At 41.0% G+C, this 118,953-nt stretch overlaps 2 protein-coding genes across 5 annotated transcripts; both read right to left on the reverse strand.

Moving 5' to 3' along the window:
* Positions 1–13,083: 13,083 nt before the first annotated feature.
* LOC137145614 (DNA repair and recombination protein RAD54B-like) lies at positions 13,084–107,552 on the reverse strand. Of its 4 annotated transcripts, none has more exons than XM_067536496.1 (15): positions 107,409–107,552; positions 103,464–103,617; positions 102,256–102,436; positions 48,810–49,010; positions 47,658–47,945; positions 45,425–45,587; positions 44,628–44,853; positions 40,890–41,097; positions 32,676–32,815; positions 30,837–31,127; positions 23,086–23,261; positions 21,083–21,344; positions 19,578–19,644; positions 19,059–19,259; positions 13,084–13,524 (listed from the first exon to the last, which is right to left on the reverse strand). In XM_067536496.1, the coding sequence occupies exons 2-15, from the start codon at positions 103,599–103,601 to the stop codon at positions 13,307–13,309; spliced, it is 2,760 nt and encodes a 919-aa protein (XP_067392597.1). In that variant the 5' UTR covers positions 103,602–103,617; positions 107,409–107,552; the 3' UTR covers positions 13,084–13,306. The 4 variants fall into 4 exon arrangements, with proteins under 4 accessions (XP_067392597.1, XP_067392591.1, XP_067392583.1 ...); XM_067536490.1 differs by lacking the exon at positions 107,409–107,552 and adding an exon at positions 106,734–107,137; XM_067536482.1 differs by lacking the exon at positions 107,409–107,552 and adding an exon at positions 105,524–105,597.
* On the reverse strand, positions 70,309–85,640 carry LOC137145645 (fibrinogen silencer-binding protein-like). Its single transcript, XM_067536529.1, has 2 exons — positions 85,270–85,640; positions 70,309–71,235 (listed from the first exon to the last, which is right to left on the reverse strand). Exons 1-2 carry the CDS (start codon positions 85,638–85,640, stop codon positions 70,725–70,727), a joined length of 882 nt encoding a protein of 293 aa, XP_067392630.1. The 3' UTR covers positions 70,309–70,724.
* Positions 107,553–118,953: the final 11,401 nt, after the last annotated feature.

Consider the following 118,953-nt stretch of genomic DNA (forward strand, 5'->3'; position numbering starts at 1 on the left):
TTACATAACACAGTTAGTAGCTCTACAATTTCACATTTGAGTTCCTTCAGAACTCTTGGATGAATACCATCTGGTCCTGGTGACTTGTTACTGTTTAATTTATCAATTTGTTCCAAAATCTCCTCTAACGACACCTCCATCTGGGATAGTTCCTCAGATTTGTCACCCAAAAAGAATGGCTCAGGGTTTGGAATCTCCCCCATATCCTCAGCTGTGAAGATTGATGCAAAGAATTAATTTAGTTTCTCTGGAATGGCCTTATCTTTCTTGCATGCTCTTTTAGCATCTCGATCATCCAGTGGCCCCATTGATTGTTTAGCAGGCTTCCTGCTTCTGATGTGCTTAAAAAAATGTTGCTGTTACTTTTAGAGTCTTAGGCTAGCTGTTCTTAAAATTCTTTTTTTGGCCTTCCTAATTATATTTTTCCATTTCAATTGCCAAAATTTATGCTCCTTTCTATTTTCCTCCATAGGATTTAACTTCCACTTCTTAAAGAATGTCTTTTTGCCACTGTTTCTTTTACTTTATTGTTTAGCCACAGTGGCACTTTTTTTGGTCCTCTTACTATGTTTTTTAATTTGGGGTATATATTTAAATTGAACCTCTATTATGGTGTCTTTAAAGACTTTCCATGCAGCTTGCAGGGATTTCACTTTTGGCACTGTACCTTTTAATTTCTGCTTAACTAACTTCTTCATTTTTTGTAATTCCCCTTTCTGAAATTAAATGCTACCATGATGGGCTGCTTTGTTAAATTTTATCATGTTATGGTCATTATTACCAAGTAGTTCAGCTATATTCATCTCTTAGACCAGATCCTGTGCTCCACGTAGGACTAAATCAAGAAGTACCTCTTCTTTTGTGGGTTCCCGGACTAGCTGCTCCAAAAAGCAGTCATTTAAGATGTCCAGAAATTTGATCTCTGCATCTCGTCCTGAGGTGAAATGCACTCAGTCACTATGAAGATAGCTGAAATCCCCAATTATTATTCAGTTTTTTATTTTTATAGCCTTTCTATGCTCCTTGAGCATTTCATAATCACCATCACCATCCTGATCAGATACCCCTACTGCTATATTCTTATTATTCAAGCATGGACAGTTTGGTTCATTTAAGATTTTTACTTATTTGACTCCATGCTTTCTTTCACATACAGAGCCACTTCCCCACCAGTATGTCCTTCCAATATATTTTGTACCCTGGTATACTGTGTGCCATTGATTATCCTCATTCCATCAAGTTTCTGTGATGCCTATTATATTGATATCCTCATTTAATATGAGGCACTCATGTTCTCCCATCTTAGTATTTAGAATTCTAGCATTTGTATATGAACATTTCAAAAAATTGCCACTTTTTAGCTGGCTGCCATTATGTGATGTAATTGAATGGGACTCTTTTTCATTTAACTGTTTCTCATCAGATCCTACCCATATTTTATTATATTCCATCCTCTCCTCATTAGGATATAGCAAATCTCCATCAATAGATCCTCCCCTAAGGAATGTCTCTGTCTGAAGCATGTGCTCCTCCGCACCTGTCAGCTTTCCCCAGCCCTTAGTTTAAAAACTGCTCTATGACCTTTTTCATTTTATGTGCCAGCAATCTGGTTCCATTTTTGTTTAGATGGAGCCCATCCTTCCTGTATAGGCTCCTCCTTTCCAAAAGGTTTCCCAGTTCCTAACAAATCTAAACCCCTCCTCCCTACACTATCGTCTCATCCACGCACTGAGATCCTGCAGTTGTCTCTCTCTGATCCTGCACATGGAACTGGAAGTATTTCAGAGAATGCTACCATGGAGGTCCTGGACTTCAGTCTCTTACCTAGCAGCCTAAATTTGGCCTCAAAGATCTCTTTTCTACCCTTCCCTATGTCATTGGTACCTACATGTACCATGACCACCAGCTCCTTCCTAGCACTACACATAAGTTTATCTAGATGTCTCGAAAGATCCGCAACTGTCACATCTAGCAGGCAAGTAACCATGTGGTTTTCCAGGTCATCACAAACCCAGCTATCTATGTTTCTAGTTATTGAATCCCCCATTTCTATTATCTGTCTCTTCCTAATAACTGGAGTTCCCTCTCTGAAGAGATGATCAAAATCACTGGGATGAAGCCTTACCGGGGGAAGAAAAAAAATCATTCCAGTAACCTTCATAAGCTGTAAGAAGGAACTGACAGGGCATGGGCCTGCCTGGCAGGGCCCCTGATACTGGAACAGACACGTGTGGCTCCAGAGGGCACTAGTGCCGGCCCAACAGATACCACTAAGGGAAAAATCTCCAGCAACCATGCATGCAGCACGCATACCTAACATGGGATGGAGATGAGCAAGCACTCAAAGAAGAATTAATTATTTCCCACAGGATTCTTACTTTCAAGACTTAGAACTGATTCCTGCTCTGACAACACAAAGGGGCTGGATTCCCAAGTGGGTATAGAGTAAGGGCAGTTCCCTTCCTGCCCACTATAGGGGTATATCTGGACAGCACTGCAGTATGGTAAACCTCAGCCAGCATAACAACTCCTTTGAACCATGACAGCCCATACTTTTAGAACAGCCCTGTGGCTGGTCTAAATTACTTCAAGGGCAGCACTGGCTCCCAGCTGCCCTGGAGATTAAGGGAGAACAATGGTGATCCACAGCCACTTTTGCCCCTCCCCAGTGGGTGCTGAGCACAATTTGGCAAGACCCAAGGACTGGGGCCTTGATACCTGCTTATCTCTGCTGCATTGAGTCTCATCTTATGTAGAGTATTTGCAACAGGGTGCTGATTTCAGCTGTGATTTACAAGAGGTGGTCTTGTACTTGGATTATAAATCATGTGGTATTGCCCTCTATTCATTGTGAAGTTTATAAAGACATTGCATTTTGTTTACAGCCGAGTTGTTCAGCCAACCTGTTTCCCAATATGCACATCTCTGTTTTTACTATAGAAAACTGGAGATCAAGCTTTATTTATACCCAGCGGATAATTCTGTGCATTGTGCTTTGGGGCAGTGGTCAGTTTAAAGTTAAGTGTACAACAGCAAAACATCTGTCCTTGAACTCTGGCAAATGCCTAAATCCCTATTTCAGCCTTTTGTTGTTGTGCATATCTTACTTTACAAATTCACCGTGAAATCTGAATTATACATGCTGCCATGTGAAGGCTTTTGAAGTCTGGTTAAATCCTAAAGGCTTGTGTGCAATCATTTGTGCATTGACTCTTCACTGCAATAGGAAAGAGTACTGTGAGCTACTGCTGCCACCATCAGGTCACCTTGGCAAAAGAGGTTCTCTTTCAGCCTTTGGAGCATCTTATCTGGTAAAGAAACATGCATAAGTTCACAGATGGCACCAAAGTGGGAGGGGCTTTAAGCACTTTGGAGGACAGGAGAAGAATTCAAAATGATCTTGACAAACTGGAGAAATGATCTGAAATGTACAGAATGAAATTCAATTAGGACAAATGCAAAGTACTACACTTAGGAAGGAATAAATTGCACAAATACAAAATTGGAAATGACTGCCTAGGAAGGGGTACCGCAGGAAAAATGTGGGGGTTATAGTGGACCACAAACTAAATATGAGTCAACAGTGTAATACTGTTGCAAAAAAAGCAAAACATCATTCTGGGATGCATTAGTGGGAGTGTTGTAAGCAAGACTCAAGATGTAATTCTTCCACTCTACCCAGCACTAAGGTCTCAGTTCAGGGCACTGCACTTCAGGAAAGTAATGGACTAATTGGAGAAAGTACAGAGAAAGGCAGCAAAAGTGACTGAAGGTCTGGAAAATGTGACCTACAAGGAAAGACTGAAAAAACTGGGTATGATTAGTTTCAGGAAGACTGAGAGGGGACATGATAGCAGTCTTCCAATATGTAAAAGGTTGTTACAAAGAGAAGGGTGATATATTGTTCTCCTTAACCACTGAGAACAGGATAAAAAGTAATGGGCTTAAATTGCAGCAAGGGAGATTTAGTTTAAACATTAGGAAAAACTTTTTACCAGGGTAGTTAAGCACTGGAACAAATTACCTAGGGAGGGATGTGGAATCTCTATCACTGGAGGTTATTAAGAAAAGGTTAGACAAACACCTGACAGGGATGGTCTAAATAATACTTGTTCCTGTCTCCATGCAGGGGACTGGACTAGATGACCTATCATGGTTCTTTCTAGTCCTACATTTCTATAATTCTATAAGTGACTCGAACAGAGTCTCCACTGCAGTCACGTTATTGGCCTGATGGTGTAATTTGCCATGAATTATTTATTTTTTAGCTTAGTGTTTTCTGTATGAGACTGTACATACACACATACACAGAACCACAACCATCCATTCCTACACAAATACATTTCTCATCCTTCCTCCAGAGGTAAGGGTGCATTTGCCATTAAAACTGTAGCCAGAGAAGGGTGGGGAGAATACCCTTGTATCAAGCTGTAGCATCTTATCTGCTTTATAGCACTTTGCTTGCAGCTGTATCACCCCACACTGTGATCACAGCAAAACACACAAGATACGAGGGATAGGTCTTGATTTGTTCACAAGAAACCACCAAGAAAATCACAAGTGATGCACGGAGTGACATCGATGAACGCCTCTGAAGTCAGTAGTGAATCATTGTCCTAACAGGGGATTAGGGGTGCTGGGCTGTTGGAAGATACCACCATTCAGATGGATTTCTAACCTGTTAATTGGTTTTCTGCATGTCAGTTTTCTGCATGTCAGTACAGTAATTTGTAATTGAACAGTTAGTCTGCCCATTCCTTTAACTAATATGCAGCACCAATAGCCAATCACAAGATAGGAAAATTTCTGTACCTTCTGCTCTTTTGCTACTCCTTTGATGTTAAGGTGACCCCTAATCTACTTAAACTAAAACCTGGACCTAGTCAAATAAAATGAACAGAGAATAAATGCCTTATATAATTGACAGAAAGGAAGAAACCAACCAACCGGCAGGGAAGCTGGCTTTTATCCCAATGTTCTGACAGTTAGGGCCAATTCAGAGATGTGAAAGTAGAGAGTAAAGAGTATATATTGGCAAGTTGGTGTGAATCAAACTAAACAAATATAAAGGGAGAATAGGGAGAATGTAAGTGGATGTGATATATATCATGAGGGGTCTAGAAGAAAGTGAAAGTTGCAAAAACTATTAACAGGCATATGTTTACTTCAAATTAGTTTGATGTGGATTAAAAACAGGCTGAAAGGCCATAACCAAAATGTAATGATACTAATTTATCTAACTGGGGAGGTTTCTAATAGGGTATGACTGGGGTTGCCCTAATAGTCAGTGTTATTGATTTAGGACCTGATTCTGCAATGCTTACTCAATTACTTAACAACACACCTAGTCCCTTTAAATTGGAGAATTGCATCGTATGTTGTAAGCCCTTCAAGTTCTTCTCAGAGCCTGCTCATTGCCTGTAAGGAGCCTATCACAGTTTTGGTGGTATGTAAATACTGGCATAGGGGGTATTTTTTAAAAACAGTTGTGTTAAGTTTATCCCTTAGTAACAGAATCTCTTTAAGAAAGAGCAGTTTTTCCCTCTCATTACATTGTACATCCTTCCCCAATTGTCACACCACAACTTATCAGTTATTTAAATTGCACATGAAAGGATGGTTACTCACCTTGTAACTGTTGTTCTTTGAGATGTGTTGCTCATGCCCATTCCAATCTAGGTGCGACCACGTCCCAGTGCACAGTTACTGGAATTTTTTTCCTTTTAGCAGTATCTGTAGGGCTGGCTCCAGCAACCCCTAAAGTCCCGTGCACATGACGCAACATATGAGGCTCTGCCAGCCCTACATCCCCTCAGGTCCTTTTTTTGCCATCAACTCCGAGAGCAGGGATGCGGGGCGGGCCATGGAATGGACATGAGCAACATATCTCAAGAACAACAGTTACTAGGTGAGTAACCATCTTTTCTTCAAGTGTTTGCTCATGTTGATTCCATTCTAGGTGACTCACAAGCAGTACTTTCAAGGTGGACCCAGAGTTTACCGATGAGCTGTTTCACAGCACTGCTTTCCCGAAGCTGGCGTCTTCCCGCACCTGCTGAACAATGGCATAGTGGACGCAAAGGTGTGCATTGACAATCATGTAGCAGCTTTGCATATGTCTTGAATGGGCACTTGTGCCAGGAATGCCACAGAAGAGGCCTGTGCTCTAGCTGAATGGGCTGTGATGCTTCCCAGAAAAGGAACCTTCGCCAGTTTGTAGCTGAACCTAATGTAGGAGGTTACCCAAGAGGAGATCCGCTGAGTAGAGACAGATAGGCCCTTCGTTCTGTCAGCTACTGCCATGAAAAGCTGTGTGGACTCTCAGAATGGCTTTGTCCTTTTGATGTAAACTGCCAGGGCTCTTCGCCCGAAGCATGAGGCTTTGGAAAGAAGACTGGCAGGAAGATATCCTGATTGAAATGAAATCGGAACACCACTTTGGGCAGAAAGGCCAGATGGGACCTCAGCTGGACCTTGTCCTTATAAAAGACAGCGTAAGGCGGCTCCGAGGTAAGTACCCTAATTTCAGATACCTCCTAGCCTAGGTAATGTCAACTAGAAAGGCCGCCTTCTGTGATAGCAACAAGATGCGATAGGTTGCCAAGGACTCAAATGGTGCCCCATGAGCCTGGAGAGGACCAAATTCAGATCCCAGGGAGGTAACGGATCCCAAACCTGCAGGTAGAGTCTCTCTATACCCTTCAGGAATCTAGCCGTCATAGCATGGGAGAAAACTGACCTCCCTTGAACTGGTCGGTGGAAGGTGCACCTTCAACGAGGCAGTAGCCAGGCCCTGAAGTTTAAGGTGAAGCAGGTAGTCCAACACCATTTGGACTGATGCCTGATTGGGCAGGACTCCCTGGGATGTGGCCTGCATGTAATCCTCTTCCATTTGGCTAGATATGATGCCCTGTTGGAAGGTTTCCTGCTGCTCATTAGTATCGTCTGTACCTGAGATGAACAAGCCTGCTCCTCTGGGCTCAACCACTCATCCTCCACACCGTCAAATGCAGAGAGTCCAAGTCTGGGGCCAGGAGTTGTCCCTGGTCCTGGGAAAGGAGGTTGTGCCAATGCGACAACTCCAGGGGGAGAACCGACAGCTCCAGTAGCGTTGTGAACCAATGCTGCCGGGGCCACGTGCATGCTATAAGGATGACATTCGCCTTGTCCCTTTTGATTTTTAACAGGACTCTGTGAATCAGCGGAATGGGTGGGAAGGCGTACATTAGCTGCCCCAGCCATGGAAGGAGAAAAGCATCTGACAGTGCCCCTTCGTCGAGCCCGTGGATGAAGCAAAACTGACGGCACTTCTTGTTGAATTTGGAGGCAAAGAGATCCACTTGGGGAAACCCCCATTTCCAGAAGATCATGTTGGCTACTGATGGGTGGAGAGACCATTCGTGGTGGGGTAAAAAGCCATGCTGAGGCGGTCCTCTATGGCGTTCTTGATACCTGGGAGGTGTGAAGCAATGAGGTGAATATCGTGACCTATTGCTAGATCCCACAGAGACACTGCCTCGTGACACAGGTCTGGGGAGCGGGCTCCCCCCACCTGTTAATATAGTACATCACAGAAATGTTGTCCGTCAAGACCTGGACTACCTTGCCTCTCAAGAAGGGAAGGAACACCCTGCATGCCAAGCGAATCACCCTGAGCTCCCTGATATTTATGTGCAATCCGCAGTCCTCCTTTGACCAGGTTCCTTGGGTGCTGTGACCAGAGTTGATATGTGCCCCCCACCCCATATCCAAAGCATCCGATACCAGGGTAAAAGAGGGGACTAGATCTGTAAAGGGCATCCCTTCCATCACCGACCGGGAGTCTAACTCAGGGATACTAGGACTTGATGGGGCACGGTGACCACCCTGTCCAAGGAGTGTCTGTTTGGGGCGTTCGCAGGGGCCAGCCATAGCTGAAGCGACCTGAGTCTCAGACGTAGGTGCATGCTGCCATATGACCCAGTAACTGCAGGCAGGTCCATGCCGTTGTAAGGGGACAGGCACGTATGTCGGCAATAAGGTTTGACATGGCTTTGAACCAAGCCTGCGGTAAGAAAGCCCTGGCCTGCGTAGACTTGAGAACAGCCCCAATTAATTCTATTCTCTGCACCAGTGTTAAAGTGGACTTTCGTTCATTTACCAGCAGGCCCAGGTGGTGACAGGTGGCCTGAACCAAGTTGAGACTGGATTGGACCTGAGTCTGAAATTTGCCCGATCAGCCAGTTGTCCAAATACGGGTAAATCTGTACCCCTCTATGCCGGAGATACACGGCCACAACCGCCATGCATTTTGTAAATACCCTTGGGGCGGAAGACAGGCCAAAGGCAAGGGCCATAAACTGGTAGTGGGAACAACCCACCACAAACCGGAGGAAATGCCTGTGGCTGGGGAATACTGCAATATGAAAATATGCATCCTTCAGGTCGAGGGCAGCATACTAGTCTCCTGGATCCAGGGAGGGGATAATGGAGGCTAGGGGAGACCATGCGGAACTTCAGCATTCTCATGTACTTGTTTAGCCCCCAGAGGTCCAAAATGGGCCTGCGCCCCCTTTCACCTTGGGTATGAGGAAGTAATGGGAATAGAAACTTCTCCCTCTCATATCCAGTGGAACTTCCTCCACAGCCCCCATTGCGAGAAGGCTCTCCACCTGCGGCACGAGGAGTTGCTCGTGAGAGCGGTTCCCAAAGAGGGACAGAAAAGTATGTGGAGGGGTAAGAAAATTGCCAGGTATAGCCCATTGCAATGGTACAAGGACCCGACAATCTGATGTTATACTGGCCCTTGCCGGGAGGAAGGGGGCGAGGTGATTTAGGAATCTTGGGGAAGTAGGATCCTTGCGCAAGACTGAAAGGCCGTCCTCAGGCACACCATCAAAATGATTGGCGTTGCCCACCAGAGCGCTGGAAGGAGCCAGCTGGTTGGCTGAGAGGAAGATGGGGCCAGATGCTGCCGCATAAAAGTTCTGTCTCTGTCCCTCCTTCTGTAGGTCCCAAAGCGCTGGGCATGATACCTTGGCTGCTGTTGCTGCTGCTGAGGGCAGAACTGCCTCCTTGACGCCGGGGGCATGTAAAGGCCCAATGAGCACCAAGTGGTCCTTGAGTGCTTCAACCCATGGAGCTTCGCGTCGGTTTGGTCCAAGAAGAGGGCACTGCCATCAAATGGAAGGTTCTGGATGGACTGTTGCACCTCCTGGGACAGCCCAGATAATTGCAGCCACCAGCACCAGCGCATAGAGATTGCGGAGGCCATAGATTTTGCAGCCGAGTCAGCCACATCCGAAGCCTCCTCCAAAATGATGGCAAAGTCCGGTGCCTACTCCTGGGGCGGAGCCTCCCCAAAGCACTTGAGAGAGTCCCAGCGGTTATAGTTATACCTCATAGCAGCATTGGTTGGTTAGCAATTCAGAATTGCAAGCTCACCATCGAATAAACTTTCCTCCCAAACAAACCCAGTTTTTATTGTCTTTGTTTTTGAGAGTCATGCCTGGTTGTCTCAGTCTGTCCCGTTCATTGGCAGCTGCCACCACCAGGGAACCTGGGGGAGTGTGAACAAGTATTTGAATCCTTTTGCGGAAACGTAATACTTCTCCGCCTCTTTAGAAATCAGTGGCAAGGAGGATGGTGTTTGCCACAGGGTTTTAACCACCTTGAGAACCCCTTCGTGGACTGGCAGGGCGACGCGGGCCGGCACCACAGCTGCTAGTACATCGAAGAGGTTGTCAGAGGTCGCCTTAAGTTCCTCTGCTTCCAACCCCACCCTTTTAAGGCGCTCTTGGTGGGCTCGGAGGTCATCTAGGGGAGCTGATGGCCCCATCGTAACTGCCTCATCTGGGGAGGAGGACGACTGCCCCAGGCACAGGAGGTGGTGGCATCTCCCCTTGCTGCAGGGGGATGGGGACCACTGTAGATGTCCCTTCCAGCAGGTCCACCTCCGCCGCCGAAGTGGACCTGTGGATCTCCACTGGGGTAGCTGGGGCTGTGGACTGTTTCCCTGACGACCTGAAGGAATAAGTTCCTGGGGCTACTAGGAACTCCCTGGGATTCCAGTATAGCCATTGAGCCGGCCATTGGCCCTGAGTCCAACCAGGAGCAGCTGGACAGGGACTTTGCTCCTGAACCCCAGGCCGATGGTGTTGACCAGGATGGCCAGTTGAGGCTCTGTCCTGCCCCGAGGATTCGTGTCCTTCCTGTGCAACTGCCCCAGACACTTCAGGCAACTGTCATGAGGGTCACTAAGTGGTAAGGGTTTGCTACAAGCCTTACAGCTCTTGAAACCCAGAGACTGGGGCATGCTCCGCTGTCAGGCAGAGGTCCCTAAGGGGACTAAACCTTAACAGATTAAAATACTAAACTATCTACAACTATTGACTAACAAAACACTCTAACTACTCAATTAACGACTACTTAAGGGAACACTTACGACACTAGAATCTAAGAGGCACTTGCAGTAGCAAGCAAAACACAGTTCCAGTAACCGTCAGTGACGGAAAGAAGGAACTGAGGGAGCGTACAGCTGGCAGCGCCTAATATACCATGGCATGTGCCCGGCACTCCAGGGGGTGCTGGAGCTGGCCCTATGGATACTGCTAAAGGGAAAAAAAAATTCCAGTAACAATGCACAGAGGCGTGCACACACCTAGAATGGAACAGACATGAGCAACCACTTGAAGAACAGAAACAAACACGGTTTACATCAAATTTTCGTTCCACGAAAACACATGAATGGACTACTCTCCTTTCACATGCATCTGGCCTACAAAGGCTGAACACTTTGCAAATTCCCAGTGATAACCCTGGGCAACTGGCAAAGATTGTTCCAGTTTGGCATTTTACAAACTCCTGAGTTTTAGTCTGCTTCACCAGCAGTCAGTCAACCTCAGGCATGTTTTTTGCAGTAGATAACAGATTTCAGTGATCATGAAATTCCTTGACAAAGTCAGACCGTCATATGGATTTTGCCAGCATGAAGAATACAGCTATTACCATTGTCACGCAAATCAGGATTACCCCCCATCCCCTCCTTGGCATTAACTGAATAGAAGCATATCAAGTTTTTACTTGGATTCTCAATTTAGGAATGAATAATGAGGTAGTTCATGTGTATGTGAGACTGAGGTTAATGGAAATTGGAAAGCATTTTTGTAATAAAACAAACACTTTCACCACTAAAATCAGGGTAATCCCCAAACCAAACTGTGGTGCATTTCACAGTCTCTTTAGCAATAAGTCCTGTACCAGGAACAATGGGGTAGATTATCTGCTGCATCCAAGTTCCATTTATCTAGGAGAGAGTGGGGTAGGTGGGGCATGGAGTCTATCATGTCTTCCTGATTCTGTGGCACCCCTTGCCCTGTTGTGACACAGTAGCACAGCGGCTGCTCTAATCTATGGTAGTGGAGTATGGTGTCCAAAGCCCAGATCAGCAAAGATATTTAGGATTCTAACTTTCAGCCTAAATATCTTTGAAGATCTTGGCCCAAGAGACTATATGCCAGTTGAAGATTTGTGTAATGGAGAAGAGTTCTCTTGACATGCTCCCATACAAAAACAGCAAGTAGTTTGTGCAGGAACCAGCTAGCCTTCTTAATGCTAACTTAGAGCTCCCACTCCCAACAGCGGAACTCTCAGCTGGCATAGAGCTGAGCTGGAATTCTAGCAAGTCATGGCCCAGACCATAACTGAGAATCTGGGTGTATATTAACTAAAATAAACTGACCATGTGGAAGAGTAAAAGGTTTTGACCAAAAAGAATTTCCACCAGGTTATTTCAATCTGGTCCTCAATGGAGAACACAGACTCACACAGCAACATAACTTGTCTTTTTAAGGTATTTCTATTTTAGTGCCCCCCCTCAATCACTTCCTTCCCTCCCCTACTTAGACTACCCAAAACCATAACATTTAGAAAGTCCATTGCTTTCTTGGTTCCTATAATTAATTCTCTGCACTTAGATACCATGATAGGTGCGTCAAAAAACCCTCAGATTCACTGTGGAGTCAGTGGAAACTAGGGCAATGGGAGCCCTAAATGTGGTGAACAAGTAAAATGGAGGACAAATCAATTACAATTATTTACTGCAGGTTGGGCTTTGTAGTGAACAATCTAGAAACCAAGCAAAGGTACAAAGTTAGTTACCAATTATTGTGTCTTCGTACCGCACCTAAACACTGAGGCCCTGAACCATGATTAGGGCTTCTCAGCACTACCACAATACAAATAAATAAATAGCAATGAATTCCAAATTACAGTTTTAATTTTATTAAAATGATTTCACTTTCTATACATGCCTTGCATTCCTAGACATTATGCCACATTTTTATTCATAAGATGATTCCATTTTTCAAATTTGTGTATCAAATATTCTACTTACAGAGAGGAATTGCATAGCCGAGATACCATATGAGGTACTTCTAAAGCTATAATTGCTATTTCAGATTCTTATGCCTGATCACATAAGGAACCAAATCATCATCCTAATATTATACATGCAATTAAATTATATGCACTGCTTTGATATTCAGCAAAATATGTTCTCCATATGTATTTAGATAGAAATAATGTGCACCTGCATGGAGTATAGCAGAATGTTAATTTCCCCAACTAAATGCAGTGTGCACTGCTGTTTTTCACAAAAGATGGTCAAGCACAATTAAATTGTAGACTGAGAATTTAGGTCTGATTGACCACAACGCTATTCTAGTTTTATACTGGGTGTAATTCTACTGAAACCAAGAGTTATACTGAGGTACAGATGGAGTAATGTAGTGATGAACCAGACCCATTATGTTTTGAGATGCAGACACAAATCCAATCAGAGACTTGTAAACATCACATATCTACAATAACCTAATGCACCTTTTAACATTCAGCTGACAAGCTGCCAACTGTGAATCATTATTAATGTCATTATGACTAAGAAAAAACTATCAGGTAGTTTAGGCCTAATTAGGATACTGTGTAACAGTTTAACCACTACTAGTTATTATACCAAACCACCAGAAGTGTTGAAAAGCAAATTTGATTTTTAAAATTCTTTCAGTTATAACTATTTATCAGTAAGGTTTAAAAAAAAAAAAAAAAAAAAAAAAAAAAAAAGATTTTAGTCTGATGGTATCTCTCTAACTTTACATAAAACATCAACAGCTGTACATTTACACATAAACCTCCTCTTAAAAACATCAGGCTTGAACTCAGTTTTGGCAGCAACAAAAAGGCAATTGCATATTTTATTTGTTTTTCTTTTAGAAGACTGGCACCAGTGAGTACAAGGCACATCACTTACATGGAAAATAACTTAGTTTTATTAGGTGGGAGTAGCTGGATTGGCTACATTCTGGAAAATAAAAGAAATATTTTTTTTTATTGTTTCAAGGAAGGGATCGGCAAGAGTCTGGTGCTGCCCTGAAAAGTGTTTCCAGTGCATCAACTGTGACATAGAAAGAGGTTTCTTTGAATCAGCCTTCTCATGATTTTGTCCAGGCTGGCAATCTCTAGAGACAGAAAGCTTTTCTGAAGAAGGATCTGAAAAGTGAAAAAATGAAATAGTCACAGATTGAGAATTACCAAACAAATTCGCAGTCTGTATCAGTATTCTATCTTCCAGAACAGCAAGTGCAATCTTCTTTAACAAAAAAAGCCACACACAAAATGAGGTAAATTACTTGTTAATTTTGTATCTCAAAATCCCCCTATGCTACTCCAGAATACAAGTCCTCTTATAAGTAGATGGAATGGACAGTTTCTTATCTGATCATTTCTTTTCTGCTAGCAGCATCTCTCTGCAATTCCATGATATATGGGCTATTTCCCTCCTTTCTGCAGATCTGAAAGTGGCTCAGCATTGCAGCCTGAGCTGGGCCCACCCCATTTCTGCCTGTCTGCCAGATGAGACATTCCAGAACTGCAGAGAAATTCTTAGAATAGGAATAACAGTAACTTGAATGCCAACCAGTGACCCCTATGCACAGTGAGCTAACAAGGCCCCTAACTGTAGGCATACAAATTAACTGTCCTTTGGCTAATGAAACCATACCAAGGCAGGCAGAATTGTGGGAGGTGCTGCTAGAAAGAAAATTACTGGCTAAGAAATTTCCCACTCTGTAGCTCAGCATCTCCCACAATTCTGTGATGCAGGGGAAGTAGTGTGGAGTGAACACTAAATAAGAAGGAAGAAAGAAGCCAAATGCAATACAGTCAAGATCAGGGAGGCGGGTGCAGCTGACCCAAACCTGGCTGGGATCCTTTATATGAATGTCACCTCCAAGAAACAGAAAAAACAGCCACTGCCCACCCACCCCACACCAGCCTGATCCTTCTCTTCCCCTCCCAGACAACTCCTCTCCAAGCAGCCTGACTCCCCTGCGAACCATGAACTCTTATACCCACCCCTCCCAGTAGCCTCAGCACAGGGAGTCCCACCCCCCACTGTGTCCTTACAAGCTCCCAGCATCCCATGGTCTCCCCTGCCCTGGTCCCTGCTCTTTACCCATCCCCTGCTAGCGAGCCTCAGCTGCTACATCGGCACATTGAGGGCCCCAGCATGCAGAGCGGGACCCAGGTGCCATGCTGGCAGCACTCCCGCAGCCATGTGACCTGCACACCGTAGTGGAAGCAGCTGCTGCTGCTCTTGCTACAAGGGCTGCCAGTTTCAATGTGCGGAGGGGTTTACCACTTGTAACTTACAGGTAACCTGTAAGTTACGAGTGGAAAAACGCTGGCACATTGCAACCAGCAAGGCAGGGAAAAAAAATTGGCCAGGCCTATTAAAAACCACCCAGCTGGTCAGGGGCCCACCTGAGAGTGGGGTACATTGGACAGTGCACATTGGCTAATCTGGACTTGCTTGGGATAAGGATGCTGCAGTTGAGGCTAGGGCTTCCATTTCAAATCTCGTATATATATATTTGTTGAGCCGACTGAGGTCCAGGACAGCTCTGTTCACCTGTGTGCTTCTAGACAATGATGAAGATGGAATGTAGACCTCAGAACCATTCTTCTGAGGAAATCAGTTCTATTCGTCCTATATCCAGAAGGGGTGAGATCTCATTCAGCACTAGCTCATGTTTGATAGGATTACTTGATGGGTGACTGGATGAAGAAATGATGCAGTGGGGTTTCTTGTTCAAGGGACTAACAAACTCACTACTTCTTTCATCCACTTGTCCATGCTTGAGACCCCATTCTTCTGAGAAGTGGAATATTCTGTCTGCTGGATTCAAATCAGGCCGGAGGCACAGTCTGTCCTAGTGAGAGGGATTGCTGCCACCTCAGACTTTGCTGCTTGATCCACCGTTCCAGGATTTTCCTATGATGTATCTGCTGTCTTTTCTTTGGTACTTCTGTGATGAGGATGGGCAACAGGAGAATTTCTGCCTGTTGTCAGGCTTGTAGCCCCTTCTTGAAGAACCATATGGAGGAGGGAAGGACTGCTTCGGATGGAATGTGCTCTCTGCCACTATCGTCTCCAAATTTTTTGAAACAGGAGAGAGCCTGTGAGTTTGGATGAGCATAGAATTTGCTGGGATGTAACCAGTTGTGGTGCCTGGCTGCTGAACTGGATGCCAGGGCCCTGCTTGGGAATCTCATCACATACATTGAGGCGTCTGCAGTGAAAGCTATTGCTAGGGATATTTTTTAAGTCAGGATGGTCCTTGTCACCCAGGGGTGTTAGGTCACCTAGCCAGGACACTGTAGCTCTTGCAAACCAGGCAGTGGCTACGGATGCTTTGAGAGTGGCTGAAGAAGCCTCAAAATCTCTCCTGAGGATGGTCTCCACTTTTTCGTCAGTTGTAACTTTGGGGGAAAAAATCCCCTTCTCATGGGGTCATCATATCCTTTCTTAATGATGCCACTGCAGCATCCACGTTTTGTATTTCAGTGACGGAATTTTTTGGTGTTTGCGTCTTGTATTATCTAAGTATGTGGCAGCTTATATACTTACCTTTGTCGGGGTATTCCAATTCATCCCTAATTACATCTTTAAAGAGAAGGCACAGTAGAATTGTTGTCTCAGGCTGGGATTTGCCCGGAAGGTATTTGCCCTTAGGCATCTCATATCTAATACCTCATCTGTTTGGATCTGTGTGGTACATGTCATTTTATGGTTTTGTACATAGTATCAGATCTGTCAGGGGACTGCATCAGTAAGGTCTCTCTCTTTAGTCCAAGTCAGAGGATGGAATTTTCTTAGATCTTTAATACTTTCTTCCCCTTTTTGTGCTTCCTGTGTTTTTTGGCTCTTTTTCCTTGTTTTGCAGGATTCCCTGCCTGGCTGTGGCCTTTGTGTTCTCCTCTGTGTCCCAGTCCCACAACTTCTGAAATGAGGTCTCTTCGAAAGAATCCCCAGATTCATCCTGGGGAGAAGAGGAGTTGTGTAGCAGCCCAGCTTCTTTCTCTATGGAGCTAAGGACCAATTTCAGTATCTCAGAGGGACAGGAAGGAGGGATGATTTTGGATCTCTTCTGAGGCTTTTCCTTCCATCCCAGCACTTAGCCCCTTAGCTGACCAGATAATGTCATCTTCGCCTTTAGACTTTCTCCCCAAAATGCTCAGAAGCTCCAGATTAGGCTTTTCTTCATTGGAGCCACAGCTCCCCAAGGAAGGGGAGTGTCTCGACATGCCAATCCAACTCTGCGCCCTGTACCCTGGCAATGCAAAGGCCAGTTGGCTGTGAACAAGCGGGACCTGTAATGCTGCCTCATATATAGAACACCACTTTGATGCTGTCCAGTGTTTGCAGGCCAGCTCTGCCACTGCCTGAGGGGAGGCAGTCCCACATGGAAGGCGCTGCAGCAACAGATTTGGATGGCTGAGACCACATTTCCAATTACCCAATCCAGGATGAGGAAAAGAGATAAGTTCCTCACTATTGTCCAATTAACTAATTAAATGTAAAGATGGCAAAGGAAAAGGTCGGGAGCAAAGCTAACCAGCATTAATTGCTGCCATGGAGAAGGGTCATGGCCAGCATAAGCTCCACTGCAACGCTGAATCACTTCCCGAACTGCACAGAATTGTGGGATACACTGAGTTGCATAAAACAGAAGCTCTTCTGAAATCACTGCCTTTCTAAAAGGAGGCAGCTGTTTGACCCTGCTCCTTTAGGCTGAAATTAAATAGATGGTTCAATTGGCCTTGATGGAAAAAAAAGACTAAAATGAACAATGCCTTCAGGGCTGGATCAAGATCATATCGGGAAAATGACACCCTGTGGAAGAATCACCATCATCATCCTTTTTCCAGCCAGTGGGATGTTCCAGAAGCTAGCAAGGTCTGTAAATTCAGTCGTGCTAAGATTTATGCAGATGTGCTATTTTAAACATGAGTAATCTCAGTGCATTCAATGGGACTCATTGCACAAGTCTTTGCAAGGTCAGAGCCTAGGTCAACAGTACCATCCTAAAAGGGAACTGCAACTTTTTTTGAATGTGATGGGAAAAAACGGGAAGAAGTCTACATGAGAAGCATCAATGCAAACAACTTGCACTCTCTGACATCACCATAGCTATTTGGACAAAATGAGGTTGTATGTGCAAACCTTTTCCCCCTCTGGAAAGGTCCACAATACTCCTATAGCTATAGCTCCTAATCAAGACACTATCAGGATACTAGGTATAAAAAAAAACAGCCCTGCGCAAGTGCTCATAGAAAACATAGGGCTGGATCCACTCGGTATATTTTACCAGTTCCAGTGAGCTCCATTTCCCCCAAGAACTGAAGCTCCACCTTTTCACAAGGAAACGAGTGGACCGCTTGTCAGAGTGCTTTAACCAAAAGTAAAGTGGAAAACAAAACACTCTTCACTCTAAAAGCACCCTATCCTAACTAAACAAATCCTGCCAGACTTTAGGTGAGAAGGGGAGGTGAGAAGAAATGAGCAAAACTCTCCCTATCTGCTGGAGACATGTAAATGATCAAACAGGGTCAACCCCTTTTTTCATTGCTTAATTCCCTGTCTGCATCTGCTGATAAGACGACATACACTTAGATGATAAGTTAGGAGGATGTTAGAAGAATAATTCTCAACAGCTGCATTTTTACTTAGTGCTGTTAAAATTCAATTTAAAATTTTGTGGGTATTTCTTTGGCTGTCATTACCATAGTAGCAGAATGTCTATTTAGAAAATATCAGCATTTGCATCATCACCACTGTAGTAGTTATTATAGCTGGGCATCTCATGCCCATCAGAAGAAGGAAACTTATTGGGGCAACAGATGCACCTGTTTCTTAGACACTGAGTCTGTCATAAAGATTAGACCGGACGCAGAGCTACCTTAATGAAAATAAGACCAAGACATTTAAAAAAAAATAAAACAAAAAATCCTATCCCTAATTTAAATCAGCTATACGCAAAAAGGTATTAAACACACCACACCACACAGAAAGAACACAAAAACGGGCAGATTCCTGGTGGAAAGGGAGGTTTTAGGAACATTAGTTGGCACTAAAGTTGGCACTATTTCTATCCTTGGCATGGGGCAGGCAGAAGCTAGGGGGATGTTCTTGCAACCTTCCACTGATTATTCTTATTACTCTTTTCCAATTTTAGATAGTAACCACGCCACAAATGGTTGTTTGTATTTTCAGCATTAGTACACCTTTCGCCAGATCCTCAACTGGTGTAAGTTAGCATATCCCCAGTGAAGTCAATGGTGATTTACACCAGTTGATAATCTAGTCCCTTGTGTCTGCATCATCTAATCATTCTTGCTCTTGATACTTTCTTTCTACGAGTTTCATAAATAATCTTGCTTAATTATACCCAATGTCACTACTCCAATTTGCCCGGATTGATTTAGGAATTTAAGAGGCTGTTAAAAGTAGAGGTCATTAGTTCAAAGAATAAATCTTTTCTCATCTTCAGCTGATGAAAGGGTCCTGTGGATCTGAAAAAAAATCAGGTATAAGGCAATATCATGAAGAGCCAATAAAGAATTTCATTACTTTAAATCCTCTTGCAGTGGATGTCAAGAGTTTTTTCAGCATAAGGTCTGTCACTGAAAATGGATGTACCAACCCTGCAAGTGCCAATGAGATAAAGAACAGAAAAACTCACTCTGATGGTCTTTCTTTCCCATACAATTGCACTCAAGCAGGTCATGGGTAACACAGCTGGAATCTTCATGTAGTATAAAGAGATTTCTAAGTTCCTCAGTGGAAAAATGGATGTGTTCAGATATCTTGGAAAGATCTACAACTGCCCCAGAAAGACCTTGTTTGCTGATCTGTCTCTGATAGATCTTTTCTTCTATTGAGCCTGCGTTGAAAAACAACAGATACATAAGATTAATTTTAGACCAGTAATTCTAAAAGTAGATTCCAGGTTCCTGATAATTGCATAATTGGAAATTAACTTCAGTTAGTAAAGGAATATTCAGAACTAAGCACAGGCATAGGTTTATGCCTTTTGCATCTATGAGAGGTCTCTCTTTCTCTTCAGTGACCAAGTCTAATGCAAATGCTTTCATATTCCAAAATGGTTTCCACAAGTGCCCCACCCTCTTCTTATACTTGCCAAGATTTGCCTCCCTCCAGCCTATGCTATAGTAGCATTTACATTTATAATATTTCTCACCTGTAGTTAGCAGTCTGTAAATATGCACAGTGTGTTTCTGACCATCTCTCCACACCCTGGCCATTGCCTGAAGCAGATAAAAAGGTAAGATGTTATTTGTAATCTCATTACACAAAGAGAATATTAGCTATAACATTTTTTTTTTGATCAAGTTCTCAGCACTTGCTAACTCATTAAAAGGACACTGTCAAAATAAAATTTTCCAGAAAATTGTCTTTATCTGTATTACTATTAAAATCTTAGGTTATTAAATCTGAAGTATTTTTTTAAATCTAAGTTGCTTCTACCATTTATTGTCTGCTTCTCACCCTGCTTAGATTACCACATAAAATTAGACTAGTCCATTTCATTTCTGTTAGCTGTAGTTTAACTTGTGGTTTTCAGTATTACCCTACTTGTGTTGGATTTGGGATTCTAACAGTGAGCAGGAGTATTTAAGTTCCATAATCACTTCCCCCACAGTGAAAATATGTCCATTTCTGCTGCTTTTGCACAAAACCTTTAAATCCTAAAAAATTACTCGACAGTGTCCAGGTAATTAATATTTGGCAACAATTTAAGGGCTATAAGTATATATTGAGCCTATGTGCACACAGAAAAAGTTGCAGTATTTAGCAAGCTGCAATATTTGTGATTGATTTTACTAGACTGTGTTTCAAGAAATAAGACCAATGACCACATGATGGCGCCTCTGAGTTCCACTCAGATATTAAGCAATTAGTACAATCTAAGGTGATTTATTACAATTGTAAAAGCAAAATTTAAAAAGATTTAAAAATTGTTTTAAAAAAGTGTTATCCAAGCACTCTAATGCCAGATAAAATAATACCTACAGAGCTACTACCATAATCATTACAAGAATAGCAGTAACTTTACTTTTTCTTGTAACTATTACTGCTATTTGAATTTGTCCCTCTCCTCATACTATTTGGGACCTCTCCCCTTAGCTCAGATATAGCTGAGCTCCCTCCTCCTCATCATTCACCACAGCTTAATTTCATTTTTTGGGAAGAGAGGGGGACATAAGAGAGAGCTTATGACTATCCTACTAGAAAAATCAAACTCAATTAGAAGACTGGGCCATATGAGAGACAGACCCCTCCAGGCGGACCAGAAATTTATTCCCCTGCATTTTATGCTCCTCATTTATCCCAATCAACAGTTCTAATTTAATTTTACCCTAAATATTCAAACTAGGGACAAGCATCTCCTGGCTGACTGTCAGAATATAAAAGGAGATCCAACAGCTGATCGGTATGAATAACAAAGTTGCATGGGAATTCTGCACATGTGCTTCGGATATGGAAACAAAGCTAATTTAAACAATCTGCCAGATACATTTTTCCTCCATTTTCCCCATAATTACACTTGTCTAGATGCAGGCTGAGCAATATTCAATCATACACCAGTGAGAAGTTTAAGGTCCCATATTTTAGAACCAATCTCATCAATCAAAACCCTATTTGGTCCACATCCCATCCCTGATATACACAACAGTATCAAACCTGAATATCTGTGGCTGGATTCCAGTCAATATCATACAGAATTAAATGAGATGCTCCAACAAGGTTCAGACCTACACCGCCAGCCTTAGAACTCAGCAAAAAGATAAACGTTGAACAGAATTTATTATTAAAACTATCCACAATCTGTTGCCTCTGGGAGATAGGAGTGTGTCCATCAAGTCTTGTGTAAGAGTATCCATAATGTTTACACATCTCTTGCAAAATATTCAATGTCTGGGTATAATTAGATACCAACACAACTCTGTCAATCAGAGAAACAAAGAACTTGTTACGCTGTGCATAAGTAGTTGACTCTACTAAAGCAATAGTATGTTTATTCATTGCAGACAACTGAAGATATCAAATCACAACTCAGATAAGAATTACATCATCCAGATTTTACATTGAAAATAAAGACACACCATACCTACTATGAAGCAGTCAAATAATTATTAAAGTCATTTTTCAATAGGATTTTGCTTAAAGTACAAACAAGACCATCCACAGAGATAGGATTATAAAATTTCTACTTACACAAACTTGATCTTATAACAAGAACTATATGCATTTGAGGAGGGTGTTGCCACGGATACTAAATAATGTATATGGCTACACTTAAAGAAAAAGCTACTGTGAACATCACTGTACAGTTTGGGAGGTTTCTGCGTAGGAGTAGAATTACATACAGATGGGCTAAATTGGGGGCATTTATCTGAAGAAAATATCTCCTCCCCAAACTGGGCTTTGGATAAAATGGGATGAGGAAAAGAGGAGGGCAAAGGACTTTGTAAATATTACAGATATTTGTGGTAAACTTCGTCTTCTGATCTTCTGTACTATTGACCTCCCAGTTACTTCTGCTACATCAATGTTTTTTCTGATACACATATCACTCCATAATCACTTAGTTTCAGAAATATCCAAACTTGCAGTGTCTTTTTCCCTTTAATCTCTGGGGAAGATTGTACTGAGTGAGGAAAGAGGCCGAGGTCTAACATCAGCCACAAATAAATATTAACCAGACATGGAGGACTTACTGCAAGCTCTGCCTGGAGGATATAAATGGGGTTCTGTGAATAAACTTAGATTATAAAGGTGGCCAAATATTCAAAGCAATAAAAAATGCTTTAGATTAAAATTAAAAACAAAGATGTGGAGAAGAAAGGGTGGATTTTGAAAAAAACTAGCAAAGGGTCCCTGAGTTTAATATCTTTTAAAGAAGTGAAAATGTGCCCGCAAAAATTTGTGCATTAAAGTAACTTTGCTGGAACCGTATGATCTGGAGCTGAACCACCCTGGATACTGGGGTTGCAAACCAAAATATTCCCAAAATGTCGTAAAACCAAAACCACACCCTTGTTTTCTGTTCCTAAACAGGACTGGACTTGGGTCTATATACAGCAAATACAATGTAATGCCAGTGAATGCAGAGTTATTCCACAATTGTTTTTTCTTATAGTACCATAATTTTGAAAATCACTTATAGACAGATGACCTCTCCTAAAATGGTTTAAAAGACAAACACTGAATGACAGCTAGTCATAAACATGACTATACAGTAGAAAGCTCATTGTCCAGTAATTAAAAAATATTTAACATTTTAAAATATTGAGCACATTAAACGATTGCCTCAAGGGGATACAAAGTGCTGCCATGTATATGCAAGGAACTTGCAGTATGTCACAGCACACTAGTTTCAGTGTGAGACATCTCCTTAGTTCGTAGAGCTCAGTATAAAAAAAACCGCAAACAAACTAGATATTTGTACAGAAATAACAGGAAAAGAAACTTGTCTGCCAGTCGTAATTCCTACGTTAACAATTTTAACAAGAGGCACAGCCATAGAGTAGAATAGATATACATAATGAATGAGTAAATTTGGTAGCTCTCAGGATGAATATTTTGGCTTCATGTTTGTGTGAAACAGAAAATGGAATAATCACAGGGATCGTCTAAATTCATAAGTAGCTAATACTTCTCTCCTACCTTTCTCTCTCTCTCACCTTTCAGAAGGGCTGAGTTCACAGATCACTGCCAACAGCTTTGCAAGCACCTGTAATTTTCCTGAGTCAGTCTCAGTGAAAGTGGTGGAGGTATAATCTTGTGGGAAAATATCTTGTAAACCTTCATAAAGATTGGATTCCTCATATTCATCATAAATTGGATTACATTCTTTTTCCTATTAAAGATTTAAGTGTGGTAGCTGAATGAATTTTTGAAAAAGCACTTGAAAAAAAAAAGCTGTCAATATTTAATTATGATTACAGAAAAAGAAGGTTACTTACCAGTAACTGCTGTTCTTCGAGATGTGTTGCTCACATCCATTCCACTATAGGTGTGTGCACACCTCCGTGCACGGTTACCCGGAACTTTTTTCCACTTAGCAGACCCCCTAGGGCCAGCTCCAGCGCCCCCTGGAGCCCCACGCACATGCCGCGGTATATGAGGTACTGCCGGCCCTCCGCCCTTCTTTCTGCCAACTCCAGCAGCGGGGACGGGAGTGGGTTGTGGAATGGTCAGAAGCAATACATCTCAAAGAACAGCAGTTACTGGTAAGTAACCTTGTTTTCTTCTTTGAATGCTTGCTCATGTCCATTCCTCTATAGGTGACTAACAAGCAATACCTTTGGAGGTGTGTCAGAGTTATCGGTGAGCTGCCTTAGCACTGCTTTGCCAAATCCCGCGTCCTCTCTCGCTTGCTGGACAATGGTGAAGTGGGACGTGAAGGTATGCACCGACGACCAGGTGGAGGCTTTGCAGATATCCTGACGGGCACTCTCTCCAGGAAAGCTGCAGATGAGGCTTGAGCTCTGGTTGAGTGCACTGTGATGGCTCCCAGGAGTGGCACCCTCACCTGCTCGTAGCAGAACTTGATGCATGACATAATCCACGAGGAGATGCACTGGATGGAGACAGGTGAGCCTTTCATCCAGTCGGCCACTGTGACGAAGTGCTGCGTCGATTTCCGGAACGGCTTTGTGCGCTCGATGTAGAAGGCCAGGGCTCGTCTCACGTCCAGTGAGTGCCACCTCCTCTCCTCCCCCGAACCATGAGGTTTGGGAAAAAACACAGGGAGAAAAATAACCTGATTATAATGAAATTGGGAAACCATTCCCGGAGGGTGAGAGGACATCAAGTTGAAATCGTGCCTCATGGCAAAGTACCACAGACGGATAGCTTCCTTGCAGAGGGCTGAGGAGTGCACTCCCCCCTGCCTGTTTATGTAAAACATGGCTGCGGTGTTGTCCGTCAGCACCTCTACCACCCTGCCTGTCAGGAATCAGAGGAACACCTTGCACACTAGGCAAATGGCCCTCAGCTCCTTCACAATGATGTGAAGATGCCTCTCTTCCCTCGACCAGATCCCCTGAGTGCCTAGGTTGGCGCTGATGTGAGTCCCCCATCCTATGTCCGAAGAATCAGAAATGAGGGTGACTGACGGAACCAGTTCCTTGAACGGAACACCCTTCATCACTGCCTGGGGAGTCCGCCACCAGTTTAGGGAGGCTAGGACGGGCAGTGGAACTGTGACCACCCAGTACAGTGGGTGTCTGACTGGGACATAGACCGAGGCTAGCCATGCTTAAAGTGGTCTGAGTCTCATACGAGCGAGTTTCACTATGTAAATGCAGGCAGCCATGTGACCGAACAGCTGCAGGCAGTGCCTGGCTGTTGTCATGGGGCATCGGTGCAGCTGGGAGATGATGGAGACCATCGCCTCAAAGCGAGGCTGGGGCAGGAAGACTGACCTGGGAAGCGTCCAGGGTGGCCCCAATGAACTCTATGCATTGCACTGGAGTTAACGTAGACTTTTGTTTGTTTAGGACTAGTCCCAGCCTGTGGCACATGGAGCAAGTGAGGGTCATGCGGTTCTGCACTTGGGACCTGGATCTGCCCCGATCAACCAATCGTCCAGGTAAGGAAAAATGTGCACACCTTTTTGTCTCAGGTGGGCAGCTACTACCGCCATGCACTTGGTAAACACCCTCGGAGCCAAAGATAGGCCAAAGGGCAAGACTGTGAACTGATAGTAGAAGCCAGCCACCATGAAGCGAAGGAAGCGCCTATGGCTGGGAAGGATAGATATATGAAAGTATGCATCCTTGAGATCGAGCACAGCATACCAGTCTCCTGGATCCAGGGAAGGAATTATGGAAGCTAGGGAGATCACGCGAAATTTGAGTCCCTTGATATATTTGTTTAGGCGATGCAGGTCTAACATGGGCCTTAAACCGCCCTTCACCTTGGGGATGAGGAAGTACCTCAAATAGAACCTTTTCCCCCTTCTGCCCTGAGGGACCATTTCCACCACTGCAAGGCTGAGGAAGGTGTCCACCTCCTGTACAAGGAGTTGATCGTGATTCAGCAGGACCCTGTGACTGATGCCTAGAAGACTGAGGTGTGTAAAAGCCCAGAGAACGAAGCGTGGCCCTAGAGTCCTTCAGACCATGCAACTTCGCATCAGTCTGGTCCGAAAACAAGGCCAACCCATCAAAGGGAAGGTCTTGAATGGACTGCTGAAGCTCCTGGGACAGTCCGGAGGATTGGAGCCACGAGCACCTTCACATACAAATGGCCCTGCCCGCCGAATCAGCCGCATCTGAGGATGCCTGGAGCGCAGCTCTCGCTACCGCAGTACCCTCCTTCATGATAGTGTTAAAATCTATGGCCTTGCCCTGGGGCAGGGCCTCAGCAAACTGCCTCAGGGAGTTCCACAGGTTGAAATTATACCTGCCCAAGAGGGCTTGCTGGTTGGCAAATCCTAAACTGAAGGCTTGCCATTAAATAAAGTTTTCTTCCAAACAAGTCCAGCTGCTTCTTGTCTTTGTTCTTGGGAGTTGACCCTGGCTGACTCTGCCTGTCCCGTTGGTTTGCAGCATCAACCATCAGGGTCCCAGAGGTGGGATGAGTAAACAAATACTCAAATCCCTTGGCCAGAACGTAATACTTCTTCTTGGCCGCCTCTGACGTCGGGGTGACCAAAGAAGAGGTTTGCCACAGGGCCTTCACAATTTTAAGGATCCCTTCATGGACTGGGAGGGCCACTCGAGCTGGGGCAGCCGCCGCCAGCACATTAAAGAAGCTATCTGCAGCCTCCTTTAGTTTCTCCACCTCCAGCCCCAAGTTGGAGGCAACCCTCTTGAGCCACTCCTGGTGCGCCCTGAAGTCATCCAGTGGTGCAGAGTGGTCCTGGGAGACTGCCTCGTTAGGTGAGGAGGAGGAGGATTGCAGGGGTGCAGCCTGTGGATGTGCCCCTCCTGGTGAAATGCGGTACCCGCTGAGGTACCCCCATGTGAGTATGACTCCTCATCTGAGGAGTGGTGCCAGTGGGCCTTCTCCAATACCAGAGGCACAGACCAATCAGGTGACCACTTTCCTTGGGGCCATCCAGGAACTAATTGAGCCGGGGGCACCTTATGGGAACGTCAGTTCGCCCGACGACAAACCCCCCTGGAAAACCCCGAAGCAGCATCAGAGTTGGAGGCCCTGGTCCTGCAGTACCGTGTTGGGGGGGAGCAGTGTCCCGGGCTTTCTGCCTTACTGGAGAACGCCCCCTCGATGCCTCTGACCTGGAGGACGATGAGGAATGCTGCCGTCGCTGCAAACGGTGCTGACGAGCAGGGTCGAGCTCCAAAGAGCTAGAAGTATCGGAGTGTTGCCTCGGCCCCAACGATTTCCAGGGCTGCTTGCCCTGCAGCTCCGTAGTGGCCTTTGGTGACTGAGTTCAGCACTGTCCCGAACTCCTCGGTACTGAGCCAGACTCCGGCGACCAGGTTGCGTGCCACCTTCGCACGGGCGAACACTTCAGTGCTGGGTCTTCCTCCGATGACCGGGTTTTGTGCCGCCTCAGTGCGGGCGAATTCATTGGTGCCAGGTCCTCCAACGACTACCGGGTTCTGCGCCACCTGGGTGCTGGTGAACTCCTCGGTGCTGGGGAATGGGAATGGGAGCTGTCTGCGGACCTCGACCGGCACCATCTCCTAGCTTGAGCTGCCACTGGTGCCAGGGATCGGCGTTGGGAGGAAGACTCCACGCTCCGTGTTGAAGCAAGCCGGCTTGACGACACCAACCTGGAGTGACTGCCAAGTGAGCAGCTATGCTCTATCCTAGGTGACCGCTTTGTGGGAGATCCTCCTTCCCGTACCGGGGATCTCCTCCGCCATCCAGGGGGACCCAATACGAGTTTCCCCTGCGGCACCAGCCCCTTCTCCTTTGGCGGAGGGCAGGGTGGAGACGGTGTGGGGAAGGCCAACAAGGCTTTTGCCGCCTGAAAAGCCTCTGGCATCGACGACAAAGGCAGAGGGGCTCTCCCACTCCCAGGAGTCAAGGGAAGCTCCCTAACCAGAGATGCAGGAGAAAGGGTCTCTACAGGCCGAGCTTGGTGCATCTTGGTACTCGACCCAACCCATACCGATGGTGTGGAGGAATGCCGTTCCGCGTGCTGCTTCTTCCTCTTCCTCGGCACTGGGGAAGCTGCACGGTGCCAAGTCACGGACAGTGTCAATGGTGCGATCTGTACCGATGCCACACTTGGTACCAAGACGGAGCAGGTCGCCTCAGACGCTGGGCGGAGCGCTGCCTCCATCAGCAGGGCTTTCAACCGGATTTCTCTGTCCTTCGGAGTCCTCGGTTTGAAAGCCCTGCAGATTTTACACTTATCCTTCCTGCAGGCTTCCCCCAAGCACTTAAGACAGCTGTCGTGGAGGTCACTGAGTGGGAAGGCCTTCCCGCAGGAGGCACACGGCTTGAAGCCCAGTGACTGGGGCATGCCTCGGCCGCACAAAGTCCCAGCCGGAAATACTTTAACTCTAACTACTCTTTATTAACAACTACTTAACTAACTATGAAACTAAAAGCAGAATAACAAGTCCAAACAAGGGGAATAGTACTTGCAAATGCAAGCAAGGATAGTTCCAGCAACCGTCACGGGCGGAAAGAAGGAATTGAGGCGGTGTAGGGCCGACAGCACCTCATATACTGCGGCATGTGCGCGGGGCTCCAGGAGGCGCCGGAACCGGCCCTATGGTGTCTGCTAGGGAGAAAAAAGTTCTGGGTATCCATGCACAGAGGCGTGCACACATCTATAGTGGAATGAACACGAGCAAGCACTCGAAGAAGCAGCATCGGAGAAAGACAAGACCAAGAACCAGCATACAAATTTTAATGACCAAACAAGTCATCTAGTTGATAACCTCACATCATTGACTCTAATGTAGTGCCAGACTTGATTGACTTGCATGAGTTCGGGATTTGGAGAAGGGACTAGTGAAGAGGGAGGCCAGAACTGGAGGAAGCCAGGAGGACCATCTTTTTTCTTGGTGGTGTTCGACCTTGATACATAGGTTGACTAAGGCATCCAGGCTGGACAGGGATTCCTCATGTGTCAATTCATCATTAATATTGTTGTTTAGGACAAGCCAGAGATAAAAGCGTTTGACGGCCTCTTTTCACTCCGTATCTACTACCTAGCATCAGAACTCCACCGCATATTTACAACTGGTTGGCAGTCCTGCTGCTATACCTGAAGCATAGATCTGGGTGCACACTCGTGACTTCGGTCATCTAAGATCACCAGCAGAGCTTCATCAAAGTTCTCAAATTGTCCCAGGAACAGGCCTGATTTTTCCAGGAGTGGAGAGGCCCAAACCAAGGCCTCGCCAGCAAGCAAAGGATTTCACAAGGCCCTGTTACCTTGAATACTTCTAATTTATCTAAATAAAACCTATTCTTTCTCTATTTTGGCTTGCATTCCTTCCCCATTGTGGTTAATATTAATTGTGTTAGGTATCTGGTCACAATTTACCTTTTTTTAGTGAAGATTGAAGCTAAATAGGCATTTAACACCTCAGCCTTTTGGAAGTCATCTGTTATGAGTTTCCTTTCCTACTAAGTAGAGGACCGAACACATTCTTTTGTCCTTCCCTTACTCAGTGTATTTACAAAACCTCTTCTTATTACCTTTTATGTCCCTTGCTAGGTATAATTCATTTTGTGCTTTAGTCTTTCTGATTTTGTCCCTACATGCTTGTGTTATTATGCTTTACTCATCCTTAGCAGTTTGTCCATGTTTCTACTTTTTGTAGGATTCCATTTTGATTTTCAGGTCATTAAAGAGCTCCTGGTGGATCCATATTGTCTTCTCACTATTCATCCTATCTTTTGTTCATATCAGGTTAGTTTGCTCTTGTGCCTATTGTGTCTTTGAGAAACTGTCAGATCTCCGGAACTCTTTCTTCCCTTACATTTTCTTCCCTTGAGACCTCACCTCTGCTTTATTTATGTCCATTGTCCTTGTTCTGCTGCTCTCACTCCTCCCTTTCTGTAGAATTATGAAATTATCATTACATGATTACTTTCACCCAAATTATCTTCCACCTTCAGATTTGCAACCGATTCTTCCCTGTTGATCAGTATCAAGTTTAAAATGGCTGCCCCCCTGGTTACTTTCTTCACATTCAAAAACAAGAAGTTGGAGAATCTTTGTTTTACCATATTACTTTTCCAACAAATATCTTAGTAGCTAAGTCCCCCATTACTACCAGGTCTTGTGTTTTGCCTACTCCTGTTATTCATTCTAGAAATGCCTTTCACCTCCTCCTCCTGATCTGGGGAATCTGATATATAGTATACCCTTACCATGACGTTTCCCATTTTTTCCCTCTTACTATCTTCACTTAGAGACTTTCAACATATCTGCTTCTCATCTCCTTCTGGACCTCAGAACAAGTGCATATGTTCTTGACATATAATGCAACACCTCTTCATATGTCAGTAATACAAAACATGGTTACATATCACAGAAATTAGAGATGGAAAAGACCTCCAAGATCTCTGGCATATAGCCTGTGGCTCCCAACTTCGACATAACTTTGTAGTAATGGAGCATCAGGAAGGGAGGGTGAAGAGATAGGTGCAGATAACTTCTGCATGTTATGCAGGCTAGTAGACATGGAAGTTTCAGCAGGAGCCAGATGGAAAGAACTTATGGAGTACTCATTCTATAGTTAACTCTGCAAGTCATTCAAAATGTATGCCTTTGGAAAAAATGTTTTTATAAACTACTCATTTGTTATGTTGAAGTTTGTTAGATTTTTACAAATTTTCAGGGGGTAAACGAGGCTGAGTGTGCAGGGAAGTCAATGGAGGCAATAAAGAATGAGGAAATATTGAATAGCAGTGGGGATTGGCTGGATCTTTAATTGTTCATTTCCAGACTTTCTAATGTTCAAGTTTTTTAAAAGCTCTAAAACACATAATTTTGGGAGGGCATTTGTTGAACTCCACTGATACAGTTTTTAACCATAACTCATTTTAATGACTTTTATTATGTATGATTGTCTAATTATTTGTGTTTCAGCTGTGGAATCAATGAATTAATCATAAAATTGATTAATAGAATGCCTGGTCTGAAACTGGTCATAGAAGGCCTGGTGTACCCCACTGTGCATTGTGATTGTCTTTTCTGTTAAGTATAAACTGTTAATCAAATTCCACTATACGATCAACATGTAAATGAACCTAAGCAACCCCTATATAAGTCTTTTGTATCTGGTAGCCAGGTGAAGTACATTTGCCCAGCATCCAGACATGCTGCTTGACTTCCCTATAGCCACCTGGGTTTTCCCTATGGCTATAGTATTCCCCATAGCTATGGTTATGTGATTGTGTGTGTCACAATTAAAGCTCACCCAATCCAACTCTAAAATGTAGCAGTGTGATTCTTTTCCACGACACAGCAAAATACAGTAAATACCTTTATGGCTTTAAATAGAAGGCAGGGATGGTTGCAGAGTTTTTTCAAAGCTCCTATACATATCAGATGTGGACTATTTTCTAGTACCCCTTGTAAGCAGGATCTAACGATTCGAGAACTAAGCAGTTTTCGATAGAGTTCAAGCTGCAAGGCTGTTGGTCGACAGAAAAGTATGCTCTCTATTTTCGGTGGGAGAAATTTGTTTATGATTTCTTGTGTTCTTCTAAGAATAAATAGTCCAGTTAGTCGAGTGAGTTCTGCTGCTCTTTTCTCTCCTAACTCCTTTTCTTCCTAATATGAAAAAGCAGATGATTATATATGACTTCACAAACCTATTCAGTTACCCAGCATTTCTTTGCTATATGACTCTTCATCAGGCAGGAGTGAACACAGTTTGTATGTATGATACCATTTTCTGACACAGGGTTTTAATGACCAGTTTCTTCTCAATTAATATCAGTGTATTTGGTTTGTGATAGGAGTTTTAAAACTCTTAACCTAGACAACACCTAATGCACTACGAGTCATTATAGACTCAAATTATGTGGCAAGTTTCCTTAATTATGCAGCAAAACTGCACTGAATCACTGTGCAGAAGTGATAAATTAATGACAGCTCCTAAGATGTGGGATGGGCAGACATAGCAGGAGGAGTAGAAACAGTGTCTTAAAGGGCATAAAAGATTAGATGGCAGCTCAATATAAAGCCTTCTCAAACTGCCATCATTCTCCTGAGACAGCTACCAAAGGAACTAATTATGTGGTTTATGTATTCATGTACTCCTTAGGGGCACCTGAGTCCCACCAATACTGCCACCAGTGTTAGGAAATAGGGTGGGCAATTGGGTAATAGGGATTTCCAACAGTGCACCACGTTCCTAGGGCTAGAATATCAACATGGGTGTGTGGAGAGAGGCACTTTGAGATAAATTTACTTTGACTCAGGTCTGTGCACAGCAGTGTGAACACCAGAGCCCTAGGTTTGAGTATGGGTCAGAAAATTCTTAACCTAGGGTTAAAATGCAATGTAGACATTCCAGCCCAAGGTTCCTTGACACAGGTCAGCTGGCTCAAGTCCCACTAATCCTAGGCTAACACTACTGTGTAGACATAGCCACAGAGTTCTTCAAAGGTCTGGGAAAGATATTCAGAGTGTCAAGGCTAAATACTACATCAAACAGATAGTTTATCATAAATAGTTAGCACATATTTTAAGTGACTATTCAAGACGAAGTGACTAGTTAACACCCCTGTAATCATAGGACAAAAAGGGGGACTAGTAGGTTACAGATGGTTGTAATAAACCACTATTTGCCTGTTGTAATAAAACACTGGATTTATGGCTTATTAAACATAACTAATTAACCCCTCCTTTTTGTCCTATGACTACAGGGGTGTTAACTGGACACTTCACCTTGAATGATCCCTTAGAATATGTGCTAACTACTTATGCTAAACTATCTGACCTCGAATTTAGCTTACACACTCCGAGTACCTTTCCCAGACCTGAGGAAAAGCTCTCTGTAGTTAGAAAGGTTGTGTTGCTCACTAACAGAACTTGGTCCAGTAAAAGACATTACCTAACCCACCTTGTCTCACATAAAAGAAAGAAATGCACAGAGAAAACAGATTGTGAATATTAGATTAATTTACTTACGTTTCGGTGCTGGGATTTTCAGAGGAGCCAAAGAGAATTAGAAAATTTGAAAATCTCAACCATAGCTTATACATTAAAGAAGAAAAATAGTCTAAATTACATTTGACTCTCTAGAACATGAATTTTCTAACTCTTCTTATGAATTATATTCTATGACTGAATTCTTGTTTTTAAATGATATACCTTTGTTGCTGAAGGCTCTCGGGACTGAATTATAGGCCCCTCATATATTTTTCTATATGTGGACAACGAACCAAGTATTCCTGGATTTACAAATTCTATTAATGCATAAAATTCTTGCAGGTCATTTTGTATTGGAGTACCTAGGGGAAGAAAAAAGAATTCAATATGTACTTTTCATTTAAGAATTTTTTCTTGAAACTGATAGTAAGGATGATTGCTGAACACAACAGAGTTTAAAGTTGACAACAATACATGCAAAGGCAGATTTTACATTCCTATATATATATATATTCTCAGTACTTGATTAACTAAGAACTTTGAAGTTCTTAATTAACTATTGTATCCTGATTACATTGTATATCTAGTTCTAGTTACTGTGACTGAACTAGTCATGAATTTGTAATCTTGTTTTGCCTTGTTTTCTTATTAGCTCTTTTCTTTTACCATTTTGGAGAACCTGGAGGTTCTTTGAGATGTGTGGCCCCTATCTATATTCCACATGTGCTCCATGCTCCTGCGACCACAGACTTCTATCAAGTAGTGTTTGTTAGTTCATGCCAGCACAGTTTCTCCCCTTGTACACCACACCGGAGAGTTTAAGGGATGGTGCAGATCAACACTTCTCCGGTTCCTTCTCTTTTCCTGAATCAGAAAGGATCTGAATCAGACGGAAGAAAGAAACATAGTGGAATACAGATTGAGACTACACATCTGAAAGAAACTGCAGTAACAACTAAGTAACGTCCATTTCTTCTTTGAGGGCTGGTCCCTATGTGTATTTCACACGCTCATGATTGATATGCAGTATTCAAACAGGAGGGTAGTGCAAGGATGCAGCTGGTACATATGTCTACAATACTGTTGTCCCAACAGCGGCACCTGCAGAAGAGGCCTGGATCAAAGGGTAATGGTTCTTGAAGATATGGATAAAATTTCAGGTTGCTGCTTTATATAAATCCAATATAAGAGCTTCTTGAAGAGATGCTACTGAGGCTGCTTGTACGCTAGTGGAACAGGTCCTTACCCCTTCTGGAGGAGGAATATGCACCAGCTGACAACAAAGAAGATCCACTTAGAGCGTCTCTGAGCAGATAACACTTGCCCCTGTGATCACTCCAACTAAGTGACAAATGGTCTATGCATTTTCCTAAATTGGTTTAGTTCTTTGAAGATAGAACACTAAAGCCTGCTTGACACTGAGAGAGAGAATTCTCTTCTCCTCACTGGAAGCACAAGGTTTTGAAAGAATAGGCTGATTTGAAAAGAATAGGCTGATTTATATTCAACTCAGAAATTATTTTAGGGATAAATTTCAGGTGGAGGCAAAAGGAAATCATCTCCCTATGAAATGTGGTGTATGGTGGGTCATCCATGAGTGCTCCCCATTCATTTACCCTTTAGGTTGATGTGATGGCAACTAGGAAGGCAGGTGGGACAATGGAATACGTGACCAATAGTCCAAAGTGTACTCTGGGAACTATTGGGAGCACAAGATGGAGGTCTCACAGAAGTGCTGGTTTCTCCTAATAGGAAGGTCCTAATGAGACCTTTCAGGAATCTGACTGTTTTGGGTGAGTAAAAATATAATTAGCTTTCCAGTTCTAGGTGCCACATTTCAGGAAAGACATGGACAAATTGGAGAGAGAGACCAGAAGAGTGCAAAAAAAAAAGAATAAAGGTCTAAAAAATATGACAAAGAAAAATTGAAAAAATTGGGTTTGTTTAGTCTGGAGAAGAGAAGCCTGAGGGGGGGACATGATAACAGTTTTTAAGTACACAAAAGGTTGTTACAAGGAAGAGGATGAAAAATTGCTCTCCTTAACCTCTGAGGATAGGACAAGAAACAATGGGCTTAAATTGCAGCAAGGCAGGTTTAGGTTGGACATTAGGGAAAACATCCTAACTCTCAGGGATAAGCACTGGAACAAATTGCCTAAGGAGACTGTAGATTCTCCATCACTGGAGATGTCTAAGAACAGATTAAACAAACACCTGTCAGGAATAAGAAGGTTACTCACTCTGTGCAATAACTGAGATTCTTCAACATGAGTGTTCCTGTGAATGCTCCACTTCAAGTGTTGGTGCATCCTTAATCAGAAATTTCTATCAGCAGTGCTTGCCTGGTTTGCATATGCATTGTCGCCATCTCACGGCGCCATTGGCGCCTCACTCAGTGCATGTATGACCAGACCCCCTCCATTCCTTCTCTACCGTAGTCCTTTCTTTGAACTCCATATTAGTGGGGAGGAGGGTGGGTAGTGGAGCAACCACCAGGACACACTTCTCGAAGAACCTCAGTTACTGGACAGGGTGAGTAACTTTCTCTTCTTTTTCAAGTGGTGTCTCTGTTGTTCCACTTCAGGTTACTCTAGAGCAGTGCCCCTCATTGGATGAAAGGGTTACTTGGGTGAAAAGACAACAGTATGGTTAGGCCTAACGATGCATCCAATCTGGGAGCCTGATCAATGGCATAATGTTTTGTGAAACTATGTGCCGAGGCCCAAGTAGCTGCTCTACATATGTCTACGATTGGTATGTTATTAAGGAATGCTATAGATGTAGACAGTGCTCTGGTGGAATGTGTTTTGATCCCTTGGGGGGCTTGCATGTATTTTTGTTGGTAACAAATGAATACACCCTGAGATTCATTTAGATAATCTGTGTGTGGAAATGGCTATGCGTTGGATACAAAGAGTTTAGAGGATATTCTGAAGGGCTTTGTTCTGTCTAGATAGAAAGCTAGTGCACATCTGACATCTAATGTATCTAATAATGCATCTTATGCGTTATAGTCAGGCTTTGGGAAGAATGTAGATAAGTGGATTGGCTGATTTATGTGAAAAGCTGTGATGATTTTTTAAATAAATTTTGGATGAGATCTCAGAGAGACTTGTGAAAAACAGCATAAGGTGCGTACACCATGAATGCCCTGATTACTACCACATGACGGGAAAATGTAATGGCCTCTAAAAATGCCACTTTCATGGACACGTGCGTAAGTGAGCACATTGCTAAGGGCTCAAATGTAGGCTTGGTAATATCTCACAGGACTAGGTTCAGATCCCATGGTATTGTGGGTACACGTATGTCAGGAATACATTCTGAATGCCCGTGATGAAGCGTTTAACTGTTGGTGTGTGAATAGTGTGGTGTAGTTGATTTTATGGTGGAAGCGGTGATGGCCGCCAAGTGAACTTGGATCAAGCTCATTGAAAGGCTGATTTCTTTAGTTCTAGGATCTATTCAAGTATGCCTGGGATTGGTGCAGATGCAGCAATAATGTGTTTGTCTTTACACCATATGTTGGATCTATGCCATTTTTTAAAGTAAGTCTTTCGCGTTGTAGGTTTTCTGCTATTTAGTATATGCTTAACTTGTTCCGAACAGTTTAGTTCTTCAGGAAGGAACCATGTAGGAGCAAGGCTTTCAGGTGAAGCGTCTACATTTATATGGAAAATCTGACCGTTGTCTTGGGATAAAAGGTCGTTGTGCTGTAGAAAAGTGATTGGTGTGCATACCGACATCTGGAGTAGGTAAGAATACCAGGTTTGTCTGGGCCATTTGGGCGCTATCAGTATTACCCTTGCCCTGTCGATAGGTATTCTGTGGATGGAGCTGACTATTATTGGATAGATATGTATAATGGAGGTCTATGTTCCAAATGAGGAGAAATGTATCCTACTTTGATCCGAGTCCCAGACCTGCTCTCAAGCAGAAGTGGGGATAATTGAGCTTCTGTGGTGTCAAATAGAGGTCGATGGTTGGGTGACCCCATTGTTGAAAAATGTGTTGCAGGATCATGCCGTTTAGTTCCCATTCGTGATTTTGACCGAACTGTCTGCTGAAAGGTATCCAGTGTCATGTTCTGGCATCCTGGTAAGTACATGGCTGATATATTGATTTTGTTTCAGATGCAGCAGTTCCATAGTTTCATTGCCTTGGTGCATAGGGAGTGGGATCATGCTCTTCACTGTCGATTTATATAAAACGTGCATGCGATGTTGTCTGTCATCACTCTTATTCTCTGTTTTTTATGAGTAGGAGGAAATGAATGCATGTGTTGCATACTGCACAGTGTTCTAAAAGGTTTATGTGGAGGTGTGTTTCAGTTTGGGACCACTGGCCCTAAATTGTATGATTCCATAGGTGCGCCCCCCATCTGATTAAGGATGCATCTATGGTAATCATAACCAAGGGTGGTTCCTGTGAGAATGGGATTCCTACCCGCATGTTGGTGGGTTGTGTCCATGATTGTAGAGAGTCTTTGACTGTGTTTGGCATTATGAGTTTTCTGTTCAGGCCATGTTTGTGTGATTTGTAGATGGTTGTGAGTCACTCCTGTAGGCAGTATATGTGTAGGCATGTGTGTTGCACTACAAACGTAGTAACTGCTATGTGTCTTGAGAGTTGGAGATGTGTGTGCAGTTATGTTCAGGCTGTTCTTCCCCAATTATATTAAATTGATTATGGCAAGAAACCTGTTCTCCAGTAGCAATGCCCTGCAAGTTACTGAGTCCAGGTGTGCTCCTATGAATTTCAGCTATACTGGATTGAAAGTGGATTTTTGTTTGTTTATTTTCAGTCCTAGGTCTTGAAAGAGCGACATTGTTTGTTGAGTAACTTGCACAGCTTGTGCTGAATTTGTGTGCTTTTATCAGGCAGTGGTTTAGATTCAGGAATATTATTGCCCCTTGCCTGTGTAGACATGCTGCCACAACAGCAAGCATGTTCAAAAAAGTCCTTGGTATTGGGGAAAGGCCGAAGGATAGTACCTTGTATTTGTAGTGGGTTTCTGCCAAGTGCGAATCTGAGGAATCTTCTGTGTGCTGGGTGGATTGTTACATGGAAATAGCATCTTGTAGGGTCGAGTGCTGAAAACATTTCCCCCATTCCAGTACTGGTATTGTAATAGATAGTGTGACCATACAGAATCATTGTACTTTTATGAACTTGTTGAGCCTTCTGAAATTGAAAATGGGTCTCCATCCCCCGTTTTTCTTTTGTGCAAAAAGTAGTGGGAGTAAAAACCTTTCCTTCTGTGTTCTGGGCGTACATGTTCTACAGTACCTAGAAGTAGAAGTAATGGGTACCTGTGATAGAAAGGGCGTAGTCAACGTCCGAACTCGACAGTCAGTGTCATTAGCACTGGGTGATGAGGGAGGTCATTCAGAACATCGACCAAAATTTCAGAATTGCTGTTTTGTGGACGACGGTCGCGATGTTGAGGTTTGTTGATGGGTCTGTCACCGTCTTTCTGGTCTTTGTTTGTTATGTTGTGGTTCATAATGTCTTTGTTGGTGGGTATACTGTTGGTACTCACATTGATATGGCTTATACCTGTACTGTTTTCTTCTTGTTGCAGGTGTGACAATACCAAGTGTACATAGTGTGGCTCATGAGTCCTTCCTGGTATAGAGGACCTTGTCAGATTTTTGCAGCAAAGAGTTTCACCTATCGAAGAGGAGGTCTTCTATTGTGGACTGTAAATCTTTCAGCAAGCCTGCAGAATGGACCCACAATGCCCTGCGCATGACCACAGTTGTAGCTGTTATTCTCATGGCTCTGTCAGTCCTGTCAAGGGAAGCTGTAAGGCGGTCCTAGCCACGAAATTACCTTCATTTATGAGCAATCTGAACAACTCTCTTCCAGAATATCATTAATAAATTCCATGATTTGAGTAATTACTGTAGTGATCATTTGAAAGCAATGCAGTGTAGGTCGCTACACATAGTTCCAATGTAGCAGATGAGTACACTTTGCACACAAATAGCCTTTTCCAGTCATTATCCTATGGTGTAGACTTATTTTGGGGCTGTTTGCTCTATTGATTTTGCACCTTCATAATGAAGGAGTTAGGACAGAGGATGGGTAAAAAAATTCTGTACCCTTAGAGGGAACATAACATTTTTTATCCACCCTCTTGCAAGTTGGTGGAATGGTTGCAGGTGACCAATGAACACTACTTGCTAGAAATCTCTGGTCTTAGGCACATGGACTGCATGTCTACCCACGCATAGAATACACATAGGGACCAGTACTCTAAGAACAACTATTTGTTCTGTTTCAGATTTTGTATTTCCTAGGAAAAAAAAGTGAAAACTGTAGTTTCATTTCCAAGGTTATTCTTATTTTGAACAAATACAGGAGTATCTCCTGCAACAAGTTGGGTTATAGCTCTTTTTAGTATAGTACAATGGCTTCCCTCCATGCAGACAATTGTGTTAAATTGTTAAATCATCTGGTATGATCCCTGTATTGACCCTAATAACTTGTGTTTCACTAAAGCATATCTCCCAGTCTTGATTTAAAGATACAGAATCCATCACTTCTTTTAGTAGTTTGTTCCACTGGTTAATCACCCAGAGCCAGAGCAGTGTTTCCAGCCAGGGATCAGAGCCCAGGTCTTGTCTACACAAAAAAATTGTATGATTTAACTAAAACAGGGAGCAAACTGATTTATTTTCATTGTGTGGGCACTCTTAGGGCTTGTCTACACAGTACATTAGTTCACACCAGCTGGGGTGTACATTCTAATGTATACCTCTGTGTCGCTCACTAATTGGACCACGTGGACCCTGCTGACACACATTAAAAGTTCTCTAGAGAAGAAGTACTTACTTATATTTGTTTTAAATCTGCTGCCCTACTAATTTCACTGGGTGACCCTGATTCTTCTGTTATGTGAAGCGATAAAAAACACTTCCTTATTCACTTTCTCCTCACCATTCATGATGTTATAGGCCTCTATTATATGCCCCCCCAGTCATCTCTTTCCGCAACTGAAAAATCTGAGTCTTTTTAATCTCTCCTCATATAGAAGCTGTTCTATACCTTTAATCATTTTTCTTGCTCTTGTCTGTATGTCTTCCAGTTCTAATCTACCTTTTCTTGAGATTGGGTCACAAGAACTGTACACAGTATTCAAACTGTGGGCATAACATGGATTTATATAGCAGCATTATGGTATTTTCTGTCTTATTATCTATCCCTTTCCTAATGGTTCCTAACATTCTCTTAGCTTTTGTGACTGCTGCTGCATATTGAGCAAATGTTCTCAGAGAACTATCCACAATAACTCAAATAACTCTTCAGTGATTTAACAGCTAACTTAGACTGAATGGTGGGGAGAAAGTGAATTAAGAAAGTTTAATTTTGTATGTAGAAATTGGGATTATCTTCAATAATGTGCATTATTTCACATTTATCAATTTCATCTGCCATTTTGTTGCCCAGTCACCCAGCTTTGTGAGATCTCTTTGTAACTCTTTGCAGTGTGCTTTGAACTTAACTATTTTGAGTAATTTTTATTGTCTGCAAACTTTGCCATCTCACTGTTTACCCCTTTTTCCAGATGATTAATGAATATGTTGAACAGTACAGAACCTTGGGGGACCCTGGTATTTACCTCTCCATTGTGAAAACTGACCATTTATTCTTACCTTTTGTTTTCTGTCTTTTAACCAGTTACTGATCAATGGGACGACTTTCCCCTCTTATTCCATGACTACTTACTTTGTTAAGAGCCTTGGCATTCGGAAAGTCCAAGTATTCTATAGTCACTGGATCACCCCTGTCAATGTTTGTTGACCCATAAAAGAATTCTAATAAATTGGTCAAGCATGATTTCCCTTTAGAAAATCTATGTTGATTCTTCCCCAACATATGTTCATCTATGTGAGTTCCTTCAGAACTCTTTAGTAAGTACCATCTGGTCCTGGTCACTTATTACTGTTTAATTTAACAATTTGTTTCAAAACCTCCTCTATTGACACCTCAGTTCCTCTAATCTGTCACCTAAAAAGAATGGCTCAGGTGTGGGAATCTCCCTCACATCCTCTGAAATGAAAATTGATGCAAAGAATTCATTTAAGCTTCTCCTCAACAGCCTTGTCTTCCTTGAGTGCTCCTTTAGCACTTAGACTGTCCAGTGGCCCCACTGAATGCTTTCTACTTCTGATATACTAATAGAGTTTTTGCTGGTTTTGTGTCTTTTGCTAGTTTCTCTTCAAATTCCTTTTTGGCCTGCCTAATTATACTTTTAAACTTCACTTGCCAGAGTTTATGCTCATTTCTATAAAAAACATTATAAAAACAATGTCTGATAACTGTTGCCAAAATGTTCATACTTGCACAGCTTACAATTGTCTTTCACATCCCCTTCAAAGTTAGCACTTTTGGCTTAACTATAAAGTAGGCTATCTGTAATATACTGACCAGTCAAGATAATTCTCCTCTCACAGGGCAGACTGATGAGGGCTGCAGTTGTCTTAATGGAGGTTTTTTTCAAACGATGCCCCTCATCGCAGATAAGGAGGTTAAATTCTATAGTCTGAATTTGATCCAAGGAGCGCAGCAGCATCTCATAACTGATTATCAGAACTGAATGAAGTGGGGAATTGATGAATTCTTCTACTTTGTTATCCTGGAGAGCATAAATAATAATTGTATCACACAGCCAACTCTCTTTGGAGCTTATCAATCCTTTCCCTGATTCTCTGGTTTCTGGAGGAATTTCTGTTCCATGACATGAACCTTTCCCCACCTATCCCAAGAGCTTGGACTACTTCTTCGCTCTTAATTTACAAAATAAATATGGGAATAACATGGCAATACAGAATACTACTACCACACTGCTGGGCAGCTCGTTGTTCTTCCAGTACCCCAAGTCCACTGACGCATATTATTATGAGGGTAAAAAATACAGACACGCTGTAATAGCTATTTAGACCTGGTGTTGTGGATAAATTTCAAATAAATAATCATAATGGAGATCATGAAAATGCCCAGATGACTCCCGGTATGGTGAGATCACAAGGTGCAGTAGACACCAGTTTATGCTGTGATCTTGTAATAAATTTGCCACATTCTGTTTACCTAAAACTCCCCTTGTAATTTCAGTTCAATTAAGTAGTCTTCACTCTATTATGAGCCACATAGCTTTAGGACAACATACTCAGCACACACACAAGTTAGGGTGGCCTAGAACTTGGGACCGAGAATCAGGGACCCATAACCAGCTCCTTGACAACATTCCTGCTCTGCTGTATCCAGCAGAGAATCTAGCCCAAATATTTTACTGACAGTTAGGAAAAAGCCATGCAGCCTATTGTTTTGAATTCTTTTTCCTTCAGATGGCATCAATGTTTCTGTTTAGCTCATGTTTACTCTTTGTTTTGGTCTCTTTCCTTAGTTACTTATTTCAAGGTATAGAAATAAAGAAAAGCGACATTATACGAACTGCCTGTCAGGGTAATTGAGTCTGACCAGTATGGGAAATCAGACATTTTAAATATTGAGAACAGCACTGGGGCACTAAAACAATCAAAAGTTCAATGTAATGCAAGAAAAAGTTTTTGCCAGCTAAGATGGTTAAAAGAAGTCACATTTGCACACAGAAAATTTATAAAATGACAATGACACACCTCTTTATTTAAACCCTTGCACCATACCTATTTGATTGTCCACTGAATTCCTATCGGACCATCCAGACATGCCATAGACTAGTCAAAGGCTTATGATCTCTATATGTCAAATATTCATAAATATATGGACTAATATCATTACAACAAGAAACGTACTGGTCCCTTAAGCGTAGGTTATATACATGCTGCCTTCTCTCTCAGAAGAGGGGCAATGCCGACGGGAGAAGGAAGCCAGAACCAGAAGGCAGAGCTCCCGCTATAAAGGGTTAGACATGGCAGCTTCATGTAGGATAGAAGAAGAGTTCCATGTGTGTGTTGGAAGAGCGAGAGCTGAGTATTAACTTTTGGGCTGTAATGATAAATTTTATTTTGAAGACCTAATATTTGGGGTTGGTTACCTCTGTGTGTGTATGTGATGTATGTCACCCACAAGAAAGACTATGCAATGGTCCTAAGGGGTTCTAAAGAAGTGAATCAGAGGCAGGCTACAGAAGAGCCTACATCAGCCATGAGAGGGAGATCAGGAGGCGGCTGGATGGCTACCCTGGAAAACCCCCACTTTACAGATGCAAAAACTGAGATGAAAAGTTTAAGTGACTTGCCCAAAGCCACAGATGGAGCAATTGCCAGTTAATATGAAATCTGCACAGTTCCTGGTTCCTACTCCTGTACTCTGAACACACCTCTCTTGACAACAATTGAATGGCCATTGAAGTCAATAGAAATCTTTCCATTGATTTCAGTGAAGTGTAAATGATAAACATCTCAGTGACACAAGTAGCACAAACTTTCATTATTTCTTTTTCTTGTAGACGTTTTGCTTCTTAAAGTAGAAGTGGTAGTATTCTGGAGATAGATGACAATACTCCCTCAAATTTGAATTTCATACACTAGTAAAATGGATTAATGAAATCTGCTTGGCTATAAAATACAACCTTTAAGACACAGCTTTCATTTTGACAGCGAAGTTCTGTATGTGACATTTGTGATTTAACAGAACTGAAATATGATCAAGTTTTAACATTAAGTAGAAATTAATGTACTTGTTTTTAAATTTCAGCGCTGAACTTTCCATGTTCAGTTAAAGAAAACATGCCTATCTTCTCTTGAAAACATGCCTGGTAACTCTTTGAATTTATTATTTTATATGCAAAAAGTAAAAAAGTCTGAGACAAGCACTTTTTATGTTATACTGAAGAAATAATAGTATACTAATTGCCACTCTTCCTTATAAGATATACAGGAAATTATTATTTGAAATACCTCATTATATTGTAGGCAACTTGTATTGCTATCTCACTTCTGCATGTCTATGTTTTCTTTGCTTTTTAGGGGCCCAATCTTACAAAATGCTGAGTGCTCTCAAATCCCGTTGGCTTCAAACAGATAAATAAGATGAGAAGGATTTAAATTAAAAGAAAAATATGTTGCTGTCACTTTGGGTCACATTAATTGCCAATAAGTTCTTTATTTTCCCCGCAACAGGAGTATTATAAAAAACCTCAAACAATTGAGAGAAAGTGTGTGATGACTTCTAAGTATCTTTTCAGGTAAACATTTTATTTTGCATTACATTGAATCTTTTTTGCATCAAAGCTGCTCTTTCCAGAACTAAAACATCTGATCGTCTACTTTGCTCAAATTCAGTTATTGCTCACACAGACAATTTCTCCCTAATCAGTGCACTTCAGGTCCATATCTTGAAACAAGTGACTACTAAGGAAAGCAATGGAAGCAAAAAGGGTATACGAGTTAAAAAGACATCTAGACTGGCCTTGGTGGAAGATACATATCTTCAACAACTTAGCAAGACTGTATGCTAAATTAGTAGAAAAAAGCAAAAGAGGAACACAGGGGAAAAATGTAGTTTTTAAAACATATAAAAAGACCTGCAAAAAGAATTTTTTTTTCATCTGAAAGAGTCACTACTTCATACACAGCACAAAAGAAGACTGTCAAAAAGGAAGTGTCTAAGGCCAGGTCTACACTATGGGTGTTACAGCAGCAAAGCTAGGACACTGCAGCTATGCTGCTGTAGTGAATTTTTCACACCCCTAAACGCCCTACCTATGTCATCTTAACTCTTAAATGTAGACCATGCCTAGCTGTTAATCTATTCACAACAAATATTAGGTTAGATTTAGAAGGCAGGAGTCTCTCTGTTACTTCACATTAATTTACTTACAGGTAATTATCAGGTTAAAAAAAGTATTTTTGAAAATAAATTACCATACGGTTGTTAAAAAATCATTATTATTCAATGATGTTGGTAAAAGTTTTCTTTTCACTCTTTCACTTTTCACTTCTTTATTTTTTGCATTACTCTAATCCTGGACAACTAAAGTACACTAGTCAGTTTCTAGTCAATTTCACTTTTGGTTTTCATGCATACATTTCACTCCAGTAATGTTTGGGCTGCAAACACTGTAGACAAACATTTGCTTGTTAAAAAATAGCTTATCTGGAATGTTTTGGGGTTTGTTTTTTTTAATTTTCAGCCAAGTTTGACCTTTCTGAAAATAAATCTCACCTGATCAACTGTAAACACTTTAATCCTTTCACTTCCAAGCCATTTCTGAAATTCTTTTTTCCAGTTCTTCACTAGACTCCCAGGGGTGACAATTAGTGCCTGCTTTATTATGGGTTTGCATCCATAGAGCCCCTGACGTAGGAGAGTCCAGACAAGCGAAATGCATTGCAATGTTTTTCCTAAACCCATTTCATCAGCAAGAATAGCTCCAAATCTGCCACTTACTCTATAAGAAATAATTAATACATAGTAATGCAAAGGACACCCTGCAACTATTTGCATTCTGGTCTGAGAAATGTGTGGGTTTTTTTTAAAAGTATATAAAACCTATCCTACTACTATGAGCTGATGTAGTTTTTCATTCAGTTAAACCAAAAAGTTCTAAATGCCTGTGTGAAACTCACGTTCATTACTAGATTAACATACTGATCATCCAGAATTAGAGATCTTAGGTGAATTCTTTCATTACTAAAAATGTTTAAGCAGTTTATGTTAGAGCACACTAACACATACTTTAAGCACCCAATATTACAAAAGGCTGACGTAACTAGTATAAAAGTAGTATAGTAATTTTTCAACAGAGTGGTACATCAAGGTACCTTTGTATTTCATTGTAAATTTCCGAACTATGAACCAGTACCGCACTTTGGCTTGGGTCAGATGGTTTATAGGATAATTCAACCATTGCCTTCTCACATAGATATACAGAATGCATCTCAGTTTCTCTGTGTTTTTTATTTTTTTAAACAAGCTAAAAATTACCAGAATTAAAATTTACAGGACAGTTATTCTCCTACCTCATTCCCATCAGACACTCGTACAGGAATACAATTCCTTCTTTCTGATGTGGGCGAAGATGATTTACAAGGTAAGGATCCACAACTACATCTACCACAGGTAAACCAGCCTTATTGAACATCCACTGGTGATCTGGAGTTGGACGTGGCATAACTAAAGAATCTTAAATTTCAAAACATACACAGATGTGGCAAGAAATAATTTTTGTTTACTTCCTAAACAAGAAGAATTGTTTTTCCAAGGAAACTATAACAAGTAACTATTTGTTAGACTTCAATAACTGCTGAAAATTGCTTTTTACATATTGGTCATTCCTAGACAAAGAATACAAAGAACAACAGCTGCTACTGTTACTTATGAGTGCCTAGATGCAGTGTTCATGTAAATGATAAAAAAAAAAAAAATCTAATAAAACACCCCTTCACATCCTGAAGGATTCAGAAGTGCTTTACAAATTTCATATATATAAGAACCACTTCACCCATCACTTACTACAAACAGTCACCTTTGGGATTGACTATAGTAGTTGCTCCATTGAGGACTACAACAATAATCAGGTTAGGACAGGAAGTGAGGAAAAACAGTTCATCCAATTAAAACTGCAAGGAATTCAGAACACAATTACTCAAAATAGAATTTTATCAGAACACTGTGGCTAACATTCTATTTCCCTTACAAATATATAAATGATTATCATCCTTCTCCCACCCCCCTAATGACTACAGAAGAATGGGCAGAACACTTTGGAGTCCAATAGCAGCACTGGAAGGGGTTAATATTGAGCAATGCAAGACAATGAACAAATACAGCATCCCCTACTCATGATAGTTTAGAGATTAAGAGTCCCCATCCTGTGGGATTCTGAGTGCTCTCAACTTCCTTGGGAATTAAGAGGCTCAGCTTACAGAAGGCACTCAAAGCCATCACAGGTTTGGCCCCAAAAGACAAAAAATTGGAAAGAAACCCAGGTCTTTCATATAGCACTGCAGAAACAGACAAAATGCAGCCAATTTTGCAGCTGAACATAGAAGAACTACTCAACAATTTAGAGCAGAAAGCTCATATCATCTTGAAACCACCACCTGGAACTCAAGGAAACAGAACATAATAAAGTTGAAATTAGACCAGAACACTGGTCTATTAACAACTCTACTCTTACAAAAAGTGCCATAAGATAAAAAGGTCTTTACCATGTGTGGTTATTATTTATTTGTATCGGGCTAGTGTGGTAGTCAATTTACAGAGGTAGGAAGACACGGCCCAGCCGTGAAGACCTTATAATCACAGGAAATGATGGGTGTGAAGCAGGGGTTTAGCTGCATTTTTTAAATTAAAATTATGCACCATTTATTTTGATGACATTCCAATAAACTTGGTGTTTTTCTCTAATCTGAAACATGGCACCTTCTCCAGAATATTGTCCCTAAACAGCAGGCTGCACCACTGGTTCATTAAAGACAGATGGAAGATATCAACCTGCTGAATATTCAACACCACTTCCTGCTCTTCCCAGGTGGTCACTGGAGCTCTCTCACACAAGTACTCAACCAGTCTGATCCTCCTTTATTAGTGGAATTTAATGGGATGACAGCACAAAGTAACTATAATACCATGTTTCCGAACATTTTCCCTCCATTGGGTGTCTTACTGAACTTAGATTGTTCGTTACTTTTTGTGTTTACACACTGGTGGCTATGAGGCATCAGACGCCCCTGGAAACAATTCTTCTAGCTTTGTTTAACCTATTCAGTGTTAGTCTTCCACAGCAATTACCATACTGGTATAATCGGTCAACACTCCATTGAATTTGGTGGAAAACTAGAACTTTTCTAGAATGTTTGGCACTAGTCAAACAGTTTCTCTTGTCAGTATATTCATTTTTCTTCGCTAGTCTATTTTCAGAACCATTCCGATTTAAACAATTTTCATAGCCATCAATAATATTTATAAATAACTGCCTATAAGACACTCCTCGGTATGTGGAGGGTTTTAGGATACTGCCATTCTCTCAAATGTCAGTGACACAGCCCCATGTCCCATGCTTTACTGTACACCAGCCACGTGTAGAATAGAACCCTGCATGGTATTATTGGTTAAACATGATTTCCATTGAGATACCCTAGATTTTCATTCAATACTTGCGTAGGGAACATTAAAACCTTGGTTACTCATTGAGCTTTCTTACTAGAAGACAGTGGATGGTTAAATAAATAACAGAATTTTTAATCTTACGTGGTGTGTTTGGATCATGGCGAGGTTTGCAGTTCTGGGAATCTTTGAGTAGATTTTCTTTAGTGCTTGGCTTGCAGACATTTTTTAATGGGCTGCAGAATTGTTTCAGGGTACTTTGTAAAGAAGCAGTTGGGACTATGGTGGAAGTCCCTACACCGGTCTGAAAACACTTGCCACTGTTAAAGTCCTCTGATGAAATTATACCCATCACTTCAATTTCTTTTCCTCCAATCATCAGTGTTTGACCATCATCAAGACTTTCAAGCTCTTTAGATTTATATCCAGTACCTAGAAACAATAATTCATTTACTTATGTTCAGTAATTAATTAGGACAACACAGTGGATATCACTCCCTTAACATCAATATTCAACTGTGGGAAATGAAAATAGAAAAGTCACCAAATCCTTTAATAATTAGGCACATGAATTTGAATAACCTTTCATACTAACAAGACAAAGTGGCAACAAGATTTGTCATTTAAGTGAAAACAGATTCAAGTAGATCAAAAATATGAAGAAAAATTTGAATGTACCATCATCATCTGAAAATGGTTGTAGTGAATCTTTTCAAAACTACTGTGAATTATCCTCTTATAACTGAATATAAGCATGCATTTAGATCTTGGAGTACCCTGACTATTTCCGTAGAGTGGACCACTTCTTAAGAAAGGGATTGTCTCATTGACCACTCCTCTTTCCCACCACTCATGATCACAAGAACCACCTTCCTCTCCCATTTGCAATCTCATAATATGCCTGTGGCAACCACGGCAATGGAAAAAAATAAGAATAATATATTTTAGGTGTCTTTTAATGCAATTTAGCAGATGGATCAGGGGAAGCCAGCACCATGTGACCAGCCATCTCTTTCTAACAGCAAACAAGTGCTCTGGGCACCACCAGTAATAACTGATCTAGTGGTCCCATCACCAGCCATTGGAGTTACTTGCTGTTAACAGTCACAGATCATCCACATGCCATTGTAGGCTGTCTCAGCATACCATCCCCTCCATAAACTTATCAAACTCAGTCTTGAAGACAGTTAGGTTTTTAGCCCTCACTGCTCCCCTTGGAGTTTTTTGCTCCCATTCAAAACACACATTAATTTTAGGCCAATGTTTAAGTAACAACTATATGTAAATCTATAATACCTCTTCCAATGTCTTTGCCTTCCATATCTTTTAGTATCACAGACTTTCCTTTTGCAATAAGAACAGCATCGCCTTCCCACTTTTTGTGCTTTTTCTTTGAAGCCTTACACCACACAACACTAAAGTATTTTGTAAGACAGTGAGGTTCATCTTCCTGTTCCCCGGGCCTTGCTATTTCTGGTGTTGGCACGTGCACTGGATCTAAAAAGAAGTAAAATGATGAAGAGTATCAAAAATTCTATGTTGATTTAGAAAATTTTTTTTTAAACAACACTATCATCAGTCAAGTGCAGTCTGTGCATTTTCTGCTATGCAAATGTAAGATGACACAGTTCCTGTTCCGAGTAGCTTACAATCTAATTGACACAGAGACAACACGATTCAGACTCAAAACAATGTATGGGGATGCAAGCTCAAAGAGGCATTGATTTTATTAAATACTGTGTGGAAAGCATATGCTTTAAGGAAATGTTTTCAAGTAGGAGGACAGCTATTTAGTCCATGAGAAAGAGGTAGTTCCAGGTGTAAAATGGAAGAAGGAGACACTGGGTGAAGGATAAAAAGGAAGACTTTGAAATAACAAAGGGGTGAGAAGAAGAGCAGTATGAAATGAGAGTAGGGTCTCAGGAGGTGGGGATGAACAATGCCTTAAAAGTAAAGATGGGAACTTAGAACAGAACCTTGATACAGAAGGGGAAGCCAGTGAATGGATCTACAACTAAAGCCAAAAGATTGAATTCAGGATAATTATTAGTGTAGCTTTAGAAAACATGAAAACAGTTAGAAATGTTTTACATTTCCAGTTGAAAGAATATTTTACCCACTTTCTTTGTAACATGTAAAAAATGATCAGCTATCCTAAAAACCTAAAAAACAGTAGCATCACTTGAGATTGCAGCAAACAAAATATTTCTATCCATAGTCATAAATTTGGCAGTATTGCAACTACTTATATGTATCACCAATGCAAGTACTAGCTGAATATAATTAGGTTAATAGTAGTAGGCATCCTTCAGTCTCAAGAGACCATGCACCCCTGAGAGGTAAAAAATGTACTCAGTTGGTTTTATGGCAGCTGTGGCTGAAGAGACCCACTCGAGAGAGACAGTCTTTGCCGCAGTTCTCATATTTAAAGATGGTGTTTCGATCCTTTGGGCTCTGCCTTTTGCTAGCTCTTTTGCTCTTTTCTCCTCTGCTAAGCTGGATTGCTTCCTCTTGTAGCTTTGGAGACCTTTATTAAGCTCTTGTTTCCTGAGCGGAATCCTGAGGTCCTGAGTGTAATCTTCCCAGTTATCCATATCCATGTCCATTTCTTTGAGGTCTCGCTTGCACACATCCTTGAAATGTAATTTTGGGCATCCGTTACGTCTTTTCTCCATAGGTCACTTTGCCACAGACGATGTGTTTTCGGGTGCACCCCTCATTCATCCATGCCCAAACAGCGGAAGCATCTATTTAAGGAGTGTTTGCATGTGGGGTATGCTAGCCCGTTTGAGCACCTCAGTGTTGGTGTCTTTCCAGTATTAGCTGATAGTATGCAAGTATTAGGTGAATATAATTAGGTTAATAACTTCATGGATTCTCAATATTGAAGGCCACAGTTGTCTGAACTATTGAATAAACACTAAGATCACATGCCTTCTATGAGTTACCAGTCTGGCATGAGTCAAGTAACCGTAGAGCAAGTCTGCAGCATTATCTGGAGAAAAATCTGTAACGTTCCTTTTCAGCAAAGCACATGTACACAACATCAAAGTGAGAATTATACTGATTTTCATTAAAAGACCCTTGCATGTTAGTCAAGGCTTAATCAGCTTGGTCCTTTGATTCCATCTAGGATTCAGCCCTATACAGATTTGACACTTAAAGATGAACTCTTCATACGTGCTTATGCTTTAGATCAGAAGCAGCAAATGTAAAACTTCGCCTATAATAATGACCTGAGGAAAAGGACAATCGAACAACCTGTACATCTAACAGTAATATTTTTTTAAATTGCAAAACATGATTACATGAACTGCCTAAAAATTAATGTAAATGAACAGATGAATGTTAATTATATTGTTAATAAAATTATATGTGCGCCAGATACTTTATTTATTGATAAGAGATTTTCATCCACAGCACTTCACAAATTTCAGCCCCAGTCCTGAAAAGGAATCCACTCCCATGGAGCTTTCTGTGTGTGTGCCGAGTACCTGAAGTAAATATGTAAGTAAATCTCTTCACATGCTCAATCTATACATATGGATCACTTCATCCACCACAGAAATACCTGCATGTCAAAGATGCAATAAAGCAGCTGTTTTAGAGTACACAGCAACACTACACAACAACTGGAAGCAGGAAAAAAAAAACACTCCTCTTTTCCACTTGAATATACAGGGAGAATATAATGTAGGTGAAGTGTGGGAATTTGACCAATATACATAAATAAATCCTTGCCCTTTTGCAAAAAGTACCAAAGAACCATTAGTTGCCAGAAATAGTCAGCATGGTGGGTTTTTGTTTTTGTCTGATCCTAATGACAGCAGCTACAGCAGTACAATGCTCTTATCATGATGGTGGGGCACTGGTTCGGTACCAACATAGCCCTCACAAATGAGTTCACAGAGCCTTCATATCCATTTTATGGTCACTATTTTTTACCCTATTAATTCTACTTAAAAATCTACAGAGGTATTCTTGATGTGAATCATCAGTTAATTAGCTTCCAAACTAATATTAATCCCTCAAATATTTGTTTTATATACCTACTTTACAACAACATGGAAAATAAAATTGGTTATAAGGATAACTTAGGGAACTATTAGCTTTTGGAAATGAGATTTTTGCAATAAACAGTTCTTGAAGCAATTCACCCCAGAGTGAAGAAAACCAGATAACAGTGTCCAATATACCACCCACATACTGAGTGAGAAAACTAAAGATTACGTAAAACGTGATAGTGCTGAGGTGTATTTTCAAAGTCAATCTTCTGAATCATCATAGGAATTTACATATACAAAATAGCTGGGTTGGGTATCTTTTTATTGTACACAAAATATTCTCATTATTACCATTGCAGCATAGTGCTATGTCAAAATGCCAAGATATTTGGCTTTGTTTTCAGACAATATTTCATACTTTTTAAATAAGAATATTATTAGATTAAAAATCATTACATACACCCAAAATATTTTTATATGTATGGTTGTTAATGCCAGAGACTACGGGATCTGTAAGAAGCTATTGGCTTGTCTACATAGGACATTAGTGCGTGGTAAGACACAGTGTGAATCTACAGTGCACTAGTTTGCTGTGCAGTAACATCCCATGGACACAGCTACTGTACTGCATCTCTGACATATTGTTTAAAACAGCAGTACATCAAAACACACGAAGGAACTTTTAAAGCGTGCTGTTGTAGAGTCCACAAGGAACTTTACTGCACAGAATGCTAGTGGTTTGTAGATTCACATGCTGATTTGCCACACATTTAGCCTGTTTAGACAAGCTCAATATTTTCTTTACTTCATCAAAGATGTTTGTTTACTTATATAAAACCTTACATTTAATTTGGAAAATAAAAATAGACTTGTGAGTTTTTCATTTTTGTTTGTACCCAGTGTCTAATCAATTTAACATCAACATTTTAGTCCAATAGCACAATGTTTCCAAACACTGGGTGACATTTTTCAGGCAAACAGTTTATTGGGGGGGGGGGGGGGGGCGGCGGCGGTGGCGAATGCAGTTTCTGTCAATTCAGAACTATTCGTGAATTTGACAAATAGTTTTGGCCATTTATAAAACAGCTGGAGGAGGTGGTGCCCTCCATTATAACCTTTTGCCAAGTGGTTAGGGCATTCACCTGAGAATATGATTTGGAAGACCCAGGTTCAAATTCACACTCTGGAATAGACCCGAAATGGACTTTTTCAATTCACTAAAAATTCTGAAAAGTTTCACATTCAGTTCTACCCAAACAGATTTTTTTTAAAGTTTTTTAGAACTGCCACCAAATCAAAAATTCATTTATTCACTTAGCTCTGTGTTTAATGCATTTGGTATAAGGCTGAAATCATAGCTGCTAAGGGCACAGTTTGGTAGCAGAATACAGAGCAGCTGTTTGGACAGTGAAACTGAAGTGAAACTACTAGCTGAAGGCATCCAAATACAGCTGCTTTTGCTGAAGTCCTGGAAATGAAGCTACACGTACATTGTAAGCTCTGCTGTTGGTTCTGGTTATTATCTTGAACACAGACTAACTGAAACTATGTGCATACAGTACATGAAAAGATAGGGAACCTGTATCCACTCATTTATCTCTCAACAAGCAAAAAAGCCCACTTTTTAAAACTAAATTCTTCGTGACTGAAAAGTTGTTACAGGTGATGTGGTCTCACTTCCTAAATTGAGAGCACACAGATGAAGCGTTATGGTCCAAAGTCTAATAGTAGGTGAGACAGTAAGACTTTAGGTTTCAAGATTTCAGCGAATGCTTGGCTCCACGTGAGAATGAATTCCTGTAACATGATGGAGTTGATGATTTATAGAAAAGGGGGATGTGGTAGGAAAAAGAAAATAAATGCTCCAGAGGCAAATTAGTGTAACCAGTTTCTGCAGAACAGGTTTAGAGCTAGACATTGATTAAACCTGCACAAAGAATTAAAAGGTACCAAAACCTGAAAGAATGCAAAATTTAAATCAAATATGCGTTCCCAAATTAATCTGCAGCACTGTGTATTGCATCTTAAATGTGAAATTCCCATAAGGAATGCAGCATGCTGCAGTGGACAGTATACGACTAGCAGTCAGTATCCTCGCTCTGACACCACACAGTGTGTGTGACCTTAGTCAAGTCACTTGACTCCTCCATGCCTTAGTTTCCCTCATCAGGAAATATGCTTTAGTTCAAACAGGAATGAATTCAGAGAAGTCCTGTGGCCTGTGTTATACAGGTAGTCAGACAAGATGATTTTAATGGTCCTTTTTGGCCTTACAATCTATGAATCTCACTATATCATTATGGAAATAAATTCATTAATATTTGTGAAGAAAACAGATACTCTAGTGATGTGTCCCATACAAAAAAACTATGAGGAAATTAATAGTTGTGTCTTCAGGGCAGGATTTGATTAGTGTGTAATAAATAAGACATAGGGTCTCACATTGAACAAATGAACACTGAAAAATCTCCGTCATTGGAGATTTTTAAAAAGAAGGTTAGAGAAACACCTGTCAGGAACGGTCTAGATAATACTTAGTCCTGCCTTGAGTACAGGAGACTGAACTAGAAGATCTCTTGAGGTCCCTTCCAGTCCTATGATTCTGTGAATAAGGAAAAAACAAAATATGAAATAGCACCTCACTAGATGACCACCATGTAGCCTGTGCACTGATTGAAGCAGGGGTTCTGTGGAAAAAATAGTATGTGATCATGTAATTAAAGATTGTTTCATAATGCATACACAGTAGGGGATGGAATTAAGGTTACACAATGAAATCAATTCTATCATCTTTATATAAATAAAACAACAAATGTTCAGTGACAAATTAAATGTAGATATGACTTCAGAAAGTAAAATATACTGTTTAATGCTATGCACAGTATTTTATATGTTGTTATAAAATGTATTCTTTGAATAATCTGGTTTCTGTTAATTTGTTTCTGTTTACAAAAATAGCAAAACACACAAACTTACTAAAAATGTATGTAGTGATTATGATAAAATTGTTATGATATTTGACGATCACAGAATCAAAGGGGTCATTTTTCAGAGCTCACAAGGATTTAGGCATGTAATTCACATTAAATGTTAATGGGAGAGAGACATGCTGCTAAATCCCCATATGCCACTTTGAAAATATACCGCTTGGCATTCTCTGATAACGTGCTATTTTTTGCAACTTTTTTTGTTTTGGGAGGAGTTTCCCCCAAAATTATTAAAAATGAGCATTATTTATTTGTGTTTTACAAAAACACAAGTCTTCAGTTTCCAGAAACCCAATAGATGTGAAGCAAACAGTAAGTAGACAAATAGGGATTTATTAAGATATTGCATACTTGGTATTAACATATATTTTACCTCACATCTGAGAGAAATCTGATTTGTTCACTTCTTTGTTTGGGGTTTTTTATTTTATTTTGCCAGTGATAACCTTCGACTGGCTTGAATAATACTGACTCAGAGAAAAAACAATGCCCCATTAATGTTTCTATTCTATATTTTAAAGAGCATTTATCAACAAAACATATTTTATCTTCTACGGTGGATCGGAAACAGAAACTATTCCTATCCTGTCTAAATTATTTAAACATGCCTGTTTAAAATTATGACATTACCCTAAGACGAGACATGGAAGATGATTCATATTTTTAGCATTTTCATGTGTTATGAAGCAATGATTAGTTAGAGTGGCTGACAATAATACTGGAGGGGAAGGAGTAATGTTTCCAAACCAAGTTATATAAGTATGATTTACATAAATGTGATCCATTCAATAGTTCAAGCAGAAATATAATGTTTATTATAAAACTCAACAAAGCTGGTGCATGAGTTGTAACTTGCACCCGGAAAGCACACTGTGCCAAAGAGGGGAAATTCATTCCTATGGAGGGTAAATGGTGGTTACTGTTTTGTCCTTGCTTGTTTTAGACAACAGGAAGCAGTTTTAAATTACAGGTGCTCCAAAGCAAATTCACAAACATGAACTTCTGCAGGAAACCACAGACTAATGCTGCTTTGGGAAAACTTTACTTTGTAACAGTCCTGCCCATTTTCGGAGCTAAACTGACTTCTCATATATGGAGGCATACAGACATGGAGATATAGCAGCTTTGTACCAACACACTCTGAGTCTCATGCAATTCCCCAGGGACCTCTACTATCTTTTACACCAGTGTAAACTCTTCTACTGGCATTTGTTGCACAGATTTCTCCAGACCCTTTAAAAACCTAAGTGACATAGGATTAAGAAAATACTGAGTGACCCATAATTGAAAGGTGGAAAATGGAGATAGCTGCTAGGCGAACTCTGGTGGAACTAACAGATAAGCCTTGTTGTTTCAAGTGGGACAAGTAGCCCGAAAACATTGGCTCAAGGTGCAAGGAAAAATTCCCTTCTACTCTGACCATAAAGAGAATCATATCTACTTCAGCTGGTAAGCATATCTAGCTGATGGTTTCTACTATTCAGGAGGATGTTTTTCACATTCCCCAAACACTCCATCTCCTAAGGTGCTAACCATGGAGCATCCAGGCCATCAGATGGAGACCAATGGGGTTGAGATACATGAGGTGACTATGGTCCTGAGAGATCAGTTCAGGATCTGAAGGCAGTGTCAAAGGAGCCCTAGCGGATAGGCTCAGCACACTGAAGAGCCAATGCTGGTAGAGCTACATTGGGGCTATGAGGATCATGCAAGCATGATCGCGCTTAAGCCTGAGCAACACCCTCGGAAGAAGTGATATGGGGGAAGAGGCATGCAGCACCTTGTCCTCTCAAGACTATAGGAAAATGACTGTCAGAGATCCCTGACTGAGAACTGCCCTGGAACAAAAGACCTGGCACTTTGTGAAGATACGTTGCAAACAATCTATGTGAGGCACACCCAGATTTGAAAAATCAATCTCATGATCTCCAGCCCGAGAGACAGCAGAGATCACAAGTGAAGGATCGGCTCAGGCAATCCACCAAGCTGTTCCAAGCAAAGTGGGAGGCTTTGAGATGTATTACGCTGGAGATGCAAAACTCCCAAAGATGTATCGACTCCTCAGAGAGACGATCTGATGTGGCACCTCCCTCCTTGTTCCCATAGAACATTGCCACAGTGTCATCTGTGAAGATATCAAAATCCTGTCCCTTGACGTGAATGAGAAAAGTCTGATAGGCCAGAGGAATACACGGCAATTCCCATATGTGTATGTGGAGATCCAAATCTTGTTGCCCCATAGACCTTGAGTTCAGTCTCCTAAGTGAGCTCCCCAACCTAGAGAAGAAGTATTTCTAATGAGAGTTAATGTGGGTAAAGGGAACACCCACACACACTGGCCAGGTCCAGTCACCACACCAAGGAGGTTAGCACTCCTACTGTGTCAGGACAGACAGGAGACCAGCAGAGGCTAGTCCAGGAACATGCTGAGGCTGGAGCAGGCAGAGGCTAGAGCAGGGGAATGACCAGGCACAGGCTGGAGTAGAGCAATCTGTTAGAATTTACAGGCAGCTAGGAGCAACCCCGACAAGAAAACAATGTTGAGCAGACTGGGGTGGCTGCTTTCATTAGGAGCCTATATACCTGACATTGGGCCACATGGTTAGACCCTTGCTTGTGGATGCTAGACCCTTAGGACTCTCAGGCTCAGTGATTACTCATTAAGCTCAGAACACTCATCATATGCAAGTGCTTAAATCAACCTGTCCAGTGGGTAATTTACTAGGAGTATGCAGACTTTAACCATCTGTGCAATATCCTGAGAAACTCTGGCATGCCAAACCACATACATACACGAGACCATATGTCCCAGCAATCTGAGTCAATTTCTCATTGTTGTAAGCAGATGGGCTTTGAGATCTATTGAAATTATTAACACTGTCTAGAATCTGGCTTACGGTAAGGATGCCCTGGTTACTGTAGAATCCATAACCACCCCTATAAATTTTATTTTCTTAACTAAGGAGAACATTGATTTTTCCTTGTTTATCAACAGAACTGGAACACTGAAGAGGGATTGGATTCTGGAGAGACTGACTTCTACTTGGGGCCTGGATTGACCTCATACCAGCCAGATGTTCTGATAAGGAAATACCTGTACCTCTGCTTTCCTTAGGATTGCAGCCATCACTGCCATGCATTTTGTAAATACCTGCAGAACAACAGACAGGCCAACAGGTAGGACTGTAAACTGAAAATGTGTGTTGTTCACTAGAAATACTAGGAATTTCCTGTCGTTTTGATGAACAGCCACATGGAAATACGCATCCTTCAAGTCAAGGGCAGAGTACCGGTTGCCAGGATCCAGGGAAAGGTGATGGAGGTAACAGTGACCATATGAAACATTGTTTTCTTTACATATATATGTAGATTTTGCAGATCTAAGATGGTTCTAAATCCTCCCTTTTGCCTTTGGAATCAAGAAGTAATGTGAATAAAAACTCTTCCCTCAGAGAAGAGGAGGAACCTCCTCTAAAGCTCCCAAATGGAAAAGAAACATGATCTTATGGAGGAAGACAGTCTCGTGAGAGTGGTTCCTGGGGGGGTGGGGGGGGGTGGAGGAAGGGAAGGATGCAAATAAAGTGCAGAGTGTAACTCTTCTCCACAATACCCGTAGATCTCATCAATTTTTGCAACTTGGGATCAAGCAGATAGGAAGTGGGATAGCCAGTAAGAAAAAATGGAGGAAGAAACTGGCAAATGTGGATCTGGTACTCTGTCCTCAATGAGGGAGCCAAACAGACTGCTTGGGATTTCTAGACTGCCTCCAGGAACCTGCTGCAGATGAAAACTAAAGAGGTAGAGGTTTATTCCCCCCTTTCTTGGAATGGTCTGGCTGCCAAGGAAGGAAGAGCGGGTACCTACAGAGAGACTGAGGGTGGAATTGCTTTCTTTTAGGGAAAGGAGTGTAAATTCCCAGTGATTTCAGAGTGGCCTTCAAATACTTGACACTGTGGAGCCTCTGATCTACCATCTGTGAGAAGAGGGAAGGATCTTCAAAGGGAAGGTCCTGGATAGTCTGCTGGATGACCTGAAGGACGACTGACAATTGAAGCCATGAATAACCAGGCATAGCTATTCTGGATGCCATGGATCTGGTTGCTGCATCTGCCCTGTTTAAGGCAGTTTACAGAGACGTCTTCGTGATAATAGTAAACCAAGTCCCAGCTCAGATCAGAATCCCAGGTCAATTCACCTGTGTCTTAGTAAAGATCAAAGTATTAAATGTATGTGTGTGTATCCAGATGTTTAAACTTCATGAAAACCAGTGGACTGTTACTTGTATTGTTTTCACTTATCTGTTCCTGTTATCATGTAATAGTAAACATCTCCATTGTAAATACTTCTGTAACTAAATAACTTCAGCAGACATCAAAGAAGCCTTGGGGAATGCTAATGAAAGACTTTATGAGAAAAGGTGCTAATTCCAAAACAAATGGTCAACATGGTGATGATCTGAAGTCAAAAGACTAACTCTATTCCTCACCCACCGCCATCAAAGGAAAAGCCCACATGGGTAGATACACTGTCAGCTTCCTTGTTGTGTGATGAGACTATAAATATCGATTCAAAGAAAAATCCTTTATGCCTGGACTGTTTGGATTCTAACAGGGCAGAATAAGTGATCTGGAAGATGGAGATGGAGTGTTATTCTAGGCAGCCTTGAGGGACTTTTGGGAAACTGGCAGATTATTACACCTTTGCTACCATTTGCAATTATAGACTGTGACTCACCGATACATAGAGTTATTGAGAGGTTGAAGCAGGTAAAATATCATTCTTTCATTTTTTCCCCACTAACAAATCTTAAGTTAGTTTACTATAGAACTGGCTGCCAGCATTGCCTCCCTCCTCTAAGATAGTCTGAAACTCCTGCCTGGCATCCACTGGCAATTTGTCTGAGAACTTCAGTTTATTGTCCCAGAGGGAGAAGTCATATCTGGCCAGTAAGGCTTGCTGGCTAGAGATACAAAACTGTAGACCACCTGTGGAATAAATCTTTCTACCGAAAAGGTCTAGTCTCTTTGTGGCTTTGTCCTTTGTGGTAGAAGAAGGCCATTCCTGACATGCTCTTTCATTTACTGTTGAGATAACCAACTCACCTGACAAGGAATAGAATAAAAACATTCAGAAACTTGAGAAAGCATGTGGTACCTTCTCTCAGTTCTCTTGGCTGTTGGAGGCAGACAGAATGGCATTTGCCACAAGGATTTTGTAGCCTCCAGAATGACCACATTGATAGGAAGATAGAATATCCTACTCAACTCACAATGTCTGTGAGACTATGAGAACTCTCCTGGACCTCAACAGGCATACTGAGAGAGGCAGCAGCTTTCTTTACAAGGTCTTAGTAAGCCGTCGTCATTTTGGACCAATGGGTGTCTTAAGGAGCCACAGCCTCATCAGGTGATGACAAGGATGAATGGAAAGGAGGATGAAGTCGATCCTCTTTCGGTGTAGTGGGTGGATTTTCCAAAGGTTGCAGGCCTTGAGGGTTTTGCTCAGTATCGACAACCTCCTCCAGGACCTGTTCATGGCACCTGGTAGGAGGAGATCTAAAAGTCTGATGAACAAGGGAGGATCTAGAAGCAGAGGTTGTGCCCCAAGGGTTCGAATAGGACTATGAATATGTCATATAACCTCAAACACAAATGCTCCAGGGTTCCCTCTCTCTAGATTGTCTCTGAATAGCCAGTGGATACCAATAGAGAAATTCCCTCAATGAAGGAGAAGGGGAGCTCCACAGTTTCTCTCAGGAGGGAAGGTCATAAGAGCCTCCCTCAAACTCCAAGTCAGACTCCAAGCTGAGTCTGATCGCAGTGGTACTGTACCAGGTGGTGCTGAGTTTTGGGGTCGCCACTGCAGGGATATCATGGTAGACATGCCTAGACTGCACCAGTTGAGAAAACACTGGATGCTCAGAATCTTTATCCCCTCACAGTACCAAGGGCTGATTATGGGCTTAAGATAAGTTCAGTGCTTGTGCCTGAGAATGCACCAGTTCCACGGGAGATGTCTCCTCTACCATTCAGGGAGTCTGGCACTAAAAGGCAGAGCAGGTCTCACTCTGCTGCAGATGCTTCCAGAGTTGTCGGTACCAAAAAACTTTCCAGCTGCTGATATTACTGCACAGAAGTAGTCGTTACCATGGCAAGTGTCAGTCTCAATGGCTTGGGTATTGGTATCAGAGTCAACAACCGCTGATCTTAAGAAGTTGGTATCAGGGAGCATCTCTTGCCCAAGGATGCCTTCCCTATCCTCTTCAGTGTCGAGTCGTGGATGGCACCGAGGACCTCGATCATCTAGTGAAGCTGTGTTGGCTCCTTGGATGATTTTGATGTCTTGTGATTCTTCCTTGGCACCATGGAAGGGGATAGGTGCCAACATTCCAAGGCAATGCCTGGAGGGGCACTCTGCAAAAATGTCAAAGCACTCAGTGCACTCCCTGAGTGAGAAGGCTCAGAAGGTGGATGCAGGGCTGCCCTGATCAGGATATGGCTCAACCTCGCCTCGTTCTTTATTTGGGGTTTAAAGTACCTACAGATTTGGCAGCAGTCCCTAATGTGACCCTCACCAAAGCACTTGGGGCAGTTGGAATGAAAGTCACTCATCAGCATAAATATTTTGCAGTTGGCATACTGCTTAAACCATGGAGACCAAGGCATCCCCTGTACCGGTTGTCAATCTTCTATAACAAGTGGGAAATGATGCTCAAAAAAAGAATAATAAATAAAATGTATACTGATCTGAACAATTAACTATCTAATGAGTACCAAGTATTTACAGAAGGATAAGATAAATTCCTTGTAAAGGGAGAAAACTTGCAGAAGCAAACCGACACACTCCAACAACCAACCATGGATGGTAAGAAGGAACTGAGGATGCTCTAGGGTGGCTGCACCCTTTCTACCATCATGCAGCAGCACAAGGCAGCAGAGAGTGCATGCGCCGCACCGACAGGTAGCACTAAGGGAAAAATCTGACTCTGGTGCACTGCGCTCGCTCGCTCGCTTGCACGCATGCACGCACGCACGCACACACACACACATGAAGCGGAATGGATATGTGCAATCACTTGAATAACCACTTTCAGTTCCATTCTGAGCTCTGGAAGGAAATGTTCTCTAGTGGGCACAGACTTTTCTTCCCATTCCCCTTACGTGTGACCCCCTTCTGCTCTATCCCTTCCAACCTGTTCTCATCCTGTCTCTACCCTACCCCTCGCTCCTCATCTCAGTCCCATTTGCTCCACCTAGCCAGTCCCAGTTCCCACTATTCAGGATTCTTATCACAGTCACGGTTTCCTTGCCCAGCCATTCCCAGTATACGTCCCCTAGCTCCTTCTTCCCAGTTTCCTTGCCCAGACAGTCCTAGCTTCCTTCCTGCCAGCTACTCATCAGATCTCTTTTCCCCCACAGCATGACCTCCAGTCATCATCCACCCATATTTCCAATCCCCACCAACTCCCATTTTCAATTGCTCTCCCCAGGCTCCACGTCCAGAATCAGTGCTCCTCCCTATCCCACCTTCCAGCTCCTTGTTCCAGTAACTTTACCCAGCCAGTCCCATTTTCTCCCTCATACTTGGGTTTCTTCTCAGGTCTGTCTTCTCCCTACACCTCCTCTATACCACCCACTGGTTCTCAGTCCCAGTCCTCTTGCCTAGCCAGTTCCAATCTTCCCCATGGCTTGTCATCCTACACATCTCCCTACTTATGGTCCCAATCCCTCTTCCATTTCCCTTCCAGGATTCCTGCTCAGCCAGTCTCTTTGCTCAGCCACTACCATTTCCCCCCCACACCAACTCCCAATATTCCTCTCCGTGCCACCAACCTCCAAACCCAGTCTCCTCCACCTTCCTTAAGGCTCTTTGTACTAATTTACTTTCATCCACTCTTCCTTAGCTGGGTCTTACACCCCTTGCAATCAAATTGGACAGCTTCCTCTCTCCATACTGCCTGGGCCCAGCAGGGCATTGAGACTACAGAGGACATTCTCCCTGCTCTTACTTCAGATGCCCAGACCTGAAACTGCCTGCAGCAGACAAAACCTGAAATTGAAAATCTTGCCACACTGGCACATTCATTGCACTACAGCGGTGTCCACACAGCAAATTACTGCACGGCAGGCTGTTGTACAGTAGATTCACACCTTGGCTTGCCACACAGTTACTCACCAGAGGACAAGCCCCTGGTAGCTAATTATAGGCAGTGCAGGCAGTACCTGCTATAGTTCTGTTTCCATTATAAAAACCTGTGTTCAGTTACTTATAACTTTGCCAAACTTTAACAACTTAGACTGAAAATTCCCATGCTGCGTGTCTGCATCAGGCTGAATTTTTTTTTTTTTTTAAATATAAAATAGGTGTTGATTAAACATAAATAATATGGAGAATTAAAGCTCTAACAAGCTCCCTTCGGTTCAAGAAAGCTCTTGTGCCAAGAGCTTTGTACCCACAAATGATAGAAATAATTTGGACACGTATTTTATACAGAAATGAATGTACATAACCTATTTAACAAATAATTAACAGACACAAATATAACAAGGGTATTTGTTTTCTGTTTTAAAAGATTATATATTTTAACTGGTATGTTTACATGTCAACATGAAGCAAGGTGAACCAAGATGTTGTAAGGACTAAGTGACCACAATAGTTATTAATTACTGATTAGCAGTCACAAGGAGATAAAAGAATAACTCTAGCCTCCCAACTGAAATAAACAGAATAGAATGACTAAAATACAGCTCTTTTGTCCTACTGTTTCATTAACTGCTTCGTTTATCCAAGCAAATGGTTAAAATTGTTCTACATCACTGTGTGATGGACTGATTAAACTAATTTATAAATTAATGAAGAATGCAGAAAGATTCTACATGAATGAACATGTTTTCAAAGGAAGAAAACTCAGGCCTGGTCTACACTGGCTGCGGATTTCAGTGGCAGTCTACGAGAGATACGCAAGCTACGTATAGTAGCTTGTGTATCTCCCGTCAACTTCCTAACATCTACATACAGCGGCATCTCCACTGTGCTGCACCAATGGGAAATGCCCTCCCGTTGACACAGCACAACTCTCTTAATCCACCCCAGCAAGAAGAGTAGACTTCTGGGTTTGATTGAGTGAGTCTTCACTGCCACTCAATGGAACCCGCAAAAATCGATCCTGCTCTGCCGGTGGTACAGCCGGCAGTGTAGACATACCCTGAGAGAAGTGGCAATTTAAAAGCTAATGAAACTTATACATTTATAATAATTCAAGTGGGTAATTTAACTAAGTAATATATATATATATATATATATATATATATATATATATATAAGAACAATGAGAAAGGTAGTGGAGTAACTGGCTAATTAAAATTACATAACCATTTTGTCATTTATGTCTTATTATTCTCACATATCCAGTCAACCAAGGAAACATCATTGTCAGCGTTACACCCACCAGGACATCTTTGGAACACATCAGGTTCCAAAAGATTATTCCACATAGACATAATGTTGAATGTGGTGTCATGTACGACATTGCACAAGGACAGGTACACTGTCCATGGCATTCCATGGTTGCAGAAGGGAAGGTGTTCCCTCCATCTCGCTCTCTCCTCCCAAAGTACGAATCACAAGTATCATCTTCAACCCTGGGAGAGTACAGGATGACTGTGGAGGTTTCATAAACCAGCATCAATAGATAAGTTTAGCTGGCTAGAACCCAATACAATCTAAAGAACTCACACCCTTGCTACTAATGGAACTTTGTTCAGGTAACCTAGACACACTTTAATAAAGAATACAACCTAATCAGTAAAGTCAATCTGACTGGGATAAAATTAAGTGTTTTCATTTTTAGTATTAATCAGCAAGAAGAATTCACAAGACAACTTAATTTCAGTAATCTGTTACACAGAGAAGCCCAGCTCAAATGCTCAGTTATTGTAATTGCAGTAAATAGCAAACACTATTTATCTAAATGTTATGCAATGAGCTTTTTCAGAGGATTTTAAAACATGAATTAAAAAAGAATTTAAAAAGTGAAAGATAAAAATGTGAATTGCAAAGCACATATAATTTAAAATATAGTAATATAGTGTATTTTCAACTTTTAAAAATACAAGTTCTTTCTAAAAACACTCAGTATCCTGAAGGTTTCTGTTTATTTTCATCCAAGATACTTAAAAATAGTCAATATGCTAGAACAATAATAATTCCTCTGACAAGGAATTTTTTATTATTATTTTATCACAGCTACAATTGATCTATTTTGTAACACTGTGGAATAAAATGACTAGAAATTAAAAGCAAAAGTCCAGTGTGCTGTTATAGTTTTTTTAATCATGGAAATTTAAAAATTGGAATATACCCAACTTAAAGCCCATAGAACTCTGTACCTTTCCATAATACGTATTTTTAACTGAGTGCTTTGAAACAAAACAATTCCAAATCCAAATTTCAAAGTTTGTAATCTCTCTTTACTTCTTGGCTTTTGCACCTGGGTCCCCAACGTGGCATCTAACTGCTTTGTTTAAAGGAGTTAGATCTGAAATAAGGGAAGATTGCTCATCAGCAATCCTGTTTGTCACATCTTCTCTTCTCTTCTTCCACTCAGCAAAAGCCCTTACAGACAGCGTTATGGCTTCACCAATTTGGAAGCAGTAGGCAAAAGGTTTGTCAATCAAAGACAATATATAAACTCTGTCCAGTGAGACTAAACATATAAAACAGGATGTAAGATACCAAGGTGTAGGAGGCAGTCTTGCTTAGTGACTACTGTTGGGATCAGAGTAGTTATGAGAGTCGAAATCAGAAGGCAAGAGTCAGGGTCAGAATCAGACCATAGTCAATGACTGAAGATCAGGAGTAGTTACCAGGCTGGAGTCAGGAGGCAAGAGTCAAGTTTGAAGTCAGGCTGCGAACGGAGACCGAAAATCAGAGAATGAGGCAAGGTGACACAAAGCAAGGTCTGGAGCTGCAGTAAGTCAGAAGTCTACATGGTTCCCCAGACAACTTCCTGGGGAACCCTCCAAGGTGAAATAATAAGTGTGGGCAAATCAGATAAGAAGAGAGGGTGCTGCTGCTCCGGCCCCTTTGGGCAGTATTTCCTGCAGCGCCTATTCTCCACAGTGGTCTTCAGATGTGGCTCTGCATGGCCTCCTGGTGGCAATGTGGGAACATCAGCTGCCCCAGGCTTTGCAGTCCTGGATTCTCTATGGATGCTTACCCAGGAAAATAGCAATAAAGATGAAAGAAAATAATTGGGAACAGCTCCTGTGGGAAGAGAGGGATGGAGGACAAGAGAAGAGAGAACTATTACAAACAGGATTACCTGTGAGCAATCCTCCCTTGCCAGACAGTACATCCCACTTCTCCCATTTTACCTGGCAACAGCCCTTACAGACAGCAACTGTACAAAGCAGCATTATTCCAGAACTTACAGTAGCCAAATGCAAGAGTCTGCAACAAAAGACTGGACTATCTGGTAGTGGTGGGTGGAAAAAAAAGATGGATGCCTTGTTAGTAGCCGAAGCAGGTATTCAAACCCTTCAAACCCAAAATATTGTCATTGTCCAAGAGGAGTGACACTTCTGACATAAGCATGAGATTTCACAGCTAGCTCATAAAAGAGCAACAGTCTTGCTCCTTGCTCCGGTGGCCTTGCCTTTATTACAGCCCTCAAAACAATGTTTTTAAGCCTTTCTGTAATATTTGACATGGCCACCCACTCAGGGAGAAAACACAATTGGACACATTTACTATTGCCAGAGAGAGAGATTCAGTAGCAGCTTGAAAGAAAGCAATCTCAGAGATGCTGCTCACATAGTTTCAAAAGGGACACTTAGAGACACTTGAAAAACTGACGACAAATGTCAGAGGGCTAACTGGCCAGTACTTTGACAGTTATGGGAGGAAACATACTTTCTTCACATTGAAATGGGAACCAGTCCCTTTCCTGAATAGTCTGCATATTGCAGCAATTGCAGAACATTAACCTTGAAACCTCCACATAGAAAGTAAAGAGTATGCTGAAGGGAGCACAATTCTATATCCATCCCTCTCTCTAAATACCTGGTGAAGACGTGGTCAGCTACTATGGTAATAAGCACAATAAAAAACCCTAAAATAGAAGGAAAGATAGATGTCCCAGTCTGAGTGTACAGATTTAAGTCCCATTCCTCCTCCTGGAGGAAACACCTCAGCTACATCCTCTAAAAAAACCTACAATGAAATCCATCTTCATTAAACTTCCAGGATATCAAGGCATGGGCTGAGGAAGTTGACTTATCTCTAAAACAGACATCCAGTTGACAGATGAGAACTTGGTGATGCTCTTATGCTCAGAGATGAAGAGCCACAAAGGAGCCAGTAGGATCATTTCTGAAATGTCTGATTTTTCTCAAAACTCCTGAATGTAGAGAAGAGGAAGAGAACACTATTAGAGTTCCTTGCACCAATCTCAAGCAAATGAAGATCACTCCAATTTGCAGCTCACCTGCCATGACTTGTTTAGCTTGGTTATCTTGCTGGAAGCACACTAATTAACTGTTGGAGACCACAGGAGGGTGAAGCCTCCACATACTCCTCCTTGCTAGAGGTTCACTTTTCTGAGGCAGACAGGGACAGAGGCACTGCTCAGGGACAGATACTGGCAAGGGAGAAAGACAAAAGCAGAGGGCTGCGTGTTTTCTTCCCTGCCTGTTCATATATATTAGTTCAGCATGGCTGTGAACTGGAATAACAAAAATTCCTAAGATTGCAGGTCCAGAAAAACTGCCTAGAGGGTATGTCTACACAGTACACTCCTTATGCCAGTGTGTGAAGTACATACACTGCTTGGCCTCCCCAAGGAATGGTTATAAACAGCAGTGTAGATAGTGAGGCACTGCTTAAACGCATAAAGATATGTCAAAATCTTAGGGTATGTAACCTACACTGTTCTCTACATTCCCAAAAAGTACCTCCCCCATCTATACTGCTAGTTTTAGCAGTGTAGTGTCCTGATGCTTCCCCACTGCTAGAGTCTTTTCCTGCAGTGTGGAGATAATGGCAAAAGACTCCAGCAGCAGGGAAAGACTCCAGCAGCAGTGAGACAGTGGAGAAAAGGTCCAGCAGCTACCTGTGACAGGAAAATCAAGAAGTTGCTAGAGCCTTTCGTTGCTGCAGTGAAAGGCTCCATCAGTGGGGAAAGGCTCCCCGCTACATGCCCCTTGCTAGGGCCTTCAATGCCACATGTCGCTACATACCATAATGTGAACACAGCCTACTTTTCACTGTGGCATGTAGCTACACATAACCTATACAGGTGTGCAGTGTAGACACACCTTAAAGCTGCAATATAACAATAATGAACATACATAAAAGAAAGGGCCATGTTCTAGGAAGTGAAAGATGCCCAAGTCTAAGAGGCAGGTAATGTGATGGTGCAAATTCCAGATGTGGGTGCTGGAGAAGAAGTGCAGACCCACCGAAATTAAAGGGAGAGAAGAGCCAAATATGATGGTTGACTTCTTGATAGACTGGGAGAAGGATAGGACATCTTCCATGGAAATTTCCTTTTAAAAATACAATTGGAGGAGGAGGAATCTCTGATGTGACTAAAGGTAGATGTGAACCCAAAGGACAAGGTGCTAACAAACTGCAAAATAACGCAAGAATTGAAAGATCACACGACAGAATCAGAACGAAGGAAACTGCAAGTATGAGAAGTCTCTTGACAGAAGATGCCACTAGCACAAAGAAGAAGATTTATTAAACTCCATTCTCTGGCATATAAACAGAAACAGAACAATCATAATCTGGAGTGAGGATTGTGGGGAAAGGGTTCTCATGGGACCTTCAAATCTATTATGTCTTCACCCACCCAAATCTTTCCTTTCCAGAATCTAAAACTGTGGGGGAGGTTCTGCCAATTTGATCTTTGCATCTACCTCTACGGTCCTGGTGAAAAGCCACCTGCTGTTGGCAAAGAGTGAAAAGTTCCATGATTCTGGCCCTCACAGAGATAACATCTGTAGAGAAAGATGTCAAAAGAAATGGATATTTAGGTAGAAACTCTTCCAAGGTCTACGTGGAGGCCTCTAGTAACCAGTATAGAGTAGATTATAGTCAAGAGAACCACTGCAACACCATAAGCCCCATGAGACTTTCTTCTGGCCTTTGTTGAAAATGGGACCACATCTATGACAACTTGGAATGAGAACACAGAAACAATTTGGCATCCACCCCATAACACTGGACAATCTAGATTCTCAGGCAAAGCCAGGTATTTCCATGCTATGAGATAGGCACAGAAAATTTACTTTGTACTGGTTCCCATTCCTCAGAAGCCAGAACTTGGATGGTGAAGTGCAGCAGGAAGAATGCTTTTTATTTTTTTTTTTAAAAAGAGGTTTTGAGTCTTGTAGGCCCAGGGAAATGAACATCCTGTGGAAATGGTTCAAGCTCTACATGACATGTCACTTTCCTGGAACTGAAGAATGCTGAGGTTGAGTATATACTGAAATCCAGGAAACTTATTGAGAGGCTAATATCTTCAATGCATACAAAAGGTACAATGGAGGGAATGGATCTCTCATCTTAAAGTACTGCTCTATCGCAAAATGACTGTAGAAAAAAAGGGGATATTTGTGGAATACCATATTCATATAATCTCACTGATTTCAATTTCCCATTTCCTCATGTTGCAAGTAAAAATTTGTTCTCTCGCTTTTCCCTTCTCCCCTATAACTCCACAAACTCATCCTGGGCTCTGACTGTCAAGCTGGTTTCTCTCCATCTCTCACACCAGCACTACAAATAAGGGTTCTTTAGGCTCTGTTGCTGGGGCCCTAGAGATAGACACAGGAGGAATGATATTCTCCTTTGTTCTCTTTTTCCTTTACCCTGTATTTCATCTCCTTTTCTTGTACTAGAAGCTGGAGGAAGGGAAAATAGTGTTAGAAGAACCATGGAGCCAGAAGATTGAGGTAGGTATTCCTCCACGCTTCCATAGGGCAGAAGACAAAAAACCATGAAAAAAAGGGGCAGTCTGGGGCTTATGTATTAACTATGACTGACAGGCATTTATTTGCCTCTTGCCTCCTGAATAGTGATCATAACAGTATAGAGACTACACTGCAAGCAAGGGTTGTTGCTGGTAAGGAGAGGAATGGATTTATTTTTTGTGCTTGGGATTTTTATTTGTAAAAAAATCAATAGTTCATACCAGTCAAATATTATCCTAGATCATAAAGAATCTTACTTCAATTTTTGGTCACAAATTATTTATGTCCAGAAACTACTGCATTTTGGTAGCTATAACATAACAGTGATGTTGATACACATGCACCTGCAATTGTCTTGGCTGCACATGTATCATAGTAATTATGCCTGGAAATGAACAATTTAGACATCTTCCTAGTCGCTTGCCAGTGTAATTACCACAATTGAATACACAATCACAATAACTGTGCACACAAATTATGCATGCATATAGTACTGAAAATTTGAGTGTTGCCTTAAGCATCTCTAGTTTGAAATTATCTTATGGAATCTTTCATCACTGAATATTATAAAAAGTGTTAAATTTTAAAAAGATGATTGCATTTACTCAACCTTTTCTTGGTTGAGCATAAAAAACCCAAAAAACAATCCAGTCAGTTTTCTTTCCATGTTTTCCAAGCTCACACAACACATTAGCAAAATTTCACTTGTTTTAAATTAGTAAAACCTATGACAATGGTGAAAAAGATATATAAAGAAACATGGCCTTTATTTCTCACTTTATATATATTTATTAACCTTCAAGTAATTTCACAGAAAATATTAAGGAGGATACGAATTGCTTTTTTTTTGGGGGGGGGGGGGGAGGGGGGGGGGAAGAAGGAAACCCATAAAATCAACCTTTTTGAGAACAGCTGCCTAAATTTTCATTAGCTTATTCCAGCTCTAATAAAGATCAGTGGAAGATTTCCAAAGGCAGATTTTATCTTATACACTTTAGAGCTACAGTATCCGATTAGACTTAACACTAGAAATACTGAGAAGACTCAAACCCGTGCAATTCATTTGACATTTTTGCTAATGTACATAAACAACACAATGGAAAACATGCATCCACTTTTCAAGGCTGGATTCTGATCCAGACAAATTGACAGAAGAATTCATTTTACTAGGCCTAAACAATTTATTATTAAGTATCTCAGAGAATAAACCACCTCATATTATGTGACAGAGATGGTAAATATTTAAAGACTGTTGTATTCTGGCAGGTCACATCGTAGCTTTATTGCCTTCAGCTTTTCTACTTTGATTTTTGCTTTCAATAGCTCTTCTTCCAGCTGCTGTTTTCTTTTCAAGCCATCTCTTTTTTCTTGGACATAAAGACCAACTTTTCTTTGATTTTCCAAGATTATCTGATGCTCCTCTTTCAGCATTTGCAACATCTGTGGGTCATACCCACACATTGGCCTAAAGCGTTCTCCAACCTCAAGCCTTCTCGGGATGGGAGATGGAGACAACATCATTCTCATATCAACAGAAGACAGTGAAGTTGAAGGAGATCTCTCCATAACATGCACCAATTGGTGTTCTTCTCCTTGTTCTAAGTCCTCACTCTGTTGTGAATCTACAGCCAAGGAAGGAGGAGGTTTGACATCCTCTTCTGTTTCCAACTCAATTTTGACAGCAGCAGGATGGTGATCCAACACTGCTTGAGGAGAACTGGTATCAGCAACTATTTCTTTATCCATGTTAGCACTAAAACATATACATAATAATTAAGTCATTATCTGTTAACAAAAAAAAACATTATAGACTAAAATAGTCTATAGACTATTCTAGAAATAGAAGGTTTAACCTGTGACAAATATGGTAAGTTCCTGCAATATCCTTGGAAGACTTTATTTTATTAAGTTTTTGTATTAAGGTGAGCCAAGACTGTATGCAACCTCCCTACAAGGGAGAAGTAATAGATGTAAGCCCTGGGAAATGCACAGGATTTCAAGAGACTATACTGAATTGTGCCAAATAAATATGTACTTTTTGGGACAGTAAGTACTAAGTTAATTTCCTGTGGAATTCCTGGAAGCTGCACCTTGAGGAGCAACCCACTGTTTGTTGATTACCTATTACAAAGGGCCAAGATCAAAGACCCAAGCTGTATAATGAAACAGCTGATCTGCCCTGTCCCTGTTCTGTATCTAAAATGAAATTATAACCATGGGAAAAACGCAGTTGATGTGTTTCAAAGGACTAAAACTTACCAAAGCCCTAGTTGAGAATTGGGGGTGACCTCTGATAACTTTTATAGCACAGATGTAGGTTCTTTATTGTTCTAATGTTTTCTCTGTAATTAAGAATAAATATGCTTACCTAGAAGGAATTGTGAGGTAACTTGTAACTGCAGGCAACACACTGATAAGAAAGCAAAGCATCGGATATGGCCCTTTTAGGAAGTCTGGTTTGGTAGGGATATCATAGCGTAAGGCAGGCAGCTGTGCAGCTGTAAAAATCCCTGGTCAGGAGGGAATGAGATGTGGGTCTCTACCCAAGAGAGGGGATGGCTGGGAGTTGGAAACCTTTACAGGTGGGTGCCCTTGAAGGACCACTGAGGGAGAAAATAGGTTCAGTTATTCTGCATCTGTTACATAGCTAATCAAGAATAATTTGTTTGAAGTGTTACCATTCTGCCTGTATTTTATCTGGCAGAGGCTCACTGCTGCAATGCCTAGGATTATATCTCTTGTAAAGATAATCTCTTTCTCTCTCTCTCTCTTCCTCCTTTGGGTGATATTTTCTACCAGGAAGGAGGATATATAGATTAGACAGAACCACCTTGGTGGGCCCTTATTCTCCCACAGGATGGGTAAAGCAAAAGCCATTAGTGCAAGGGTGGCCAACCCGCAGCTCACGAGCCGCATGTGGCTTTTTGCTCATACAAAAGCGGCTCGCAAGCCGCATGCGGCTTTTTGTATGTGGCTCTTTGCGACTCTTTGCTCTGCGCATTGTATGGGGTGCCAAAGTGAAATTGACAAGCTGCCACCGATGGAAGGAGCAGCTGGAGATGGAGGGAGCAGCTGGAGCAGTTTTCGGCTGAGGGGAAGAGACATTGAAAAGTGAAATTGACAAGCTGCCGCCAAAATTGACGGATCAGGGCGAATTGGCTCTTTGTGGTATCTATAGCTATTTTTTGGCTCTTCGTCTCTGACTGGTTGGCCACCCCTGCACTAATGATAAGGCAGCAAGGGAGCTATGCAGGAGAAAAGTGAAAGTGGCAGAGGCAAGCAATTCATGCATTAACAAGAGAATGGGATGGAAGAGAGAAGAGCATTTAGATTTAAGTGTTCCCTGTTTGAACTGTTTCCCTGCCAGTCAACACTTCCTCTCTCTAGGACCTTCCTCATCCACTTCTATTCTGACCTTGAGTGTCACTCATTTCTGAACAGTGCCATGGTGGAAAAACATATAAGCCCATTACTTAAAACATTTAGTTCTCAAGGTTTATAGCTCCTATTTTATAATGAATAAGTGTTCAAATTATCTTTTCCGAAATTAATTTTAACTAATGTCTCTTCACTTAATTTATCCTAAAAAAGTTGATCAAAAGCAGGTTAAGAGAAAAAAATTCCCAATAAATGGAATCTCAATAAAATATAAATATTATTTTGTCTGACTATAGTCTTATATAGGGAAATGGGACAAAAAGATTAAATGACTTGTCCAAGATCTGAGAAAGAAGTCTGTGGCAGACTCAAGAGATCTGGGTTCAGTTCCAGACTCTGCAACAGACTTCTTTCACAGACCTTGGGCAGAGCAAGGAAATTAAGTGTTGTTCATTAGATGAAAGTAAATTTAAAAACAAACAGATGGAATGTAATACTTTTTAGATAAAGTACAATTACTCTGTGGAACTCACTGCCACTGAACATGGAAACAAATAGCTTAAGACTGAAAAGAGATTAAACATTTTTAGGGATAAGAACAACATCTAAAATTACATCAACTAGAATAAAAATTATGATGGCTCATCCTCCTGTCCAGGGCATAAAGTATGGTAATGGAAACCTCACCACTTCATGCTTACAATTAGTCTGGATGAAACACTAGAGACTGTAGGGAACAATTCTGTATTGCCAGGAAGAAAGACTGAAGGATTTAATACAGTGGTTCTCAAACCACCACAAGTGGTATGTATATTGGTTTAAAGTGTATTATCAGAATAAGAACACATTGTAAGTATACTGATTAAAGTTATGAAGGTGGAATACCATGTACTTTTTTAGTTTTAGATGTGTACGCTATCTTAAAGTCTAAGAATCTAATGTAATAGTTGTTTCCCATCTCTAACCTTTATAATTCTAGGATACACTGATCAATACTTGATGACTCTCCATTCACTCTGTTTGATACACATGCAGACAGGGAGAGACTTCTGCCTCAGATTAGGCCCATTCTGGCCATGGCAGAAAAGGGAACAAAGCTCCAAACCAGAGCAGTGCTACACTTACCAGTTCAGCTCTCCATTGGTGAGCAGGTAAGTGTATTTCCAAAGCCAACTGGCATCAGGCATTGGCTAAAATCAGAGACTGGATCCCAGCCTAAACTTCCTCTTCTGACTATTTTATTACTACTATAATTTTTAAAAGTACATAAGAACAGCCATACTGGATCACAACAATAGTCCAGCTAGCTCAGCATCCTGTCTTCTGCAGTGGCCAGCACCAGATGCTTCAGAGGTAATGAACAGAACAGGGCAATTTGCTGAGTGATCCATCCTCAGTCGTCTAGTCCTAGCTTCTAGTGGTCGGAGGATTAGGGCCATCCAAAACATGGGGCTGCATCCCTGACCTTCTGGGCTAATAGCCAGTGATGGACATATTTTCCGTGAACTTATCTAATTCTTTTTTGGATCCAGTTATATGTTTGGCCTTCACAACATCCCCTGATTGACACTGCATTGTGTGAAGAAGCACTCTGTTTTGAGTATTTTGTTTGTTTTAAACCTGCTGCATATTAATTTCATTGGGTGACCACCAGTTCTTGTTTTACGTGAAGGGGTAAATAGCACTCCCCTATTCACTTTCTCCACACCATTCAATGTTTTATAGACTACTATCAGATCCCCCCCTTAGTCATCTCTTTTTATAAGTGAGCAGTTCCAGTCTTTTTTAATGTCTCCTATGGAAGTTGTTCCATTCCCCTAATCATTTTTGTTGCCTCTCTCTGCACTTTTTCCAATTCTAATGTATCTTTCTTGAGATAGAAAGAGTTCTGGGTGGCCAGAACTGCCCACAGTATTCATGGATTTATATAGTGGCATTATGATATATTCTGTCTTATTAGCTATCCCTTTCCTAATGGTTCTTAACATTCAGTTAGTTTTTTGATTGCCTCTGCATATTGAGTAGATGTATTCAGAGAACTGTCTATAATTGCACCAAGATCTCTTTGTTAAATGGTCACAGCTAATTTAGACCCCCACATTATGTATGTACAGTTGGGACTATGTTTTCCAATGTGCTTTACTTTGCATTTATCAACATTGAATGTCATCTGCCATTTCATTGCCCAGTCACTACGTTTTGGGAGATCCCTTCGTAACTTTTCGCAGTTTGCTTTGGACTTAACCATCTTGAGTAATTTTCTATCATCTGCAAATATTGCCACCTCAGTGTTTATGCCTTTTTCCAGATCATTTATGAATATTTTGAACAGCACTGGTCCCAGTAGAGATCTGTGGGGGAACCCACTATTTACCTCTCTCCACTCTGAAAACTGATAATTTATTCCTACCCTTTGTTTCCTATCTTTAAACCAGTTACTGATCCATAAAAGGACCTTCTCTCATCTCATGACTACTTAATTTGCTTAAGAGCCTTTGGTGAGGGACCTTGTTAAAGGCTTTCTGAAAATCCAAATACACTATATCTACTGGATAACCTTTGTTCATGTTTGTTGACCCCTTCAAAGAATTCCAAAAGATTGGTGAGACAAGACTTCCCTTTACAAAAGTCATATTGACTCTTCCCCAACATATCATGTTCATTTATGATTCTGATAATTCTGTTCTTCGCTATAGTTTCAACTAATTTGCCTGGTACTAAAGTTAGGCTTTCTGGCCTGTAATTGCCAGGATTGCCTCTGGAGCCTTTTTAAAAACTGGTGTTACATTAGCTATCCGCCTGTTATCTGGTATAGAGGCTGATTTAAGCAATGGGTTACATATCACAGTTAGTAGTTCATATTTCAGTTGCTTCTGAACTCTTGGGTGAGGACCATCTTGCCTGGTGACTTTTTACAGTTGAACTATCAATTTGTTCCAAAAACTCTTCTATTGACACCTCACAATCTGGGACAGTTCCTCAGATATTCCACCTAAAAAGAATGACTCAGGTGTGGGAATCTCCCTCATATCCTCTTCAGTGAAGACCAATGTAAAGAATTCATTCAGCTTCTCCGCAAAGGCCTGGTCTTCCTTGAATGCTCCTTTAGCAACTTGATTGTCCAGTGGACCCATTGATTGTATGACAGGTTTCCTCCTTCTGATGTACTCAAAAACATTTTTGCTGTTAGTTTGTGTCTTTTATTAGTAGCACTTCCGTTTCTTTTCTGGCCTGCCTAAATATAGTTTTACACTTCACTTGCCTGAGTTTATGTTCCTTTCTATTTTCCTCACTAGGATTTGACTTCCAATTTTTAAAAGATGTATTTTTGTCTCTAACCGTCTCTTTTACACTAATTGTTTAGCCATGACGGCATTTTTTTTTGGTCTTCTTACTTTTCTTTTTTATGTGGGGTATACATTTAATTTGCAATTCTGTTATGGCGTTTTTTAAAAGTTTCAATGTAGCTTGCAGCCATTTCACTCCTGACTGTTCTTTTTAACTAGCCTCCTCATTTTTGTGTAGTTGCCCTATCTGAAGTTAAATGCTACTACGGTGGGTTTCTCTGGTATTTTTCCCCCTAAAAGGATGTTAAAGGTAATTACACTATGGTCCCTATTACCAAGCTGTTTAGCTATTCTCACTTCTTGGCCTTCACTTCCTGTGCTCCACTTAGGACATAATGAAGTTTGCCTCTCCCCTTGTGGGTTCCAGGACTACCTGATCCAAGAAGCAGTCATTAATGGTGCCTAGAAATTTTATCTCTGCATCCTGTCCTGACGTGATATGTTTCGAGGCAATGAGGATAGTTGAAATCCCCCATTATTATTGATTTTTCTGTTTTTGAAGGCTCTCTCATCTCCCTGAGCACTGCATAATCGCCATCACCATCCTCGTCAGGTGGTGAGTAGTATATTTCCTACTGCTATACTCATTATTCAAGCATGGAATTTCTATCCATAGAGATTCTATAGTACTGTTTGATTCATTCACGTTTTTTTACTATATTTTACTCTATGCTTTGGTTTGCATATAGTGCCATTTCCCTACCAGCACCACCTACTCTGTCATTCCTATGTATTTTGTACCCTGATATTACTGAGTCCCACTGATTATCATCATTCCACCAACTTTCTGTGATGCCTATTATATCAATATTCTCATTTAATACCAGGCACTCAAGTTCACCCATCTTAGTATTTTAACTTCTTGCATTTGTATACAAGCACTTTTAAAATTTGTCAATATTTAGTTGTCTGCCTTCCTGTGATGTAATTGAATGGGACTCGTTTTCATTTGACTGTTTCTCTTCAGCTCCTACCTCTACTTTATCAATTTCTATCCTCTCCTCTTTGCTAGGATATAGAATATCCACTTTAATAAATTCTCCCCAGGGATGTTTCTGTCTGAACCATGTGCTCCTGCACACCTGCCTGCTTTCCCCCAGCCCTTAGTTTAAAAACTCCTCTTCGACCTTTTTAATTTTACATTCAAGCAATCTGGTTCCATTTCAGTTTAGTCTCATCCTGCCTGTACAGGCTCCTCCTTTACGCAAAGGTTCTCGAGTTCCTAAATCCCCCCTCTGAACTCCATTACCTTATCCACACACTGAGACCCTCCAGATATGCCTCTCTAACTGGCCCCGCATGTGGAACTGCAAGCATTTCAGAGAATGCTGCTATTGAGGTCCTGGACTTTAAATATTTTACCTGGCAGCCTAAATTTGGCCTCCAGGACAACTCTGCTTCCTTTCCCTATGTCCTTGGTACCTACATGCTCCCCAGCACTGTACATAAGTCTGTCTGGATGTCTTGAGAGATCTGTAACCTTTGCATCTAGTAGGCAATTCACCATGGGGTTCTCTTGATCATTACATACCAACTATCTATATTTTTAATAAAGTGAATCCTCCATTACGGTTACCTGTCTCTTCCTAATAACAGGAGTCTCCTACTCCACAGAGGTATCCTCATTGAGAGAGGATACCATGATATCATCTGGAAGGAAGTTTCCAACTATGGGATCATTTCCCTCTGCTCCAGCTTGATGTTCTCCTTCCCTGAAACTTTCATTCTCTTCAACAGCTCAGAGGCTGTCAGACGGGAGGGTGGGACCACTCTACTGTGTCCAAAAGAGTCTCATCTATGTGCTTCTCTGTCTCCCTTAGCTCCTCCAGTTCAGCCGTTTTGGTGTCAAGAGCCTGTACTTGGGCTCTAAGGGCCATGAACTGCAAGCATCAAATGCACATACATGCTACCTGCCCATAAAATGCCCACATGCTGCATTCAGTGAAAAGAACTGGATAGAGCCCATCCTACCTGCATTATTTTTTCCTCATCAATTTTTTTTTTTCCATGTGGTTTTTTCGCATGTGGTTTTTTTTCCATATCATTTTCATGTGTTCTCATTAGTTCAGAATTAGCTAAATGAATTTACCTTATTTTCCTTTACAAAGTTATAATGTGATTATAATGGTTGATAATGACAAAATTTCATAGGGAAAAATCTTATGGCCATAAAGCAAGTAACATTTTTTCAGTTTAGAATGTTAATATCCTATTGTGTCAATGTATCTAAGCTGAAAGATAACTAGATGATTTGATGGCTCAGGCAGTATGTAACATATAGCAAGTTTTATCTTTTAGCTCACAGTTTGACTCTAACAGGTTAGGTTAGTAGTTATCTAAATCTGTCATTCAATAGTATGAGAGCAAATAAACAAGCGCAAGTTCCTAGCAGGTACATGCCTACAACCATAAAAATGCTATCATGTCTAGCACACTTCTTGGCACTCCCAGCTGACAGGGCAAGGACTGAATGACCACGGAAACTGAACTATCACCCAAAACCACCGTAACTGAAACACACAAGCAGGGCAGTGTGGGGAAACTTTTCTGTCTACATCTATTTTGTAGATAAATTGAGAACTTCAGTCTCTAGGGCGGTTAATCTGCAACTTTCACAAACAGATTCACTAATGTTATATAGAAGCCTCAGTCACATTTTGGCTTCTTACTCTACCCACGAAGCAGCAACTCCTTATCCCATGAGGCAGAGAGGACCTGAGTAGCTGTAAGATAGAAAGAGAAGCATAGCACAGAGTAGAGGTAGGAAATCAGACAGGGAAGAAGGCTGATCAGCTAAGAAGGTTAAGAAAGTACCAGAATTAAGACCCATGCACTCTTAATCACCCTCCCCCCCCAGTGCATATACATTAAGATATGGTCTTTAATTACATGATCATATACTATTATTTTCCGCAGGACCCTCTCTTCTTCACTGCACAGAATGGATGATGCTTATTTAAGGATCAGCTAATCAATATTTTCGTTTTTCTGCCTTGCTGAATGTGTGGCCCAAGGCCATATTTTTACTGCACACTATTTAAACCCTGCTCTGAAGACAGAATTATTAATTTTCTCATAGACTTTTCTGTGCTGCTCATCACTACAGTATCTGAGTGCTTCACAGATATTAATGAATTTATCTTCACAACACTCCCATGAAAGCGGTTATTATTATTATTATTAATCCCATTTTACAGATGGGGAACTGAGGCAGAAAGAGATTAATGTCAAAAATGTCCACTAATTTTGGATACCCAATTTGAGGACTTATAGCTAGGGATCTACCAAATTCACAGTGCATTTTGGTAAATTTCATGGTCATAGCAATTTAAAAAACACCTTGAATTTCATGGTTTCAGATATTTAAATCTTAAGTTTCATGGTGTTGTCACAAAGCATGAATATGTATGTAAAAATACAAAGTCCTTACGGCAGCATTTCTCAAACAGAGGGTCCCAATCCAAAATGGAGGTTGCAAGTCTATTTTGTGGGGGAGGGTTTCACTGTATTGTCACCCTTACTTCTGTGCTGCCTTCAGAGCTGGGTGGCCGCACAGTGGCTTCTGGCTAGGAGTCCAGCTCTGAAGGCAGCACTGCAACAAGCAGCAGCACAGAAGTAGGGGGGTTGCAGTATTACCCTTCCAATAGCCAGATTTTACAGGGAAGAACAGTTTTCATGGTCCATGACGCATTTTTCACGGCTGTGAATTTCATAGGGCCCTACCTATAGCTGATTGTTTACAGAACTTAGCATTTATTTTATAGCATTTTATAGCACTTTATTTCTTTAGGGAACAGCTCTTGTCATCTTCAATTTCAGCTGTAAGCATTCTGTACTTCTGCAAATCTAGTCCCAGGTGTCCCAATTTGGGCACCCAGAAAATGAGGAGCACGGTTACTGGCAACCTGTGAAAAGTTTAATTTAAGCAAGTTGCCTAGCATCACATAAGAACTCTGGACCAGATTCACAAAGGGACTTAGGTGCTTAAGTCCCAGCTTTAGGTGTCACTACAATCCACAAATCCCCCATCTCAGCTGCTGCCTAATCCCACAGGCACCTACTCACCTGGTCAGTATCTTTTTTACTGTAGAATATCCTAGGTGCCTATATTTCTCAGTCTAAGCATGTTCACTATAGCTTATTCTAGAAGACTTCTCTCTCACACCTAAGCCCTGCATGATCCACAAAGCAGGGAAAATTAGTTAGTCCCCTGACTATCTTCCCTATGGGACCTGAACATGGGGACTAGACACCCTGGGTCGCCCAACTCTCAGGTGGGTGACCTAACCACCAAGCTACAGAATCAGTCTCGCTCGCTCACTCTGCCCCAGTGACTTTTTAATTGTTTATCCAAAGTGGAACAGCTTCAATAAGAGACACTGAGGAAGCCCACATCAGAATATCCCATATTTTTGTGCTTAGGGACCTATCCTAAAGGTGGGAGACCCCTGTTCAAATCCTTTCTTCCAAGACAGAAGGGGGAATTGAACCTTCGTTTCCCACCTCCTGGTAAGTGCTTTAACCACTGAACTAAAAGTTATAAAGGAGACACCTCCACCTCCTTCTCCTTTCTTGTTTAGGCACTAAGCTGCCTGACTCCAAGAAAGGGACTCCTGGCTGTGAAATGAAGAGATAGGCACCCCCTGTAGCAGAGATTTAGGTACCTAACTGCATAAGAGGGCAGGTTTAGGTCACAACTTTCTTGTCAGCATATCCCCATTGGCTAGTTTAGCAACTCCCCATCTAGCATACTGGCTTTTGTGGATTCTATTCTTAGGTACCTATTTTCCCCATGTATTATATGGGGAGCCTAGACGCCTAACTCAGGCTTCATGTATACCCGTGATAACAGTGATTTTCTAGGCATTTGAAAGTCAAACACTGCAATGCTGAGTGTCACAAAACCTAAATCCCTGGGTGGAGACCAGGGCCTCTGTGGCACAGGCAGGACTGGAATCCAGTTTTCAAGGGTAAGATTCAATTCCCTTAACCATGAAACCATCCTTGCTTTTCATGCAATACCCTGCCTCATTCACTACACATCTTACAACTTGTACAGCAAATGAGCCAGGGGTCCTACTGACAACTGCCTCATTCAATAAACAGCTCAGATTAATTCCTTCAGCAGTGTCCATCTTGTGCACTGAATGTGGCAGGGGTCCTGCAGGAAAAATAATACGCGATCATGTAATTAAAGACTAATGCATACAGACCAGGAGGACAATTAAGGTTCCCTGGGTTTTAATTCTTTTATTTTCTAACTTTTGAGTGCTTGACTTTACAACTGTAACTTTCTTTTTGTATGCAATTTCCTATGTTTTCAGAAAAGCAAACCAAGAAACAAAAATTCCAGCATGGGGAACAATACTGCCACCCACACTGTACACCTCTAGGGCTGGAATTCTTAGATCCAGAGCACAGACCTATGCCATTTGAGTTAGAGTAAATGATAGACATAGTAAGTTTTCATCCTGTATATGAGCCAGTCACTAGCAGGCGATAAAGCAAACATTTTTCCAGACAGAGTTTCCCAGATATTTCCTGATAGCACAAGAATGTTGAAATGCCAGAATTATGGGTTGTATTTCAGGTTTTAAGGAGAGTGTAGTCTCATGGTTACAGACCTTTCTGTCCTAGTCCCATTTTCCCCTGGGAAGTTTGACCTTCTCAACTCCTAACCCTCTGCCGCTTGGTCCTTCTCTCACTCAGTCATAGGCTTCCCCTCCCCACCCCCTTTCTCCATGTCCCAGTCTCTCCCCTTCCTGCTTCCCGCACCATCTCCAACTATCACTCAGGTCCAGCTTCTCACTCTTCTGCATTTTATCCAGAAACCTTCCTCCTCCTCCTTGCTGCCTGGGTTCCAGCAGGCAGAGTACTGAGAGCATAAAAGACTCATACAAGTTTCTGTTCCATCTCCTGATAGCTCTGAAGAGCAACTGCCCAGAAAGTCCTGCTCAGCCCCTGCAGCTTCAGATGGGAACATGCCCAGATGGAAATTTCAGTGAATTAGGCTTCCAGGCGCTAACAAGCCTCTACTGAATATGTGCAAATACATTTTCAGAGGATCCTAACATAGCCAAATTTGGGTGAATTTCCACAAAGATGGCAAAAGGCACATCCCTGACACCAGCTTCACCCTCCTGCTTCAAAGCATGGAGGCAGTAGAGCTTCTCAGTAAAAATAATTATTTGTACTCTAGGTACTGTACAAACACAGAAATAAAAAAAATTCAGCCCAAGGCAAGTACCTGGTAGGGAAATTTGAACTCAAATAATAATTAAAGTTTGGCAAAAGTTATAAATAACTGAAAACAGGGTCTTAAAATTAGAAGTGTTGGGCAATCCTAAGTATGGGTGCTGTTTCTGCTCCACCTATAATAAATATAATACTTCACTCCCTCTCACTTTGCCCAAAAGCTTCACCTCCCTCTTGAGCCTTCCCACCAGTAAAGGTTCCCTCTCCAAGCAGCCACAAAGCATCAAGCTCCATTCCCACTGACAAGTACTGCCAGTCTCTTCCGCACTGCTGGCTACATGCTGTTTTTCTCCCTGCTCATAAGCCTCAGCTCCTAATGAGGTTTTCCTCATCCTTACTCACTGTTCCTAGCCTGAGGCAAGGGATGGAAACAAGTATCAGAAGAAGCAGGTCAAGTTAAGAGAACAAGCTAAAGAGAAAGAGAGGTGCCCATAAAGGGAAGGTGAGTTGACTGGGAGTTGATATGATTTAGAGCAGCCTCATGGTGAGAAATCCACTCTGACCCCACAAAGACACTAGCAAAATACCAAGTCTTCAAGTGACTCCGACCTGTGGATTAGTTTTAGTTTTTTAAGAGCTAAAGATCTGTAAGGCAGAAGGTGAAAACAGAAAGAAGGAACTGTAATAAGAGAAGTTCCTCCTCTGGCAGCTACAATGGGACTCCTGCCAATTCCACTGAAAGAAAGGAAAACAACAGTTACCATAATGGGGGAGGTATTTATAACTCCTGAGGTACCCATGATTCACAGGTTTTGTTTAATAAAATTGAACTAAGAATTTCTTACCAGATACCAGGGGACATTAAATCTTTGTCAACTACTTATATTTACCTCCAAAAACTAAGTCATATTGTAATGGGTTAAAACTGGTTATGGCTGCTCAGTGTTGTGGGGGGAAATGTAATTCAGGATTCAAACGAAGGAATACAAAATAATAGTGCATTTTGCATAAATTATTTTAAAAGCATTTCTGCAATACTTAGTGCACTCACTGGTATATTAGGGAAAATCATTTTGAGCATCAGTTTTGTTATGTTTGGATACGTGGAAGTTACTTGCATTCAGAGAGAAACCAGCAGACAGAGACACAAGGAGATGTAAACATACACAGAGACGGTTTTATTTCAACTACCCTAAAACCAGCCAGAACTGGCTAAGCTATCCCATAATATTCTAGCCCTGTTTCTATAGCAACAAGCTAGGCTCCGTTGCTACAGCAACAACTAGGCAGGACACAAAATACATGCTACAGCAAGCTAGGCAGGACACAAAATACACAACAAATTCAGTGTTCTCACAGTCCTGAAAGATTACAAAAATGTTTGAGTTGCTGGAATCAAATTACGAAGCTCACTAGCTCTTGATTATGCTGGGCATGAAAACCACCATTAACCACCAAGCCCATCTAACATTGCTAGCTCTGACACATTTTTTTTCATTATAAGAGATGGTGATCAAAACATCACAACTTTTGTAACTAATTAAAAAGGCTGTTTTGTTTTTTGTAAGGCCTTTTGAATTGTACCTATGTGGGCATTCACCAGTAGCAACTAGGCTGCGCTGGTGCTACAGATTTCTTTACACCAAAGCCCCACAAGAGCATGTTATTTTTTTAGAGCATCTGGCACATTAGGGTTTAGACAATTGTTACCATTCAGTTCAGTTAGTCAGTGGCACCATAAATCAAACTTCCCATCTGTGTACATGCCAGATTCCCCTAGAACACTTAGCCGTTGGCACCAACCAATTATAAGCAGTATCTGATTAATGGGAAAGCAACTTCACATACTATTTCAATCTGCTAGTGAAAAGAACGTAAAAGTGTAGCTTTATCAGGATTTCTGGGTCATGGAGGAAGTTTACTTTTTTACTTGTTTGTTTAAAATATCTGCATCCAGAGGAAGCCAAATCTGACCCTGGCAGTTTTTGATCCTGAAAAGACCAATAGTGTACTAGTAGGGAGTTGCAAATCTGATTTGAGGGGCATTAGCAGAGCTGCGTGGGGAAGCTTGCGCGCTGCCTGCTTGTACCATGTCTGGCTCAAATCTGGACAGTCTCTCAATTCATGGAGCATTAAAAAGAACTACAAAAAAGAAAACTTTTGATTCTGTAGCTCTCCAATCTCTGTGTATAGCTTACAAACACCCTTGCATACAATACACATACTGTTATTTACAGTTTATATTGCAATGGGCTTAGCTCTGGTTTCAGGAAATGTCAGCAAGTGAAGGAAAAGTAATTGGTAAAAATCTATTTGTATTGTTAAAGGCACTGTGCTGTGTGGAGATAAATGTGCTTCAGGTCTGGATTCAGTTAAAACATATTCAATATTTGCCTAGTAGAATAATTTATGATACAGACAGGATAGATGACATAGGTTTCTTGGGTCCCTGAACTTTATATGGACCTTATGTAAACTGACAATAGTTTTATATGCAGCAAGATGATTGCAGTATTACCTTAAAAGGAAAAGAATAGCCATCACTATGCCAGTGTTTAAATATTCTGCCTATTAAAAGGTGAGAGGGGGTAGAGGTGGGAGTTACTATTTCTCTCTGATTCCCTCTGAACTCCTGCCTTCCAGAGTATGACACAAGATACTGAAACAGGCTTTGAAATACAGCTGAAAATTGAATGCAATGTTAAATGTAAAGGAAATAGTATCTTACTATTGTCTCCAATCCTTTTTAACTCTGTTGTAGGCATTTGCTTTAGGACACTGAACTCAAGTTAAGAATAAACCTTATAGAATAGATAGGAGGCGCCATAATTTTAATTTAATAAATAAGAAAGTAAAAAGTATCTCACCTTTGTAAACTGCTCCTGTCTCTTAAACACACACTGGAAATCTGTGGAATCATCTCCACAACTTTCTTGGTTGGCTCAGAAATGCTGCTTTTATAATCTGAATGGGTCTCCTTTTGCTGCAATAGCTCCTGTTTGGCATATTCTTTGAGCCTCTTGTACAGCATGCGCAGGCCCTGTGCAGTACGAGGAGGGCGATCCACTCCGATGGCATTGTAGTTATCGGCTATGATATCCCAGCATTTGTTTTTTTCCACTATTACTGAATGCTTATTGGTATGTTCTTCAAGAATTTTAACATATGGCTTCACAAGTTTTAGCAAATCAAGCTTGTCAGATAAGGTAAAATTACAAGATCTGGCATTCCCAGCCATTGTTATCTCCGAACTAAGGAGGCAGCTTTTTAAACCACCATGCAGTCAGTCCCTAGCTCTGTTCAGCTCTTTTTCACAAACAGAAAAAGATCAGGCTTAACTAGGCTAGTCTCATTTAGGCCCACGCCTACAAGGGAGGGTTTATTAAAATTCCTTCAGCTTAAGCTGACGCAGGTTCAGGAAATCTGCTTAAGCCAAGCCTGACCTACATAAGGCTTCAGAATGAAGACGACAGGAAGAAACAAGCAAAATACACTTTAGTATGAAGAGACCAGACATACACAGGGTTTAAAAACAGAAAGGTTTAAAGATAAGCAGGTTACCCAGCTGAAAAATACCTAATTTAACATGAGTAAAAAGCTCTCACACAGATCTCTACCTGAAAAACTGAAATTGCCCTGGGATTTTAAATTTAATAATGTCAAAACAGCAACAATTGTTTTGTATAATTTATTGACTGTTGGAATGAAACACAACAGCAGAAGAAGAAATAAAAACGAGAGAGATAAGTGTGGCGAGTGTAGAGAGTTCCCTAACAGAGCCCCTGATCACGGTTCCCCAGCTGCTGTTAGCTCTTACAGTATTTGCATAATGTTAGTCCTGCTGTCAATCAGGAATTGCATATCCTCTAGCTAGTTAGGTTACACTCAGACTCAGACTTCACAGTAAAGCTAAGCTTCTCCTGCATTTTGCAGTCTGCTTTTGCAACCTACCTACAGGCGTTTTAAAGAAACAGTCTTTGTTAATGATAAAAACATTTATCTAAAGCACAACAAAAAAGAATATACATGAACACTGAATTGTCCTTTAGCTTCTGTCTGCAGCTGTGCCCTGCTAAAACATGCCTGCCCTGTAATGTGTATGTCATCAACATTCAGTCTGCAGTGCCTAAGAAATGGCATGATCTAACTCCCAGTCTGCATGTAATAAAGGTTCCATTCAATCATGACAGATTTACTGAGTGTATTACAGTGGGTGGATACTGGGATTTTCATACTATCCACCAGGAAACAATCTACTTTTATGATAATACTTCTTGGCATTCTATCAGTGTCAAATATTTTTATTAACAAGATATGCATGCTGTACCAGTGCTAATCATTGCGCACATCTCATTTCTTTTTAAATATCTGACTTTAAACATTCTTATTTAAAAACACCTATACAAGGCATTAAACATCCATGGTCTACATTAAACCAACAAAATCTGAGAAACACAAGAATTTATAAAGCTAAGGAAAATAATGGTTCCACTTAAAATGGGGGTTTGTGGAGGGTTACTGCTACAGTGCTGAGCCAAGTTTGAAAAAGGAAGTCCATGACTGAAAGAGTCCCCAGTTTGCAAACAAGCTTGATTTGAAGGGATAGTGGTAACGGCTTCTCAAGCTTAACATGTTCAGCTTTGAAAAAGGGAGGCTGACAAGGGGGGTGAAGGAGAAGAAATCTAACTATAGTTAAAAATATCTAAAGGCAATAAAGACAGATCTAGGTTGGAGTGTGCTCACTCATTTGCCTGGGACTGCATTCGAAGCAAGATTAAAAAAGAGTTTCTTAAGAAAGGTTTTCAGCCCATTGTAGGCGGAACTTGAGAAACAAAACACTAATTTAGAGTGTGAGCACTTGGTAAAAACATGGCTTTTTATGGTTAGTCTGCCCTCTTTTCCCCATGCTTTGCTCTTTACTTGTAGTAATGTGTAGCATGGAAGACTGAGCTGTTCTCCTTTCTTCTTCGTTCTTGGATTTGTTATTTTTAGTACTCTCCTGTTCTGGAATAATTGCAACAGAAAATGGGCATTTGCCTCATGTATTTTAAACAGCTGCTATGGACAACTGTACATATCACAAAGCAGGGTCCTGAGGTGTGACAATATCATCTACATCTTACCCCTTAAGATTCAGCAGATACAATTCAGCAGTGCACAATCTCCTTTGATTCTGGGAATGAAAGACAGTAGTCCAGGTCAGATCTAAGATTGTGTCACTTTATCACTTTGCTGGCTAGTGTGGTTGTACATAGATCATCATCTACTGAGTGTGCTCACTTATGTCATTTTAGAGCGATATCACTATCATGGTTTGATTTCCGAATTCAAGGACAGAATTAGGGGCAGGCCTGAGGTGCCAGGCTTGCGTGGTGCAGGACTCGGGCTGCTTTTTTTGTTGTTAGCAACAAAAAGAAAAATAGAATATTTGAAGTAAAATGGTTCAGGTATTCTGTAGGTGGGATTCATTTTCCTCGAACCTCCTAGAATTTTGTCAGAAATGCCCTCATGGGCATTTAAAGGGCGCAGCATCGCTAGTCAGTCATTGAGATATAAGAACAAAGTAAAGTGAGAGCCCAGCTGTGATATTGTGCAATTGTGAAAGTATACTTGTGTTTTAAGACTTAAAGAGTGTAAGTAGCAACTAATGAAGAACATATTTAATGAGACACCAGAGATATCTACGGAACCGTTATCTACGCAACAATATAAAAGAAATACTGTTACTTATTTTGCCAATGAAAAAATGACATTGAATGCTATTTTATCGTTTGAAAATGCCATTGGCCGTCATGCTGGGTAGATGGGGGGAAAGCACTTGTTATATTGTTTAACATCAATATGTCAAAATCATAATAATTCATGTGAGATATGCCATGTCAGGTACTAGTTTGTAATATGCTAAGCAAAATGATAATACTTATGTTCATGTATGACATGTGAAATGGAAGTTATAGATATATTTGATATATCTGTATTTCAAATGCTGCTGTGAGTAACAACTCAGACAGGATGGCTGCAGGACAATAGCCTGCTTAATGGCCCATTGAAACATCCCCAGGTGCAAGGGGCCCAAGGGGAGAAGCCAGAGATATGCCTGATGAGGCACCAGGACTTTCCCATGTGATTCTGGACTACTTGGCCATGTGACTCTGGATTCCATTTTGGTTCCTGTGAAATTCCACAGGCAGCATACCTGATGAAGCACCAGGACTGGCCCATGTGACTCTGGACTCCATTTTAGTTCTTGTAACATTCCACAAGACAGTATGGCCAAGGCCAGAGGGTATATAAGGCCAAGCCACAGAAACCATTTTGTCTTTGTTCCTGTCCAGCTGCAGACAAACACGTACCTCTGGATCTATTCATTTTGCAACTGAACCGAAGGACTTAGACCCATCCAGGTACTGAATGTATACCAGAGGAACTGTACAGGCTTGCAACTCCACAATTCTTCTAGAAACCTGATATATATGGACTTTTAATCATGTGTATGTATCTGATTGCTCTAACCCTTTAACATTTCTCTTATGGTATATTTCTTTCTTTTTATAATAAACCTTTAGTTTTAGTTACTAAAGGATTGGCTGGCAGTATTTTAGGTAAGATCCACACCTATATTTATCTGGTACTGTGGCTGACCCCTTTGGGTCAGAGAGAACCTTTGAAGTAAAGAGCATAGAGTTTAAACTACTGGTCTCTTTACTGGACCTAGTGCTGTATTGGGAGCCATAAACTGAAATGCAGTAAAGGGGGCTGTGTGTATTTGTATACTGGCTTCTGTGGGGATTCAGAAGCGCAATTTGTGGCTGGTTGGGAAGCATGGCTTCAGTGCCACCCACCAATTTTATTAGCTTCAAATGAACTGAGTGGTTGAGAGAATCTGGGAGAATCTGCTCTCCGTTTGCAGCCTGCCCTGACCTTGGCATTATCAGTTGGCTACCCTGGGCACGGGATGGGTCACAGGCCCATCCTTGGATCTCTCTGACGCTGGATGTTAATCCTAGTCCTTTTGAACTGATGGACTAGGGTTAACATTCTAAGACTGTCACCTACTGTAACACTATTTAATACTGGCCCACCCAATCTTGGTGCACAGTTCTATTTCTCGATGTTAGTACATTTCAGTTATTCTTAAAATTAATAAGTTTCTATAAACTTATAGGAAATTATTTTTATTGGCTTATATATGTCATGAATGAATACAGAGTTACAGATCCTAGCATGTAAATTTATCATCTTATATGACAGGGATAAATCACGTATCAAAGTTGTCATACAGGCTAGAAATACAATAAAAAATAAGGTATTCAAAAGTTAAACAAATCAAAGGGGGGGGGGGGGTAAGGGAGGGGACGGACACCAAAGACACTCCTCTGGCTGGGGCACTATTTGGTCTAAGGCCAGTCCTGTCTGAATTACAATTAATTGCAACTTCTTATAATTAATTTTTTTTAAAAAACTTGTAAAAAGGAGGCCGATTCCCTACAGTTTTTAAAAAGTCCTGCTCACCAATATAAGGTATTTGGATGGGAGAACACCACAGAAAGACAAAAACTACTGCTGGAGTGGTGTTGGATTCAGCACTTAGCACTCTTCCCTTTCAGGGTGCATCTATATGGCAAGCAGAAACCCACAGCAGTGGATCACACAGGTAACACACTATGGCACTAAAATTAGCTGTGTAGATGTTCGGGCCCAGTCTGGAGCTCAGGCTCTGAAGCCTAGGTGGTACCTACCTTATAATGTTTAGCCTAATAGTTGAATCACTTGTTTGGGATATGGGAGATCCAGGCTCAATTTCCTCTTGTCTGCCATAGGGTGAGAAAAAGATCTAAACAGGCTCCCCCGTTCTCCCGCTTTGGCATAGAGAGAGGAGCTGAACCCAAGTCTCCCACATCCCAGACAGTGCTCCAACAACTGGGTTAAATGTTATTAAGTAGACACCACTACCACATTACCACCTCCTCCAACTGTTTTGTGTGGAGTGAGGCAGAAATCTTACTCATTCCCGTAAGAAGCAGCTTAGGCACCTAAGTCACCTGACTGCAGGTAGCAGGTTCCCGTCTGTAGATGTTAGAGATCGATTTTATTAGCTTCAAATGAACTGAGTGGTTGAGAGAAAATATCAGATCTGTAAGCATCGTCTCAGAAGAAATGCTACAATAGAGAAGCCTGCCAAGCTTCTGAACATTAAAGCATCTGTTCCAGAAATAACAGAGATAGAACTGCTAGAAAAGACTCAAGTAAAAAGGAGATCTCAATAGAAGGGTGCTCATGCAGGACTGCAGACTAAGGAAATGGATGAATCTTTGTTTGATTTGACTCTACAATCTGAATTTAAGACACTGGTGGAAGAATTTGATACAAATCAGAGTACTACACGATGAAAAATCAAGGGAAATTTCATGGTATGAGCACTCCGCTGGAGCTCAGGTGAATTTGCTTATTCCCACCACATCTGTGGCGGTTACCACAGACGAGGTGGTGGAACTACCTGAACAAGCAGAGGTAGAAGGCAACCAGTTAAACATGGGTACTACTCCTTGATTCTGTACTTCTGTGGAGACCAAAGATCCCCAAGTGATATCTTCTCACTGTGCTTGCCTTTTCTTACTATCTGACTTTGCAGACAGATGTAGATAGGACTTATTGTGGGTCATAGACATCATCAGATTGCTGGGACATCAGTTGTTTAAATAGGGACACAACCCACATGCTGTATATTGCAGTATTTGACTTTGTTTAGCCTAAAGAAAGGGGAGAGAAATGGGAAGAACACAGGGATTTTACTTGGAATTTTTTAGAGTTACCTATAAAATTTTGTTTGAGGTCATTCCCTTTCACCCTCTGCGAGCTGAGCCAACCAGAGCTCAGAGGGGAAGGTGATAAATATAGGAATCAGAGACAGCCTTGTGGCCTTAGCAGCTGATTGACACAGGAGTCTGCTCCGAGGGCTGGGTCTCAAGACCTTTGCTGCTTTGGATACAGGCTACAGACTTCTATTTTACCAGCAACTGAGGCCCTGTCAACCCAAGGACTGGAATGCCACTAGCTGTGTAGATCCCGAGACTGTTTCTTTGCTTTACAGGATTCTGAAGTCTTTGGAAAAGGACTGAGATGCTACCATTTTTCTCAAGTTCTGAAGAGTCCAGGTAACACATACTACACCTTATGTTTACACTATTAAAACTGAGAAAACCTCTCTAAAAGAGTTCAGCAAGGAATGTGTGAGTGTGTGCGCATGTGTTGAAGTATAAATTCATTGATCCCAAAGCCAGAAGGGACCACTGTGATCATCTAGTTGGACCTCCTGTATAATACAGGTCATAGAACTTCCCCAAAATAATTCCTGTTTGAACTAGACCACATCTTTTAGAAAAACATCCAATCTTGATTTTAAAACTACCAGTAAAAGGAGAATCTACTGGGACCTTTGGTAAGTTGTTCCAGTAATTAATTACCCTCACTATTATAGAAGTGTAAAATACTATGTTGGAACTAAATATTTAAATATATGTAATAGCAACAAAGTAGGGACATCTGTATAAAGAACACCAAGTACATTTATTGCCTAACTCCTCATTTAAGTTTTTCATAGAATTCCAAGTTCTATTCATAATGTTTTATACCAGAGATTCTCAAACAGTGGTCCATGGACCACTCTATTCAGGTGGTCCATGGAAAGGTTGCGGAACAATCGAGAATATCTGTACTTGGCCCTGAACTTGATTTATTTTTTCTGATGACAGAGATCAAGGCCGTTTTGACAAAGATGCCAGCGCTAAAGAAAAAGAAAATGTTATTTTATTTTTATTCACATTTAATCCAGAAGCAAAACGTGTATTTCTTTAAATTGATACCCTACTACACTACATACATAGTTTTAATTGGTCACATTTTTCAGCTGTATATGCGTGGCTATTCAGCTTACCTACCTATATTGTAATTATTGGTCATCATTGTCAGATGGAAAGTACCGACTGTACCAGAATCCAGTGCTTTTTCAAAAAATGGAACAGTTGGTAGGATAGTAGTCAACCCCCAAAAATGGATTTGTGGTTGAAAATGGGATATTTGAAAAAGAAAACAACAAATAATCAAACCAGTGATGGTGAGATCAACGAAAAGTTCAAAATGGAACGTAAGACTACAGCAACATACATCTGCAAAGGAAATTTTGAGTGCGGACCCATGTTTACCAGGAACCAGTATGAGTACAGGTAATGAAAATACACTGAAACGTCAAAAGACAGTAGGATTATATGACTCCAGCTATATTAATTTAGGCTTCACGTTGACTGGTAAACAAGATGAACCAAAGCCGCAATAGGTGTTATGCTGCAGTGCCGGCTAACGAAAGCTTGAAGCATGCTCATCTCCAGCATCATTTGGAGACAAATCATGCTGCTTTCAAAGATAAACCTCCTGTATTTTTTTTCAACGCAAACTGAATGAGTTGAAACAAGGGAACGTAACAACGTTTGCTCATGCAACAGCAAATGTAGAGGCCATGGAAGCTTCATATCGTGCAAACCTTCTAATTGCCAAAGCGAGGAAGACTCACATTATTGGGAAAGAACTTACTCTACCTGCAGCTAAAGAATTTGCATTTATAATGTATGGAGAGAAGATGACAAAGCAGTTAGATTGTGTGCCTCTTTCAAATGACACTGTCACACAGAATTGAAGATATGACAGCTAATGTTAAAGACATTCTTGTGAAACGTGTGAACAACAGTAGGTATTTTGCATTGCAATTGGATGAGAGGACTGATATTGCAAATCTTCTTGCATACATCAGGGAAAGTACTGAAAGATATTTTGTTTTGTCATTCTGTGCCAAGAAGAACAACTGCCAAACAACTTCCAGTTACTAGATGGATTTGTGAAGAAACACGATATTGACTGGCAACGTTGCATTGGAGTATGTACTGACGGTGCACGAGCAACGACGAGAGAACCCAGTGGGGTAATGGCTTGTATCTGCAAAGTGGCACCTAATGCCACATGGGTGCATTGTAGCATTCATCTAGAGGCAGTGGCTGCCAAGAAAATTCCAGTGGAAATTAAGGGTGTTTTGGACTCTGCTATGAAAACTGTTAATTTAATAAAAAGTAGACCTATGAATTCTCAAATTTTTAGTGTACTGTACGATTAAATGGGTAGCGCTCATGTACAACTTCTTCATACAGAAGTACAGTGGTCGTCAAGAGGCAAAGTACTTGTTAGTTTGAGCTATGTTCAGAAGTACAGCTATTTCTAACAGACCATCCATTCCAATTCACAAGTTGTTCTGAAGATTCATCCTGGCTCTCGCAATTGGCTTGCCTCTCCAATATATTCACTCGCCTAAATGAGTTGAACGCTGGGCTGCATGGAGTTTCAGTGACTGTATTGGATGTGCAAGACAAAAATCAATGCAATGATCAAAAAACTGGACTTGTTTGCTAGTCACGTAAAAAAGGATGATTTCACTACATTCTCTCTGAAAATGAACTGGTTCTTCACAAAAAAATAAAAAATGACATCGAAGAACATCTTGCTGCTCTTAAGCAACAGTTTAAAGGACTACTTTCCAGTAGAAGCTGAACCAAACAACTAGATATGTAATCCTTTCAAAACTGAAATCAGTGAGCTGCCCTCTGGTTTGTCCAATAAGGCACAAGAGTGCTTGCTGGAGCTTTCTTGCGACAAAACATTATGGTCAGAATTTAAAAGATATTCCCTAATTGAGTTTGGAATTCAAAGAACTGGAGAGTAACCAGAACTTGCAGACAAAGCAGTGCGTTTTCTGATGCCATTTGCTACTATGTACCTGTGTGAAACAGGATTTTCATCACTTACTGCCCTCAAGTCAAAATACAGAAGCAGGATCAATGCTGAACCTGACCTAAGGCTAACGCTGACAAACATTACACCCGACTTCCCTGACAATTGCTCAAAAAAAAACAGTTTAAAATGACTAAAATATGAGTTGTGTGCTTTTATTTGTAGAACAAAAAAAAGTTAATTATTCTTAAGGTTTTTTTTAATATAGCATTTTTATCCAAAGCGCTTTACAATAGTTAGCTAACGGTACAAACAACATTTGGAAAGATCATGAAGTGGCCTGCCGAGACCCTAAGCAATTTTCAAGTGATCCGTGAAAAAAAGAGTTTGAGAACCAGTTTTATATTATTTATAATGTTTGTGTGCATCAATGTTTGTTTATTAAGAAACTGTATGGTACTCACTTTTTGAAGCTGACTAGGATCTATTAACAGCTAATCATCTGGGTTTTACATGCAATAGCCCTGAGGTTTAACTGTGTAATGCTTTCTGAAAAGTCTTGAAAAGACAGAACTCTGTTAAACTGAAGTGCATGAAGAAAGGGAACATAACAGAGTTGTACATAATATTGCTTCAGCATTCTCCTAGCACATTACGCTTATACACCACAATCATCTATTAGCAAGGAGGCAACTGAACAACTGCCCCAGATTGACATCAACATATCTCTTGCTGATCCCCCAAAGCTAATTGAAACTGTGAAAGCAACTATCTGCTGTCAAATGGTAAAGCGCCTGAAGCACAGGCTACACCAGCAGACGTCTATAAGGCTTGCTCATGGCTTTCAAACTGACTGAATTTTTTTCCAGTCAATGTCAACTCAAGGAACTATACCCGCAGGAGTACAAAGATGCATCCATTGTTCATTTGTACAAGCTGAAAGGTAACAGATAATCCTGCAATAACTATCAGGGCATCCCCTTATTGTCAATAGCCGGCAAAATTCTCACCAAAATTCTGCTGAATTGCCTTGTGCAACACACTGAAGAAGCGCTCTTGCCTGAGAGTCACTGTGGCTTCAGGAAAGATCATGGGACCATAGACATGGTGTTTGCATCTCGTCAACTTCAGGAGAAATGCATGGAATACAACTCCAACTTCTACATGACTTTCATTGACCTGACAAAAGCATTTGATACAGTCAGTCAGTCGGAAGGGGCTTTGGAAGATATGGCAAAATTTGGTTGCCTGAAGAAATTCATCACAATGGTTCGGCAATTCCATCATGGTATGCTCGCTCATGTTCAAATGACTCACCATCATCCATAACCATTCCCAGTCACCAATGGAATAGAGCAGGGCTGTGTGTTGGCCACAACACTCTTCAGTATGATGTTTTCTGCCATGCTTACAGATGACTTTCGTGACTGACACCAGGATTGGCATCAGATACCAAACTGATAGCAAGCTCTACAATCTGAAAAGACTATAGGCAAAGACAAAGATACAGGAAGTGAATATTTGTGGTCTTCTGCTTGCTGATGACTGTTCCCTGAATGCCAAATCTGAATCTGACATACAGCGGAGCATGGACTATTTCTCTTCAGCTTGTGACAATTTTGGTCTCACAATCAACATCAGGATGATAGAACTGATGTATCAGTCTGAACCAGGAAGCCTTATGTAGAGCCTGCTATCACAGTGAGTGGCCAAACCCTCCAGCCAGTGGTCAAGTTCACCTGCCTCGGCAGTACACCGTCATGTGCAGTTCACATTGATGATGAAACCAACACCACAAGTGTCAAAGAAAGTGTGGCCTTTGGCAGACTATGTGCAAATGTGTGGGAGGGCAGAGACAAACAAAACTGAAGATCTACAAAGCCATCAAGTTGCCAACTTTGATGTATGCATGTGGAACCTGGATGGTGTACAGACGCCATGCTACGAAGCTGAATCACTTTCACATGGGCTGTCTGAGAAAATTGATGAGGATAAGATGGCAAGACAAGGTTACAGATATGAGGTTCTCATACGAGCAGATATTCCAAGCATCCATACTCAGTTGATAAAAATCACAGATGAGATGGGCAGACGATTCACCAGACTGTCAGATCAACAACTACCAAAGAAGATCTTTTATGGTGAGCTAAAGGAGGGACAGCATGCTAAGGGAGACCAGAAGAAATGTGTCAAAGACTCTCTTAAGTTATCCTTGGGGTGTTTCAACATTGACCCAGAGCTGCCCAGCCCTCTCAGCAGAGAATTCAGGGATCTCACCTCTTTGCACAGCCAAGGGGCCAAAGACACCCAGGTCGCTGCAAGATGCAGGAGAAGCTGTGGTTCTGGCCTGGCATAGCAGACACACCCCCAGCCAGGGCTATAAGGGAGGCCACCTCACTGCTGAACAGTTCCTGCCTGGGGACAGGCCCCACATTGCTGGCTGGTGAGGAAGCGGGGCCATGACAGCAAAGATGCAGAGGAATCCCTGAATGGCAGGAAGGCCGGTGACACCCGATCCCCCCAGGCACAAGGTAACGGGGGCGGGGGGAAAAGGGGAGGAGGACGTTGCACTCATACCTACTGTTCCTGATGGATTTTTCCCCCCCATTGATTTCACTGTCAGATGAAATGTACGTTTATTGACATCTATCAATATAAATCAAAGCCTGCCAAGCCTATTAATAAATCATCTAATCAGTGGATTGTATTTGATTGTTTTCCTTCCAATTACCTCACCCACTTCCTCCTCCAAATCTGTCTGTCTCCATTCTTCTTTCCGCCTCTCTCTTTCCCTAGTTCTTTTTCATTCCTCTCCATAGCCACCATTGGCAGTGTGGCCTTGTTGACACTGAGTATCAAAGACCTGGGTTCTAGTTCCAGCTCTTGCGCTGATTTGTACTACAACTTACATATCTTTGGCCACTTTATTTGTTTCCTTATTAGTAAAACAGTGATAATGCCTGTGCCCAGGTCCCTAACCAGAAGAGTCTGAAAACAAAGTTAGAAGCTATGGCATGTCCCGTGCCAATGGTAACTCTGAAAAAGATCTCTTTCTTGGCTTCCACCAATAGACAAATTTCTTTTTAGAAACAAGGCCAAGAAGCAGGATAGTTATTTGGGCTACCACATCCATATTTTTTTTACTTTTCTCAACATGCTAAAGTATGTCAGAGAAAATTAGGCATACTTAAATATGAATTTACAAGTGCGGGAGTGCAAGATGTAGCTTTTTGTGCTAACAAGGTTTGGGGGGTATTTGGACCATGGTAAGGAGTATATTTTTCCTGACTGACAGTGACATAAGAATACGTTTGACATCTAAAGATACTCCATTGTGAAAAAAGAACAACTTATTTACCAGATTTTTTTTTCAAATTTTGAATCACTATTTTGGTTTCACTTTCCCCTGCTCTTCTCATGTTATTTTTATTGAATTGAATATAATTTGTCAAGATTTACCCTGGAGATTGTGTGTTGTAATTTTTCTAGTCTGACACTGAATTTACAATACGTAATACTTAGTAAATCCTTATAAAAAGAAAAAAATGAAATGTTTTTAATTTTATAAAATAATTTGAAATACATACTTCTATGAACTCTATTCCTTCATCTGAGATTCAGGTATCTTCTGAATGTCCAGTTATATTTTGTCCTGTTATTGTATTTCAAGTTTCCTTTTAAAGCTTCCATTAAAAATAGCAGTAAAGTTTTTGAAAGATATGCTTATGTTTTTTATTAATGTTTTGTAAAGCTTTCTATGTGGTTTCAATTTATTAAACTGAAAGCCTGATTTAATTTAAATTTCTCACATTGATTTAAAAGAGTGCACCTAGCATACTCTTGAGAACAAAAAACCTGTTTCACTCACTTCAGTTTTTCAGCTAAATACAACTGAAAGAATTCCATGAAAAAATGATTAATCAAAAATATTCAGTAAAATGTACTGTTCAGTTCAGATTGACAGAAACACTCAGTATTGTGGTTCTCACTCCAAGCCTGTGCAAAGCAACATCCTTAATGAGCTTAAAGAGACTGATGTAGAGCCCTTCACACTCCAATGCAAGTTGCTGTCACGCTAGTTACAAGTGAAACGTGACAGGCAATTAGGAGAAGGCAGAGAAATTTATCAACAGCAACTAGATTCTCCCTGATAGCTTCTGAACTCAGCACTCTTAAGAAGTTTTGAATTCCTAAAATAATTTTCATACTGGGAAATACAACATTACATTTTTTTTCAAACATATTAAAGATTTTTTTTTTTTTAATTACTCAAACTTCTTGCATCAGAACAGTGTTGCCCAATGTGATTACTCTAAACTAATCTGGAGGCAATGAAGAAGAGCACTAAGGACAAGGTTAAATAAACTACCTGGATCCATCCCATCTCCTTTCCACCTCTCCAATGTAAACGTGATCTGGCTGGATGCCTTCTTCTTAAAAGCCACACGCTTTGTTCCTGCAGCTGCCCCAAAGCAGCCAGCTGCTGGAGCAGTTCACATGAAGACAGCTGTAGAGTGAGATGCCGGTTCAACAAATCAAATTTCTCTTCTCTTCGCTGTCATGGTAGTCAGGTTAATTATCAGAGTATGTTTGGCATGGATCCCAGGAATTCCCAAAGTATGCTACTTCCAAAGACCATACAATCTCTGATCAATGCAGGAAAAAGAAAAAGCCAAAAGATAAGACAGAACCCTCACCCACTTTTCACCAAAATATACTAGTAATAAAAAGGAAAACAGAATGTTGGCAGATAAAAGGAGAGCACATCACTCTCTCAGGGCATCAAGCATAGGAGTAAAGGATGAGGTGTCCTATCCACAAATGGGTTAGAAGTGCTCTAACAAATAAGATTTTATTTAGCTTCTTCATGGCACTTACCACCCTATAAAGCCACTCTAAAATAAATATTTCGCTATCACCTCATTTTACAATAAGAATTGAGGCAGGGGTAACTGACTTGCCCATAGTTACATAGGAAGCCTGTAGCAATATCAGGAACCGAAAAGACAGTTCTCAAGTTCCAGTCCGATGCTTGAACTGCAAAGCTATCCTTTCCCCTTCACTAAGAACTGCCCACTCCTGCTACCTCCTTTGGATTGATTTAGAAGTAGCAATTATTTATACCAATGTATTGCTCAGGGGCTCTTTTATCTAAGAAATCATAGCACCAAGTGTATTCATTAGTGGCATTGTTCTAAGTTTTCATGATGTGCTAGTGGCCCATTTTAACAACTAGTCACCATGCTTTGTTGTTATACAAGCTAAATTTAGCTGCCAGCAAACCATGTCCTAAATACAAAAAAAAAGCCCCTAAAGTTATATTACCACACTTTGCCACATCAAAAAGAGACTGATTTTCCAACAAAAGTAATGATAAAATTCATTATCCTCCAAAACTATGTATTTTTGAAGAAGCATCATATTTTTCACTAGTCATAATTATACTTAAATTGCTTGTTGTGTAACAGGTTCTTTTAGTCAATCTGCACCTGAAATATTAAAATTTAATGCAAATATTAATTCAAGGTTGTGTGCACACGCTCCCGGTTTTATCAGTGAAATTTTCCAGAAAACAAATATATCATATATTCAGTCTCAACTAAAACTATCAAGGCAAGAGGCTTTTTCGTAAATATGAGTAAAGTATTTATATAGATACTATATAATAAAGTTGTATATGCTGCAAAAAAGGTATACAATGAAAATAGCAATGGAAATTGTGCAGCTGGAATGTCAAATTTCACGTTTTGGAAGAACAAATGCAACACATTCTCAGGAAGAGGTATTGGGAGCTTCATAAGAATTTCAATGGAAATTGAGACCTACACACAGCACCACTATGCCAGTAGAGAAAAAGCAAAACTGAAGCTTACTAGTCAAGCTTCATTGTCCACACTGAATGATAGGTAGATAAACATAAATATGGTAGAAGAAATTAATATTTTTAAAAATTGTATTAATCATCTTTAAAAAAAAAAAAAAAAAAAAAAAAAAACCACCCAGATTTTACAAATAAAAATTAAATTATATCATCATAATATCCCTTTACCGTTACCAAGCCAAACTAATTTTACCACTGGGCTAGATAGATGAAAATTCATATATAATTCATTACAGTTAAATCTATTGAATCTCATTTTCATGACTGGTTTCTATTATTTCTGAGTTTCAAAATAGCAGCAACTTTAACAAAATAAAATTGATTATTAAATTTCATGCTATGACTGAAGTTTATGGCTTACATCATTTACATAAGTGTTGCACTAGTTGTGCTGAGTAGCAGCTGAACTCATACAACTGACAGAAGTTATATGGGTATCTTGGAGAATATAGGATACCGAAAACAAATTAAGTCTTGGTGAAGTCTAGATCCAGAGATATGCTAGCAGAAACTAGTGCTTGAATGACCAGTAATAGTGATTACCTTAAGCAATATTAATAACAACAAAAATTAACTCTCATATAGTGATTTTCATCAGCATTTTACAAAGAAGGTCAGTATCTATTTTACACCAGGAGATATTGAGTCATAAGAGCTGAAGTGCCTTGTCCAAGGTCACACAGCAGGCCAATAGGAGATCTGGAGACAGAATACAGTGTGCTGATTTCCAGTCCAGTGCTCTCTATCCATTAGGCAACACTACATTCCTTCTATTCACACCTCTATTTCAGAAGTACTAACATGCATCTTCACAGAGAATCTATGCCAGCAGTACTCTCCCTTTAGCACTATGATTTCCAGTGGGAATCTTTTCCTTCTATAGCAATTTATATACTTCTATAGCTGACAGAGGTTCCTCCACAAGAAGATCATTTTGGAGCATCTGCCAATGTGCAATTCGATGGATCCAGTGAACACAAACACTGCACATGCACTTACATGGCAGCAAACCATAGATCACTCAAGACCAAAAAAAATGTCCTTTGGCTGCTCTTCCTACCACACACAATCACATTAAAAACTGTATTATAAGCATCATCAGAAAGAATAGGATTTGAGATGTAAAACAGGTAAATGGGAGGACCTTAAAAGATTGAGAAGTCCCTTTCAAGCAAACTGAGGTTTATGATTGTGTTGTATATTAATAAAACCCTAGGACAAACAATTTTTAACCAGAATTTTCACAGTTCCTTGCAATCATTACAACAAGACACATCAGGTAAAGATGCAACAAATAACATACTGAAAAAAGTCCCTAACAATTACTCCAAAGAAGTCAAGTGATCATCATATGCACCAACATGTATTATGAACTTTTGTAAAAATGTAAGCAAAAATGTTAAACCATCACATCTTGTTCACATATTATAATAGGGTTGAATATTCCTTTGTTAAGCAAAGACTTGATTATAATTCCAATAGTTATAAAGAGTCACGACTTTCATAGTTTACATTATAAACAGTTGTGGAATTTTTCTAACATCAGGCCCAATTAAACACACTACACTAAAATAATAAATAATTAATCCTTAAATTAAGTCTGAAAAAAGAAAAATATTAACAGAAAACAAGTGTTACAGCTTTTCTACACTTGAAATGCTACAGCGGCACAGCTGCAGTATTGTAGTGCTTTACTGTAGACACTACCTACACTAATGGCAGGGGTTCTCCCATCAGTGTAGGTAATCCACCACCCTGAGAGGTGGTAGCTAAATCAACAGAACAATGCTTCCGTCAACCTAATGCTGTCTACATCAGAGGTTAGACTGGCTTAATTATGTTGGTCAGGATTGGAGAGTTTGAACACCCTTGAGCAACGTAACTGGGTCGACCTAACCTTATCGTTTAGATCAAGCTTTAGAAAGATGGCACTAACAGCTGGTCTCCAACAATGTCAATATTTTAATTTAGATTCTCTCTCTCTCTCTCTCTCTCTCTCTCACTCGCTCACACACACACGGACGAGGTGGGGGGATACAGTGGATTTGAGAAACTATAATTTTTTTTGTAGTCCAAGAAGTAATGCTACCACTACAAAACTTCAAGCAACATTCATGTACATGAGTAGCAAATCAGTCTTATGGTTTTCAAATACTTCCAAATTACATCACAGCAACTTAAAAAAAGTGGACTCTCCTACCTGGTTTTGGTCTATTTACTGTTTTCCTTCCAGCGGCCTTACATTCATTTTCTTCATTACACATTTCACTGGGTCTTATTTCTCCAAGAGATTCCACAGCCAGTGTAGAATTTATATTTAGGCCACATATACTAGAAAGAGCTCTTATTTGCCCAGAGCCACTCTGCTGTTTCTCTTCCTCCTACAGAAACAGAAATTCAGGATAGTGTTTTCACAGCCCTTCATGCAAAAGTGAAAAATATTTTTTTCTTTGAAAGATATATAGGCTTTTTTCCATATTGAAATGTATTACAGAAAATACCACATGAGACTTTACAAAAATATTACAATCTAAATTTCTCTTGTTGCAATTTTAAGACAATAAATTAGGTACTGCTTGCATCCAAACTTCAGTACCTCTCTGCAATTTTGAAGTTTGGCTATACAGGTCAGGATTAATCGTTTCTTTTCTATGGTAACTTTGCAAGTCACTCTGATCCAAATTGTGCCACCCTTTACTTACACTGAATAATCCCACAGATTTCAACAGTACCAACTGAAAAGAAATGTACTATTAAGGCAATAAGGAAAGAAAAACCAAGCCTTCTACTGTGTATAATTTGCATGAATATACACTGACAAATGCAAATAAATAAATGTACTTTTAATATAATGGCCATCCTCACAAGCAGCAACATCTGTTTATGAATTCTATTCAACAGAAGCCTTAAAATTAAAGATATAGTAAAATGATAACATACTAAACTTATTTCAATATCAGAGGCTTTGCTATCACGTAGCCACACTATGACCTGAACATCTTGATATTTTTGAATTACACATCTTCAAACAGGACCTCCTTTTCTGAAATGCTTTTGCCAGGACATTTGAAATAGTTTGCAGCCCACAGACTCTCACCAATCCAGTGACATATAGGCCAACCCTGCAAGCCATGCTTTGATTCCAATAAGACTTGTTTATATGCTGAATTCTGATGCTTTTTACTTGTATTGAGTAGCACTTTACTATTCCAATTTCACCATTCAAGTAAATCAGACTACTTGAGAAATAAGGTATAATTTAGCATAAATTAAGGTCAAAATCTGACCCATCAAGACTACTTGTGTGAACAAGACTATTTATGTGAGTAAGAACTATTTATTCCCAGCATATTTTAGTTCTGGTGCTGCATAGGAAAATATGTTTCCCCATCCCATGTTTCTTTTTACCTCAGTTAACTTCATTTCTGGGACCAGCAGTTCATTTTCTTTCTTCAGCCAGATTGTATTGTTTTTTCCTGGCGGTATAAACCTTGCCTTTTTGGCTGAATTCCCTAGACATTGACTTGGAGCGGCTGATCGTCTCATACTTACTTCTGCCAGTCTGAAAAACAGCAGATATAGAAGTTTTTTTGGTGGCTATAACCTTTAACTGAAGAAATATTTCAGCATATCACACACTACACACACTGCTTAAAAAATAAAGTATCACACAGTCTGTCTCTCAAATCATTTCCTATAGCCATTTTAATTCCCAGGTCTAACATACTCCATGTACAAAACTAACGTCAGATATTCAAACAAGACATGCAATTGTTGTACTTAAAAATAGAGGACAGGAAATAGTCCACTATATCTTTGCTAATCCACACTGTAGGACTCAGTCATGTACATCTCCATTTTCACCTGAGAAGTCAGTGATGCACTTCTCAAGAGCAAGAGTACTACAAGGATGAACAGTTTCGGAATTACTTTTCTACAAACCGTACATGGATGTTAGACTAATAAAGACAGAACAGAAATTCTTCTGATGCTGTTCACAGCTAATCTTGAAAATCCATTATTGTACGTGTATACACAGAGTATCAAATCTTCAAGATGCACATCCAAGATTAGAGTTCTGCCTCTAATAATCAGTGTAACTAGTTGTGTAAATTCCTCACATCAAGATGAAAAGAGGGCTGGGCATAGTCTCAGCTTTATATACAATGTTACAGTCAGGGCAATTACGATGTATCCTTTATTTCCAGTAGCACCCATGGTGCTCTAGTTCCTTTCCAAACATCAAATGTCATTGTCCATGAAGATAAACTCAGGACTATAATATACTCCAAGAAATCATTCGGATACAGTATACTTGCATCTATTGCAACAGAATTTGAAAAAGATAATGTGTTTTTACTATAAAAATATTATGTGGCAGTACACACTGCAAATACAATTTCAGCGAGGGACACAACATATGGAGTAAAGTTTCATTTAATTTTCTCAGATTCTTTAATAATTGGATTTCCAAGATTATTTGTTTTAATTATTTCATAAATATTGACCAAGAATAGAGTCATAGCTTAATAGGCCTTCATATAACACAAACATCTCTGTCCTTTTGATCAGGACACAGGCATAGTTTTGGTAGCCACTGTATATATCAGTAGCACAAATCTTTTTCTGCACTATTTTGCATTCTAGTGGCACAGCAACCTTTCTAAGAGCATTCAGACAAAAGCAATTAAGAGACTACCATTAAGAAAACGTTTTTTAAAAGATTAGATACAAAAACGCTTAGCATCAGTGACTATTCTATAATTGTGGTTTATCTAACTAGTCAGCCAGAGTGCGTGTGCATGTATGAAGCTGCTGGCAGATGGAGGAATTATCACCATTTGATTTCACCCTGGATGGTAGTCACTTTCAGTGTGGTTGTACTAGGAAGCGCTCTTATTTTAAGTGAGGTCTTTCCTTTTCCCTGATCATCTTCAAGATTTGCAAGCTTCTTCTTATGGCTCTGTTAATGCAGCCAGCAGCTATCTGTCTCGTACTTATAACAACAACTCAACCTGTTCCTTTGCTGCTGTTAAACTTAAGAACCTTTAACAGGTTCTCGTCAGTTATCTTTTTGCATCTGTAGAAAGATTTGGGTTTACTGCAGGCTTGTTTTTTAAATGTACTATATTTACAGCAATAAAAATGATACCAGGAAACTTTTTTGAAAGTTACAAGGGTTATACTTCACATACAATCTATGTTTTCTTGGGAGCAGTCTTCTTTTAAATTGTAAACTCTGGACAATGATGGTCTTTTCCAATGTATCTGTACAGCACCTAGGACATTTTGGCTGCTATTGTAACATACTACATTGTATTCAATGTATATAATGTATTATTGTTTACAATGTACATTGTAATAATGAGACAAAGCATAATGTTAAGGACACAGAGAAAAATATGAAAAGCAAGAGAATACTTTCACACAGTCTCACCTTTTCTCAGCTTACATATTACGAAACTTACATTTTACGAAAGCAATCAGCAAAAGAACACCCTACATGTACAAATGCATGATCTGTACACATATGTAACGTTCCAGGCCTGTTAGAAAAATTCCCATATTAGAATGGGTCCTTCTCCTCCAAATGACTGTCCAAAACAACTAACAAGAACTGTATTAACATCTGGATCTCTTTTGGGGAATTCTCAAAATACAAATTATCATAAGACTCTGGAGTGCTTAATAAAAGGAAGCCACTCATTTTTTCATCTCGATGTACAATAAGCAAATAATACTGAGATATTTTTGGGCAGGATCAGAGTACGTGTAGTTTCTCCAGTGTTTGTCTCAGAGATGGCTTGCCATGTCACTCATCTTCACAGGCATTCATTACCACTGTATTACAATTTTATATATCAGGTCTAACAGGTGTGTTGAAATGGAACATATATTTACAAAAGCCATAATCCAGTTGCATACCTCCAATTCAAGAAAAAATGTGAGTAGTCCCATTGCAAACAATCAGTTATACTATTCACAGGGGTAAAGTTAAGCATGTACCTAAGTGTTCATGAAAGATGGGCCTTAAATTTTGTACAAGAATAGCCCTTCACTGGGCAGTGAAATAGTATTTCTTTTTAATACCATGAAGGGAGCAAACACCACGTTCTAGAGACGTTTATATAGCACTCAGACAGCTGATGGATCACCTTTCCTACCCTAATAAAATTAGGTAATATAATTGTATGGGAATAATAATGAGGAGCTTCCAAAGTAGGTACAAAATACAATACAATTTGGATTGCACTGACCTAACCTGATCTGCCCACCTAATTGGCAGTAATTTCCACTATCATCTTGTGAAATTGTGCAAATTAATGTGGAAAGTTTGCACAAGATATGTATATTAGATGTCAAAAAGATATCCAAAAATACTTACTTTTAAGGCCATTGAAAAGGAGTAATCAGGTTCAGCAGTCTTAAAAGATTCTGACATAATAAATAAGGAGAATCTGAGATTTTGACAAATTTCACTTTATACCCCAAAACTTTACTAAAGGTTTTAATCAAAAGTAATAGGTATGGACTGTTCAGGAACAGAAACAAGTAGATCAAAAATATGAGATCAATTCCTTATCAATTCCTGAGAATTGATAGCAGCACTATTTCTTATAAACTGGTGCATTACTTTAATTACAATTTGTATGCAGGTATCTGGACACACACATTTACCTGGTCATGAATCACCTGCCTCAAAACAAAGAGCAGTTGAGCTTATTTCTGATAAGAAGGCAGAGCATGTCTAATTTTGCAGGGCAACTGGCTGGAAGAAAACTGGTCCGGGAGAGCACGTTAGAGAGGAGGGGTGACTGCCAATACTCTCACAGTAACCGGGCGTGCAGAGAACACGCTGTTTTTCGTTTTCCCGTCTTAACCCTCGCACTCCAGTCGCTGCATGAAGAGTGTTCAGGAGACCCGCAAGGTTAAACGTTGCCAAAAGGAATCTGGAAATGTCGCTTTATGACCAGCGGCGCACACACACCCTGATGCGCAGAGCAGGCATCGCCCTGCAGGGATGAGCGGCTGGGCTGGCAGATTAGCCAGGGGCAGCGCACAGCACCCTCTGCCAAGCCAGTAACGGGGACACAAGCACTCCTGGCCCCCAGGCACTCATTGCCAGGACCCTGGCTGGCGGGTCAGGTGAGATGTTCACTGGCACCCTGCGGGACGGCTGCACCCACCCCGGCTGAGCCCGCGCGGCCGGCCCGTGTGTTGGGGGGGGGGGAGTCCGTACAGCCCTCCACATCGAGGCGAAGCCGGGGGGAAGAGAACGGTCTCTGCCGCCTCCTCAGTCACTGCGCCCGCGCTCCCTCCCTCCTTCCTCCCTATTCCCCCCATCCCACTCACAGAGCTGGGCGGCGCTGAACTCAACCGTCCCGCGCCTCAACCACCGGCTCCCGTCAGCCACTTCACTTGCCACAAGGCGCACGCGCCCTTCCTTCCACAACTTTCGTCACGCCTCCGGCCGCCGTTCAAGCGCCCCTGTTTCGGGCTCCCACTAGCTGTCATGCACCCGCGCATGTCCATTTGCCTCTCCTTTAGAACGGGTGACTACCAGGCTCTACATTGCGCACGCGCACGCTTCCATCTACAGTATGGCCGGCCGGTCGGGTCTATCTCTGGTGTGACATGTAGCCGCCAAGCAAGAGCTGTCGCAAAAGTTACTGGTCCGCTCGCCGTTTGTGACAGTTGCGGCCGCCCCTTACTTGGAACGGAAGCCAAGCTAGGGAGTGGGCGTGGCGTGCTGGGATAGGTACTGGCAGAGGCTGAGGCGCCGCCGGGGCCGGGCTGGGGTGGGTCAGGGGTAACCCTGCGCGGGGTCTGTTCCCAAGGGCTGCGGGGTCCCTTCCCCGGCGGCTGCGCGGGGCAGGCCACGGGCGCGGTGTCCCCCGAGGCCAGCTAAAGAGATAAGGAGCCGGGAATGGTGGGGGAGGGGTGTTGGGCTCCTGAGGGGCTGGCCCGGTCTCCGTGCCAGGGGCCAGGGCAAGGTGAGTATCGGGTCGCCGGTGATTCTCTGGCAGCGGCCTGCGCGGGGTTCATTCATCGAGAAGTCGGAGTGGGGAAGAGCAGGGGTGTGACTCCGAGCTATAGATCTGCCAGCAGGGAAACTGGCAGCATCTGTGCGCCCATGTCCCACTCCCTGCCTTTCCTCCCCTTGGTAGACAGGTGCCTCTCTGCTCCTGGTCCATCAGTGTCTCGCCCACTTGCCCAAAACAGTAACTTCTAAAAGTAATTTATTTTAAATTACAAGAATCCGCATTTAAAGTGTAACCTCTTATTCTATGCAGTATCTTATAAGAGTTTGTTCCCTTTTGTATTGACATTCAGTTTGTGTAAATTGATCAAATGTTAGTAACACTTAGGAATCCTCTACTGTTACCTGCTTGTAACTATAGTTAATTGAAATGTTGTTAATTACACCTTGCTTCCAAGCTGGTTCTAAAACGAATAACAGCTAAAAAAGTATTGCAATAACATTGCTAACCAACATCTTTTCACACTTGTAAAAATGGTTTTCAGATAAACTTCAGCGGTAATTTTTTTTACATATTATTTTATTGTTTTTGATTGAATTGATCTGAACATAAGACTGGTAGTAACCCTTTGCTTTAATGTAGATTTTTAAAGGAATAATAAAGCTGTGACCTTGTAAACCCATGTTAACTTACTGACTTTGTCTCATAGCTCTGCACATGTCAATTGATTGTGTTGGAAACATTCATTTGGATATGTTTCAGAATCTCCTATTGGGAGCTCTGGGAACCTGCTACTAACATCACAAAAGTGTTGGATTCAAAAGCTGACTTTCAAAAAACATCTTCAAAAGGTAGTTGCAGTTGAAATAATGCACTCAAAAATACACTGATACCTCTCTGAGTTTTATTAAATAGAAAACCGAATAAAATTAAAGTAACTAAAAGGTAAAGTTTTTCTGGCCATAAATTTGAATTTAAATTCTTAATTTATTGTGCAATAATAAATGGGGGTGTAAACTCTCCATTCCATTGGACGTGTGTCATTAGCTCAAAAGTATACCATACCCATAATCAGCTTCAGAAGTGCCTTTGTTCAGAAATTTCACTTTTTACAATGACATCAGGAAGTGGGCACTTCCAATTATTTGTGCAGATAATAGAACACAAATGTACATAAGTAGTTTATTAACTCTTCCAGTGTTCTATCATTGTCTCTGCTTCAAAGATACTTATGCTCCAGCTGATGCCCTCCAGAAAGGGAGTCAAATAGCATGCTTATATTTTGAAGAAAAGGTATCAAAGTGGTTTGGTGAAGAGACCCTTTTCCTAGATTTGCCACTGTCCTACTGTGTAACCTTGGGCAAGACAGTTTACTTCTTTCAGCCTTGGTTTCTCCATATGTAAAACAGGAATAAAGACTCTTGGTTTCCTTTGTAAAACATGTTGAGATGTATGACTTAAAAGCATTGAAAGAAAAACATTAATATAAATAAAGATTAGAAGAAAGATTAATTGATTGATTAGATTAAGTTGCCATAACTACAGCTACTGTACATTCCAGGAGTTTTCAACCCTGGAAGTTGCTGAGCACTTTAAACTCCCTCTATCCTCATTGGAAATAGAGGGTGCTCTGCACTTTCCAGAATTGGGCTCCAGATTTGGTTCAGTCTGAGAGTACTGTTATAATTTATTTTACTAGACTAATTTTCAGAAGTTAAAAAAAAACTTGAGATGGCATTAATGCCCTTATTGAGTAGGAGCAAAAGAGAGCATAAAATACATATATATCCTGAGGGAGAAAATTGGTCATACTGGTTGAATTAATTGTTGGCACCCATTTTTTAAAAAAAGCAGTTAAATCTAAAAAAACAAAACCCCTCTTTGATGGGTTAAATGTTTCCTTTTTTAAGACTTAGAAATTGAAATGCTGTAACTTTTAAAATATTTCACTTTCATGTATTTTAACTAATTTTTGCATTTCGCTCATCCTTGACAGCTAAACCAGATTATCAGATTTGTTGCACTTTCTGACCAGCTTGCATTATTAGCATATCTCTGCATAGAATGTGTTCAAAATACTACAGAGGAATCCTGAAGTTATAGCTGTTTTCACTGAAAACACTTTACATGAAAGCAATTTATTTTTACAAAACCTTTTATTTTTAAATAAAACCTAAATGTCAATCTATATTGTTTGGCAGTAACTTCATCACAGGGAATTTGCTCCCAAATCCTGGACTTTAGACGAGGGCTGAACAGTGTCTTCCATATCCAGACACTTCAAATGGCTTTTCATAACACAGGAGGATGGGATATCTGATGAGGAACTCATGCTATCAATTTTTTTTTTTTTTTTTTTTTTTGCAAAAACAAATCTGTGAATCTAGAAAGTCAGAACACTGTCACACTGAAAGTAAATATCTTTTATTGATGATTAGATTTATTTTTAATAAGACTTTTATAGTAGCATCTGCCCCTTCTTTCTGGGTATGGTTAGATTGGGAACAAGGGGGGAGGATGTTAATGTGTTCAGCCTTCATCAGTTAATTAATGTGTTAAAATGTAGTATGCCCTGTCCACACAAGGGCTTTAAAACACCTTTTTTTCCCTAGTCTAGACAACACCTATTTGGGGCCATGTCTGAACTAGGAAAATGGATTGCTTTAAAATGCATTAGCTACCATGAAGAAGAGCTCTGTGTAAACTTGAAACCTTGTCTATCTCACTAACAGAAGTTGGTTCAGTAAAAGATATTACCTCACTCACCTTATCCTAGGCCTTGTCTATACTTGAAATGCTACAGTGGCACAACTACGGTGCATGTAGACACTACCTACATCAACGGGAGGGGTTCTATCATCGGTGTAGGTAATCCACCTCCCTGTTAGGCGGTAGCTAGGTCAACGGAAGAATTATTCAGTGGACCTAATGCTATTTACAGTGGGGGTTAGCTCACCTTTACTTTGTAGTTCAGGGGTGTGGATTTTTCATACTCCTGAGCTACATAGATAAATCAGCCTAATTTTTTAGCATAGAACAGGCCTTAGTTACTAAGAGTTACTTAACATATTTTTAAACACAATTTAGCGCCTATCATGGACACAGTTGCAATTTAAAATCTTTTAGCTATGTGAAGATAACATGTTTTAGAGGTGTTATAATTTTGCATCTAGTGTATAAAACGTTTTATTTACAAATGTTAGCTAAAATGTTTTCAAACATGACCTAAATTTATGCTTGGAAGGATTAGATTTTTATTGGTAAATGTTGATTTCACCGTAGACACACAAACCGACAAAAAATATTCCCATTATTAACTGAAATTTACAGATAGGCAAAGTAAGAAAATTGCTGCTTGAGAACTTATTAGGGCACTCAGAACTATTAGGGCACTTGAGAACTTATTAGGGCACTCAGAAAGGGGTGGGGACAGCTGTCCCACCACATACATGGGCCCAGGGCCCAGCCGCTTGGCGCAGGCCATTGCCTCAGCAGGCTTGGTGGCCGCAGGTGGAGTGCCGTTGGCACCCTGGCAGGTGGAAGGGTCCAGGGGTGACCCGGAGGCGAGGGTGAGAACAGTGGTCTGTGGAAGGGGGAGAAGGGAAGAGGAGAACCCTGCAGATACGAAGACTGGGGGAAGGAAAAAATCCTGCAAAAAGAGGGCAAAGGACCTTTCCCAGGACTGGAGGCCTGAGGGAAAAGACCCTGCCAGAAGGGAAAGATTGAACTGGACATTTGGTTTGGCACTACCACACCGAGTGGCGCTCTCAGAGGCCAAGAGCCTCCCCAGGCAAGGAAGCCAGGAAGGGCCCGTCTAAATACAATCGAGACATTAAATCAAGGGGCACAGGAAAGTAACTCAGGGAAGCTAGCAGCTTTCCTGAAACCACAGCACGAGGCTCCTACTTGTAGGGTCCCTGGGTTCGGGCCCAGAGTCAACGGTGGGACCAGGCCCCCTTTCCCCAGCCATTCACTGGAGGGGCATGAGCCCCAGCAAAGAGGCAAGGGCCTGTGAGAACCAGAGACAGGACTGGGATGCAGCAGAGAGCTGCTGTCTTAGAGAGGCTGTATCACCCTCCACCACAAGTAGAAGGTGGAAGAACACTAAGGGGTGAAGCAGTTCCCTGACCTACCACTAGAAGAAAACGCTGGACCCACCAAGATAGAGGAAGAGCTTTGTCACATATACATACATATATATAAATATATATATTTGTTGATCTGATTGAGTCCAGGACGTGTTCACCTGTGTGCTTCTAGATGAAGAATATGGAATGTAGACCTAAGAACCTTTCTTCTGAGGGAATCAGTTCTATTCATGCTATATCCAGAAGGGGTGAGATCTCATTCAGCACTAGCTCATGTTTGATTGGATTACTCGATGGGTGACTGGATGAAGAAAGGATGCAGTGGAGTCTCTTGTTCCAGGGACTAATAAACTCACTACTTCTTTAATACACTTGTCCATGCTTGAAACCACATTCTTCTGAGAAGTGGAATATTCTATCTGCTGGATTCAAATCAGGCCAGAGGCACAGTCTGTGCTAGTGAGAGGGACTGCTGCCACCTCTGGTTTTGCGGCTTGATCTACAGGTCCAGGGTTTTCCTCTCATGTACCTCCTATCTTTCATTTGGTACTTCTGTGATGATGGGCGACAGAAGAATTTCTGCCTGTTGTTAGGCTTCTTGAGAAGGAGGGAAGGACTGCTTCGGCTGGGATGTGCTCTCTGCCACTATTTCATCCAATCTTTTTGAAACAGGAGAGAGCCTGTGAATTTGGATGAGCATAGAATTTGCTGGGAGTAGGCATCTGCCTGCAGAGATGTAACCAGATGTGGTGCCTGGCTGTTGAACTGGATGCCAGGGGCCTGCTTGGGAATCTTATCACATACATTGAGGCATCTGCAGTCAAAGCTATTGCAAGGGATATTTTTTTAAGTCAGGATGGTCCTTGTCACCCAGGGGTGTTAGGTCACCTAGCCAGGACACTGTAGCTCTTGCAAACCAGGCAGTGGATACAGATGCTTTGAGAGTGGCTGAAGAAGCCTCAAAATCCCTCCTGAGGATGGTCTCCACTTTTCCATCAGTTGTAAGTTTGGGAGAAAAAAATCCCCTTCTGATGGGATCATCATATTCTTTGTTAATGATGCAATTGCAACATCCATGTTTGGTATTTAGGTGATGGAATTTTTTGGTTTTTGCCTCTTATATTATCTGTGTGTGTGGCAGCTTATATGTTACCTTTCTTGGGGTATTTCCATTCATCCCTAATTACATCTTCAAAGAAATGGCACAGCAGAATTGCTGTCTCAGGCTGGGATTTGCCCGGCAGGTATTTCCCCTTAGGCATCTTATATTTAATATCTCATCTGTGTGGTAGATGCCATTTTTTTGGTTTTGTACATAGTATCAAATCTGTCAGGGGACTTGACTGTTTTTTGTTCTTGTCCTGCTCACAGCCTGCATCAGTAATATCTCTCCCCTCAGTAGAGGAGGAGGAGTCTGAGTCAGAGGATGGAATTTTCTTAGATCTTTAATACTTTTTTCCCCTTGTTGTGCTTCCTGTGGGTTTTCTGGCTCTTTTTCCTTGTTTTGAAGGATTCCCTGCCTGGCTGTGGCCTTTGTGTACTCCTCTGTGTCCCAGTCCCACAGCTTCTGAGATGGGGTCTCTTCATAAAAATCCCAATTCATCCTGGGGAGAAGGGGAGTTGTTTAGGAGCCCAGATTCTTTCTCCATGGAACTAAGGACCAATTTCAGTATTTAAGAGGAGTGGCAGGGAGAGATGACTTTGGATCTCTTCTGGGGCTTTTCCTTCCATCCCAGGACTTAGCCCCTTAGCTGACCAGATAATGTCCTCTTCACCTTTAGACTCTCTCCCCAAAATGCTTAGAAGCTCCAGATTAGGCTTTTCTACATTGGAGCTGCTGCTCCCCAAGGAAGGGGAGTGTCTCGACATGCCAATCCAACTCTGAGCCCTGTGCCCTGGCAGTGCAAGGGCCAGATGGCTGTGAACAAGTGGGGCCTGTAATGCTGCCTCATGTATAGAACACCACTTTGATGCTGTCCAGTGTTTACAGGCCAGTTTTGCCATTGCCTGAGAGGAGGCAGTGTCACATGGAAGGCACTGCAGCGATAGATCTGGATGGCTGAGGTCACCACACTTCCAATTACCCAATTCAGGAGGAGGAAGAGAGATAAGTTGCTCACTATTGTCCAATCAACTAATTAAATGTAAAGATGGCTAAGGAAGGGGTTGGGAGCAAAGCAAACCAGCATTAATTGCTGCCATGGCAGCAAATGTTCTGGCAGGAAGCTGGAGTACAGGTCATGGCCAGCATAAACTCCACTGCAATGCTGAACCACTTCCAGAACTGCAGAGGAGAGGAGCAGCCCATATGTCACAGAATTGTGGGACACATTGAGTTGCAGAAAACTAAAGCTCTTCTGAAATCACTGCCTCTCTAAAGGAGGCAGTGTTTGACCCTGCTCCTTTAGGATGAAATTAAATAGATGGTTGAATTGGCCTTGATGGAAAAAAAGATTAAGATGAAAAATGTCTTCAGGCCTGGGTTAAGAACACATCAGGAAAATGACACCCTGTGGAAGAACCACCATCATCATCCTTTTTCCAGCCAGTGGGATATCCCAGAAGCTAGCAAGGTCTGTAAACTTCCATTCCTCCTCAGATTTATGCAGATGTGCCATTTTAAGCATGAGTAATCTCAGTACATTCAATGGGACTCACTGCAGAGTCAGGGCCTAGGTCAACAGTACCATCCTAGAAGGGAACTGAAACTTTTTTTTCCATGTGATGGGAAAAAATGGGCAGATGTCTACATGAGAAGCATCAATGCAAACAAGTTGCACTAGCTACTTGGACAAAATGAAGTTGTATGTGCAAACTTTTTCCCCTCTGGGAAGGTACACAATACTCCGATATTTGTAGCTCCTTTGATCAAGACACTATCAGGATAGTAGGTAAAACAACAGGCCCTGCACAAGTACCTACAGCAAACATAGGGCTGGATCCACTCGGTATATTTTACCAGCGCCAATGAGCTCCATTTTCCCCCAAGAACTGAAGCTTCACCTTTTCACAAGGAAACAAGTGGACTGCTTATCACAGTGCTTTAACCAAAAGTAAAGTGGAAAACAAAAAACTCTTCACTCTAAAAGCACACAATCCTAACTAAACAAATCCTGCCAGACTTTAGGTGAGGGGGGGAGGGAAGGAGAAATGAACAAAACTCTCCCTATCTGCTGGAGACATGTAAACGATCAAGCAGGGTCAACCTCTTTTTTCATTGCTTAATTTGGGGCAACAGATGCAACTGTTTCTTAGATGATGGGTCTGTCATAAAAGTTAGACCAGATGGAGAGCTACCTTAATGAAAACAAGACCAAGACACATAAAAAAATATATTAAAAAAAAAATCCTATCTCTAATTTAAATCAGCTATATGCAAAAAGGTATTAAACAACACACCACACAGAAAGAACACAAAAACGGGCAGATTCCTGGTGGAAAGGGAGAATTTAGGAACATTAGTGAAGGTGGCACTATTTATATCCTTGGCATGGGGCAGGCAGAAGCTAGGGGGATGTTCTTGCTCCATTCTGCTGACTGTTCTTATCACTCTTTTCCAGTTTTAGATAGTAACCACGCCACAAATGGTTGTCTGTATTTTGAGCATTAGTACACCTTTGGCCAGATCCTGAACTGGTGTATATTGGCATAGCCCCAATGAAGTCAGTGGTGCTACACTGATTTACACCAGTTGATAATCTAATCCCTTGTATTTGTATCATCTAATCGTTCTTGGTCTTGATACCTTCTTTCTGTGATTTTCATAAATAATCTTATCTAATTATCCAATGTCACTAGTCCAATTTGCCCGGATTGGTTTAGGGATTTAAGAGGCTGTTAAAAGTAGAGGTCATTAGTTCAAGGAATAATTTTTTTCTCATCTTCAGCTGATGAAAGGTTCCTGTGGATCTGAAAAAAATCAGGTATAAGGCAATATCATGAAGAGCCAGTAAAGAATTTCATTACTTTAATCCTCTTGCAGTGGATGTCGGAGTTTTTTTTCAGCATAAGGTCTGTCACTGGAAATGGATGTACCAACTCTGCAAGTGCCAAAGAAATAAAGAACAGAAAACTCACTTTGATTGTCTTTCTTTCCCATACAGTTGCACTCAAGCAGGTCATGGGTAACACAGCTGGAATCTTCATGTAGTATAAAGAGATTTCTAAGTTCCTCACCAGAAAAACGGATGTGTTCAGATGTCTTGGAAAGATCTACGACTGCCCCAGAAAGACCTTGTTTGCTGATCTGTCTCTGATAGATCTTTTCTTCTATTGAGCCTGCATTGAAATTTCTTTAGGTATTTCTAAAGGTAGATTCCAGTTACTTGATAATTGCATAATTGGAAATGCTGGAGTATTACCTTCAGTTAGTAAAAGAATATTCAGAACAAAGCACAGGCATGTGTTTATGCCTTTTGCATCTATGAGAGGTCTCTCTTTATTTTCAGTGACCGAGTCTAATGCAAATGCTTTCATATTCCAAATTGTTTCTACAAGTGCCCCACCATCTTCTTATACTTGCCAAGTGATGCCTCCCTCCAGCCTATGCATTTACATTTATAATATTTCTCACCTGTAGTTAACAGTCTGTAAATATACACAGTGTGTTTCTGACCATCTCCCTAAAGAAGATAAAAAGGTAAGATGTTATTTGTAATCTCATTACATAAAGAGAACATTATCTATAACATTTATTTTTTCTGATCAAGTTCTCAGCACTTGCTAACTCATTAAAAGGACACTGTCAAAATAAAATTTTCCAAAAAATTGTTCTTATCTGTATTACTATTAAAATCTTAGGTTATTAAATCTGAAGTATTTTTTTAAATCTAAGTTGCTTCTACCATTTACTGTGTGTCTCTCACCTTGCTTAGATTACCACATGAAATTAGACTAGTCCATTTAATTTCTCTTAGCTCCAGTTTAACTTGTGGTTTTCAGTATTACCGTACTTGTGTTGGATTTGGGATTCTAACAGTGAGCAGGAGTATTTAAGTTCCATAATCACTTCCCCCACAGTGAAAATATGTCCATTTCTGCTGGGTTTGGAAAATCACCTTTTGCACAAAATCTTTAAATGTCAAAAAAATTACTCAACAGTGTCCATATAAGTGATTTTTGGCAACAATTTCAGGATTATAAGTACATATTCAGCCTATGTGCACACAGCAAAAGTTGCAGTATTTAGCAAGCTGCAATATTTGTGGTTGATTTTACTAGACTGTTTCAAGAAATAAGACCAATAACCACACGATGGCGCCTCTGAGTTCCACTCAGCTATGAGGAAATTAGCATTACTGTACAATCTGAGGTAATTTATTGCAATTGTAAAAGCAAAATTTAAAAAGATTTAAAATTTCTTTAAAAAAGTTTTATCCAAGCCCTCTTACACCAGATAAAATAATACCTACAGAGCTACTACCATAATAATTACAAGAATAGCAGTAACTTTACCTTTGTCTTATAACATTTGCTGCTATTTGAATTTGTCCCTCCTCATGCTACTCAGGACCCCTCCCCTTAGCTCAGATATAGCTGAGCTCCCTCCTCATCGTCACTCACCACACACAATGATCAACAGTTTTACTTTCATTTTCTTTTGGGAAACATAAGAGAGAGCTTATGGCTGTTCTACTAGAAAAATCAAACTCAACAGAAGACGGGGCCATATGAGAGCCCCCTCCACAGGGACCAGAGATTTATTCCTCTACACTTTATATTTCTCATTTCTCCCAATCAGCTGTTCTAATTTAATTTTACCCTGAATATTCAAACTGGGGACAAGCATCTCCTGGCTGAATGTCACAATACAAAAAGAAACCCAACAGCTCATCGATTTGAATAACACAGTTGCATGGGAATCCTGCACATGTGCTTCGGATATGGAAACAAAGCTAATTTAAACAATCTGCCGGGTAAATTTTTCCTCCATATCCCATCATAATTACACTTATCTAGATGCAGGCTGAGCAATATTCAATCATACACCAGTGAGAAGTTTAAGGTCCCATATTTTAGAACCAATCTCATCAATCAAAACCCTATTTGGTCCACATCCCATCCCTGATATACACAACAGTATCAAACCTGAATATCCATGGCTGGATTCTAGTCAGTAAAACACAGAATTAAATGAGATGCTCCAACAAGGTTCAGACCCACACCACCAGCCTTAGAACTCAGAAAAAAGATAAACGCTGACCAGAATTTATTATTAAAACTATCCACAATCTGTAGCCTCTGGGAGATAGGAGTGTGTCCATCAAGTCTTGTGTAAGAGTATCCATAATGTTTACACATCTCTTGCAAAATATTCAATGTCTGGGTATAATTAGATACCAACACAACTCTGTCAATCAGAGAAACAAAGAACTTATTACGCTGTGCATAAGTAGTTGTTTCTAATGAAGCAATCCTATGTTTATTTATTGCAGAAAATGGAAGAAATCAAATCACAACTCAGAAAAAATATTACATCAGCCTGATTTTACTCACCTCTCTTGAAAAATGAAGTATTTTACATTGCAAATGAAGACACACCATACCTACTGTGAAGCAGTCAAATAATTATTTAAAGTTATTTTTCAACAGGATTTTGCTTAATGGATAAACGGGATCAACCATACAGATAGGATTATAAAATTTCTACTTATACAAACTTGATCTTATAACAAGAACTATATGCATTTGAGGAGGATGTTGCCACAAATACTAAATAATGTATATGGCTACACTTAAAGAAAATGTTACTGTGAACATCACCATACAGTTTGCGAGGTTTCTGAGTAGGAATAGCATTACAGATGGGCTAAATTGGAGGCATTTATC

The sequence above is a fragment of the Emydura macquarii genome, unplaced genomic scaffold, assembly GCF_026122565.2.
Source record: "Emydura macquarii macquarii isolate MOO-44397 ecotype Brisbane River unplaced genomic scaffold, CSIRO-AGI_Emac_v2 contig_383, whole genome shotgun sequence".
Classification (NCBI taxonomy): domain Eukaryota; kingdom Metazoa; phylum Chordata; order Testudines; family Chelidae; genus Emydura; species Emydura macquarii.

Bases quoted from the DNA above. Each gene is read 5' to 3' on its own strand.
- LOC137145645 (XM_067536529.1), bottom strand. From the start codon at position 85,640: ATGGCTGGGAATGCCAGATCTTGTAATTTTACCTTATCTGACAAGCTT. The intron at 71,236-85,269 runs GTGAGATACTTT...TATATGTTTTAG, and splicing joins GACAGGAGCAGTTTACAAAG to TGCTAACATGGATAAAGAAA.
- LOC137145614 (XM_067536482.1), bottom strand. From the start codon at position 105,585: ATGTGTACAGATCATGCATTTGTACATGTAGGGTGTTCTTTTGCTGAT. The intron at 41,098-44,627 runs GTGAGATTTATT...TATGCTCTCCAG, and splicing joins AAGTGTTTACAGTTGATCAG to GATAACAAAGTAGAAGAATT. The intron at 32,816-40,889 runs GTCAGTATATTA...TTCTTCCCCTAG, and splicing joins GAGGAGAATTATCTTGACTG to GTACTCCAATACAAAATGAC.